Below are 132445 nucleotides of genomic sequence, written 5' to 3'. Positions count from 1 at the left end.
AATAAAAAAAGAAGAGTGAAGGAGGGAAAAAGAAACCAATAGAATTTTCTTAGACACTGATAACCCAAAATCATGTGCAAAAGGAAATGCACAGTATATATTCACTTATAAGAGGATATAAGCCATAAAATGCAGGTACCATGCTTCACTTGTCTGCATCAGAAGCTGTTTACAGTTAGCTTCAAAGTCCAGAGATGATGTTATCCCTAGGTTACAAAGACCCTCCTGTGTCTGTTGCCATGGAATCACCACACAGTCCCTGGGCACTCCTCACCTACAACTCTTGTGCATGGTCATGTGCTTCATTACCTGGCATCTATATCACAGCCCAGATAAAAGATAGAGAACTGATCCCATGCTCTCTTTTTTGTTGTCCTTGCTTCTCCCTCATTTTAATAAAGAATGTCTTCTCCTGGGAAACTGTGCTAGACTGGTTTTCCAATTAAAATTATTTCACAGACCCAAAGATGCTCAAAAGGAAGGAAGGAACAAGAGAGGATGATTGAGTCTCATTTAGAAAGGCAAATAAAATAGTCATAAGGTGCAGATCAGAAAGGAGTGTGGAAAGGAGCAGGATGTGATGGATAATGGGGAATTCAGGAACAGGTATGGGAAATGACTGGAGAGAAGGTTAGATAGCCACAAACACGAATGAAAATCTGCCACTGACAGGGATGAGAGGGTTGGGAGCATGTCTAGCTGGAGACAGAAAACTGGTATAAGAAATATGCCCAAGAGCCTGGTGGTGGTGGCGCAGGCCTTTAATCCCAGCACTTGAGAGGCAGAGACAGGCAGATTTCTGAGTTCGAGGCCAGCCTGGTCTACAGAGTGAGTTCCAGGATAGCCAGAGCTACACAAAGAAACCCTGTCTCGAAAAAAAAAACAAAAAACAAAAAAAACAAAACAAAACAAAACAAAAGACAGGTGCCCAAGCCCAAGAATCAACAGTAGTGAAGTTGGCTGTGACTAACAACACTGGGGATATGGAAACTAAAGAGGCCACCTCTTGTAGCCAGGCAGGAACTCTAGTGCAATGATAGACACACCAAGCCACCCACAAAACTTTCAACCCCTAATTTAACCTGTCTACCTAAAATGCAGGCATGGGGTATTAAGCTGAGACTGAGGCAATGGCCTAACAGTAACCAGCCCAACTTGAGATCCATCCCATTGGCAAAACCTAGTCCCTAGCATTGTTGTTGATACACTTTTCTGTTTGTAGGCAAGAGTCTAGCAAGGCTATCCTCTGAGAGACATGACTTCCTATATGTGGATCATCAGTGTTTAAAAAATTCTGTCTGTTTTTCTATCCCTCCCTCCCTCCTCTCTTCCTCAGTCCCTCCTTGCATCCATCCTTCCCTCTATCCTTCACTACTACCCTTCCCCTCTTTTGTGTATAGTGCTAGTGTAACTGACAGTATGCATGTAGAAGAATGAAAATTAATCCAGTTGTATCCCCTTGTACAAAGCTCAAGTCCCAGTGGATCAAGGACCTCCACATAAAACCAGATATACTATATCTAATAGAAGAGAAAATGGGGAAGATCCTCAAACACACAGCCATGAGGGAAAATTTCCTGAACAGAACACCAATGACCCAGACTCTCAGCTCAACAATTGACAAAGGGGACCTCATGAATCTGAAACACATCTGTAAGTCAAAGGACACTGTCAATATGACAAAAAGGCAAACTAAAGATTTGGCAAAGATCTTTAGTAACCCTACATCTGATAGAGAGCTAATATAAATAATATAAAAAGAACTCAAGGTGTTAGACTTCAGAAAACCAAACAACCCAATTAACAATGGGGTATAGAGCTAAACATGGAATTCTCAGCTGAGGAATCGTGAATGGCTGAGAAGCATCTAAATAAATGTTGAACATCCTTTAGTCATCAGGGAATTTCAAACCAAAACAAGTCTGAGATTCCACTTTACATCAGAATTCCTATGATGAAAAATTTAGCTGACAACAGATACTAGTGAGTATATGGAGCAAGAGGAACACTCCTTTGCTGGTGGGTTTGAAAACTGGTAGAACAATTTTGTAAATCAATCTGGCAGGTCCTCAAAAAGAAGAAAATAGTTCTAACTGAAGACCCGGGTATATAACACCTGAGCATATACCCAAAAGATGTTTCAACATATGACAGGGACACATGCTCCTTTATGTTCTGAGAAGCAATATTTATAATAGTCAGAAGCTTAACACAACCCAGATGTTCCTTCAAAGAAGATTGGATACATAAAATGTGGTATATTTACATAATGAAATACAACTTAGCTATTAAAAATGAGGCTATCAGAAATGTTTCAGACCAATAGATGGAATTATAAAAAGTAGTCCTGAGTGAGGTAACCCATAACTAAAAGGACATACATGGTATATTCTAACTGAAGTGTGTGTGTTAGCCAAAATATACCTATGATACAACTCAAAGCACATATGAAGCTTAACAGGAAGGAAGGCCCAAGTGTGGATGCTTAATGCCATTTACAAGCAGAAACAAAATAATCATAGGAGGCAGAAGTAGGGTAGGAACTTAGAGGGAGAGGGGGGAGAAAATAATAGGACAGGGCAGGTCAGGAATGGGGCAGACAGGAGAGAAGCCCAGAGGGCCAATTAATTGAACAGAAATATGCAGGACTGTGGACTGGTGAATGAGAGAAACTACTAGAATGTTCAAGATACCAGGGATATGGGAGGCTCCCAGGAGACAACAGAGATTTCATTAACCAAAATGTCCAAAAGCAGGGAGGTAGAACCTGTTGAGATTACCTCAAGGCCACCACTTGAGGGATTGGGTTACCCACCCGTCTTCAAGACTTTTAATCCAGAATTGTTGTTTTCAAAAGAAAATTCAGGGGGAAAAATGGAGGGCTTAAAGAAAGGCCAACCAGACAACATCCTACCCTGGGAACCATCCCAGGCACAGCCACCAAACCCAGGCACTATTGCTTATGCAAAAATGTGCTTGCAGACTGAGCCTGGGATAGTTATCCTGTGAGGGACTCTAACAGCAGCTGACTGAGACACAAGCAGATACTTACAGCCAACCATTAGACTGAGCCTGAGTATGCCAATGAAAGAGATAGTAAAAGGCCTGAAGGGGCTGCGTGGGATTGCAACTGTGTGGAAGAACAACAGTATCAACTAATTGGACCCCTGAGATCTGGCAGGGACTAAGCCACCAACCAAGGAGTATACCTAGTCAGTTCCATGGTCCTAGCTACATGTCTAACAAAGGACTGACTTGTTAGACCTCAGAGGGAGGAGATGCACTTAATCCTGTGTAAGCTTGATGCTCCTGAGAAGTTCAATGCTAGAGGAATGAGGTGGAATTAGATATGTGGAGGAGCACACTCTTAGAAACAAAAGGGACAAGGGAAATGTTGGAATCTGAGGAAAGGGGGCCTGAAAGGGGGACATTTGCAATGTAAAAACATAAAATAAGTAATAAAAATGAATCTTTATTTGTGTACACATCAGAGCTCTTTTCCCCAAGGAACGATTCATAAGGCCAACCTTGAGCCATTTTCTATTCCCTTTATATTGGGCAAAACCACAAGGTGGGAGATTCTTTCATGCAAGTCTGCTTGTAGAAGCAAGACCAAGCAGTTAGGATTTTACAAAGCAGTTAAGGAATAGCTCTGAAGTGTTTGTTACAGAACTTTTCATGTTTAAAGTGTAGGGTGCAGTTCAAATTTCCAAATAACCTTGGTTATTGTCCAGACAGTAGATTTCTCTCCACAAACTTTCAAAGCAAGGCCCCAGTACTGAAGACCACACTCACACAACTCATTGAACATGAAGAAGATACACAGGTGTCTACATAAAGCAGGATGATTTTTGACATATTCTCAAAAAGGAAAAAAATTTGACACAAACCCATTAGCTTTACAGTGGTGTTTTTCCTGTATGATATGTTAGGACAATACTGGCACAAAACTTGTTGGAGTAACTAACTAATAATGATTTGATTTAAGGTCTACTCCCCAAGATGGAACCTATACCTAATATTGCTTTACTGAACAAGATCCTGAGACTACATGGACCAGGGGCCTAAAGGAAAAAAAATATTGGTCTAAACAAACTAGTCTTACTAATGAATGATTCCTAACAATATTCTGTTATACTCATATATAAGTGCCTTGTTCAGCCATCATCAGAGACACTTCCTCAGAAGCAGATGGGAACAAACACAGAGAACCACAGTCATACATTACAAAGAATTACAGCCCTTGGTGTACTAAGCTCTAAATGAAATATCTCCATCAAATCTCTCCCTTCAGAGCTCTGGAAACTGCCATGGACCACCACAGTCGGATATGGGGATCCCTGGGATGAGTGTTCTAGATGTCCAGGTGGGTAAGGATTTGGCAATGACAATCAGAAACAAACACAGAAGCAGTTTGAATCTGAGTATATTTTACAGCTCTCAAGCAGGGGAATTAAACCAAACATGACACATCTCTTAGAAACCATATCCGGCAAAACAAAAATCACTTGGCACAGAAAATACAAAAATCATCTAAGCATTACAACCCTGAACTACATGTTCAGTGAGCCACAAGCAGAACAGATAACATCATCATCATAAATATGACAATTCTAAAAGAATAGATTCAATAGGGCAGTCAATAAAGACTAGTAACATATTTCCCAAAACAGGTTACTAAATATTTGTGGTCATTGTTCTTAACTGCTGAACTAACTTTACAGCCTCTATGATTAATTATTGCTTAACATCTAATGCCTGATTTTTTATAAATCTTCAAAGCATAAATTTAAACTATTTTAATTCTTTCTAATTAAGGATTTCTTTACCATATACCAAAATCCATTTCCATTGACAAACGTGCAGCCATATGAAATTTTATTGTTGGGAAAGATTTTATCATAATTTTGTAAATGATTTGAAAATTAAAGCATTGATTTCCCTGGAGATAAGGTCATGTTAGTGACCCGTCTCAAGGGTGGTTTCATACCCATTATTCTGGCTTAAGATCATTGTCTAGGCTACCAGGAATCTGTAGGTAAGAAACAGAATGAAAGAGAGCAAAAAAGAGAAATTGCCATGAGAATTATGGCTCAATTGTTTTCTCTCGCTGAGAGTTCCACAACCATTTCCAGGAGACATCCCTCCTTTGAAGTCTAATGCCTCAATCTGTGGAACTTGTTACACAGACTCTACTGGGGTTGATGTGCCAGGAAACTCTTCAGAAGAGGAGGTAGAAAGAATGTAAGAGTCAGAAGTGATGAAAAACACCAAAGAAACCGCAGCCCTCTAAATCAACTGATAAAAGCTGATATGAACTCAGAGAAACAGACGCAGCATGCACAAAGCTTTATTGGGTTAAGTCTGTATCTTCTGTTTATATATCACAGCTTCTAGTTTAGTGTTTTTATGGGATTCATGAGTATGCAAACTTGGTGTCTGATTCTTCTGCTGACTCTTGGGGTGTTTTCTTCTGTTAGTTTGTCTTGTCAAATTTCATATATATTATATTTTATTAAAAATTAAAGCAAAAAAGTGATGTATACAAGAATAAGGATTAAAAATAAGAAATATAAGCCAAGAATAACCAAAGAGACAAACAAACATTATACCACCTGTCAGCATATTTTTCATAGTGGGATGGTTTTAGAGTCCCAATCACATTGTGATGTCTTATGGAACAAGCGGTTCTGATGGGAACATGTAGTTTGTGGCTTCAGTTTCAATCTGGAAAATACTAGTCATTTTTGCACAGTGTCCCAGAGAATGTAAACAAAGGGTTTGTGGTGATTTGTTGCTCAATTACCAGCAGGTGTCAGTCCTTCCTCCAGTTTGCATGAACCTCTCATGGAATGCTTCTTTTGAAAATTTCTACCCATTCTTATTTTGAGTGTGCTGGAATTCATGAGTCTACATCTGCCTGGGTTTCTAAGACTGAAGGCAGTGATGACCACATCTATGTCCTTGCCCATGTCTATGCCTGTGACCATGCCAATGTTTAGGGATTGCTTATTTTACTTTCTTCTGGGAAGTTTCTCTTGCTAGGACTCTGCCTACCTCTGTACGAGTCCATTTCAACAGTTTCCACAAGTTCTTAGACATCAATCCTATTTATTAAGTATTGGTCTCTTTGGAGCACCCAATCCTAAATGGGTTACTTTTCTTAAACCTGTTCTCTTGAACCACTGCAATTATGCAGGGAAGAAGCAGAATGACTGTGATAGCCAAGGTGAGGAATGATTCTGAGAAAAAGCAATGCTTTCCAGATACAAGGGACTGGTGGAGTTACACATGAACTTACAGAGACTGTGGTAATATACACTAAAACAATACAAGTTAAAGCCAGAGAGGACACTAGCACTGAGAGGAAGAAGTAAACATTCATTCTTATCCCTTAGTTGAGAAACTGATACCTAAAGGCAAAGACAAAAATAAGTTTTATTCAATGGAGCATCTAAATCCACAGATCTCCTTTTGTTTAGAGGTAGTACTTGGCTGCTATGTGACCTTCTGATACACAGCACATCTACATGTGAGGCTGAATGTGGCTCTAGTTGATTCTGCTCGGTTTGGGTCCTAGTGTCCCAGGCCATGAAGTGGGGTGTGCTGACTGACAGCTCTGACTGTAAAGCCTTCCTAGAAATCCTGCTGAAGGGCAGGCCTTCTGAAAAAAGGATGTCCAGATTTGTTTCTTCTACTATTATGAGACAGAAGGAGAAATCAGATTGAAAGCACCTCACTTTTTTTTTCTGATACTTTACATACCATATTCCACTACATAGCCTATAGTTCTTAGAGACTGCCTATGGTAAGAACAGTTAATAACACCAAACAGCTGTAGAATATGGACAACTGTCTATCTTCCCACCTAACAAAGCTTTTAAGAGAGCCTGCAAAGGTGGTGGGATAGGAAGGTGACTGTGTGTTTGCATGGCTTGTACAGGCCCTGGATCCAATCTTCAGTGCTGAAAACACAAAATGAAACAAAAAGAATTCACTGTTTAAAAAGTTATTCAGCTTCTTTTTTGGCCTGCTTAGAGTAGTCTCTACTATAAAGAACAAAATTTGCCTCTTGTTAGGTGATAAGAGAAAATAAACACCCAAGGATGTGGTAAGAACACAGATGTGCAGGAACAGAGATGGAACAGAGATGGAGGGAATAGCCAACCAATGACTGTCCCAAACTGAGACCCATCCCATGGGCAAGAACCAATCCCTGACACTGTTAGAGACAGTCAATTATGATTGCAGACAGGAACCTAACATAACTGTACTCTGAGAGGCTCCAGTCAGCAACCATTTGAAAGAGATTTAGAAACCCATAGCAAAACATAAGAGGGATCTTGGGGAGAAGGCTGCCGCAGCAAAAAATGTCATTGGGAAGAAGCACTCTCACCGTTCATGAGAGAAGTTTCCTTGGGTAAGTTTTCATTTCCGTCCCTTAAGAAATGGGCCATTTTCTAAAGAAGTGGTCTTCATTAGAAACCTGAAAGCTTATCTCAAGGAAAGGGGAGTTGAGTTAAAAAGGATTTGATAAAAAAAATTTTATAGATCATAGATGGTTCATCATAGATGGACAAGAGATTCACTATAAAATAAGCAAAAGTATGGATTGAGAACTAAACGAAAAATTGACCATGCAGGGCCCTGACTCTGTTCCTACCACCACTTTTTCTTATTGGGGGCTCATTCATGATGTAATAGAGAGTGCAAATTAGGACCCTGATAGACAGCAGCTTTTGACTATTTCTTCTCGATTCCCCTCTGTTCAAAGGACAGGGAGAGATTTGCTTTTACAATCCTGTCTTGTAACCATGAAGAGCCTGATAAGAGATTTGAATGGAAAGTTCTACCACAGGGTATGGCAAATAGCCCCACTATGTGTCAGTTATTTGATAGTAATGTTATTGCCCCATTTAGGGAAAAGTATCCAAAGCTTAGGTGTGTCCTTTACATAGATGATATTTTATTGACTAGCAAAGAAGAGAAGACTTTGGATCAGGCTTATTATGATTTGGTAGAACTATTAGGAGATACGGGGCTGATGGTAGCCCCTGAAAAGGTTCAGAAAGACAGTTTGGTCTCCTACTTGGGGGCAAAAATAAGTCCTTTAACTATTGTACCTCAAAAAATAGAGTTGATAAAGATAATCTTAAGACCCTTAATGATTTTCAAAAATTGCTAGGAGACATAAATTGGATTAGAATGTATCTTAAGATCCCTAATTATGAATTGAAGCCATTGTTCAGCCTCTTGGTGGGTGATTCAGCCTTGGATTCACCCCGAGTATTAACACAGGAGGCTAGAGTAGCCCTCAAGAGAGTAGAAAAAGTGTTGCAAGACACAGTGTTGCTTCGCTGCAAAGAAGGAGAGAAAATTGCTTTATGCATTTTGTCTACCTTTTTGCAACCTACAGGTCTGCTTTGGCAGGAAGGTCCCCTGTTGTGGGTGCATCGTCGAGCTTCACCAGCAACATCTATTGATCATATCCTACTGTAGTTGCTAAATTGGCCCTTCTAGGGATACAACAATATCTACAATTTTTTGGGAAAAATCCTGCATCACTGATCATTCCCTACACTGCCTCTCAGGTGCAGGTTTTGTGTGGGATGACTGATGACTGGGCCATATTGCGCTGCTGTTTTGATGGATTAATAGATAATCATTATCCCAGACATCCTTTGCTTTCATTTTTTAAGGAGCATCCTGTGGTGTTTCCAAAAGTAACTGCACAAGCACCCTTGCCGGGTGCCCCCAATATATTTACAGACGGATCTAAAACAGGCTGTGGAGCTTATATGATCAAGCACAATGAACCTGTTTTGTGCCTATATCAGCCTGGCTCCCCACAGGTGGTTGAGTTACAAATTGTGTTAGAAGTTTTCATAAAAATGTTCCTTTCCACTTAATTTACTTTGGGATTCATCTTCTGTGGTAAATGCTGTTAGGGTATTAGAAGTAGCTGGCTCCATAAAACCTACTAGTACGGTAAGTCATCTTATGAAGGAATTACAGAAAATTATCTGGTCCAGGGATTCAAAATTTTTATACAACCTATTAGAGCCCATTCTGGTCTGCCAGGCCTGCTGAGTAAGGGCAATGACCTTGTTGATCGATGCACCAGAATGGAATATGCCCTCCTGGCCTCATCCCTGGAAGCTGCACGAAAATTTCATCAACAATTTCATGTTTCATCTAGGACATTACAACAAAAATTCCATCTTTCCAGTGCACATGCACGACAGATCGTGCTGGAGTGCCAACAATGTATAGTTTTTCACCATCCCTGGGTCTAGAAGTTAATCCAAAGGGTCTATTGCCCCTAAAATTATGGCAGATGGATGTGACTCTTATATCTGAGTTTGGAACTTTAAAGTATGTTCATGTCTCTGTGAATACATAATCTGGCATTATTCATGCTACTGCCATGAGTGGAGAGAAGGCTCGCAATGTAATTGGACATTGCCTTGAAGCATAGGCTGCCGGGGGGGGGGGGGCAGCCTTGTCAGTTAAAAACAAATAACGGTACAGCTTATACTGCTCAGTCATTCCAGTCTTTCTGCAAACAAATGAATGTACAGTTATATCATGGCCTTCCCTATAATCCCCAAGGCCAGGGCATTGTAGAGGGTGCCCACCGTACCTTGAAGGAATGTTTAATAAAACAAAAAGGAGGAATTGGGAATGGAAGAACTCCAAAGGAACGACTCTCATTAGCTCTCTTCACTTTAAATTTTTTAAATCTGAACTCACAAAATCAGTCTGCAGCTGAGTGACATGCGCTTCACTGCCCTCAATCGACTGAAATGGTAAAATGGAAAGATATATTGTCCAATCTATGGGTTGGCCCAGACCCCATCATAACGAGATCTAGGGGAGCTGTTTGTGTTTTTCCACAGGACCGGAATGATCCCATTTGGGTGCCAGAATGGCTGACGCATAAAGTGATACTTCAAAAGAACAGAGAAGATGCTGAGATTCCAGTACTCAGGGATGCTGATCCTGATACTTTGTCTCCCCCTAGTGTTGACAGAGAAGCTCACACTTTGGGCAGTAGCAAAAGCCTGGCCCATACCAATCCCTGTTCATTATAACTCCACCCTGCTGCCTACATTGTTTTCCAGTTCTTGTGACAATGGTCTCCCTTGTATTAAGCCAATGGGAGATCCTGCCTCTTTGTATACAGCTTCAAATTATTCGCTCTCAGGAACTTTATGTTTTACGGTTAAAAATAGCTCTTTGCCATGCATATGGATGGGCAATGGATAGATCCTCTTAAGGATTATCAAGCATCCCCAGGCATCTTGACAGCAGCACTCTCAGAAATTAGTCAAGGATTTGCTAAAGGAGATGGAGGTAGAAGCAGTTCCTCTAATATTAACGTAACTACCCTTTTATTTCTACATAATAGCCTTAGACCAGGAGAACTGGGAATAGTTTACACTCATCAGTTCTTCCCTCTAAAGAAACTACTGCCTAATTGCATGCCTTTTGCGAATTTCCCTCCACAGACGACACAATGCCAATCACCTTTCTCTAGAGATAGGTCAATTATCCCAGGATTTAGTTTCGCTCCACCTGTAGGACACCATAGGTTTACTTGGAATAATACAGGAATGCAGAATACATGGCCATGGTATGATTGGATCTTGGCAAATTATTAAAATGCTTTTACCTCACTAACTCCTCTTGCTCGCATTAAGGGAGAAGAGTTTTTCCTTTATAATATATCTGCTGTTAGGAACGTTAAAAGAAGGGCAGTCAGACTTCTTAATATAACCATAAACTCACTTTTGCAAAACGTGAGTTATTTCCCTGCCCCGGTTTGCCTCAAACCACCCTTTTTCTTCCTTGTCAGTACCGATGTGTCTAGTGATCGCCTAAATTGTAACAGTACCCATACACAATGCTATCTATTCGAATGTTGGGATGGCGGCAACGATACTGCCTTGGTAGTTCAACTACCCATGTTTGTGCCCATTCCAGTTATAGAAGACCCAGACACTTTTTCTGTAGGACAATTGTTCCATATCAAGAGAGATTTTGGTATTACTGCTGCCATTATTACAGCCATTACTATATCTGTAGCAGCTGCTGCTACTGCTGCAGTTGCCATGGCATCTCAAGTGCAGACTGCAGAGGTAGTGAATAGTATATTTGAGCGGTCTGCACGAGCCTTTCAGACCCAAAATCAATATAATTCCCATTTAGAAGCTGGAATACGACTTTTGAATCAGAGAGTACATATTCTACAAGAAGAAATTTATGCACTTGTAACAATGGTGCAGGTATCATGCATTAAACATACCCCAGGATTGTGTATTACTACCCTTCAGGTAAATATGACAGCTCTAAAAGAAAGTCAGTACAATATAAATGAATTCCTTAAAGGAAATTGGTCTCTTGAGGGAGAATTATTAACCAAACAGCTTGTATTTCAGATAGCTTCGCTTAATGCCACAAGACTGAATCCAATCACCATGGAGGACCTGACCTCATGTTTCTCCAGTGCATTTTCTTGGATCAAAGAGTGGGCTGGGTTGTTAGCTATAGCCGCCCTTATGTGCTTAGCAGCCTTCATCTGCCTTTGGTGCTTCTGCCATATTAGACGAGATCATGCAGCTCATAGAGCCGTAGTTTATCAGGTTCTTGCAGCTATAGATGCTCAGGAAGACGTCTCTGTGTGGCTGGCCTCTCTAAAATCTTAGAAGCCTTCGCTCCAGGACACACTGAGCATATAGTACTGTACATACTATACTGTCTGGAATCCAATGATACACAAAGACGGGCAACTTCTTGGCTCTTGGATCAACCTATGACATGGGGCCCAGTGGGCGATAGGGTGACCCTTTGACGGGTAAGACCAAGTCGTGGCAGAGATGACCTAAGTCAGGAGTCATTGGTCAGCAGGATGCCAGTGACCCGATTAGTCCTGACCTGGGAAGGCTTCTATTAAAACAAAAAAGGGTGATATGTAGTGAGCCACCCTTTGTTCTTCTCTGTTACAAGATGGCGCTGGCCACATGCAGCCCCCTGGTAGTAAATCACTTGAATACATACGCAGTGTGCTGTATTCCTTATCTCACTTACATGCTAATGAAGAACTCACTGAGTTCACCTATGAGAAAACGGTAGTATGTTCTGTAGAGTTCATTTGGTGGATAAAAATTCTTTTTCCTGTTTGTACTGCGGAAAGACTTTTTCTTTATCCTTCAACTATGGCAGATTTGTTGAGTACAGTAATCTAGGTTGACATGCACTGTTCCTTTATTCAAAAACTATTTATTATTCTCTCATACAATACCTCCTAACCACAGAATCACATCACTCTTCTCCTGCAAGGACTTCTTATAACTCCCTTCTTCCCCAGATATCTCACTGCTGTGTCTCCTGCAAACAGATCTCCACGGACATCAACTCAACACAATACAAGAAGATAGAATAAGACATAAATTCTCACATGAAGCCTGCACAAGGCAACCCAGTAGAAGGAAAGGGGTCCCAAAAGCAGGCAACAGAGCCAGAGACACCCTCACTTCCATTGTCACAAGTCCCACAAAAACAAAAAATCAAAAACCATAATGTATATGAGGAAGATCTAGCACCGACTAATGCATGTTCTTTGACTGCTTCTTCATTCTGTGAACTGATTCTGTGAATCTGCTTACTTGATTCTGCAGGCATGATCTCCTGGTATTCTCAGCCTCCCAGGGGAGTGACCCAATGGAGACTTCTAACCTGAGCTCTCTCTCCTCCACATAATTGGCTGTGGCTTTCTGTACCTGCTCCTATCAGCTGCTGAAGGTAGTCTCCCTGAGGAAGGCAGGACTAAACAGTGAATTGCGAGTACAGTAGAACTTCAGAGAACTTGAAGTATTTTGCTCCAGGCTCTTTTGACTTTTCGATTTCTTATTGAGAAATTGGCTGATATTCCTTTGGCTTTTCTTTTTCATGTTTTTCTTTGTTTTTGTTGTTGTTGTTGTTGTTGTTGTTGTTGTTGTTGCCATCCATATCTTCTCTTTTTTTCCTATATATTTGATGTTTAGGTGTAATACACTTTATGAAGATTCTTCTCTGGGCCTCTCCACTCAGTCTCCTTTTTGGATCTGTATATTTTGGTATTTCTCTAAGTGGGAAAATTTTCTTCTATTATCTTGTTAAAGATATTGTCTATGCTATTGAATTGGGATTATTCACCTTCGTCTTCACCTAAATTTCAAAGATTAATCTTTTGATGGTGCTTCACAGTTCCATATTTTTTGTGTGTGTGAGTATACGTTTTCCCTGGTTTTGGCTTGAGTGGTCCAGTTCTTTTAGCTTAACTTCAAGTCCTGATGTTCTATCTTCATCTCTCTGAAGATGACTTGTAAAGCTTTACCTCCATTTTACTAAGTGAATTGCTGGGTTTTCCAATTCCATCTTCATTTAATCTTGAATTTTCTTTAATAAATCTGTTTTCTGAGTTCAGTTTTCCAATCTTGAACTGAGTTTATCATTTGATTCAGCTGCACATTGTGTTTTCTTTCATATAACTCAGGCATTTATTCCTATTGCCTTGAAAATTATTGAACCCTGTTCATTTCTTCTTTAAATTTCCTACATTACTTGATGAGATTTTTTTATAGTTCTTATTTATTTATTTATTTATCCTTTTGTAGTTTACATTTTTAATGATATCTCCCATCATATATCTCTTCCCCTACTACTTTGTCTTTATGAGAATGCTCCTCCACCCACTCATCCACAGCTGCCTCATTGCTCTAGCATCCTCCTATCCTGGAACATCAAGCCTCCACAGGACCAAGGGCCTCCCCTCCCAATGATGTCTGATAAATTCATCCTCTGGAGCCATGGCTCCCTCCATGTACACTCTTTGTTTTGTGGTTTAGTCGCTGGGATTTTTGGGTTGATTAGTTGGTTGATATTGTTCTTTCTAGGGTTTGCAATCGCCTTCTGCTCCTATAGTCCTTCCCCTAGCTCTTCCATTGAGGTCCTCAGGCTCTGTCCAATGGTTGTCTGTGAGTCTCTACATCTGTATTGGTCCACGTTGGTAGAATCTCTCTGGGAACAGCCTTACCAGGCTCCTGTTGTCAAATGCTTCAGCAATAGATTTTAGTGTCTGCCATCCAGTGAAAGATGGAATCTCAGAGTTGTTTTGATTTACATTTCCCTGTTGACTAAGAATTTTAAATGTTTCTTTAAGTTGTTCTTGGTCATTTGAGATTCTTTTGTGATAATTCTCTGTTGAGCTTTGTGTCCCATTTTTTTAATCTGATGATACATATTTAATGCTGTGCATTATCGATGTGCTACATGCTAATTAGACATAAATGGTAAACATTTCATGTTAATGGCAAATTGATGTTACTTTCACATCATTGAAGGAAATAAAAAGAGTTTGAGAGTCTTAGGAGTATCTTTTTGGCACAAGAAAAGCAAACATTTGGGGGAACAGCAAGGCTATAATTATTACACCTGAGAAACATCTTCCAGCCATAATATGTCTCATCCAGGTAAAACTAATATTAACCTTAAAACTTCAAATATCGTTTCCAATCATACATTTTAAATAAGAGAGAATCAATTTGGATTGACCAGGATAGGAAACGAGGCAAAAAGGTTCTCTATTGATCAATCAGCAATCTGGTTTTTCAACAAATTCTCATCAAATAGAAACCAAGAAAACATAGAAGACTCAGGCTGAAGAGCTGGGTTAAAGGAAGAGAATGTGTGTTCTCGGAGATGATCTGAGTTCAGCTCCCATATACACTTAGGATAGTTTGTCATTGTGTGGAATCCCACCTCCTGGGGAGAAGCTGTCCTCCAGAAACACATGCACTCACCTGAACTATGATTTTTGCACAATAATTGAAATGAACAAGGCACACTAAATGAGACTAGATGCCCCTCTTTTGTTGGATCATGACATTCTGTTTTAAAATATGTCAGGACAAGACACTTGTGACACTTCAATAATGAAAGATTTCAAATCTTCTCTAAGTAATAAAATCACAATAAGATAGGATTATAATTTTAAGTCAATCAGTGTAGTCATGCTTCTCTTTGTTAGAACTTTATAGTTTTCCTCTATGTATCTCAACAAATGAAAAAATTACTACAAATATGAAGCATCAAGTTGCTGAATGTCCATGCCAGCATAATTTTTCTTATTTTTAAAATCAGGTTTGAAAATATATGTGGAAAATTCTGTCTTTTTTCCACTGGATGGTTTTATCTCCTTTGTCAAAGATCAAGTGTCCATAAATGTGTTGGCTCATTTCTGGGTCTTCAGTTCTGTTTCATTGATCTACCTGTCTGTCTCTGTGCCAATTTTAGACAGGTCTTTTTATTATTACTTTTTATTAGATATATTCTTTATTTACATTTCAAATGATTTCTCCTTTCCTGGTCCCCCCCCCCAAAAAAATATCCCATAAGCCATATCCCCTCTTCCTGTTCCCCAATCAACCTTCTCTTGCTTCCCTGTCCTGGTATTCCCCTACACTGTGGCATTGAGCCTTTCCAGGACTAAGGGCCTCTACTCCATTTGATGTCCAACAAGGCCATCCTCTGCTGCCTGTGCATCTGGAGACAAGGATAACACCATGTGTACTCTCTGGTTAATGGTTTGTCCCTGGGAGCTGTGGGGGGTATTGGGAGTAGCTCATATTGTTGTTCTTCCTGTGGAGCTGCAAACCCCTGGAGTACGCTGGGTCCTTTCTCTGGCTCTCCCAATGGGGACTCTGTGCTAAGTTCCATGGCTGGCTGAAAGTGTCCCCATCTGTATTTGTTATGCACTAGCAGAGACTCGTACATGACAGCTATGTCTGGCTCCAGTCAGCAAGTACTTGTGGGTATTGATAATAGTGCCTGCGTTTTTGAAACTGTAAATGGGATGAAACACTAGGTGGGATAGTCTCTGAATGGTTGTTTTCTTAGACTCTGCTCCAAACTTTTTCTCTGTATCTCTTTTTGTGGGTATTTTGTTCCCCCTTATAAGAAGGACCAGAGTCTATACTTTGTTCTTCCTTCTTCTTAGCCATTATTTGATATGTGAATTGTGTCTTGGGTATTCCCAGCTTCCAGGCTAATATCCACTTATCAGTGAGTGCATACCATGTGTGTTCTATTGTGATTGGGTTATCTCACTTAGAATATTTTCCAGTTCCACCCATTTGCCTAAGAATTTCATAAATTCATTGTTTTTAATAGTCAAGTAAGTAGTATTCCGTTGTGTAAATATACCACATTTTCTGTATCCATTCCTCCATTAAGGAACATCTGGGTTCTTTCCAGCTTCTGGCTATTATAAATAGGGCTGCTATGAACATAGTGGAGCATGTGTCCTTATTACATGCTGGAGAATGCTCTGGGTATATGCCAAGGAGTGGTATGGAGTAAGGGTGGGCTTCAATAGAAACAAAAACAACAGAAAGCCCACATACACATGGAATCCGAACAATGCTCTACTCAATGATACCTTTATCAAGGAATAAATAAGGAAAAATAAAAGACTTTTTAGAATTTAATGAAAATGAAGGCACAACTTACCCAAATTTATGGGACACAATGAACCATGCTAAGAGGAAAACTCATAGCTCTGAATGCCTTCAAAAAGAAACTGGAGACAGCATACACTAGCAGCTTGTCAGCATACCTGAAAGCTCTAGAACAGAAAGAAGCTAATACACCCAGAGGAGTAAAAGGCAAAAATCCTCAAACTCGGGGCTGAAATCATCCAAGTAGAAACAAAAAAAAAAAAAAAAAAAAAAAAAAAAAAAAAAAACTATACAAAGAATCAACAAAACTAGGAGCTGGTTCTTTGTGAAAATCAACAGGATAGATAAACCCTTGGCCAGGCTAACCAGAGGGAGCAGAGACAGTATCCAAATTAACAAAATCAGAACTGTCCCATTTTTTAATTGGGTTATTGGGGTTGTTGGTGTTTAATATCTTGTGTTCTTTATAAATGTTGGAAATTATCTCTCTGTCAGATGTAAGAGGAATGAGGATACTTTCCCAGTATGTAGTGTGCTGTTTTGTCCTGTTGACAGTGGTCTTTGCCTTACAGAAGTATTGAAGTTTCATTAGATCCCATTTACTAATCTGTGATCTTGAGTGTTGGATTCCATAGCTGCCTGCAGCTATTACAAACTGGGTTGCTGGAACAGAAGCTGAGGAATAGAGAGGGAACGGGCAAAAAGAAAGAGGCCAGGACAATATTTCACTGATCAAGGCTAGAACTTTAATGTCAGTCAGACCTTTTAACAGTTTGGGCAAACCCTTCCCCCCAGACTCAAGGAGATATCGGAGAAATCATTGGCTCCTCTTCTCAGCGGGTCACCTGCTGGGATTAAAGGACTTCAAGTCTTACAGGTCCCAGGATGTCCAGGTGAGACTGCCCTGAGGCAGCCTTGATTTCCAGGTGAAAGCAGCTGTATGGTTCTCAGAAGAACAAAGGCCAGAGATAACACAAACTGAAGGCTGGGGGTGGCGGCCAGGAATGTCACAGACTGATCAAATGGGCTGAGAAGCTCAATGCTGTGGGGAAAGGGACACTTGAGACCTGATCTATTGGTGTTCTATTCAAGAAATTTTTGCCTGTATCAATAAATTCAATAGTATTTTCCACTTTCTCCTCTATGAGTTTGCCTTTCCCCCATCCTTGCACCTGAACAAGGGGTTTGAGCACAAGCAGACCAACTGAGATATACTGTCTTTGGTGGAGCTCCACAGAAAACAGGTACTTGGAAATTCCTCTTAGGACAAAACTGCATTATTACAGATCTACCAAGTTGTTGTTCAAAACAAAATTCAAACGTAAGATCTATGAAAAGTTAATGAGCCTATTGAACTTGCAGCAGCATTAAAGTCTGGCCTGCCTATTCCATATAGAATTATCATTCATCTGCAAGATTGTTTTTATACTTGTTTGCATCCTGATAATTGCAAAGGATTTGCTTCTAATGAGCTTGTAATCATTGGAAAGTTTTGCCTCTAGGACTGGCTAATAGTCTTACATTATGTATTTCTTTTTTGTCTGCTTAAATAAAAGAAGTTAGGACTTAGAATTTTTCAGTGTGTATTAATCATTATATGGAGGGTGTTTTACTACATGATCCCTCTGATGGAGTTTTACTAGGAGACTTTGCTCTTATATAATGAGCTTGAAAAATGTTGGAGTAGTTGTTACTCCAGAAAAGACTCAGTGGAAATATTTTTTTTTTCAATATTTGGTTCCTTCGTTACATTTTAGAAAAACTATGGCACATAAAATTCAAATACAAAAGGATGATTTGCTTACTTTAAATTATTTTCAAAAACATTTAGGATATGTTAAGTGGGTATGATTTCACCTTTGTAAAAAGGAGCATTAATGTGGATTCATCTTTATTCATCTCTAAGCAAAGTTTTAATACCCTATTATGAAGCTGTTGTGGTGTTAATTAGGAATTATAGGATGAAAATCATGAAATTATTTTGAAAATATTGTCTTATGAACATCGTGAAACATTTATTCTGTTTTCCAAACAGCAATAACATTGTTTATTGTAGCATAGTGATATTTTGCCTATTGCATTAGGCAAAAATGATAATCATCCTAAAGACAAGTTAAAATTTGCTTCCATGCATGGTTTTATATTTCCTGTAAGCTTATGCATGCATCCCATAAAGAAGGTATCTACCATACTTATAATCATCGCATCTGATTGTGGGGAATAACCATATATAATTGGATCACATGTTTATTCTCGTGTGTTTCCCTCCACTTCAGCACAGATAATTGAATTGCATGCTGTAGTCACTGTTTTTAAAATGTTGAAAAATCAAGATTTAATTTGTATATTGATAGCCAATATATAGCTCAAGGCTTACAATTTCTTCTAATTGTTTTTGTTTTTGATACTGCTAATTCTCATTTTCAATTATTTATGCAAATACAACTCAATATAAGAAAAGGTACTGTTTCTTTAAAGGACTGTCTTTGGACATTTAAGAGCTCACCCTGGATTGCCTGGACAAGACCCCTTAGGGCAATGCCACAACAGATTTGTACTGCAGGCAGACTATAGCTCTTACATAGGAACAACTGGCCATGTGATCTCATTCTTTACATCATCAAAATAGTAATGGCGTGAGACCATAATTTGGAATTTTAAGAGAATGTGCACATCATGTTGTAAAGACTTGTTCTCAATGTCCTCAGTTTCTACCTGTGCCATATAATGGTGTTAATTCTCAAAGAGTTATACTTAATAAATTACTGCAAATGGGTATTCATATTTCTTATTTTAGAAAATTAAAATATACACATGTGACTATAAATACCTTTTTAGGTTTTCTAGGTGCAACTGCTTTAACAGGAGAAGCAACTAAAAATGTAATTAATGATTGCCTGCATTTTTTCTATCCTTGGTGTTCCAAATCAGATTAAAACAAATAATGAAAGTGGCTATTACAGACAAGCATTTTAGATGTTTTCTCAACAATTTAATATTACCCATATTACTAGAATCCCTTTTTATCCTAAAGGACAAGGTATTGTGGAACTTTAACTATAGCTAATCATTACCTTCAAGATATGTTAACAAAATCTGACATCTTTACAGCCTGTGCATGATACTCTGTTGATTTTCATTGATGGCTCTTCTAAAGGACAACCTGGATATCTTATAAATAATCAACAAGTAGTCATAGAAATTCCTGGGCTCTCAAATCACTTAGCAGAATGGACATCAGTACTGAATGTTTTTCAGTCTGTAGATGATACTTTTAATCTTTTTACTAATAGCGGATCAGTCTTTCCTCTATTGGAAACTTGCAGTACATTTCATTTCAATACACCAGCTGGATCTCTGTTTTCACAATTGCAAAACATCATTCTTGCTTGAGAAAATCTTTTTTATATTAGTTATATATGAGCTCATTCTGGTCTTCCTGTACCTTTAGTTACGGATAATAATCTCAGTGACAGAGCTTTAATAGGAGAAACCTTAGTTTCAGACCCTGCTGCATTGGCTAGAATTGATCATAATAAATTTAATTTTTCTTGTCATACCTTAAGGCTCTGACATAAGATCACTAAGGAGCAGGCTACAGTAATTGTAGAACAATGCCATAACTGCCTTACATTATCTCCAGTTCCTCATTTAGGGGTTAATCAAGGAGGCCTTATGCCCAATCATATTTGGCAAATGGATCTAACTCATTTTGCAGAATTGGGAAAATTGAAATATATTCATGTCTGTATTGATGTCCCTTCCCCCACAACATTAAGCTGGCTGGCAACCCCCACTCTTCCGATGGGAGTTTGTTCCTTGGAACATCTCCGGCCTTTGTTCCTTGGAACAATAAGGCGCCTTCACCTTGACTACCAACACTGCCTCAAGGCGGTTTCCCCTGGGACCCAGCAGAGACCCCGCCAGACTGGAAGCAGGCGACCCGCTGAGATTTGGAGCCAAAGAGTTCTCGGCCTGCCCTTTGATGTGACCAGCTTCTGGGAGGGGTTGGATTATTCCCCTAAGACTATATATCTCAACATAGAAATATTAAAGTTAGTCTTGACCGGCACTGTCGCCTTGACTCATTTCTCTTTCGCCCCCTTCCCGTTAACCTCAGAATTCTCTTCCAGGTATTCCGGTTCAGTTCGTATGTGGCCGCTGGCGGCAACATATTGGCGCCTGACGTGGGACAGACCTGATATGGGAGAATTTCCTGAGGTGACCCTATCTGGCGAAGCTTCGCAGAAAAAGTGGAAAGAAGATGGTATCCGCACGGTAAGCAACATAGAAGTCAAATGCTAGCGCTAGTGTAAAATTTTATTCTTTGAAACTATTGTTGTGAGTGCAGAGGGATATGGTTTAGCAAGCAAAATTGTGCTGACCCGGCACAGTGGCCCCTTGGGTTGAGTGATAGGGAAAAACGGGACAGGAAGGTTCGCGCGGAAACTTGCACCCCGCAGCATTCTAGGGCTGCTTCCGGCGAAAGGGAAAGGGTTTGACTCCCCACCCTAATTTACAAAAACACAGAGATAGTGCTGATGGGCTAATTGTAAAAAAGGCAGCTCATCCAAAAAAAAAAAAAAAAAAAAAAAAAAAAAAAAAAAAAAAAAAAAAAAAAAAGAGCAGCTGAATCTCATGGGGAAGAATGGGCCCCTATCGTGCCATTTGCTCCACCTATGACCTTGATGGCAGGAGGTGAGATCCAGAGAGATATGCAGTTACAAAAGTTGGAGTTTGAAATTAAATTGCAGAAATTGACTAATGAATTACAGGAGCTAAAAAGGGTGTCAAATACTAGAGAGAACAATAATTCTGAGACCCGCCAATCGCCACTAGAAAGAGTGATAAGCCAGGCTCGTGGAGAAGGGCAGGATACATCAGAAATCTTAGCTTTTCCAGTCCTTGAGATAGAAGACCAGGAAAATGTGATTAGAAAATATCAGACCATGGAATTTAAAGTGATAAAAGAATTAAAGCTAGCTGTAGCCCAGTATGGCCCTACAGCTCCTTTTACACAAGCGTTATTGGATACTGTGAGAGAGTCAAATTTAACTCCACAGGATTGGAGAACCCTGTGTAAGGCTACCTTGTCAGGAGGAGATTTCTTGCTTTGGAATTCTGAATGGCATGAGGCTAGCAAAAGAACTGCCACCACAAATACTCAGGCAGGCCATCCAGAATGGAATGCTGATATGTTACTGGGAGAAGGTGTATATGAAGGGAATACTAACCAGATTGGGTTTCCCATCGTAGTGTATGCGCAGATTGCGGTGGCTGCCCGCCGTGCTTGGAATCTTTTACCATCAAAGGGAGATCTTAGTGGAAACTTAACAGGTGTCAAACAGGCTCCTGATGAGCTTTTTCAGGATTTTGTGGATAGATTGCTAAAAACAGCTAATAGAATTTTTGGAAATTCTCAGACAGAAAATCTGTCGGTTACTCAGCTAGCCTACGAAAATGCTAATGCGGCCTGCCGGGAGGCGATCAGACCTCATAGGGGGAAGACAGACTTAGCTGGTTATATTCGTCTCTGTTCTGAAATTGGCCCCTCGTATAATCAGGGACTAGCAATGACTGCAGCGTTGCAGAGAACCACCATCCAGGGAATACTTTCGCAGAGACGAGGAAATAAAAGGTGTTTTAAATGTGGCAGTCTGGGTCATTTTAAAAGTGATTGCCCTGATAACAGGGGTGCTATAAGCGGGCAATCAGTCTGCTCCCCAGAAATCTGTCCTAAGTGTGGGGCATAGACCTTTCATCACAGATGATTTTCTAATTGCAGGAAAAAATCCTCAGACTTTGCTTTTATGTTTTAAAGATTTACAACAAGCTTTAGCCGCTAAAGGATTGCAAATAGCACCAGAGAAGGTGCAGATCCAGGATCCGTATAATTATCTGGGTTTTATTCTTACAGACCAAGCAATTTTTTCCCAGAAGATAATTATCCGCAGGGACAATTTAAAAACTTTAAATGATTTTCAGAAGTTATTGGGTGATAGTAACTGGCTTCGGCCATATTTAAAGCTTACTACAGGAGAATTACAACCTTTATTTGATATTCTAAAGGGGAATGCTGATCCTACATCCCCTAGGTTATTGACTTCAGAAGGACTTTTGGCTTTAAAGACAGTGGAGAAAGCTATTGAAAATCAATTTGTTACCTATATAGAATATTCTTTACCTTTGCATCTGCTAATTTTTAATACGACTCACTTGCCTACAGGTTTATTATGGCAAAAGGCTCCTCTGATGTGGATTCATTTGAGGGTGTCTTCAACCGTAATATCTTGCCATATTATGAGGCAGTAGCCCAAGTAATTGTGCTTGGAAGAAAGCAGGCGCTAACTTATTTTGGCAAAGAACCAGATGTTATTATTCAGCCCTACAGTGTAGATCAAGATGCTTGGTTAAAACAGCATAGCACAGATTGGTTGCTTGCTCAAATAGGCTTTGAAGGGACTATAGATAACCATTATCCTCAAGACAAATTGATAAAGTTTTTAAATATGCATGAGGTTGTATTTCCAAAAAGGACATCTTTACAGCCGTTGCATAATGCTCTCTTAAGTTTCACAGACGGCTCTTCCAAAGGAAGAGCCGGATATCGTATTAATAATCAACAGGTGGTCGTAGAGACCCCTGGGCTTTCTGCTCAGTTATCAGAGCTGACAGCGGTGTTGTGTGTCTTTCAATCTATAGATAGTACTTTTAATCTCTTTACTGACAGTGCTTATGTTGCATTTTCTATACCACAATTAGAAACCTGTGGCACATTTAATTTTAATATGCCAGCTGGATCCTTGTTTTCACAATTGCAAAGTATCATTCTTGCTAGGAAAAATCCCTTTTATATTGGCCATATACTAGCTCACTCGGGTCTTCCTGGACCTTTGGCTCAGGGTAATGAGTGCATTCACAAGGCTCTCATAGGATAGGCTTTAGTTTTTGGCTAGACGTGATCATGATAAATTTCATCTTTCTAGCCATACATTAAGACTCCGTCATAAGATCACAAAGGAGCAAGCAAGAATGATTGTAAAACAATGCCCTAATTGTCTCACCTTAGTACCAGTGCCCCACTTAGGGATTAATCCACGTGGTCTTATGCCCAATCAAATTTGGCAAATGGATGTAACTCACTATGCAGAATTTGGGAAATTAAAGTTTATACATGTTTGCATTGATACGTGCTCGGGATTCATTTTTGCCTCCCTGCATTCGGGAGAAGGCTCTAAAAATGTAATTGATCATTGTTTACAAGCTTTTAATACCATGAGATTACCCAAAGTCTTTAAGACAGACAATGGACCAGCCTATACTGGTAAGAACTTTATCTCATTTTGCAAGGAATTTAATATAAAACTTAAAACTGGGATTCCTTATAACCCAATGGGTAAAGGAATCGTAGAGCCTGCTCACCGCACCCTTAAAAACTGGCTTCTTAAAACGAAGAAGGGGAATCTATACCCCCCTAGGTCTCCTAAATCACATCTTGCCTTTGTCTTATTTGTTTTAAATTTTCTCCAAACGGATGCTAAAGGTCAGTCTGTAGCAGACCGACACTGGCACCCAGCTACTTCCAATTCCTACGCCATGGTTAAGTGGCGGGACCCTTTAACTAATACATGGAATGGTCCAGACCCTGTTTTAATCTGGAGGAGAGGGTCCATCTGCATTTTTTCTCAAGGAGAAGACGGAGCACGCTGGCTGCCAGAGCTATTGGTCCAACAGGTAAACACACCCTAAAAGCTGCTGGTAAGTATAATTAATTCAAAAGGCTTTCCCTAAGCTGCTTCCCACTTACTTGGGAAGAAAGGTTCCTTTGTGTTCTTGCAATTAAGTTGCAAGCCAGGCCTCTTGCCTGAAGACACTAATTTTCAATCAAATTAAACGTCTTGGGCCTTCCGATACTGACCAAACAGGTTTTTTCTCTTAATCTCCTTTTATATTTCAAGCAGATAACACTCAGAAGATAAGCTCCTCCAGCAATGGCCGCCAGGTTGAGGATGGGTGGTTATTATAGCCAGCCAGCTCTTATACACAGAGCATTTACTTTACCAGTGGATCCTCAAAAATGAGGCTGCATAGTATTCGGAACTATGCATGTTTGTTAATATAACAAACATGGGCATCAGTTTGAGGTGCGAGGCGAGGCACTGCAAGGGAAAAGGAAAAAATCCTGTCTCCGAATTTCCCTGAAAAGCACGTCCAGCTGCATGGGGGTTGACATTGAGAGACTGTCCTTAAATTATTAAGGCAGTCTATTTCCCCTCCCCTGAAAAAGATGTTGTTAACATTTAAGGGGGTTGGACCTCTGTTTTCCCTCACTGGTCAAAAGCCCATCATCCATTGGATGAATATACTTATATCCACTGAGTTGTTAAAAATTAATAATTAAGGGGGAATTGTCCCTTCCCCCACAACATTAAGCTGGCTAGCAACCCCCACTCTTCCGATGGGTTATCTCCGGCCTTTGTTCCTTGGAACAATAAGGCGCCTTCACCTTGACTACCAACACTGCCTCAAGGCGGTTTCACCCGGGACCCAGCAGAGACCCCCCGCCAGACTGGAAGCAGGCGACCCGCTGAGATTTGGAGCCAAAGAGTTCTCGGCCTGCCCTTTGATGTGACCAGCTTCTGGAAGGGGTTGGGTTATTACCCTAAGACTATATATCTCGACATAGAAATATTAAAGTTAGTCTTGACTGGCACTGTCACCTTGACTCATTTCTCTTTCGCCCCCTTCCTGTTAACCTCAGAATTCTCTTCCAGGTATTCCGGTTCGGTTCGTATGTGGCCACTGGCGGCAACATATTGACATTTGTTCAGGACTTCCTTTTTTCTTCTCTACATATGGGAGAACCCTCTAGAAATGTAACTGATCATTGTTTATAAGTCTTTAATGCTATGGGATTACCTAAATTCATTACGACAGATAATGGGCCAGCTTATACTGGAAACAACTTTACATCATTTTGTAAGGAATTTGGTATTGAACATAAAACTGGAATTCTTTGTAACCCAATGGGACAAGGAATAGTTGATCATATGCATCATACTCTGAAAAATTGCCTTTTAAAAACAAAAGAGGGAATATTTTCCCTCCAAAGTCACCAAAAGCACATCTTGCTTTTTTTTATTTGTTTTAATTTTTTGGCAAAGTGATGCTAAAGGTCAGTCTGCAGTGGATTGTCACTGGAATCCAGTCACTTCCAGTTCATAGGCCATGGTTAAATGTAGAGACATCCCTAACTAATACGTGGAATGGTCCCAAACCTGTTTTAAGATGGGGGTGAAGTTCTGTCTGTGTTTTTTCACGGAAAGAAGACAGAGCTTGATGGCTGCCTGAAAGATTGATCTGTCAAGTGGATACAGATCCTGAGCCTTCTAGTAATTATGATTCCAATTATGAAGACTGTTGGGGTTCTGTCTAAGCTCCATCCATGCCTACCTGGCAATAGCCAGGTATGCCCCACCCCTGAGATCTGGCCCACTATAAGATGGGCTACTTGCCCCTCCTCTCCCCCTTTGCTCTCTGCTCTCCCACATTCTCTCACCTCTCTGCCCCTTGGGATCTTCCACCCTCCACGTGGTCATGGCCGGCCTCCACTCCACTTTTCTACTTTCTCTCTCTCTATTCTCTTTCTCTTTCTCTCTCTCTCTATTCTCTTTCTTTCTCTTTCTCTTTCTCTTTCTCTTTCTCTTTCTCTTTCTCTTTCTCTTTCTCTTTCTCTCTCTCTGTCTCTCTCTGTGTCTCTCTCTCTCACTCTCTCTCTCTCTACCTTTCTCTACCACTAATTCCCATCCCCTACTCTGAAAAAACTCTATTCTATACTATGCCTGTGTGTGTGTGGTCCCTCAGGGGCAGAGGTGCCCAGGCAAGGGCCCGCCTGGACACCTTCCCCCACACCGCCTAGCCACTCTCCCCTAACCCCCTATACTCCCCCTTTTTAAGCCCCTTCAAAGACAACTCAAAATCTCTATCAGTCAGCTGAGTTAACTTGGAGCATATCCTCCAGTCTACACCCTTACTGGAGGAGTAAGTGTTTTCTATCAGTCTACAAAGCCACCTCCCATACACCTGGTAGCCAGACTTTGTATCTGATCTTTGCTAATTTGCAGCTGAATTGAATACCTGGGACAATCCCGAAGACAGCTTTAATTCCATTGATTTTAACTTTTGATTTTGTATCTTAAGCAGATTGGTTGTTTCAGAGTAAATTGCTTTAGCAAAGATTAGTTATTCACCATGACAGCTATTCATCGCTATAAAGAAATTCATTGAGTGCATATGCATACGCCTTTTGGGGATTTGAGCCTAATGGGAAAAAGATGTGCTTATGAAGTCCAGTGGTCAGAGACAGTCAACTGGGAGCTCCCATAAACCTAAGACAGAGGCAAAAGCCAAATGGCCTTGTTTGCCTAAACAAACACTAAAAGGCTGTGTTTGCCCAAGCAAATACAAAGAAGATGTGCTTGTTCTCAAAGACAGGTAAGAAGGAGCAATATAGACCCAGATCTAAGACAGGCACAGCTGCCTAGCCACCATATTTCCTCAACAGGATCATGGAATACAAGTAAATCTTATGCCCCCATCCAACTTATCTTTAAAAAATAAAAAAAGGTGGAAGTGTGCCCTTCCCCCAGCCTTGAGTAGGCTAAACTAGTCTCCTATGCTTTTACAACCTGAATGGAACAGGTGCTTGGCCTTGCTAAGTTTACATCTTCCTGCATGACCCTTGAGATGACCACCCACTGAGCTTGTTTTGCAACAGAATTTTGCTGAAACAAAGGATAGGTCTTTGGGTTTTCCTTATATAAATACAGAGATGAAAATTAAACATTGGTCCTTGATCAGAGAATTTTGTCTTGGCTCATTATTTCTCTTGTCTGCCCATCTCTTTTCATCCCCAGTACCCTTTTCAGGTGTACCTAGTTCTCCATGGCCACTGGACAGCTACATATGAGATTTAGTTTTTCTGGCTTTTTGTTGAGGTCCTTCATCCTCTTGTATATAGGTTATGTGCAGGGTGAAAAGTATGATTCTACTTTCATTCTTCTACATGTAGACATCCAGTTAGACCAGCACCATTTGATGAAGTGTCTTTCTGTTTTCCATTATATGCTTTGTGCTTCTTTATCAAAACTCAAGTATAATATAATAGGTGTGTGGGTATATTTCTGGGTCTTTGATTCAATTCCATTGATCAATGTATGTTTTTCTGTACAAATATCAGGGTTTTTTTATTACTATTGCTCTGTAGTACAGCTTGAGGTCAGAGATTGTAATTCCTCCCAAAGTACTTTTATTGTTGAAGATTGTTTTTGCCAAAAACACCAGCGGAAAAAGTACACATGGAGGGACCCATGGCTCCAGCTGCATAAGTAGCAGAGGATGACCTTATTGGACATCATTGGGAAGAAAGGTCCTTGATCCTGAGAAAGCTCGATGGCCCATTGTAGAGGAATGCCAGAGCAGGGAATCAGGAATGGGTGGGTTGGTGAGCAGGGGGAGGGGAGATCGGATATGGGGTTTTCAAAGGGTAAACCAGAAAAAGGGATAACATTTGAAATGCAAATAAATAAAATATGTAATGAAAAAATCATGGAAGAAAATTCCTATTACCTAAAGAAAGAGATGTCTAAAAAGGTGGAAGAAGCTTACAAAACATCAAATAGTTTAAGCCAGAAAATAAAATATCCCTATCACTTAATAATCAAAACACTAAATATACAGAAGAAACAAAGAAAATTAAAAGCTGCAAAGAAAAATGATCAGGTAGCATATACAGGTCGAATTATAGTTAGAATTATATCTGACTTCTTAAAAGAGTCTCTAAAAGCCAGAATTGCCTAGACAAATGTTATGTTGAACCTAAGAGACAAAAGATGGTAGGTAGTCAAGACTCCTCCTATACCTAACAAAACTTTCGATCATCACAGATGGATAAAAGATAATATTTCATAAGAAAACTAAATTTAAACATCCATCCACAAATCCATCCTTACAGAATGTACAAAAAGGAAAACTTCAATCCCATGATATTAACCTCACAGAAGAAAATACAGGAACTACATATTGCATGACAGAAAAGGCAAAAGTGGAATTGTCCCCCCAAATGGGACGATTATTTAATGAATAATGAATGTGCACACACAAGCATGCACACACACACACATACATACACATGTGAGCATACACACACACACACACACACACACACACAAGCGCGAACACATGCAGACATGCACACACACACTATCACCAAAAACATCAAAACAAGAATTAACAATCAGTCACCAAATGCATATACTATTGTAGATTGCAGCAAGTACATGCTGATGGGAGCCTGATATAGCTGTCTTCTGAGAGGCTCTGCCAGAGTCTTGAATAAAGATGCAGGTATTGGCAACTGTTGCAATGATCACAGGGTCCCCAAAGGAGGAGTTAGAGAAAGTACTGAGGAGCAAAAGTGGTTTGCAACCCAATAGGAGGAACAACAAAAATCAACTAGACTCCCCAGAGCTGACAGGTACTAAACCATCAACCAAGGAGTATACTTGGAGGAGCTCATTGCTATACCTACATATGTAGCAGATGATGACATTGTCTAGCATCAATGGAGAAAAAGCCCTTGGTCCTGTGAAGGCTTGAATTCCCAATACAGGGGAACGACAGGTCAGTGAGGTGGGAGTGATTGAGTGGATGGGTAAACATATTTATTGGAGAAGGAATGGGATAAGGGGTTTCTAGAAGAATCTGGGGTAAAGTGATAACATTTGAAATGTAAATATATAAAATATCCAATAAAAAATACACAAGTTGATATTTGACCCACTATAGTGATCAGAAATAATGTTTTCCAATGTAAAGGTCTTCTTTTCCTTACATAAATACTCTAAAATGACACTGATGGTAAATAATTGAGAGTCTAGTCCTTCCCTTCTTTGATGTCTCCTTTAGAATGACCTTCCTGACTTGATTATGTTTCCGCTGGTTAATCATTCTTTACCCTGAGAACTGGACAAGTCTCAGCTCACAGAGTGTACACACCCCACAGGTGTTTTAGAGGACTTCACAATTTTTCTTAATTGGGTGTTTTCCTGCTGAGAATCAGGATTCCCAGGTGCAAGAGAGAGGTTCCTGAGCCCTCAGAGACACACAGTGACTGTGAAGGGGACTTAATCTGGAGCTAAGTAGATTATATTGACAGGAGTATACTGAGGGAGTGTTTGGACACTGGTGGGCCTGAATCAGGACAAACAAAATGCTTTATAACCTTGATCCACACAGACCAACCAGACATACATTTTACAAGTTTGTTGATGTGCTATCTGGTTGATTAGTCCAAGATTCTCAACTAAACAGATATCTGGATTTTATCAATTACTTATCAATGCTAGTATGAAACTACTCATTGTTTTCTCTCTCCTGATTGTTCTCATTGTATTTCATGAACAAATTTCTTGTTTCTCCTTAAGTATACCTGCTTCTCCTGGCTACTATCAAGATGGGGATTTCGTTATTGGAGGACTCTTTTCCCTTAGAGTGACTGATGGACAGAGTAGAAGTTTGTTTGGCTTCAATGATACAACACATATACCAGATATTGTTTATGTGTAAATGATTGGCTTCTCTCTTTTAAAAAATTGTTTCAGGATTTCATACATGTAAACAATATATGTTGATATCACCCTACTCCACTGATTCCCTTCTGTAGCGTCCACCCTCGCCAGCAAAGAGGACGCAACACCAGGGAGTTTCTTCCTTCTATGGTTTATTCAGGACACCTTGAATTAAGCTTATTTCTTCTTTTGGCGGCCCCGGGCTCTCTGACAGCCTGACCTTATAAAACCTAGATAGCTTCGTCTGCCCAGGGAGATAACCAGCCATATCCTCATAGGTGAACTAAGTGAGTTCTTCATTAGCATGTAAGTGAGATAAGGAATACAGCACACTGCACAAGTGCTCAAGTGATTTACCACCAGGGAGCTGCATGTGGCCAACACCATCTTGTAACAGAGAAGAACAAAGGGTGGCTCACTACATATCACACTTTTTTGTTTTAATAGAAGCTGTCCCAGGTCAGGGCTAATCGGGTCACTGGCATCCTGCTGACCAATGACCCCTGACTTAGGTCATCTCTGCCCCGACTTGGTCTTACCCATCAGAGGGTTACCCTATCGCCCACCGGGCCCCATGTCATAGGTTGATCCAAGCACCGAGAAGTTGCCCGTATTTGGGTATCATTGGATTCCAGACAGTATACTATGTACAGTACTATATGCACAGTGTACCCTGGAGCGAAGGCTTCTAAGATTTTAGAGAGGCCAGCCACACAGAGACGTCTTCCTGAGTGTCCATAGCTGCAGGAGCCTGATAAACTACGGCTCTATGAGCTGTATGATCTAGTCTAATATGGCAGAAGCACCAAAGGCAGACGAAGGCTGCTAAGCACATAAGGGTGGCTATAGCTAACAACCCAGCCCACTCTTTGATCCAAGAAAAGGCACTGGAGATCCACGAGGTCAGGTCCTCCATGGTGATTGGCTTCAGTCTTGTGGCATTAAGCGAAGATATCTGAAATACCAGCTGTTTGGTTAATAATTCTCCCTCAAGAGACCAATTTCCTTTAAGAAATTCACTTATATTGTACTGACTTTCTTTTAGAGCTGTCATATTTACCTGAAGGGGAATAATAAACAATCCTGGGGTATGTTTAACGCAAGATACCTGCACAATTGTTACAAGTGCATCAATTTCTTCTTGTAGAATATCTACTCTCTGATTCAAAAGTCGTATTCCAGCTTTCTAAATGGGAATTATATTGATTTTGGGTCTGTAAGGCTTGTGCAGACTACTCAAATATACTATTCACTACCTCTGCAGTCTGCACTTGAGACACCATGGCAACTGCAGCAGTAGCAGCAGCTGCTACAGATATAGTAATGGCTGTAATAATGGCAGCAGTAATACCAAAATCTCTCTTGATATGGAACAATTTTCCTACAGAAAAAGTGTCTGGGTCTTCTATAACTGGAATGGGCACAAACATGGGTAGGTGAACTACCAAGGCAGTATCGTTGCTGCCATCCCAACATTCGAATAGATAGCATTGTGTATGGGTACTGTTACAATTTAGGCGATCACTAGACACATCGGTACTAACAAGGAAGAAAAAGGGTGGTTTGAGGCAAACCGGGGCAGGGGAATAACTCACGTTTTGCAAAAGTGAGTTTATGGTTATATTAAGAAGTCTGACTGCCCTTCTTTTAACATTCCTAACAGCAGATATATTATAAAGGAAAAATTCTTCTCCCTTAATGCGAGCAAGAGGAGTTAGTGAGGTAAAAGCATTTTGATTATTTGCCAAGATCCAATCATACCATGGCCATGTATTCTACACTCCCGTATGATTCCAAGTAAACCTATAGTGTCCTACAGGTGGAGAGAAACTAAATCCTGGGATAATTGACCTATCTCTAGAGAAAGGTGATTGGCATTGTGTCGTCTGTGGAGGAAAATTCACAAAAGACATGCAATTAGGCAGTAGTTTCTTTTGAGGGAAGATCTGCTGAGTGTAAACAATTCCCGGTTCTCCTGGTCTAAGGCTATTATGTAGAAATAAAAGGGTAGTTACGTTAATATTAGAGGAACTGCTTCTACCTCCATCTCCTTTAGTAGCTCCTTGACTAATTTCTGAGAGTGCCTCTGCCAAGATGCCTGGGGATGCTTGATCATCCTTAAGAGGATCTATCCAATGGCCCAAGGTGCCATTGCCCATCCATATGCATGGCAAAAAGCTATTTTTAACCGTAAAACATACGGTTCCTAAGAGCGAATAATTTGAGGCTGTGTACAAAGACGCAGGTTCTCCTGTCAGCTCACACTCAGACGCAGGTTCTCCTGTCACAAGAAGTGGAAAACAATGTAGGCAGCAGGGTGGACTTATAATGAACAGGGATTGGTATGGGCCAGGCTTTTGCTATGGCCCAAAGTGTGAGCTTCCCTGTCAACACCAGGGGGAGACAAAGTATCAGGATCAGCATCCCTGAGCACTGGAATCTCAGCATCTTCTCTGCTCTTTTGAAGTATCGCTTTACATGTCAGTCATTCTGGCACACAAATGGGATCATTCCGGTCCTGTGGGAAAACACAAACAGCTCCCCTAGGTCTCGTTATGACGGGATCTGGGCCAACCCATAGATTGGACAATATATCTTTCCATTTTACCATTTCAGTCGATTGAGGGCAGTGAAGCGAATGCTGCATACTGATTTTGTGAGTACAGATTTAAAAAAATTTAAAGTGAAGAGAGCTAATGAGAGTCGTTCCTTTGGAGTTCTTCCATTCCCTATTCCTCCTTTTCATTTTATTAAACACTCCTTCAAGGTGCGGTGGGCATGCTCTACAATGCCCTGACCTTGGGGATTATAGGGAAGGCCATGATTTAACTGTGCATTCATTTGTTTGCAGAAAGACTGGAACGACTGAGCAGTATAAGCTGGACCATTATCTGTTCTGAACTGACAAGGCTGTCTCCAGGCAGCCCATGCTTCAAGGCAATGTCCAATCACATTGTGAGCCTTCTCTCCACTCATGGCAGTAGCATGAATAATGCCAGAGCATGTATCCACAGAGACATGAACATACTTTAAGGTTCCAAACTCAGATATATGAGTCACATCCATCTGCCATAATTTTAGGGGCAATAGGCCCTTTGGATTAAATCCTAGACCCATGGGATGGTGAAAAACTATACATTGTTGGCACTCCAACTTAATGTTTTATAGATCTAAGTTTGAACTTTATTTTGAACCACATCTGTATGAATCTGTTAAAAATGTTCTTTTGGCCAGAACTCTCTAGGTGAAGCCTGTAAGATAAGGACAGACCTACATCCATCAATCTTGCAAGGAGTAGCCTGTAACTAGACCCCACTGTATGAAGATCAAATAACAAAAGAACCTGTAATATCAAAGCATAACTACAATTTTTTAAGGCAAAACCCAGTTTTAAACAATCTTTTCTCCTTAAAATAATAACTAACATATTATTTTCATATTGTAAAGTTTGTCTATCAGCTTGTGTGTTTGATTGTATGACAGTGTAACTTATTGAAGAGACATTACTTTAAGTCTTATTTTTTATAAGTCTGAGTTCTAGGATAAGAATCACATAAAATGCTATGTCAATTTAGAAATACCTTAGAGACTCGTTTTTCTTGGCTTCTGTCATGCCACGTGTTGCTTAAGATAGCTTTAACACTAAATTGTCAGTTTTAAACTTACCTTTTGTTACCATCATTATATTTTTTAAATCATGTCCAATAACTTATGAGTCAATACTCTATAGTCAAGGCATGTAAAACATTTATACGTTTAAGACCAATTAGAAATAAAGATGAAGCAATTACACAAATCTCATTAATTTAAACAAAATACATATATATTTTTCTAGCTGTAATTTTAGGGGAATAAAACACCTTGAACCCAACCATCACCATGGTAGAAATTTTTCCAGGATAACTAACCATTAAGTTTGAGGCTGTTGGCCTCTTAAAAGTAGCTTTTTTCTCCAGCTATGTTTAACTCATAGTTAAGAATGTGAAGCACCTTTAATCATCTTCTTCTGTGTAAGTTGCAGACTGGCAGGACTGCCAGTAGATAACGCCCTTTTTTTTACCATTTTATTTTTTCTTTTCAACACATAACATAAACACAACAATCATTCAGCCACTCAAACAATAGACAACATGAATTGACACACATATAGACAAGTTTAGTGCACCAAAGATAGGCAACAGACAGAAATGGAACTTGATGTCCCAAAAAGATCCAAATACCTTAGCCAGAACTAAGAATATCTCCATTAGGATTCAGAGAAAAAATATGACATCTCCCATTTTCTTCTGTTTCTTGGAGAGTTTTGAAATTATCTTCTAACCATTATTATTATTATTGTTGTTGTTGTTATTGTTGTTGTTGTTGTTATCATTATTATTATCATTAGTATTATACTATTTGGTACTATGTCCTGTACATGGAAAAACTGCTTTTCTGAAACCTGTTTTTTCTCTTGTTTAAGAGTTAACTCCTTGTCTTCTTTTTCTTCTGGGAGTTCTGCCAGAGAAGGAAGGAAAGAGATAGTGGCAACCACTGATAGTTATTCTATAGTGTCTTGCTTTTTTAACCCATATTAAGTTTATAAAAAGAGAAAGAGGTTTAAAACATGTGAGACACTGTATCCTGGCCATGACCATGTGGAGAGAGGTAGAAGGGGAGGAGAGCCCAGGAATTTCTTTGTCCGGCCATTTTAACTGTCTCTGACTTATAAAGAATAAATTTTCCTCTAGAGAATTTAGCTCCTGTAGGCTGCATAAATTCCTCAGGTGTGATCCAGCCTTCCGTGGAAGATTCAAAGTGGTTTTTTAAAATTTTCTTTTAAATCTCGTAGCTCCTTTAAGAGGGCTATTAAAGCAAGCTCTTGCTCCCTGTGGGAGCGCTGGAATGGTTTCACCTGGAGAGAGGGGCTGTGCAGACCCACCCCCAGGCTTCTGGACAAAAGGAACGCCCACAAAGTGCGGGAGGGGGAGGGGAAAAGGGTGCGCTTAAGAAATGCCTTCCTGGTAAGGAGGTGGGGCTGGCATAGGGGGAGTGGCACTCTGCTGCCTTGGCGGGAATCTGCCTTTTGTCTTTGAATCTCTCTTTTTTTTTTTTTTTAGTACTGCCGCCTCTAACTTGCTCACGAGAGCCTAAATTTCTTCTTCGCTGTGGGAATCTTCTGTCTCGAAGATAACGCAGTGCAGAGCCAGACAAATTGGGTGCAGAAGTCTTTATCCTAACAAGTTTTCTCTATGACTGCTATTGCGTAATAAATGGCAGAATCTAAACTGCTCCCCCAAGCTCGCTGCTTTTTATGCAGGGTCGTGAACTTTTTGTAATTCCCACTGTTCTTAATTGCAGAGTTAAGTTTAGTTCATTACTATGTAAATCCTCTTTCCTTTTGTTCCACTGAGACCTTTTTCCCCCCTGCTTTGCCTTAATCTGCAGGGTGGAGCTAACTAGCCACAGTTTCCTTTGCCTGTGCTTCAGGATGGAGACCCCGTGGCCTCTTTTACCAATTAATCTTTCTTTTATAACTTACGGCTCGTCCCAACAGCCAGGAACTTGATTTCCTCCCAATATACTGGGAATTTTAATTTAATTTACCCCAACTACTGGGTACTTACCAGTGCGCTGCTACCCCCGACCATAAAAGGTTTGAATACTCTGGACAGGCCACCAAAACTGCCGTGTCCACCCTCGCCAGCAAAGAGGACACAACACCAGGGAGTTTCTTCCTTCTATGGTTTATTCGGGACACCTTGAATTAAGCTTATTTCTTCTTTTGGCGGCCCTGGGCTCTCTGTCAGCCTGGCCTTATAAAGCCTAGATAGCCTCGTCTGCCCAGGGAGATAGCCTTTTCCTCATAGGTGAACTAAGTGAGTACTTCATTAGCATGTAAGTGAGATAAGGAATACAGCACACTGCGCATGTACTCAAGTGATTTACCACCAGAGAGCTGCATGTGGCCAGCGCCATCTTGTAACAGAGAAGAACAGGGTGGCTCACTACACCCTTCCAATGTCTCCTGCCTTCAACTTCATGGGGTCTCTCTGTCTCTCTGACTTTCTCTCCCTTCCCCTCTTCCCAATTTTTAATCTATTAAGTTTGTTTAGACATGCCAGTATAATAGGAGTATAGGACATCATCTAGAGTCTAGGCAAGCTACTAGGGCAAACCTACTTAGGAAACTGACTCCCCCTTCGCCAGTAGCCAATAAATGCCAATTAGCTATGCAGCCATGATTGGATCTTAGTGTCTCTCTCTTCCTCATGATGGATTCTCTTAAATATGTGAGAAGGTACTGAAAACACCTTGCAGTTGAAAATAATTTTTCTTTGCAGTCATTTAGTGTATTGAAATGAAAACTGTGGGGGCCACACCATTCGCCATTACAAGATGGCGCCGAGGAGTGTGGTAAACAGCTCATTTTGGACCATGTCCCAGCATGAGTCTGCCCAGCAACAGCAATCAACCTATCCCAGCTTGACTAGCTTATCCATAGTAGAAACATCCTGCCCTGCCAATATAAGCCGCTCCCTTGCCTCCTCCCTTGCCCTTTGCTTCCAGCTCTTCATCAATGGCATGCTCCAATAAAAAGTGTGATCAGAGAAGAATCCGTGTCGGTGGTCTTCTTCCCCTGCTGGTCAGGGGCTCGCCACAGCTGGTGCCGAAACCCGGGATATTCTCGCACCCAGCGGACACAGGTAAGGGGTGGATTCAGAACTCTACACACGGAGCGGCTCCCCAGGTATGTGGTTCGGTTATCCTGTTGACCCTTTGGTGTTTGCCGGGATTTTTCCCTGCTTAGTCATGGTAACTCTTCTGTGCTGTTTTTGGCTTCGCTGTCATAAACCTGGTGGCAGGGTCTGTTAAAGCAGCGAGGACTGAAGGTATCATCGCGCACAGTAGAAACCATTGTGAAGGATATTGATAAGGCAGCGCCTTGGTTCGCCGTTTCGGGTGATCTTAACCTCGGCTGCTGGGAAAAGCTAGGAAAAGACCTTGAAAGAGCAAAACAGGAGGATAGAATTGGCCGAGGATCAATTCCTTTATGGAAGCTGGTCCATTCGTGCCTCAAGGACAGTAAGAATATGGAACTGATTAAGCAGGGACGTAAAGTTTTGGCTACACACCAGGATAGTCTATCGGAAGCCGAGTCAAAGGAGGGGGAGGAAGACAGGCCTGCAAAGTGTAAAAAGGAAAAAAAGGAAAAGAAAAAGAAAATAAAACCAGGGGAAGGTAAAAAGGAACCCCTGTATCCAGTACTGGAAAAGTTTGCTAATTTAGAAAAACACAAAAAGGGAAGCGCGCAAAAAGAAAAAAGTTGTTAAAGTAAAAGTAAAAGAGATACAAAAAGAGGAAAATATGTTGACAAAAGAAAAAGCAGTTGTGCCCCGGGAGACGAAGTACAAGTCACCCGGAGAGGATACTTTATATCCATTAAAAGCAGTTGTGCCCCGGGGGATGAAGTACAAGTCACCCGGAGAGAATACTTTGTATATGTTTAAAGAAAATAAATAACCTTAGATCTGGCTAGCAGTGACTCTGAGCAGGAGTTGTCAGAGTTGGGAGGAGGAAGAGTTAAAAGAGGAAGCAGCTAAATAGGAAAAATGATATGGGCCTGGGAGGATAGCCACTGTCCCTGCCTTATACTAAGGAGAGTGTGGCTAGTTAGCCTCGCCCTGCAAATTAAGGCAGACCAGGGGTGGGGAAGTTCGCAAAAGGAAAGGGGGTTTACATAGTAATAAACTAAAAAGCAAACTTCACAGTTAAGTGAGAACTACAAGAAAGATCACAACCCTACTTTTAAAGCAGCTTTTTGCTAGCCTGCGCGGTTAATTGGGAGAGCAAGAGCTTGCTTTAAGTATAGCCCTCTCAAAGGAGCTCCACGGAGAGCTAGATCACACCTGAGGAATTTATGCAGCCTACTCGAGCTAAATTCTCTAGAAGAAAAAGTTATACTTTAAAAGTCAGAGACAGTTAAAAACGGCCGGACAAAGAAAATCCTGGGCTCTCCTCCCCTCCTACCTTTCTCTACAAGGTCACTGTGTTTTCTTCCCTTCTCTGGCAGAACTCCCAGAAGAAAAAGAAGATAAGAAGTTAACTCTTAAACAAGAGAAAAAGCAGGTTTCTGAAAAGCAGGTTTTCCATGTACAAGACATGGTATTAAAAAGTATAATAATAATAATAATAATAATAATAATTAATAATAATAATAATGGATAAAGCTAATTTTAAAACTCTCCAGGAAACAGAAGAAAATGGGAGATGTCCTATTTTCTCTCTGAATCCTAATGGAGATATTCTTAGTTCTGGTTAAAGTATTTGGATCTTTTGGGGACATTAAGTTCCATTTCTGTCTGTTGCCTATCTTTGGTGCACCAAACTTGTCTATATGTGTGTCAATTTATGTTGTCTATTGTTTGAGTGGCTGAATGATTGTTGTGTTTATGTTATGTGTTAAAAAGAAAACATAAAATGATGAAAAGGGGGCGTTATTTACTGGCAGTCCTGCCAGTCTGCAATTTACACAGAAGAAGATGATTAAAGGAGCTTCACATTCTTAACTATGAGTTAAACACAGCTGGAGAAAAAAGCTACTTTTTAAGAGGCCAGCAGTCTCAAACTTAATGGTTAATTCTCCTGAAAACATTTCTACCATGGTGATAGTTGGGTTCAAGGTGTTTTATTCCCCTGAAATTACAGCTAGGAAAAAAAAATATATATATATATGGTTTAAATTAATGAGATTTGTGTAATTGCTTCATCCTTATTCCTAATTCCTAATTGGTCTTAAAGGTACAAATGTTTTACATGCCGTGATTATAGAGTATTGACTCATAAGTTATTGGACATGATTTAAAAGAAAATATAATGGTAACAAAAGGTAAGTTTAAAACTGATAATTTAGGGTTAAAGCTATCTTAAGCAACATGTGGCATGACAGAAGCCAAGAAATACAGGTTTCTAAGATATTTCTAAATTGATATAATGTTTTATATGATTCTTATCCTAGAACTCAGACTTATAAAAAATAAGATTTAAAATAATGTCTCTTCAATAAGTTACACTGTCATACAATCAAATACACAAACTGATGGACAAACTTTGCAATATGAAAATAATGTGTTTGCTATTATTTTAAAGAGAAAAGATTGTTTAAAACTGGGTTTTGCTTTCAAAAATTGTAGTTATGCTTTAATATTACAAGTTCCTTTTGTTATTTGACCTTCATACAATGGGGTCTGGTTACAGGCTATTCCTTGCAAGATTGATGGGTGTAGGTCTGGCCTTATCTTACAGGCTTCACATAGAGAGTTTTGGCCAAAAGAATATTTTTAACAGATTCACACAGATATGGTTCAAAATAAAGTTTCAAACTTAGATCTATAAAACATTAATAAGGCTATATAGAAATTATAAAGGCATTAAAATTCGGTCTTGGATTCACACCAAATATTAACACAAGAGTCTAGAGTAGCCCTCAACAGAGTAAAACAAGGCTTACAAGACACAGTGTTGTTTCGCTACAAAGAAAAAGAGAAAATTGCTTTATGCATTTTGTCTACCTTTTTGCAGCCTACAGGCTGCTATGTCAAGAAGGTCCCTTGTTGTGGGTACATCCTAAAGCCTCACCAGCAAAATCTATTGATCATTACTCTACTGCAATTGCTAAATTGGCCCTTCTAGAGATACAACAATGCCTACAGTTTTTTTGAGAAGAATCTTACATCACTGATTATTCCCTATACTGCCTCTCAGGTGCAGATTTTGTGCAGAACAATTAATGATTGGGTCATATTGCATTGCTGTTTTGATGGATTAATAATAATCATTATCCCAGACATCCTTTGATTTCATTTTTTAAGGAACATCCTGTGGTGTTTCCAAAAGTAACTGCACAAGCACCCTTGCCAGGTGCCCCCAATATATTTACAGATGGATCAAAAACAGGTTGTGGAGCTTATATGATCGAGCACAATGAGCCCGTTTTGTGCCAATATCAGCCTGGCTCCTCACAGGTGGTTAAATTACAAATTATGGTAAAAGTTTTCAAATAATGCTCCTTTCAATTTAATTTACTTTCAGATTCTTCTTATGTGGTGAATGCTGTTAGGTACACAAGATCCTAATTCTTTGATTGTGCCGTATACTGCAGCACAAGTTCAAAATTTTGGCAGCTACATCCGATGATTGGGCGATTTTAGTTACCTCCTTTGCTGGACAGATTGACAATCATTATCCAAAGCATCCAATTTTGCTATTTGCCCTGAGTCAGGGTGTAGTATTTCCACAAGTGACAGCCAGAAATTCACTCCCAGATGGAATCGTGGTATATACTGATGGATCAAAAATTGGTATAGGTGCTTATATAGTTAATTGCAAGGTAGTATCTAAACAATATAATGAAACCTCACCTCAAATTGTGGAATGTTTAGTAGTACTAGAGGTTCTTGAGACCTTCCCAGGACCGCTTAATATTGTGTCTGACTCTTCTTATGTAGTTAATGCAGTTAACCTTCTTGAGACAGCTGGGGTAATAAAGTCCTCCAGCGAAGTTGCTAATATTTTTTAACAAATACAATTTGTATTAGTGAATAGAAGATTCCCTGTTTATATTACTCATGTCAGAGCACACTCGGGCCTCACTGGTCCTATGTCGCTAGGAAATGATTTGGCGGATAAAGCCACCAAGATCGTGGCTGTTGCACTGTTTTCCTAGACAGAAGCTGCAAAAGAATTTCATAAGTGCTTTCATGTGACGGCTGAAACCTTACGTCACCGTTTTTTATTGATTAGAAAAGAAGCTAGAGAAATAGTTACCCAATGTCAAAATTGTCGTCAATTTTTGCCTGTGCCTCACATGGGAATTAACCCACGGGGAATTCGACCACTACAAGTATGGCAGATGGATGTCACTCACATCCCTTCCTTTGGAATACTTCAATATTTACATGTTTCTATTGATACATACTCTGGCATTATGTATGCTACACCTCTAACAGGAGAAAAGGCCTCACATGTAATTCAACATTGCCTCGAAGCATGGGGTGCTTGGGGCAAACCCAGACTCCTTAAGACCGACAATGGACCAGCATATACTTCTCAAAAATTTCGACAGTTTTGCAGTCAAATGGATGTGATTCATTTAACTGGCCTCCCATATAATCCCCAAGGGCAAGGTATTGTGAAACGCGCCCACCATACTCTTAAATCTTACATAATTAAACAAAAAGGGGGAATAGCTGAACATGCTACCCCACGAGAAAGAACATCTCTAGCACTCTTTATACTTAATTCTTAAATCTTAATGAGTCCAATACAACTGCCGCCGACAGGCATGTAAATTCAGTTCTATCTCCTCGCGTGCACGTCATGTGGAAGGATGTGCTGGACAATAACTGGTACGGACCGGATCCTGTGATTCAGAGATCCAGGGGAGCTGTTTGTGTCTTTCCACAGGACCGAGCTGACCCGATCTGGGTTCCAGAGAGGCTGACTCGCCGAGTTGAAAGCCCAAGAGAGGAGGATGCGAATCCCAACAACGAAAATGTGGAAGAGAATAACGATGTTGTGGTGGCTGATTCACCTGATACATGCCAGGGAAAATTATTTTTGGTCTTTTCTCGCACCTGGCCAATACCGGTGCCGTGCATAATGAGTCTAATGTTTTTCCTCAATTCTACTCCACCCGTTGCCATTACGGGGTACCCTGTAAATCTAAAGACCAGATCGATCTGAAAATGCAAGTTTTTAACCAGACTCGAGTTCCTTTGGCAGGAACACTTTGTTTTTACTGTCTGCCGCGGGCTGGTATTACTGCTATAGTTGGTCTGTAAGCTCAGAACCCAAAGCAAATGAGACAAAGTGGTCATTGCGCAGGCACTTGCGGCTCTGGAGAATGGAACCTCCGCAGAAGTATGGCTGCCTATCCTGAGGCAATAGAAAGCCGGTCCAAACAGCTCTTGCACGCCTGGAGTTTAGCTCATTGTACATGGCAGAGTGTTTGGACTAGCGCCTGGGAGGGTTGTTGAAGGAGGTATCGCATGGAGGTTAAATTACCTCCAGGAGGCATATCGTCCAGCATAGGGGTTACCTGCCCAAGTCTCCCCTCTCCCAAGAAAATGGCAGAGGACAGGTCGAGGATACCCCGGATGTGGCAAGGAGTCTAGGGGATATCCCCGTACATGGTCTAACATGATTTAATTACCAACAGGGAGGGACGATCTCTGTCTCCACCTTCTAACCAGGTTACCTGTAAGCCCTCATATGGCACCTACTTCCTGTTTTTGTTGAGCCAAATACAGGCCGAGTGCACATGAATGCCCACCACTGAGTCTCTGCCTATGAGATGATGAGTCACAGCCAACCAGGGTATGCCACGTCCAAGGCGGGAGAATTTTTTGTTCTGGCCTTCTGACCTAGTACCTTGTTCAAACAAAAGAAAAGGGGGAAGTGTGGGGGCCACACCATTCGCCATTACAAGATGGCGCCGAGGAGTGTGGTAAACAGCTCATTTTGGACCATGTCCCAGCATGAGTCTGCCCAGCAACAGCAATCAACCTATCCCAGCTTGACTAGCTTATCCATAGTAGAAACATCCTGCCCTGACAATATAAGCCGCTCCCTTGCCTCCTCCCTCGCCCTTTGCTTCCAGCTCTTCATCAACGGCATGCTCCAATAAAAAGTGTGATCAGAGAAGAATCCGTGTGGGTGGTCTTCTTCCCCTGCTGGTCAGGGGCTCGCCACAGAAAACATTTTACTTTCACTGTCTAAATTTACTTGGCACTATTTTTTTTAATTGCTTAGGGTGATTAAGATCAGTGTATTTTCCTGAGGTTTATTCTATTTTTGAAGACCACATGAAATACTAAGTTTTAATGTTTGCTATGTCTTAGGTGTTGGTTTTCTGCACTAAAGGTCCGTCTGCCTACTCCTCCAGCACAGGTTATCTGTCTGCCCGCCATGCACACTGGCTGCACGGGCGCGGGGATGCTGTGGAGACGTGGGCCGCAATGAGATACACTAGGCCAAACAGTTCCACGTGGGACTTATTTAAGATGGGAAAGGGGTAGTAGGCAGGGAGGAAGAAGAGGAAGAGAGAAAAGGGGGGGAGAAACACTGCCCGTTTATATACACGGGTGATGACATAATTACAGGTAAAGGTGGGCCATTGAACTCTGGGTATACGGCGGCTGTTGCCTTGGCAACAGACCTATATATTGTCTTAATTGTGTGACAACACAGGCCTTGCAGGTCTCAGTACCTACACTAGGTACTTCAATCTTCCATTTAAATTTCTCAGACAGAAATTGAACAGTAAAAATTGAAAATTGTACATTTGATAGTATGTGGTAGTACAAACCTTTAATCCCAGAACTTGAGAAGCAGAGGCAGGTGGATCTCTGTGAGTCTTAGTGTACATAAGGTGTCTACTGTACATAGGGAGTTTAAATTCAACCTGGGGTGAAGAAGCAAGACACTATCTCAAAAAAAATTCAAAACCAAAAATTGTGAATTTGATAACAATTGTACTCTGAATCCTCTTTTTTAAGACAACTTTCTCCACACTTTTAATATACAATATCCTGCTTGTTTCTTGAAATACAATGTATAATTGTTATATGACTTATGCTGTTATAAATAAAAATCCATAATTGGAGAGGTAGCATGGGAGGAGCTACATAGAGAAAAGAGAGTGATGTAAAGGATGTAATTATATTTTAATTAAAAATTAATATGAAAAAGGGACACAAAAAGTGATCTTTCCAATTTTTCCTCCTAGGGAATCTCACCAAAAATTACCAGCACATGTTGGCAATGGTTTTTGATATGGAAACAATCACCAAGGACCCAAATATTCTATTTAATATGTCCCTGGGATTCTCTCTTTAATGTTGACTTTATTGAGACAAAGGCCATGGAAAGTTCTATGGCTTTGCTCTCAGGAGATAGTCCCCCAATTCCGAACTACAGCTGCAGGCCTGAGAAGACTGATAAGCTGGTTGCAGAGATAGGAGGCATTTCAACAGGAATATCAACTCAGATCTCCAGAGTTCTAAGTCTCTACAATATCCCACAGGTACACAAAGCACCCTGACTCTTATATGAAACATAGTAATATAGTAATAAATGCTAATTAATACCATTACTGTTTATTAATGAGGTATGAGTACTTAATAATTTACTATTTTGTTATCATTTTCTCTAAGTCTGTCTGTCTGTCTGTCTCTTTCTCTATGTCTCTCTCTTTCTCCTCTCTCCTCTTCCTTCTCTCTCTGTCTCTCTCTCTCTGTGCATGTGTGTGTATATATGTCTATGCATGAGTGTATATTTGTTCTTAACTATGTGTGTATGTGTGTGCATGCATGTGTGAATGCTTGTGTGTATGTTCATGTTTGTGTGTGTTTGTGTGGTAGGTGTAGCACATATGGTGTGTGGAGATATTTCAGCAGATTTTCATTCTGCTTTGTCAGCCAATCTCCCTTAATGAACAGCATCTTCCTGAAAATAACACCTGGATTGGAGGCCAGACATTCTTCCTTCGTCACTTTTTACACTGTCTTTGAATCAGGGTCTTTTATAGAACTGGAAGTTTGTGATTTTGAGCTGACTAGTCAGAAGGCTGTAGGCTTTTACCAGTTTCTACCCTGCTATGCTAGGGTGCAGGCACACACAGCCATGTCTGACTTTTTAGGAGGATGCTGAGGATTCTAATGCAGGCCCTTATGGTTGGAGAGCAAGCACTTCCATCCCACTGAGCTACCTTTTCAGCTTCATGGTTTTATAATATAATATAATTAATATAATATAATATAATATAATATAGTGTATGTATATATAAAATATATTTATAATAATATTATAAATAAATATATATCATGCAAAATAATGGAGTTTTCATGGCATCTTCATGGCTCAGGCTTTGGCCTATCAGACTCCACAATTATCATCTGGTGTTAAGTTCAGCTCCTAGAGAGCAAGACACTGAACTAATGCCACTGTGACCTTCCATTTTGACCCCTTCCTCCTGAGGCAACCCCATCCAGGCCTGTTCAGGTACCTACAGATTCTATGAGGTGCTGTTACTCCCCATTCTCAGCCTCTGCTCCTAGTAGTTCAGTGTTAGATTATTAGTTCTCTCCTGAGAGGGCAGCCTGCCATAGCCCTCTGAGGCATAGGGAGTGACAAACTATAACTCTTCTGCTTTGTCAGCCAATCTCCCTTAATGAACAGCATCTTCCTGAAAATAACACCTGGATTGGAGGCCAGAAAGAACCCTGGGCTTGTCCTGTCTACAGGACAACAGGTCTTGCCACCACAAACTCTTGCCTTGTCATACTGCAAACATATGCTTTTTAAATTTAGGTTTAAAAGTAGTTCATTCAGATTTTTAGATATATTATATGTCAATTTAACAATTTATTTTCAATGTTAAACCATAATTTAACTTGTTTTATAAATTAATTTAGTTTCATGGGACATGTGAACCCATTGTCAGAGCTTATTAATATAAAATTATTTGTTCATGTGTCATCTATTTAAATTATTTACTTTTCTGCATTTAATAAATATTAAATATCTCTTTATGCTACTGATTTCTTCTTCAGGGTGTTCATGGTTACTTCATTTTGTGATTCCTTCTTTTCTATTCCTTTTCTTTTTCTCTAAATACCCCTCTCTCCCAATCAATTACTGTGTTGACTGACTGTCTTCAATTATCATGATTTTGGATCCAATAAGTGAAATATTCACTAAACATATAAATTCAGATGCCTGGGGAGAAGTCAGTACATAGACCCAGGGCATGAGATGTGGATTAGGGCATGACCTAGTAGGCATCTCATTTTAGGAGATTACTATTTAGGAAATTAATGTGGAAAGGAGATCAAGTACCAATCAGGGCCATCAGACACCAGGATATTCTGATACCACCAGTGTAGAGAGATATATAAGATTCAGTAAGGCAGACTGGTAGTGTTGTAGAAACCTTAGAAATATGCTCATAGACTATAGAAACAATCCTGGAACTCATTAAAGAGCACATATTAAGGAAAAGAATTATTTCATGCTAATACTAGATTAAGTGAACTGAATTTGATATGTGGTCATTTGGCATAGCAGATTAGGTAATTAATGATCTAGTCCATCCTCCACCCCACAGATGATGCCCTAAAGAGCATAGAAATGACAGTGTAGTCAACTCAATAGAATTTTTTCGGTAAGAAGGATAACAATGTGATGGGGGTGACAAGAGGGTCCTGTGTAAAGAGAGACTTTACAGAAAGAATTTTGTTAGTCAGCCTTCTATCCTAAGCAAGCTTATTTTATGATTATTGGCTCTACATTCAGAAAGACAAAAGACATAAGAACTTCACTAGTGGATTTTACAATGCTTCATAGATTCATCTTTATTTGTTAATTAATTATGGATTTGTGACTTCCAGTAAAAGGGACTTTAGTGTAATGTTTCTCTACTGTCATTATCATGAAGATCAAAGTTTTGGTATGGGAAGTGACAGATTTAGGGAAGTGACAGATTTGCAAATGCTTGTGTTTGATTGGGCTTACCTGAAGGATATAGAAACTCTGTAGCCTGTTTGGAATGTTCTATGAAAGTACAAAGAAAAAGATACATTTCATGTATATACATAGTAAGAAGTAAGTGACATAGGTAACAAATTGGTATTTCTTAGCAAAGTTATTTAACTCTTCAATTTCTCCCAGAGTTCATAAACAGAAAAGGCAAACCAAATCACTTGAGTATAAATCTAATTGTCTTGACTTTTGTAGTAACTTTCTTTCTGTTCAGATCAGCTACGCTCCTTATGACACGAGTCTTGGACGAGAGTCCAGTTCCAGTCTCCTTACCAGTTTCCTGTGCACATTGCAGCTCTGTACCAGGGAATTATTCAACTGCTGTTATACTTCACGTGGGTCGGAGTTGGTCTGGTGGTTCCAGATGATATGAGGGGAGAACTCTTCATTAAGGAAATCACAGAGGAGATGATCAAACATGGACTTTGTGTTGCATTTGCAGAAAAAGAGTCCAATATTTCCTTCTGAATACTTTGTAAACCCGGAAGCTTTCATGGAAATATTCAGATCAACACGTGTTATCATTGCATTTAGTGACACACATGCTTTTCTGATGATTGTCTATTTCATCATTTGCTATATTCGTTTTGGTAATGTCTGGATCACAACTTCTGATTGGAATATCATCAAATTACCCTTTGAACAAGATGTAGTTTATACATATTTTGGTGGAGGATTATCATTTTCGGTTCACATGCATGAAATTCTGGGATTCAAGGATTTTCTCAGAAGTGTTCAACCTAGAAAATATCCTCATGATATCTTTTTCCAGGATGTGTGGTCAATCTTATTTGAATGTCCATGTTTCTATCAACACAGGGTCAGGGAATTAAGTCAATGTGAGCAAAATGGCAGCCTGAGCACACGATCTCTGAATGTTTGGGATATGAGTACCTCATCCTTGAGCTACAAAGTCCATGCAGCTGTGTATGCCATTGCCCAGGCACTTCATGAGGAGCTGTCACTCAGAGTGAAAGGAGCCTCACTAGATAAAAGTGTACTCCAAGCTCTACTCCCATGGAAGGTAGCAATAGCTGTTCTTGTGTTTTCCTAGTGTGTTGGGTCCTGACTTGTAATTTCTGAATTTTGATTCACTGGGTTTAATTGTTCTTCCTGGATGACATTATGGAGAAATACTTTCACTGTCACCTTACTTTGAGATTCTGATTCCTGGGATTTTTTTGTATGTATTCTAACTCACCCATGTTTCTTCTTGGAGAGATTAGACTCTCCAGAACATGTATAATCTCTTGACCCCTTAAAGACAAAGTAGATAATGGCAGCCTTTGTCTTCTGGTAAGTGTAAGACAATGAGATATTTGCATTTATGAGCCTTCTTTAAATCTTCTAGTACTCTGGTGGCTAAAGGGTCTTTGCCTTTACATATATATATATATATAACTATGTGTATATTATACTAAGTTAGCTAACATCTATAGAAGAACCTACTAGAATTGTGAGTAGGATTGTATTGACTTTATAGGTTAAATTTAGTGGAATTAATATATTCATAGTGTTGAGTCTCCTTATTCATGACAACAGAAATTCTATCTATTAAAAAATATTCCATTGGATGTTTGTTCCATAAACTATTCAAGAAAGATGTGTTGAAGTCATTAGCAATTAAAGTGTATTTGTCTATTTCTCTATGATCATCTATTGGCTATTTTTTTCCTGTGGCTTTTTCATGAACAGTGTTAGCAGACATGCATTTTTGAAGGATTATGGTTCTCTTATATAAACAGGAATTTTGTCAAAATAGTTAAGATTTATTTTTGTTCTTTATTGTTTTTTTGTTTGTTTTACTATTTATCCTAAGTATTTTCCTCATTTCCCCTTTAACTTCTGGAATGTGTGTTGTTCTGAAGGCTATTTTGCTTCTCTTTAATATACCAAGTCCAACTTTCTTTTTTTTTTTAAATATTTTTATTTTCTATATTCTTTGTTTACATTCCAAATGATTTCCCCTTTCCCGCATCCCCCCTCCCCATATATCCCATAAACCTTCTTCTCTCCATCCCTTCTCCAATCACCTCCCTCCTTTTTCCTCTGTCCTTATATTCTCTTCCAATGCTAGATCAATCCTTTCCAGGATCAGGACCCTCTCCATACTTCTTCATGGGAGTCATTTGCTATGCAATTTGTGCCTTGGGAATTCAGGGCTTCTGGGCTAATTAATATCCACTTATCAGAGATCGCATTCCATGTGTATTCTTTTGTGATTGGGTTACCTCACTTAGGATGTTATTTTCCAGATCAAACCATTTGCCTAAAAATTTTGTGAATTTGGGCAGCAGCAGCGGCGGTGGCAGCTGGTCCAGCAGAAGGGCCATCAGCAGTGGAACCAAGAAGCCACATCAGAACTCTGCCAGTCAGTTACAAGAGTCTCTCCACCATCTTGGTTCTTGGGCACCAGAGAGAGCAGATAGACTGAGGTACACAAATATAACCCAAGGCCAACATCGCCGGGGTCTAAGCTCGACGGGCATTGGCCTGCACCCAGGCCCTGGGCTATTCGGGAGGCCATCGGTGTGCAGACCAGGCTAGGAGGTTGATTGCCTGGCCGGCGCACACTCCACCATTTTGACTACAGGACACCAGAGAGTCCTAGCAGGCAAAGTCAGTTAAGAGTCATAGCCCGAGGCTAACATAGCAGGGGCTCTAAGACGACAGGCCTTGGACTGACCCCAGTCCCTGGGCTGCTCCGTGGGCCATCTTTGTGCCAACCCAGCCAGGAGGTTGTTAGCCCAGCAGACTCTCCTGACACTTTCAGGGAGCACACGCACACCGCCATCCTGGCCACCTGACAGAATCAATTAACACTCATAGCCCAAGGGGAACTTTGCTTGGGCCTTAGCCTTCCAGGCTTTTTCCTAGAATCAGGGCCTCAGCAGCTAGGCTAGCCTTGTGTGCACCAACCTGGTTGGGAGATAGGCTGCCCAGCAGAGTGACCAGCACTCAGAAAAAGTCCCGCAGCAGCATAGACCATCAGCACTTACTGAAGGAGCAAACGGTCACCCCCTGGTTCACACAGACAACCTGGGACAAGGCACGCTAGGGCTGCAGGGACACCCAAGAGGAGGGCAGCACATTAGCAATCTGTAACTGGGGAAACACAGTCATCCAATGTTGCAGAAATAGCCATATAGCCTCACAGGAGGCACAAATACCAGCCAGAGACAAGACCAACTAACACCAGAAATAAAAAGATGGCAAAAGGCAAACGCAAGAACGCTACTAACAGAAACCTAGGCAATATAGCAGCATCTGAACCAAGCTCTCCAACATCAGTAAGCCCTGATTATGCAAAAACACCAGAAAAACAAGATTTGGATTTAAAATCACTGTTCATGATGCTGCTACAAGAACACAAAAAGGACATAAATGAATCTCTTAAAGAAATACAGGGGAACAAGAATAAACTAGAAACCCGATTAATGGAAACACAAAAATCACTTAAAGAAATTCAGGAGAATAAGGCTCAAGAGATAGAAGCCAATAAAGAAGAAACGCAAAAAAAAAAAACAAAAAACAAAAAAAAAACAAAAAACAAACAAACAAACAAACAAAAAAACAAAAACAAAAACAAAAAAAACCTTAAAGAAATGCAGGAGAAAGTGAGTCAAACAGCAGAAGTCATGAAAGAGGAAACACAAAAGTCTCTTAAAGAATTACAGGAAAACACAAAACACAAACAAGCAAGTGAAGGAGCTAAGCAAAACCATCCAGGATCTAAAATCAGAAGTAGAAACAACTAAGAAATCACAAAGGTAGGCAACTTTGGAGATAGAAAACCTTGAGAAGAAATCAGGGGCCATAGATGCAAATATCAACAACAGAATACAAGAGATGGAAGAAAGAATCTCAGATGCCAAAGATACCATAGAAGCCATTGATTCAACAGTCAAAGAAAATGCAAAATGCAAAAAGCTTGTATCCCAGAACATCCAGGAAATCCAGGACACAATGAGAAGACCAAACCTAAGGCTTATAGGTATAGATGAGAGTGAAGATTTACAACTTAAAGGGCCAGCAAATAACTTCAATAAAATTATGGAAGAAAACGTTCCCAACTTAAAGAGAGAGATGACCATGACTATAGTTACGTTCTTTCATCAAACCCAAAAGAAGATAACCACTCAAATATAAAAATAACATCGAAAATGACAGGAAGTAATAATCACTACTCCTTACTAACTCTTAATGTCATTGGACTCAACTCCCCAATAAAAAGACATAGACTAACAGACTGGATAAGGAAACAAGACCCAACATTTTGCTGCATACAGGAAACACACCGCATTGTCAAAGACAAAATCCACCTTAGAGTGAAAGGCTGAAAGAAAATTTTACAAGCCAATGGTCTCAGGAAACGAGCCGGAGTAGCCATTCTAATATCAGATAAAATTGACTTTCAACCTAAAGTCATCAAAAGAGATACAGAAGGGCACTTCTTGCTGGTCCAAGGAAAAATCCACCTAGAAGAACTTTCAATTCTGAACATCTACGCACCAAATGCAAGGGCACCCTCATTCGTAAAAGAAACTTTACTAAAGCTCAAAGCACACATTTCACCCAACACAATTATTGTGGGGGACTTCAACACTCCACTCTCCTCAATGGACCAATCAGGAAAACAGAAACTAAACGGGGACACAATAAAACTAATTGAAGCTTTGGACCAATTGGACTTGACTGATATTTATAGAGCATTCCACCCTAAAACAAAAGAACATACCTTATTCTCAGCACCTCATGGTACCTTCTCCAAAATCGACCATATAATTGGTCACAAGACAGTCCTCAACAAATATAAAAAGATCGAACTAATTCCATGCCTCCTATCGGATCACTATGGAGTAAGAGTGGTCTTCAATGGCAACAAAAACGACAGGAGGCCCACATATACATGAAAGCTGAACAATAATCTACTCAATGACAACTTGGCCAAAGGGGAAATAAAGAAAGAAATCAGAGACTTTTTAGAATTTAATGAAAATGAAGGCACAACATAACCAAATCTTTGGGACACAATGGAAGCAGTGGTAAGAGGAAAACTCATAGCCCTGAGTGCCTCCAAAAAGAAAATGGAGAGTGCATACATTAGCAGCTTAAGGACACACCTGAAAGCCCTGGAATAAAAAGAAGCCAATTCACCCAGGAGGAGTAGAAGACAGGAAATCATCAAACTCAGGGCTGAAATCAGTCAAGTGGAAACAAAGAGAACCATACAAAGAATCAACGAATCCAGTAGCTGTTTTTTTGAGAAAATCAACAAGATAGATAGACCCTTAGCAAGACTGACTAAAGGGAAGAGAGAAAGTATCCAAATTAACAAAATTAGAAATGAAAAGGGGGATATAACAACAGAAACTGAGGAAAATTAAAAAATCATCAGATCCTACTACAAAAGCCTATACTCAACACAACTGGAGAATCTGGAAGATATGGACAATTTCCTAGACAGATACCAAATACCAAAATTAAATCAGGACCAAATAGATCATCTAAACAGTCCCATAACCCCTAAAGAAATAGAAGTGGTCATAGAAAGCCTTCCAACCAAAAAAAAGCACGGGACCAGATGGCTTTAGTGCAGAATTCTATCAGACCTTCAAAGATGACCTAACACCAATACTCTTCAAACTATTCCACAAAATAGAAACAGAAGGAACACTACCCAATTCCTTCTATGAAGTCACAATTATGCTGATACCAAAACCACACAAAGATCCAACAAAGAAAGAGAACGTCAGACCAATTTCCCTTATGAACATCGATGCAAAATACTCAATAAAATTCTTGCCAACCAAATCCAAGAACACATCAAAACGATCATCCACCATGATCAAGTAGGCTTTATCCCAGGGATGCAGGGTTGGTTCAATACACGGAAATCCATCAATGTAATCTACTACATAAACAAACTCAAAGAAAAAACCACACAGTCAATTCATTGGATGTTGAAAAAGCATTTGACAAAATTCAGCATCCTTTCATGCTTAAAGTCTTGGAAAGAACAGCAATTCAAGGCCCATTCCTAAACATAGTAAAAGCAATATACAGCAAACCGGTAGCCAACATCAAACTAAATGGAGTGAAACTTGAAGCAATCCCACTAAAATCAGGGACTAGACAGGGCTACCCCCTTTCTCCTTATCTTTTCAATATTGTACTTGAGGTACTAGCTCCGGCAATTAGACAACATAAGGAGGTCGAAGGGATACAAATTGGAAAGGAAGAAGTCAAAATATCATTATTTGCAGATGATATGATAGTCTACCTAAGCGACCCAAAAAACTCCACTAGAGAACTCCTACAGCTGATAAACAACTTCAGTAAAGTAGCAGGTTATAAAATCAACTCAAGCAAATCAGTAGCCTTCCTATACTCAAAGGATAAGCAGGCTGAGAAAGAAATTAGGGAAATGACACCCTTCACAATATCCACAAACAGTATAAAGTACCTTGGGGAGACTCTTACCAAACATGTGAAAGATCTATATGACAAGAACTTCAAGACTCTGAAGAAGGAAATAGAAGACCTCAAAAAATGGAAAAACCTCCCATGCTCATGGATCGGCAGGATTAATATAGTTAAAATGGCCATTTTGCCAAAAGCAATATATAGATTCAACGCAATACCCATTAAAATCCCAACTCAATTCTTCACAGAGTTAGAAAGAGCAATTCTCAAATTCATCTGGAATAACAAAAAAAAAAACAGGATAGCTAAAACTATTCTCAACAACAAAAGAAATTCTGGCGGAATCAGTATCCCTGACCTCAAGCAATATTACTGAGCAATAGTGTTAAAAACTTCATGGTATTGGCACAGTGACAGCCAGGCGGATCAATGGAACAGCATTGAAGATCCAGTAATGAATCCACACACCTATGGCCACTTGATCCTGGACAAAGGGGCTGAAAACATCCAATGGAAAAACGATAGCCTTTCCAACAAATGGTGCTGGTTCAACTTGAGGTCAGCATGCAGAAGAATTCGAATTGATCCATCCTTGTCTCCTCGTACTAAGCTCAACTCCAGATGGATCAAGGACCTCCATATAAAGCCAGACAACCTGAAGCTAATAGAAAAGAAACTGGGGAAGACCCTTGAGGACATCGGTACAGGGGGAAAGTTCCTGAACAGAACACCAATAGCTTATGCTCTAAGATCAAGAATTGACAAATGGGACCTCATAAAATTACAAAGTTTCTGTAAAACAAAGGACACCATCAAAAGGACAAATCGGCAACCAACAAATTGGGAATAGATCTTCACCAACCCTACGTCAGATAGAGGGCTAATATCCAATATATACAAAGAAATGAAGAAGTTAGACCCTAGAAAACCGATAACCCTATTAAAAAATGGGGTACAGAGTTAAACAAAGAATTCTCACCTGAAGAACTTCGAATGGCAGAGAAACATCTTAAAAAATGCTCAACTTCACTAGTCATCAGGGAAATGCAAAGGAAAACAACCCTGAGATTTCACCTTACACCAGTCAGAATGGCTAAGATTAAAAACGCAGGAGACAGCAGATGTAGGCAAGGATGTGGAGAAAGAGGAACACTCCTCCACTGCTGGTGGGGTTGCAAATTAGTACAACCACCCTGGAAATCAGTCTGGCAGTCCCTCAGAAAACTGGACATGTCACTTCCAAAGGATCCTGCTATACCACTCCTGGGCATATACCCAGAGGATTCCCCAAACAGAATAATGGATGCAAAAAAATGTGGTATATCTACACAATGGAGTACTATTCAGCCATTAGAAACAATGAATTCATGAAATTATTGGGCAAATGGATGGAGCTGGAGAACATCATACTAAGTGAGGTAACCCAGTCTCAAAAATCAATCATGGTATGCACTCACTAATAAGTGGATATTAGCTTGGAAAACTGGAATATGCAAAACATAATCTACACTTCAAATGAGGTACAAGAAGAATGGAAGAGTGGCCCCTAGTTCTGGGAAGACCCAGTGTAGCAGTATTAGACAAAACCAGAACAGGGAAGGGGGAAAGGATGGGTGGGAGAACAGAGGGAGGGAAGGGGGCTTATGTGACTTTTGGGGAGTGGGGAACCAGAAAAGAGGAAATCATTTGAAATGTAAATAAAAAATATATCGACTAAAATTTAAAAAAAATGTGAATTCATTGTTTCTAATTGCTGAGTAGTATTCCATTGTGTAAATATACATTTTCTGTATCCATTCCTCCTTTGTGGGGCATCTGGGTTTTTTCCAGCTTCTGGCTATTATAAATAAGGCTTCTATGAACATAATGGAGCATGTGTCTTTATTGCATGTTGGGGAATCCTTTGGGTATATGCCCAGGAGAGGTATAGCAGGGTCCTTGGGAAGTCTCATGTCCAGTTTTCTGAGGAACCTCCAGAATGATTTCCACAGTGGTTGTACCATCTTACAGCCCCACCAGCAGTGGAGGAGTGTTCCTCTTTCTTCACATCCTTGCCAACACCTGTTGTCTCCTGAGTTTTTGAACTTAGCCATTCTGACTGGTGTAAGGTGAAATCTCAGGGTTGTTTTGATCTGCATTTCCCTAATGACTAACGATGTTGAGCACTTCTTAAGGTGCCTTTCGGCCATCCGAATTTTTTCAGGTGAAAATTCTTTGTTTAGATCTGTAACCCATTTTTAATAGGGTTATTTGGTTTCCTGGGGTCTAACTTCTTGAGTTCTTTGTATATATTGGATATTAGCCCTCTATCAGATGTGGGCTTGGTGAATATACTTTCCCAATTTGATGGTTGCTGTTTTGCCCTTTTAATAGTGTCCTTTGCCTTACAGAAACTTTGTAATTTTATGAGGTTCCATTTGTCAATTCTTGATCTTAGAGCATAAGCTATTAGTGATCTATTTAGGAACTTTTCCTCTGTGCCCATGTCCTCAAGACTCTTCCCCAGTTTCTTTTCTATTAGTTTCAGTGTGTCTGGTTTTACGTGGAGGTCCTTGATCTACTTGGAGTGAAGTTTAGTACATGGAAATAAGAATGGATCAATTCACATTCTTCTGCATGCTGACCTCCAATTGATCCAGCACCATTTGTTGAAAAGGCTATCTTTTTTCCACTGGATGTTTTTGGATCCTTTGTCGAAGATGAAATGACCATAGGTGTGTGGATTCATTTCTGGATCTTCAATTCTATTCCATTGGTCCACTTGTCTGTCACTGTGCCAACACCATGCAGTTTTTTAACACTATTGCTCTGTAGTATTGCTTGAAGTCAGGGATACTGATTACCCCAGAATTTCTTTTGTTGTTGAGAATAGGTTTAGCTATCCTGGGTTTTTTGTTATTCCAGATGAATTTGAGAATTGCTTTTTCTAACTCTGTGAAGAACTGAGTTGGGATTTTGATGGGGATTGCATTGAATCTGTAGATCGTTTTTGGCAAGATGGCCATTTTAAGTATATTAATCCTGCCAATCCACGAGCATGGCAGATTTTTCCATTTTCTGAGGTCTTCTTCAATTTCCTTCTTCAGAGACCTGAAGTTCTTGTCATATAGGTCTTTCACTTGTTTGGTTAGAGTCACACCAAGATACTTTATATTGTTTGTGGCTATTTTGAAGGGTGTCATTTCACTAACTTCTTTCTCAGCCTGCTTATCCTTTGAGTATAGGAAGGCAACTGATTTGCTTGAGTTGATTTTATAACCAGCCACTTTGCTGAAGTTGTTTATCAGCTGTAGGAGTTCTCTGGTGGAGGTTTTCGGGTCATTTAAGTAGACTATCATGTCATCTGCAAATAGTGATAATCTGACTTTTTCCTTTCCGATTTGTATCCCCTTGACCTCCTTATGTTGTCTAATTGCTCTCCCTAGAACTTCAACTGAGTATCTGTTGTTATATCTCCCTTTTCATTTCTATGTTTGTTAATCTGGATACTGTCTCTGTGTCCTTAGGTTATTCTGGCTAAGGGTTTATCTATCTTGTTGATTTTCTCAAAGAACCAGCTCCTGGTTTTGTTGATTCTTTTTATGGTTCTCTTTGTTACTACTTGATTGATTTCGGCCCTGAGTTTGATGATTTCCTGCCTTCTACTCCTCCTGGGTAAAATAGCTTCTTTTTGTTCCAGGGCTTTCTGGTGTGTCATTAAGCTGTTAGTGTATGCTCTGTCCATTTTCTTTTTGGAGGCACTCAGGTCTATGAGTTTTCCTCTTAGCACTGCTTTCATTGTGTCCCATAGATTTGGGTATGTTGTGTCTTCATTTTCATTATGTTCTAAAAAGTCTTTAGTTTCTTTCTTTATTTCGTCCTTGACTAAGGTATCATTGAGTAGAATATTGTTCAGTTTCCACGTGTATGTGGGTTTTCTGTTGTTTTTGTTGCTATTGAAGACTACTTTTACTCCATAGTGATCTGATAGGAGGCATGGGATTATTTCTATCTTCTTATATTTGTTGAGGTCTGTCTTGTGACCAATTATATGGTCGATTTTGGAGAAGGTACCATGAGGTGCTGAGAAAAAGGTATATTATTTTGCTTTAGGTTAGAATGTTCTATATATATATCTGTTAAATCTAATTGGTCCAAAGCTTCAATTAGTTTCATTGAGTCCCTGTTTAATTTCTGTTTTCCTGATCGGTCCATTGAGGAAAGTGCAGTGTTGAAGTCACCCACAATTATTGTGTTAGGTGCAATGTGTGCTTTGAGCTTTAATAAAGTTTCTTTTATGAAAGAGGGTGCCCTTGCATTTGGGGCATAGATGTTTAGTATTGAGAGTTCTTCTTGTTGTATTTTTCCTTTGACCAGCAAGAAGTGTCCCTCCCAAGTGACTTTGGGTTGAAAGTCATTTTTTTCTGATATTAAAATGGCTACTTAAGCTTGTTTCCTGAGACCATTTGCTTGTAAAATTGTCTTCCAGCCTTTTATTCTAAGGTAGTGTTTGTCTTTGACGCTGAGGTGTGTTTCCTGTATGCAGCAAAATGTAGGGTCCTGTTTATGTATCCAGTCGATTAGTCTATGTCTTTTTATTGGGAAATTGAGTCCATTGATGTTAAGAGATATTAAGGAATAGTGATTGTAACTTCCTGTCATTTTTGACGTTATTTTTTTTAAATTTGATTGCTTAACTTCTTTTGGGTTTGATGAAAGGTTACTATCTTATTTTTCCAGGGTGAAGTTTCCCTCCTTGTATTGGTGTTTTCCTCCTACTATCCTTTGTAAGGCTGGGTTTGTGGATAGATATTGGGTAAACTTGGTTTTGTCATGGAATATCTTAGTTTCTCCATCTAAGGTGATTGAAAGTTTTGCTGGATATAGTAGTTTTTGCTGGCATTTGTGTTCTCTTAGCGTCTGAATGAGATCTGCCCAGGATCTTCTAGCCTTCATAGTCTCAGGTGAAAAGTTTGCTGTGATTCTCATAGGACTTCCTTGATATGTTACTTGGCATTTTTCTCTTGCTGCCTTTAATATTCTTTCTTTGTTTAGTACATTTGGTGTTTTGATTATTATGTGTCGGGAGGTATTTCTGTTCTGGTCCAGTCTGTTTGGAGTTCTGTAGGCTTCTTGTATATTCATGGGCATCTCTCTCTTTAGGTTAGGGAAGTTTTCTTCCATAATTTTATTGAAGATATTTGCTGGCCCTTTAAGTTGTAAATCTTCCCTCTCATCTATGCCTATAATCCTTAGGTTTGGTCTTCTCATTGTGTTCTGGATTTCCTGCATATTTTGGGTTACAAGATTTTTTCATTTTGCATTTTCTTTAACTGTTGAGTCCATGGTTTCTATGGTATCTTCAGCATCTGAGATTCTTTCTTGAATCTCTTGTATTCTGTTGTTGATATTTGTATCTATGTCCCCTGATTTCTTCCCAAGGCTTTCTATCTCCAAACTTGTCTCCCTTTGAGTTTTCTTAGTTGTTTCTACTTCTGATTTTAGATTCTGGATGGTTTTGCTTAGCTCCTTCACTTGCTTGTTTGTGCTTTCCTGTAATTCTTTAAGAGACTTTTGTGTTTCCTCTTTCATGACCTCAACCTGTTGACCAAAGTTCTCCTGTATTTCTTTAAGTGTGTTTTGTGTTTCCTCCTTATTGGCTTTTGTATTCTCCTGAATTTCTTTCAATGATTTTTGTGTTTCCCTTGCAAGGGCTTCTAACTTTTGATCCATTTTCTGAATTTCTTTAAGTATGTCCTTCATGTGTTCCTGTACCAGCATCATGACCAGTGATTTTAAATCCAAATTTTGTTTACTGGTGTGATGGGGTATCCAGGACATGCTGGTAGAGGAGAATTGGGTTCAGATGTTGCCATATTGCCTTGGTTTCTGTTAGTGACATTCCTGTGTTTGCCTTTTGCCATCTAGTTCTCACTGGTGTTAGTTGGTCTTGTCAATGCTGGACTCACCAGTGCAAGCTGCCTCTTCCCAGGTGGCCTCTGGTGCATAGCTTACCTCCTACACTGCCTGGAGACAGGGTGCTGTTGCCTAGGCTGTTCAGATCCTGAAGCAGACACCTGAAGGCTCCCACTGGGGCATGCTGGATTCACCAGAGCACACTGACTCCTCCCAGCTGGCCTCCCGGAAGCCCCTCTTGCCTTTTGCAGGACCTGGAGATGTGGTGTTGCTGCCCAGGCTGATCTGGATCTGGAAGCAGATAGATCTGAGGGCTCACTACTGGAACCTAAGCTCTGTGCCACCGGAGCAAGCTGTGCGCTCCCAGTCTGCCTCCGGGTGCACACCAGGTCTCCCGCACTTCCTAGAGACCGAGTGCTGTTGCTCAGGCTGTTCAGATCCCGAAGCAGACACCTGAAGGCTCCCACAGGGGCCTGCTGGATTCACCAGAGCATGCTGACTCCTCCCAACCAGCCTCCCGGAAGCCCCCCTTGCGTCTTGCAGAACCTGGAGATGTGACGTTGCCACCCAGGCTGATCTGGATCAGGAAGCGAAGAGATCTGAGGGCTCCCACCAGAGGCCTCAGGACTAGAACCTAAGCTCCGTGCCACTGAGCAATCTGTGTGTTCCCAGTCTGCCTCCGGGTGCACACCAGGTCTCCTGCACTTCCTGGAGACCGAGTGCTGTGGTCCAGACTGTTCAGATCCCAAAGCAGACACCTGAAGGCTCCTTCCAGGGCCCGCTGGATTCAGTGGAGTACACTGAATCCTCCCAGCCGGCCTCCCCCCAACTTTCTTTTGATTAGTGTTGGTATAGTATGCTCCTGCAAGCCTTGTTAATCTACCCTTGTCTCTTTCTTTCTTTTTCTTTCTTTCTTTTTCTTTCTTTCTTTCTTTCTTTCTTTCTTTCTTTCTTTCTTTCTTTCTTTCTTTCTTTCTTCCTTCCTTCCTTCCTTCCTTCCTTCCTTCCTTCCTTCCTTTCTTTCTTTCTTTCTTTTTCTTTTCTTTTTTGTTAGTTTTCTTTGAGACAGGGTTCCTCTGTGTATCCCTGGCTGTCCTGGAACTCACTCTGTATACCAGGCTGGTCTCTAACTCAGAAATCTCCCTGCCTCTGCCTCTGCTTCCCAAGTGTTGGGATTAAAGGCATGCACCACCCTTGCCCAGCTTCATTGTCTCTTTCTTACTTATTATTATTTGAAAATCTCATACTTGCACTCAATGTGTTAAATCTAATCCACCTCTTTTTCCCTCTCCTACACCTCCTCCTTTATCTGTACCACCTGCTCTCCAAGCTACATTGACTGTTTATGTAAGTGCAGTGTGTTCACTTATGTTTACATCATATGCAGGAATTTAGGACCATGATCTTAGCAGTAGTAAGCTTACATTTTCTGCATTGCAAAGGGACACTAATCCTCCCACCCCTGGAATTTCATGTTAACTAGTACACAATCAAGTGTCTTGGCAGATATTTGCTTGTCTGGTTGAGTATCATGATTTTTCTCCAATCTGATTCTGTTTTAAATTCCTGAATTTTATGAACTCACCTTGAATTGATTATTGATCTTTATACTAATGAATATCATGTGAAAATTTCCTATTTGTGTGTGGTTGACCCCTTTTTGTCATCTTCTCTTTATCTGACTTCTTCAGATTTAATCGAACATATTCTATTCTACTTTTCTCTCAGAATAATAGTTATACTTAAAATATTCTGGTGGTTTTCTAGTATGTTCAAGACATATTTAAAAATGCTGCTTCTCAGCATTTCTTGCACATTCGGCCACACATCTGCTTCCTTTATCCTATTTGTTGTAACAGTGCTTTGAAGCATTTCATTTATCTAAAGAAATGGCCATGTGGTATGGACTTCACTTTCTGGTTTTGAGCAGTTTATAGCCTACTAGAGAGATAAAGAAAATGCAATGTTCAATTTAACTGTAGTATTCTGCTTCTTTGCTGTTCTTGTCTCTATGTCAGTTTAATTTTCTAGCTTGTACAATTTTATTTTTCTCTGAAAGTTTCCTTTCAAATTGTTACAAGGCTGGAACATGAACAAAAATTTACTCCTGCATATTTATCTCAGATCATATTCACATGCCCTTCACTTAAAGAGAGTGATATTTCTGATTCAATCTTAAAAGTAAATCAATCAACACTAGAAGGAAGGGATTTTTTTTCACTTATTTCTTCAGAGAATTGTTTACTTGCCTTTAATAGTTTAAAATAAAAAGTTATTAGTAGTTGTTTTATATCCATCCTATATGGTCTATTAAAAATTGTATTCTTTGACAGCTACATACAGGCATACAAGCACATAATACTTTCTGTTCATACCCATTTCCCTCCCCTATCTCTCTTCATTCTCATGAACCCTCCATTCTCCCACCATGTCCCTATCCTATATCCATGCCTTTTATTTAATTACCCACTGGATTTATGATCCACAGGGCCTTCCATGTGGGCTTGAGTATGCATCAATCCAATGAGGTAGAAGGAAGTCAAAAGTAGTGGTATTTCTGACAAAAACTACTTCCTCTCTTTTAGAATTCCTTGGTTTCTAACATTGCTCATGGGAGGGGCTGAAGCCTCCCATAAGCACCCTCCCTTATCTGTGGTAAATATTTTTTATGGCCTCAATCTTGTTCTGTAGCTATACAGGCAATCTTAGCTGTCATAAGCTCCTAAGTACCATGACCATGTCACACCTAAAAGACAGCATTTCATGGACCCAGCGTTTCAGCATTTCAGGTGTACCCAGAGTCTGACTCATGCATTCTTTCCATCCTCTCTTTCACAGTGTTTCTTGTGCTTTCCCAGGGCTGTCCCATTTCAATATGAGCACTCAATAGTCATTATTTTCCTCAAGCAGTGATATTCGTGGCAAAGAGGAGATTCAATTATATAGTTCCACAATAGTCTTATTCTATATGTGTAAATATACAGGAGGCAATTCAACAATGTGTGTTCTAAGCCAAACAGACGAATTAGGCTTACCCCATAGGACATCTGATCTATCCAGACATGGATCTTCAATAGGTTTACAGTAACAGGCATGAGTCTCTTTTGTAAACAAGCACTCAAATATAATCAGTAAGCAGTTGTTTATTCCTATAACAGTTGTGCCAGTAGTCCTCCAGTATACACATTACTTTTGGGAAGTTTGCATTATAGAATGAAAGGCCCACAGTTGGGAAAGGCATCTGCTGACTTTTCTTCCCCAGTTCATCTACTGCTGCTGTGTAATGACCCAGGCAGACAAATGACCAGAACAGAAAACAGAAAGAAAACTTTCACCTTAGTTCCAGCCTCACTTCTGTGTCGTGCAGCAAAGGTGTGTGGTGTCATCAGCAATAGGGTCTTACTATCTGGTTCTTATGTGTAACCAAGAACAGTGATTACAACCTGCATAGTCTTGGGGTCTTTTGGGGGATTTTATAACTGCCACAGGGATATTTTTATATAAAACAAACTATAATACCTCTGTTTAAATTCTGTTTTTCTTTTAAACTGGCTGTAAGTTGTAGCTTTATTTGTGACTTTTTCATAAATCTTCAGGTTTAGTTAACTCATCTTACTCTATTCTGTCTGATTCCCATCCCTCTTTGCATCTCTACATCACTTGATTCTTGGCATTTCAATAGAACATGTACTCTTTCCCCTCCATACTTATTTACATCATTCATGTTTGAAAGCATCTGAACATTTTCTTTTATTAGAACTTTTTCAAGTAATTTATAGTCATGAAAAAACTGTATTTTGTTGGAAAAACTATTATGCAAAAAATTGAAGACACCTCTTTCAAATTGTTCTTATTTTTCATAAAAATTAGAATCTGGTGGCTAGTGTCCTTCTTTTATCACCAAGTGACTGAGAAAAGTTCAGTTTTCAAATTTGAATAGTGGTGATAGTGGTGTCAAAGAGCATACAACTATGTTCACGTCTACACATAGCCCTATTGCTAGGATGTATTAGTCCTATTATAAATATTTAATAACAGAACAATAATGAAAGTTATAGGAATATACACTTAGAAAAAGAAAGAGTAGTTAAAGTAGCCAGGTTTATTTGCATCCCAGTGAGTTATACAGAAAATTCTGACAGTTATTTTCTTTTAGCTCCATCCAGTCCTACAAAAGGGCCAACTTTGGAGTAGCATCAATGAGGAGAACACTGTGAACAAGGCACTTTCAGCAACCAAGCTTAACATCTTTAATTACCAGTCTCTGCAGAGTGGTACCAAAGCTCAAGCGAAAGTTGGCAAGTTTGTCTTTGAATCTCACAGTGTTCAACATTTTTCCCTCAATGGAGAACTCATAACTTGGGGTGAACACTGCAATCAGGTGAATATCTTTGAAATCAACACTGTGTGCTGTTCTCAGAGTAGAATTCCTCAGAGAACAGGGTTAAGGGGACTGCTGAGTGCAATCAGGCTGACAGTGCCCTAACTTTGTCCTTTCCAATGCTAAATACCACAGCTTTCTACTTGAAGAATCACTGTAAGAATTACAGGTAATGATCATATATAACCATGGCCTACCTAGAAAGAAAGAAAAGAAATCATCCAGGGCAGTTGTGTGGATTTATTACAGAGGTCAAGTCTTTAGGGGAATTAACTGCCTTCTGTCAATAAAGATGTGTGGATAAAACCAGCCTCTGTGAATAAGTATTTGTAATATGACTTTAATTTTCATGAATTTAATTGTCATTTCTGACGCTTATTGCCTCCATCTACTAACCTCTGCTATTTCTGGATGCTTCTAGACTCCTTACAATCTATCCTAGGGCTAGAGTGTTTGTAGCCTTTGAGAGTTAATGCTGAATAAAGTCACCCTCTCTATTTTTTTCTGAGTTTTGGCTGGCTGGTTCAAGTTAGCTTTTCTGGCTCAAACTCTTCTCCAAATTGACTGGTTAAATCTGACTTCTCTTAGTTTCTGACAGAATTTGCTCTCTTTGGCCTCTTTTCCCTTCCCCCACAGCATTGAGCTGGACTTCCCAGTCCATTCGCGACATCCCTGGCTGGCAGCACCTAGCCTTCCTCTGGTGTTATCTCCGGCCTTTGTTCCGCTGGGAACAATACAGCTGCTTTCACCTTGACAACCAAGGCTGCCTCAGGGAAGTCTCACCTGGAGACCAGCACAGACCTGATAGACTTGAATCAGGCGCTGAGAAGTGGAGCCAAGGAGTTCTCAGCCTACTCCTTGATGTGGGGGGTGGGGGGCAGGGTTGTTTTCTAAAGACTATATATTTTGGCTAAGTAATAGTAAAGTCAGTCTTGATTGGCAAACTGTCATCTTGACTCAAATCTCTTTCGTCGCCTTCCCGTTTATCCCCAGAATTCTCTTCCAGGTCTCCAGTTCACATGTGACCGCGGGCGGCTACAGCCTCACACTAACTTTGGAAATATGTTCTAATCTTTTGACTCCTTTTCAAATTCTGGCTGGTCCTGTCATTACCTGTGTCTAGCTCATTCTTTCTTCAACCTGTCCTTGTATAACTCTCAGTAAAACTCATTGCCCCCCAACCCTCATGCACTATTCCCTTATGTTTCTGACAGAAGCCATCTAGGAAAGGCTGTGACAGGTGAGTAAGATTTCTCCAGATAGCCCACAATTTTTCATGGTTGCAGTGGGTACACTCTGACAGTCAAAGACACCAGAGACCTTGACTCAGATATTGCTTCTCTTTCCTTTCACTAATCCAGAGCTTAATGATTTCTTGTGTATTTACCACCCTATTGGATAGAATTCTTGCAGAATTATTATGAAGATGTACTTTCATGTAGTAATGCTCCTTTGATGAATTCATGATTTCCTAATTGCTGATCTTGATTTTATAGAGCTCCTAAATTGATAAAAGTACCCTTAAGCACCCTAAAGAATTAAAGTTTCAAATAGATCTATGTATATCTTCATGGACTAACTGTACTACAGAAAATAGTCCAGGATTGGAACAAATTAATGATCAGGGAAAAAACATTTATCCAATGTTAGATCCAAGAAATAGATCATAGGTGTACACTGTGAAAAAGCAATTACATATGAAATTTGCTTTGGACTTATAATGAGCTTATACCATGCAACACTGCTTTGAATTTGCAATATTCTTTCTGCTGTAATTCTCTGTTGTTTAACATTTTAAGTATGAGATAATTTTTTCCTTTCATAGAAGATTTTTGTAACTAAAAAGCTATAAAGAAAAAGTTGAAAGCATAAAGGCTTGAAGTAGCCTCTTTCTGCTTCTCCTAATTTATATTTTTCTGTATCTCTGACCTTCTTTCTTTTCTTCTTTCTTTGTTTCTTTTTGTCTTTTTTCTTTCTCTCTCCCTCTCTCACTTTCTTTCTTTTTTCCTTCCTTCTTCCCTCTCTTCCTTCCTTCCTATCTTTCTTTCATTGTTTTTTTTTCTTTCTGGCTCAGAAAGTGTTAACAAACATTGAGCCCCTTCTCTGGTTCCCAAGAGGCACCTGAGTCAAGGACTAAAGAACCCAATAACTATGTTTCTTTTCTTAATCCCCTCCTGCTATCAACAAGTGTCAACTGCAAGAAGTTATCAGCTTTTGGCCAATGATGAAAAAACCAAGTTACTTGCCAAAATCTATCAGTTTCTTCCCCCAGATTTCAGAGAGTTAAATAGCCAGAAGCCATCAGTTTCTGAGCCCCAGAACAGTAATTGTGTGTTAATGGTCAGAGGTCTTCAGCCTTTGTCCTTCATGTCACTGTTTCCCTGGTTGTAGAACCTAAGAGTCCAGCAAGTTATCTCTCTTTCCTGTCTATTCTTGTGAAAGTTGGGTATATCCTATCTCTGACTCATTCTATTAAATCTTTCTCTGATTTGTCACTTTGCCTGCTCCTCAATTACAAGTTACTTTTAAACATGGGTGCTTAATTCTACAAAGTAACTTTTCCTTTATTTGAGATTAAGGATGTATTCTTGGGCTGAGCAATACCATGACTAGGAACAAATAATTTTTCTGTAAATAACACACTGTCAGGGATCACAGTGTGATTAAACATCCCGTGACAGGTATTTCTGAATTTGAATTTTAAATTTATATGTACATTCATATCCTTGTTCATCATCAACATCTCTGTGATACGATAAAAAGAGGCAATACATAGTAATGGGGAACATTATGGCCTTCAATAGATCCAAAAAGTTTTCTCCAATGGAAAAAACTGGGTATATCAATCACACCAAGGCAGGTGAGAGTTGGGTAGTACAAAAGGGATTCTACAATATTTATATATATACTATTATTTAGTTAGAGTTTGATGGGGTTTGTTTTGCTTTGTTTTGCTGTTTTATGTTTTTTTTTTAATAAGTGTTGGGTGATTTGAGTTATTTTGCAGGTGATTCCAGTTTGTTTTTTATGAAAGTACTTAAATTTGAGTGGGTTGAGAGCAGGAAATTACGTTGACAGGAATGGGGGAGGGGAAAGACATAATCAAAATATATACAAACTTTATAATTGTATTAAATATAATGCAATACATTATATAAAAATAAAAATAACCAATTAATAAAATGAACTATAACAAGGATTCAAGAGAGAGACAGAAAGAGAGAGAGAGAGAGAGAGCAAGAGAAAGAAAGAAAGAGAGAAAGACACTTTGGTTTTACACTCTCTAAAAGCATGGTACTTCTTGGTTGTTACAGTACACAGATGATCTGCTGATATTTACAATCTGATGCTAATATTGAATGTCATGAGTTGACTGCCTTCCCTCCTCTCATGTCTCCTGTACAGACTCCTTCATCTGTCTGTAGTCAAAGTTGCCCACTTGGATTTAGGAAAACACCTGTTGAAGGGAAATCATTCTGTTGTTATGATTGTGTCCCATGTCTAGATGGAGAGATTGCAAATGAAACAGGTATTTATAAAATGATTTTGAATGTTGAAATGTCTAGAAATTGTTCTGAATGTTGAAATTTCTAGAAATGATTCAGTATATGTATATTTCCAGAAATGACTCTGAATGTGCAAATGATGTACCATGGGATAGTTGTGAGTAAAACAACACCTGAAGACATATTATATCTGAAGTTATATTTATGCAGCTATCTCCCAATAGTTTAAAACAAGTTCTTGCTGGGTGGAGGTGGCAAAGGTTTTAATCCCAACTCTCAATTTGTAGAACTCTGTATTCAAGGCCATCTTGATAAACATAATGAGTTCAAGGATAGCCAGGGCTGCACAGAGAAACCCTATCTTGAAACAAACAAAAATCTGGATTTCAAGCCAGTCATTTTTGTTACTGATGTTTGTTTATCTGTTCATTTTATTTGCTATACTGTGTGTATTGGTCTTAAACTCCTGGGATCAAGCAACCCTCCAGGCTCAGTCTCCTGTGTGAATATGACCACATGAGTGTTCTGCATCTGGTCCAGCTTTGTCTTCTGCTCAACTACATTGAGTTTAGTTTCTTTTCTTTGTATCCCTGCTTTTAGCTACTGATTCTAATACAGCTACAGCAGTATTAATGAGTAAAGTTATGGCTCCCTGTATATTGCAAACAGTTAGTGATCCCTGTATACCATAAATTATGAGATGTATTTTAAAGCGTAAGCTTATTTACTGCTTAAAATAAATACTAATAATAACCTATGTTTTATTCCCAAGGAAATTATACATTAGAGAAACTATATAAATTACTATTATCATACAAGCTATAGACAGCTGAGACAAAATAGAGATTTATCAAATGAGTGGAAGTGCTAAAAACATTGTATCAGAGTGACATTGCTGGCAGATACAGAACTCATTTCCTGGGATCCTGGGACCCTGGGACCCTGGAACCCTGGAACCCTGGGACCCTGGGATCCTGGGACCCTGGGACCCTGGGACCCTGGGACCCTGGCACCACTTCCGATGGTGAATTGTAGAATCTCCACAAAAATTTGTTTATGACTGAATTAGTATGTCCTGTAGGATTTAATACATTCCCTTTGGAAATACTTTGATACTTGTGGGAGCTCTCATTATGCATTCAATGGTGTGGTAAGCCATTATGAGGTCACTGTACAACCAAGCACTCAGAGATCCCAGGAGAGGAATCATATGTAGGGCTGTGAACAATGTGAAGGGCTGAGTGATGTGTGGGGCTGTGAGTGATGTGCAGGGCTGTGAATGATGTGCAGGGCAGTGAGTGATGTGAAGGGATGCTCTGCCCACTCTTTTGTGCCTGTCCTGCTCTCACTTCTTCCTCAAAATAATTCTGATTGCAAAGCCTCCCCAGAGCACAGCAGCAATGCTTCCTTCCAGTTTTTTGTATTCTTACTCACATCTAACGTCTCTTTCAAAGCACGTTTTGCCATGCCCATTTTGTTCTCCTGAATGAAATCTTTTCTTACCAAAGTCTATGTAAAATTATGCCCTTTGCTTTTTTTCTTTTGTTTTTTGATAGCAAGGTAGTGGTAGACCAGACTACTTCCTGAATGCTGACCTTGCAGACAGCCTTATTCTTTATACCTTTTTTTTTTTAAATTAACTTTGTTTGGTACTTTGTAGATTTCATATACCCCAATCCCACTCATCTTTCCATTCCTTTTTGTTCATGATCTTCCCTTGCAACTTTCTCCTGCACCAAACAAACAGTCGTGTTGTGGAAGCTGTAATGTGCCACAGTGAGTCCCATGTTATACCCTTATGTCCACACTTCTTTGTTTGCCAGTGTTCATTGCAATGACTTGTAGGTCTGTTCTGAGCCTCTGGCTGCTGCTACTATATCAATACTGGAACATCACTGGACTCCTCTCAGATATCTTGTTGTTGTCCAGTATCATGAGTTCCTATAGATTTAAATATGTATGACCAGCCCTTTCATGTACTCCAGCAATTCATAGTGTGGTAGAGGCAGGAGTGTGCAAATTCAAAGCACTGAATCTGGGCCTAGCCTACAAGCTTTCCTGGTCCATGACCTTGGGATCAGGTCATCAGCAACTCCTACTAGGAGGACCAGCTCTACTCTGCTGCTCAGATAAAGTTCAGGGATGCTCTCCCAAGTTCTACAGCTGATAAAGGGCATGGACAGTTTCCCACTCTCACTATCCCAGTGCCAGCTCTTCTGCCTGCTATAACTGTTAAGGGATAATGAAGGGTAGGTGTGAGTTCAACTGGGTCAGCACCACTGGCCAGCAGATAATAGCCAGGGTGGGCTCTCATGACCTTGGGGCTAGTTCTCCTGCAACTCCCACACCCCTTGCCAGTTCTACTGTGCTGGTCAGGCAAGGTTCAGGGCCTAGTCTCCTGAGTGCTGCAGCAGGTAAGGGGCATGGACAACTCTCCTGCTTCTCATGACTTTAGGGCCAGCTCTCCTACCTGCTGTAGGTGGGAAGTGGCAATGAGGAGGTCATCTCTCCCTCATGCATGTGACTGAATAGCAGTCAAGTGTGTGCCACTCTGCTGTGCTCATGCCCTTGTGACTGGGTTCAGCTGTGCCTCATACATACTTCAACACAACTGACAACTCTACTGTGCTGAACATGGGTAGAACGGGACTCTTACTCTTGAGTGCTACAGCTGGTGCAGGACAAAAGGGGGAAGGGTAACTTTCCCTCATCTACTCCATTGCAGAGATAAGAGATAGGGCTATGCTTTCCATGTTGGGGTACGTGACTAATCCGTTAATCCAGGGGTGTGCAGGGCCCACACTCCTAAGTAATACATCTGACCAGGGTGGACTCAGCTCTCCTGTTTTTATGTCTCCAGGACCAGTTTTTCCACAGTGTCTAGGTAAGGGATGGGGCTATTTCTGGACAGCCCTCAGACATTAACATATCCCTAAGTGGCAGGTAAGAACAGGCACAGCAGCCTGGCCTTGGTAAAAGACTCCTGCTGCATCAGGGTCAAACAACTAAATGTGGTCTCCACTGGCAGCACAGGCCAGGACCCAATCATAGTCCTAGGTGTCAACACCTTGTTCCTGGTGGCTATTTCTCATTCGCCTCCAGTCTCCAGTGCTGCCTAAATTCATTGTGTCCACAACTCTTTTTGTTTTTCTTTTCTATTTCTTTACCACCTAACTGTTCTTCTTTGTGGTACCCTGGGTCTCTGAATGTCTGAGGTTATCGTAGGAGTATTATCAGGAGTTAGTTCCTGCTAATGCTTTATAGTGCCAGGTAAGCAGTAACTCTGGCATGGTCTTCCTCCTTTCCACAGTCCTGCACAGTGCCCGACTCATAGTTGTCTCACTGTCCCCAGGCTAGCTCCCTGTCCAGTCCCAATAGCACTGGCATGGTGATCATCTTGGTCTTTCTCCTCATCTGGACTGTGGCCTTCAGTCCTAGAAAGAGTTCTTCTAGTCACTGGCTTACTCCTAATCTTGGAAGCCATTGAGGCCTCTGTATCAGTTACTGGTGGTTTCTCAACCTCTCTTTTTTTTCAGGGGATGGTGTTAGGCTACTAATCATAGATCAAAATGCTAAAGGTAGCTTTTGCCACTCAGCTCTCTACTTCCGGCTTATGCTGATGTGACACATAAGCCATACTTACAACCCTTCTAGGAGCAGGCCTTGCTCTGTACTATGATAAATTTCAAATACCACCATTGATAGATCAAAAGACAAGAAAATATGTTTACCTCATACTCTCTAGGAATTCCATCTCTTTAAGGTACTTTTAGTTTTACCTAATATGTATGTGACAATCTTTCCCTCTTCACCCCATAACAGTAATTTCTGTATATGTGACTGAATCTCTTTTTCTTCATAATATAACATCTGCCAAGTATTGCAGTACACTATCCTTAAATTTGAATTTGTATAAATTTCATAATCAGGAACAATAAATTTTGAGCTATGCCTTAAAATATTAATTTTGAAAAATCAGTTTGTAAGTATGTATGTTTATATTTACTGATAATCAGGATTTTAATTGTGTGATGTAATCCCACTGTACTAAATAATTCTGAGAAAAATACTTCTATCCTCATAATGCATTTAGCACATTTCTTTGCTAGGAATAGAAGCTAAAGCTTTATGTATGCTATGCATGTGCTCTAAACACAGTTGTAACTACAGATCATGTGATTATCACCATAAAAACGTTTCCTTACATGGACTAAATTCAATCAGGCTTACCATATATCTTTTAAATATTCAGGTCTGGGTCTATGGCCCACTGGCTTTCAGTAGCTGCTAATACTTTGTTATATGCTTCTTCGAAATTGCATCTATTCTCCTGTAGGAGTCCAACCAGTTTTATTTCCTGTGTATAATTTTTCCTCAATCTGCCAATGTCTACCTACTTATATCAAATGATATATTATTTAAAATCAAAGAGGAGAATGAGCAGAGCTGAGAGCCAAGCATGTAGAGTTTGGATCATGATCATGAAGAAACCATTATCCCTGAAATGAGCCTGTGTATATACCACCAGAAAATCTTGGTTTGAATGTCTCTTTGAGAGAGAAATTAACAGTATAGAATGATAGATATTTTACTGGTATTTTTAAAAAATATTTTTGGGACATATAAGCTCACAATTGTATATGTAATTGTTTCCCTCCTTCCTTTCTTCTTTAAATTTTGTTTTCTTTTCTTTTTTGTTTTGTTTTCTTTTATTTTGTTTTATTTTGAGAGAAGGTCTGTCTATAAAATCTGTCTGGCCTGGCCAGGAATGTGGTATGTAGACCAGGCTGACTGGTAACCCCCCGGAGTGCTAAAATTACAGGTGTACCATATGGTGCCAAGCTGTAATAATTTTTCTAATTAAAGATGGGTCCCATGCAAGTGTTTTTCAGAGTGAATGAAATCTAAGCCTAGTTAATAAGAATGTCCATTCTACTGCACTTGTCTTAAATATTCAGAGACTTACCTTTATCTATGTCCTCTTTTTTTTTTTAAGGCACTATGTGAAGAAAGTTACTAAATCTTTTTGTAAAAGTATAGGAAACTCGGGTAACTTAAATATATGTAATAAATGTGCATTGAGAATTAAGTGAAAATTATTTTCCTTAAATAAACTTCTAATCAGAGTTTGATATTATGAAACTCACCAAAACATGTGTTTTGTCCTAAGAAAAACTATTTACTACTTCAGGTCTGGACTGATTTACCTTGGACGTGAACTCCTGGGCAAGCCTCACAACTCCCAGATGAACCTCTATTCCCAGGTGCTCTAACATTCCCAGGATTATAGGATGAAAGGTGAGGAGGACTTAACATCTGCAACAGAAACCAAGGTAAAATTGCATCATCAGAACCCAATTCTCCCATCACAGCAAGTCCTGGATACACCATCACACCAGAAAAGCAAGATTCGGATCTAAAATCCCTTCTCATGATGATACTTTAGGACTTTAAGAAGGACATGCATAACTCCCTTAAAGAAATTCAGGAATACATACATAAGCAAGTAGCAGCCCTTAAAGAGGAAACACGAAAATCCCTTAAAGAATTACAGAAAAATACAATAAAAAGGATGAAGGAAATTAACAAAACCATACAAGATCTAAAAATGGAAATAGACACAATAAAGAAATCACAAAAGGAGACAATCCTGGAGTTAGAAAACTGAAGAAAGAGATCAGGAGCCATAGATGCAAGCATTACCAGCAGAATACAAGTGATAGAAGAGAGAATCTCAGATGTAGAAGATACCATAGTAAACATTGACACAACAGTCAAAGAAAATGCAAAATGCAAAAAGCTCCTAAATCAAAATATCCATGAAATTGAGGATAAAATGAGAAGTTCAACCCTATGGATAATAGGTTTAGAAGAGAGCAAAGATTTCAAACTTAAAAAGCCAGTAAATATCTTCAACAAAATTATAGAAGAAAACTTCCCAAACCTAAAGAAAGAGATGCCCAGGAAAATGCAAGAAGTCTACAGAACTCCACATAGACTGGACCAGAACAGAAATTCCTCCTGTCACATAATAATCAAACCACCAAATGCACTAAACAAATAAACAATATTAAAAGCAGTAAGGGGAAAAGGTCAAGTAATATATAAAGGCAGAGATATCAGAATAACACCAGACTTCTCACCAGAAACTATGGAAGCTAGAAAATCCTGGGTGATGTCATACAGACCCTAAGACAACAGAAATGCTAGCCCAGTCTACTATACCCAGCAAAACTCTCAATTACCATAGACAGAGAAATAATACATTCCATGACAAAACCAAATTTACACAATATCTTTCTAGAAACCCAGCTCTACAAAGGCTATTCGATGAAAAATAGCAAAACATGGAGGGAACCACACTCTAGAAAAAGCAATAAATTAATCTTCCTTCAACAAACCCAAAAGATAGCCACACAAACATAATTCCACCTCTACGAACAAAAATAACAGAAAATAACAATCACTTTTCTTATTATTTCTCTATATCAATGGACTCAATTCCCCAATAAAAACATATAGACTACTAGACTGGATATATAAACAGGACCAGCAATTTGCTTCATACAGGAAATGCACCTCAGTGACAAAGACAGACTCTACCTCAGAGTAAAGGTTGGAAAACAATTTTCCAAGCAAATGGTCTCAAGAAAAAAGCTGGAGTAGCCATTCTAATATCAAATAAAATCAACTTTCAACCAAAAGTTGTCAAAAAAGTCTTCATGTTGGTAAAATGAAAACTCTGCCAAGACAAACTCTTAGTTATACTCCAAATATAAGTGTACCTGTATTCATAAAAGAAACTTTACTAAACCTTAAAGCACACATCATACCCCACAAAACAATAGCAGGAGACTTCAACACCCCATTCCCAGCAATGGACATATCATGGTTACAGAAATTGAACAGAGGCAGAGTAAAACTAACAGAGGTATTGAACCAAATGGATCTAACAGATATTTATAGAACATTTAATCCTAAAGCAAAAGAATATACGTTCTTCTCAGCACCTCATGATACCTTCTCCAAAACTGACCATACAATTTGTGACAAAACAGGCCTCAACAGACACAAGAAAATTGAAATAATCTCACACACCCTATCAGATCACCAGGGTCTAAGGCTTGTCTTAAATTCCAACAAAATCAATGGAAAACACACATATACACGGATGCTTAACACCGTTCTACTCATTGATAACATGGTCAAAGAAGAAATAAAGAAAGAAATTAAAGACTTTTTAGAATTTAATGAAAATGAAGACATATTATAGAAAAACTTATGGGACACAATGAAAGCAATGGTAACAGGACAACTCATGGCTCTGAGTTCCTCCAAAAAGAAACTTGAGAAAGCTTATACTAGCAGCTTGACAACACACCTGAAGCTCTAGAATAAAAAGAAGCAAATTTACACAAGAGGAGCAGACAGGAGTTAATAAGCAAACTCGGGACTGAAATCAACCAAATAGAAACAAAAAGAAACATACAAAAAATCAAAAATGCCAGGAGCTGGTTCTTTGAGGGAATCAACAAGATTAAGAAACCCTTGGCCAGACTAACGAAAGGACACAGGGACAGTACCCAAATTAATACAATCAGAAGTAAAAAGGGATATGTAACAACAGAAACTGTGGAAATTCAAAATATCATCAGATCTTACTACAAAAGCTTTATCCTCAAGAAAAATGGAAAATCTGGATAAAATAAATAATTTTCTAGATATATACCAGGTGCCAAATTTAAAACAAGACCAGATAAACCATTGAATAGATAAGGAAACAAAACTGTCTTCTCTTTCCCAATGTATTAAAAATAGTACTTGAAGTTCTAGCTATAGCAATTATACAGCAAAAGGAGGTCAATGGGATATAAATTTGAAAGGAAGAAGTCAAAATATTATTTGCAGATGATACAATCTATCTTATACATAAGTGACTCAAAAAATTCCACCAGAGAACTCCTAAAACTGATAAACAAATTCAGCAAAAGAGGCTTGATATAAACTTAACTCAAACCAATCAATAGCCTTCTTCTAATCAAAGGATAGACAGACTGAGAAAGAAATTAGGGAAATGACACTCTTCACAATAGTCACAAACAATTGGTGTGAGATTCTACTTCACACCAGTCAGAATGGCTAAGATAAAAAGCTCAGGTGACATCAGATGCTGGCAAGGATGTACAGAAAGAGGAAATCTCCTTCATTGCTGCGGGGATTGTAGGCTGGTACAACCAATCTGAAAATCAGTTTTGCAGCTCCTCAGAAAATTGGACATAGTACTAACTGAGGACCCATCTCTGCCACTCCTGTGCATATACCAAGAAGCTGCTCCAACATGTAATAAGGACAAATGATCCACTATGTTTATAGCAGCTTTATTTATAATAGCAAGAAAAATATGTGTTATATTTACACAATGGAGTACTACTACATAATTTGGTCTTCCTTGTTTTTGAGCTTCATGTGGTCTGTGAAATGTATCTTGAGTATTCAGAACTTTTGGGCTAATATCCAATTGTTAGTGAGGGCATACCATGTGAGTTCCTGTATTTCACTCAGGATGATATTTTCTAGTTCCCTCCATTTGCCTAAGAATGTTGTTAATTCATTATTTTTTATAGCTGAGTAGTACTCCATTGTGTAAAAAAAATGTCTTCTGGCCCTTTCCATAATAACAACCAAGAGTTCTGAGGAATAAGAGCACCAAGCGTCATTGTGGTAGAGAAAGCAGAAAGGGCATAATAGCCAGAAAGAGGATATCTGTAGGAAAGTAGAATTCATCAGAAATTACAGGTTCCTGGAGTATATAAACTCACAGAGTAGCACTAGATCAAGGCAGATCAAGCCAGACAAAATCCCAGCAAGAATGGGGAATAGGATCACAAACTCTCACTCCTGGCTAGAAACTATTACCAGTTGATATCTGCTAGAGAGAAAGAGTCAGGTTGTTTTTGTCTATGTGTTTATTTTCTTCAGATATGTGGTCCTGATAGGCTGCCTACATTATGGCAGATGGACCTGTAGTGGCATGAATACAGGCAGCATTAAGTGAACTCAGTGGTCCAAAAAAATAAAAAGGGAATAAAGTTGGGAGAAAAAATTGTTTGAGGGACAGAGAGGAGTTGCAAGGGGAAGAAATTGGAGGTAGACTTGATCAAAACACATGATATGCATGTATGATATTCTCAAGTAACAAACAATTTTTAATAGCCAAAGGGAACAAAAAGAAAAATAGTAAAAGCTTCAAAATGAACTTTCTCTTATTTTCATATGTAATCAACTATGCTTTCATGCATCTGATTTCCTCTCTACATCATTTGTACATTTCTGATTCTCTCATATTTCTTAAGCCCACTCACTTTCTGAATATATTATGGATACAGTGCATCTATTATTCTCTCAGAAAAAATTAACTTATTCATTTATTGTTTTTCAATATTATGGTTCAGTGAATACATCCATGGACATTTTCTCGATAATTCAACAATTCTTCTGTGTAAGTTATACATCTCATAGGTACATCGGGAGATTTATGGATGGACTAGAATAAACCAATTTGCCTCATTTTCAGATATGGATCAATGCATCAAATGTCCTGAAGATCAGTATCCAAATAAACAGAAGAATCAATGTCTCCCTAAAATTATGGCATTTTTGTACCATGAAGATACTCTCGGTGCTGTTTTGGCCTCCATGGCCATTAGTTTATCTGCATTTTCAGCTATGATTCTAGGATTATTTATCCACTATCGGAACATATCCATAGTCAGAGCAAATAACAGAAATCTCAGTTATCTCCTCCTTGCTTCACTAATGTTAGTTTTCTTTTGCTTATTAATATTCATTGGCCAACCTAGAACAGTCACTTGTGTCTTGAGACAAATGATTTTTAGGGTTGTATTTTCAGGTGCCATTTCTGCTATCTTGGCAAAGACTTTCATTGTGGTTGTGGCCTTCAAAGCCATCAAACCACAATGTGGTTAAAATGTGAATGGTGACCCAACTCTCAATCGCTATAGTCTGCTGTGGTTCCATTATTCAAGTGTGCATCTGTGCAGTCTGGCTGGGAACATACCCCCCTTTCCCTGATGTCAACATGCAGACAGAGTTTGGGCAAATCATCCTCTGGTGTAATGAGGGGTCCACCCTTGCTTTCTACTGTGTTCTGGGGTACTTGGGCTTTCTGGCCAGTTTCAGTTTGCTTATTGTGTTTCTGGCAAGAAGGCTACCTGACAGCTTCAATGAGATAAAAATAATCACATTTAGCATGGTGGTTTCCTGCAGTATATGGATTTCTTTTGTACCTACTTATCTAAACTCCAAAGGCAAAACCATGGTGGATGTGGAAATTCTTTCAATTCTGGTTTCTTGTGCTGGCTTACTGGGCTGTATATTTCTTCCCAAATGCTATGTGATCCGATGGGGGTCAGGTGGCCATTTGAGAAATAAGTCCTTTAAATAACTTCCTTCTTTTTTTTTAATGACTTCCTTCTCAAGACAAAGAAATCTATTGTGATTTGCATAAAATGAACCATCTTGGAATATTCAAAAGAGTGGTGTGATGTTAATGCATTTCACCAAATAATGGCATCTGCAATTTAATCACCTGTCCCTGCCATCCTTGGAGCCAATTGGACACAGCAAACCAAGCCAACACGGGCTAGAGAGTTGCCAACTAGAGGTTATTTTTGGTGTGTCTACTAGATGTTTCTTTCAATCACAGTTTTTTTTTTTTAAACAAAAGTAGCAGGAATGGAAAAGATTAAGTTTAAGAAGGGGAGTTCGATATTTTTTGCCTGCTGGGACAGAAAAGGATCACTAGGTACTGTATCAGCCTGAGCTTTAGATCTCTGGTGGTGCAAACCGCCAGGGGTCTGCCTGCACTCAAGAACTGAGCACATAGGCGGTTTGTCTGCCAGCCTGCCAGGCGCAGGGCCTGTGTCCTGCCCAGAGTGCTGCAGAAGGAGAGAAGCCCCGCGGCCATACTCGCTGACTGCCTGCCAGGACAGAAAACGGTCACTAGGTACTGTATCACACTGAGCTTTAGATTTCTGGTGGTACAAGCCACCAGGGGTCTGCCTGCACTCAGGAACTGAGCACATAGGTAGTTCATCTGCAAGCCAATCCATCACTGCACCTGTGTCCTATGTGAGAATCAACAGAGGGAGTGACCCCCACCACACCATCTTCGCTCCATAATAGAGCAGACAGAGAACACCTGGTTGAACTTGACAACATAAGTATAACATTGCTTGAGGCAAGACTGAGAAGGGCTCCAAAGGTACAGAAGAGGAAGGCAGCATATCAGTAATCTGTGCCAGAGGAAACCCAGTCATCCAGTGTTGCAGAGATAACCTTAAAGATTCACAGTAGGTTGAAGCACTAGCCAGTGACAATAAAACCTGGGAGAACTAGATGACTAAAGGCAAACATAGGAACATTACTGACATAAACCAAGGCATTATGGCAGCGTCTGAACCCCATTCTCCAACAATAGCAAGTCCTAGATACCTCAACACACAGGAAAAACAAGATTTGGATTTAAAATCACTGGTCATGATGCTGGCACAGGAACACATGAAGGACATACTAAAAGAAATTCAGGAGAAAATGGATCAAAAATTAGAAGCCCTTACAAGGGAAACAAAAAAATCATTGAAAGAAATTCAGGAGAATACAAAAGCCAATAAGGAGGAAATGCAAAAATCACTTAAAGAAATACAGGAGAACTTTGATCAACAGGCAGGAGTCATGAAAGAGGAAACACCAAAATCTCTTAAAGAATTAGAGGAAAACACAAACAAGCCAATGACAGAACTGAGCAAAAACTTCCAGGATCTAAAAACAGAAGTAGAAACAACTAAGAAAGCACAAAGGGAGACAACTTGGGAGATAGAAAACCTTGGGAAGAAATCAGGGACCATAGACACAAATATCAACAGCAGAATACAAGAGATAGAAGAAAGAATCTCAGATGCTGAAGATACCATAGAAACCATGGACTCAACAGTTAAAGAAAATGCAAAATGCAAAACGCTTGTAACCCAAAAGATCCAGGAAATCCAGGACACAATGAGAAAGCCAAATCTAAGGATTATAGGCATTGATGAGAGTGAAGATTTAAAACTTAAAGGGCCATCAAATATCGTCAACAAAATTATGGAAGAAAACTTCCCTAACCTAAAGAGAGAGAGATTCCCATGAATATAAAAGAAGCCTACAGAACTCCAAACAGACTGGACCAGAACAGAAATACATCCCGTCACATGATAATCAAACCCCCAAATGTACTAAACAAAGAAAGAATACTTAGGGCAGTTAGAGAAAAAGGGCAAGTAATATATAAAGGAAGACCTATGAGAATTGCATCAGATTTCTCACCAGAGACCATGAAAGCTAGAAGATCCTGGGTGGAGCTCATGAAGACTCTAAGAGAACACAAATGCCAGCCGAGACTACCATACCCAGCGAAACTCTCAATTGCGATAGATGGAGTAACCAAGATATTCCATGACAAAACCAAATTTACACAATATTTTTCTACAAATCCAGCCCTACAAAGTATAATAGGGGGAAAACTCCATTACAATGAGGGAAGCTATACCCTGGAAAAAGCAGAATATTAAGCTTCATTCATCAAACCCAAAGAAGATAACCCCACACATATAAAATTAAAATAAAAAAATGATAGGAAGCAATAACCACTACTCCTTAATATCTCATAACATCAACGGACTCAATAAAAAGACATAGACTAACAGACTGGTTACGTAAACAGGACCCTACATTTTGCTGCATACAGGAAACACACCTCAGTGTCAAAGACAAAAACTACCTTAGAGTAAAAGGCTGGGAGACAATTCTACAAGCAAATGGTCCCAGGAAACAAGCCAGAGTTGCCATTCTAATTTCAGATAAAATTGACTTTCAACCTAATGTCATCAAAAGAGACATGGAAGGTCACTACTTGCTGGTCAAAGTAAAAACCCAAACAGAAGAATTCTCAATCCTGAACATCTATGCCCCAAATACAAGAAATTTTCATATTAAGAAATCAAGAAATTTTCATAAAATAAAATTTACTAAAGCTCAAAGTACACATTGCACCTAACACAATAATTGTGGGTGACTTCTACACTCCACTCTCACCAATGGACGGATCAGGAAAACAGAAACTAAACAGGGAGACAATGAAACTAATTGAAACTTTGAACCAATTGGAGTTAACAGATATATATAGAGAGAACTTTTCATCCCAAAGCAAAAGAATATATCTTTTTCTCAGCACCTCATGGTACCTTCTCCAAAATAGATCATATAGTTGGTCACAAGACAGACCTCAACAAATATAAGAACATTGAAATAATCCCATACCTCCTATCAGATTACTACGGAGTAAAAGTGGTCTTTAGTAACAGTAAAAATAACAGAAAGCCCACATACACATGGAAACTGAACAATACTCTACTCAATGATACCTTGGCCAAGGAAGAAATAAAGAAAGAAATCAAAAATTTCTTAGAATTTAATGAAAATGAAGGCACAACATACACAAATCTATAGGACACAATGAAAGCAGTGCTAAGAGGAAAACTCATAGCTTTGAGTGCCTCCAAAAAGAAATTTGAGAGAGGATACACTAGAAGATTAACGGAACAACTGAAAGCCCTGGAACAAAAAGAAGCTAATTCACCCAGGAGGAGAAGAAGACAGGAAATCATCAAACCCAGGGCTGAAATGAATAAAGTAGAAACCAAGAGAACCATACAAAGAATCAACAAAACCAAAAGCTGGTTCTTTGAAAAAATCAACAAGATAGATAAACCCTTAGCCATACTAACCAAAGGGCACAGAGAAAGTACCCAAATTAACAAAATTAGAAATGAAAATGGAGATATTACAACAGAAACCGAGGAAATTCAAAAAACATCAGATCCTACTGCACAAACCTGTACTCAACACAACTGCAGAATCTGGAGGAAATGGATATATTTTTTAGACCGATACCAATTACAAAAATTAAACTAGGATCAAATAGACCATCTAAACAGACTCATAACCCCTAAAGAAATAGAAGGGGTCATAGATAGGCTTCCGACCAAAAAAAGCAAAGGACCAGATGGTTTCAGTGCAGAATTCTATCAGACCTTCAAAGAAGACTTAACACCAATACTCTTCAAACTTTTCCACCAAATAGGAACAGAAGGAACACTACCCAACTCCTTCTTCAAAGCCAATATTACGCTGATACCAAAACCACACAAAGATCCAACTAAGAAAGAGAATTTCAGGCCAATTTCCCTCATGAATATCGATGCAAAAATAGTAAATAAAATTCTTTCCCACCTAATCCAAGAACACATAAAAACGATCATTCACCATGATCAAGTAGGCTTCATTCCAGGGATGCAGGGATGGTTTAATATAAGGAAATCCATAAATGCTATCCACTATATAAACAAACTCAAAGAAAAAAACCACATGATCATTTCATTAGATGATGAAAAAGCATTTGACAAAATTCAGCATGCTTTCATGCTAAAAGTCCTGGAAAGGACAGGAATTCAAGGCCCATATCTAAACATAGTAACAGCAATATACAGCAAACCGGTAGCCAACATCAAACTTAATGGAGAGAAACTTGAAGCAATCCCACAAAAATCAGGGACTAGACAAGGCTGCCCCCTCTCTCCATATCTTTTCAATATAGTTCTTGAAGTCCTAGCTAGAGCAATTAGACAACAGAAGGAAGTCAAAGGGATACAAATTGGAAAGGAATTTGTCAAACTATCACTATATGTAGATGATATGATAGTATACTTAAGTGACCCTAAAAACTCTACTAGAGAACTCCTACAGCTGATAAACAACTTCAGCAAAGTGGCTGGCTACAAAATCAACGCAAGCAAATCAGTAGCCTTTATATATTCAAAGGATAAGCAGACTGAGAAAGAAATTAGGGAAATGACTCCCTTCACAATAGCTACAAACAGCATAAAGTATCTTGGGGTGACTCTAACCAAACAAGTGAAAGACCTATATGACAAGAACTTCAGATCTCTGAAGAAGAAAATTGAAGATCTCAGAAAATGGAAAAATCTTCCATGCTCGTGCATTGTCAGGATTAATATAGTTAAAAAGGCCATCTTGCCAAAGGCAATCTACAGATTCAATGCTACCCCCTTAAAAACCCCAACCCAGTTCTTCATAGAGCTAGAAAGAGCAATTCTTAAATTCATCTGGAATAACAAAAAACCCAGGATAGCTAAAACTATTCTCAACAGTAAAAGAACTTCAGGGGGATTCAGGATCCCAGACTTTAATCTTTACTACAGAGCAATAGTGATAAAAACTGCATGGTATTGGTACAATATCAGGCATGCGGATCAATGGAATAGGATTGAAGACCCAGAAATAAACCAACACACCTATGGTCACTTGGTCTTCGACAAAGGAGCTGAAAGCATCCGGTGGAAAAAAGATAGTCTTTTCAACAAATGGTGCTGGTTCAATTGGAGGTCAGCATGCAGAAGAATTCGAATCGATCCATTCTTATCTCCTTGTACTAAGCTCAACTCCAAATGGATCCAGGACCTCCACATAAAACCTGACACACTGAAACTAATCGAAAAGAAACTAGGGAAGTCCCTGGAGGACATGGGCACAGGGGAAAAGTTCCTGAATAGAACACCAATAGCTTACACTCTAAGATCAAGAATTGACGAATGGGATCTCATAAAACTACAAAGTTTCTGTAAGGCAAAGGACACTGTGAAAATGACAAAATGTCAACCAACAGATTGGAAAAGGTTCTTCACCAACCCTAAATCTGACAGAGGGCTAATATCTAATATATGCAAAGAATTCAAGAAGGTAGAACCCAGAGAACCAAATAACCCCATTAAAAAGTGGGGTACGGAGCTAAACAAAGAATTTTCACATGAAGAACTTTGGAGAGCTGAGAAACACCTTAAGAAATGTTCAACATCATTAATATTAGGGAAATGCAAATCAAAACAACCCTGAGATTTCACCTCACACCAGTCAGAATGGCTAAGGTCAAAAACTCAGGAGACAGTAGGTATTGGCGAGGATGTGGGGAAAGAGGAACACTCCTCCACTGTTGGTGGGATTGCAAGATGGTGCAACCACTTTGGAAATCAGTCTGGCAGTTCCTCAGAAAACTGGGCATGACACTTCCTGAGGACCCTGTTATACCACTCCTGGACATATATCCAGAGGACTCCTCAGCATGCAATAAAGACACATGCTCAACTACGTTCATTGCAGCCCTATTGGTAGTAGCCAGAAGCTGGAAAGGACCCAGGTGTCCTTCAACGGAGGAATGGATACAAAAAATGTGGTATATTTACACAATGGAATACTATTCAGCCATTAGAAACAATGAATTCATGAAATTCTTAGACAAATGGATGGAGCTGGAGCACATCATACTAATGAGGTAACCTAGTCTCAAAAGATCAATCATGGTATGCACTCACTGATAAGTGGATATTAGCCCAGAAACTTTGAATACCCAAGACATAGTCCACAAATTAAATGATGTCCAAAAAGAATGGAGGAGTGGCCCCTGGTCTGCACTCAGTGCCAGAGTATTGGGGAATTCCAGATCAGGGAAGCGGGAAGGGGTAGATGGAGGAACAGGGGGAGGCAAGAGGGCTTATGGGACTTGTGGGGAGTGGGGACCCAGAAAACAGGAAATCATTTGAAATGTAAATAAAAAACATATCAATAAATAAAAAACAATGAGAGTTCGTCATTTGTGTGGAAACAAACCTAGCTAGCAGATGTTTAAAATTTTGCTTCCTCTCTGTTAGTCAAGTGCAGGGCTACTCTTTTTATTCAATATAAATTAATTTCAAAGTAATAACAAGTTTTGTAACAGAAATTTAATATCTCTGCTTCTCACTTTTGTAGTGCCTTCCAAACAAGACAATTTAGCAGGTATGTTTGAGAGTCTTGGAGGGCTTTGTGTTCTTCTCTATGCTCAGGTAGAACAAGAAGGATGAGAGCTTAGGAAGAGTTGCAGGGGAAGTCAGGCATCCTTACCCTGAGGATCTTCAACACATCAGTGGATAGAGAGTCTCAAGAGAAAGGGAACAGCCTCCATGGGAAGTGTTTTACTCAATTATTAGAGTTAGGAGTTTCAATTTGTCTTCACACAGTGAAAGATGATATCATTTATGCCATTGGGATCTATTCTCAAGGAGGTCATGTGTCTGATGATAAATGTGGGCATGGAGAAGAGGTATAAGGTCAGGAATTCAACAGGACATGGAGAGTCATGGAATCATATATCCTAGACCATGAGGGTTTTCAGGTATTTGCTTTTATCTAGCCAAGAACGTACTTTAAGCACGATCGCCCAATCATGCCAAGAGCCATCTCAAGTTGAAGCTTTCAGCATTGGGAAGAATCACTGCTCAACCATGGTCAAAAATGTGCTCAGAAGTTGCTACATGGTAAAAAATGGTTTTGCTTATGTTTTAGAACATGGCTTACTTATATCTTCCATAGTTCCTAAGCAGAGAGTTTTGCAAACTGAAATATTGGACAGAGTACCATCGTAAGACCAAGAAACATTTTAGATATTCTGAGTCTACTTTCTGTCTCATTTATTGTGTATGTTTTACTTATCTCAACTTATATCCTATGGGACTGAGTTGTTTCTATTTGCCATAAAAACAGCACAGATTCCATTGTAATCTTCTTTGATATTGGTATAATAAAGTTTGTTCCAAATATATTACTTTCTGGACAAAGAAACACTTGTGTTCAAAGTGTCTGTAGCTGTGCACTCATGGGGTTTTACTACCTTAAAGAGGAAGACATCCCACTCTTAAAAGCTACCCGGCAGATTGACACCCTGAGTGTAGGGATGGAGCAGGCTCATGTACCTGTAAAGGGATGCTACCCAGCTAGGGGGGATGGAGTCCTTGATTCGGTCTTGATTGTGTGGGGCAGAAGCCTGAGTACCTGTGGAGTAGGCCCGGCTGGGTGGGGGAGTCTTTGGTCCAGTCTGTCTGCTGAAAAAGCTGTGAAGCCTTTTCCATTGTTCCAACATGGCAGGTTTAGATAAGGAGAGACAGCCCATGATTTTCAAGTTCTATTATAGAAGAGTAGAGTGAGAGATGGGAGGTAGAGAAATGAAAGCCAGCCATGACCACTTAGAAAGAGGGGGAAGATACTAGAGAATGGAAAAGATAAGAGAAAAAGAGAGCAAGAGAGAAGAAAAGAGCCTAAGTGAAAAGGGCAAAAGAGAGGGGCAAAAGAGCAAGGAAGAGCCAAGAATACCCTTTCATAGTGGACCTGGCTACCTGGCTGTTGCCAGCTAACTATGGATGAGAGTAAACCTGGTTGTAGCCAGGTGACTATGGCGGTGGAGTCCAACCAGAGCACTAGAGACCTGGGTCCTGGAACATGGCTCTACATGACTGATGCCCACAGGGTTATGGAGTGCAGGGACCACATGTCAGGAGCCTAAGTGTCTGGGAGCATGACTCACGGTTCTGCCCCTTGTAGAATATTTTACTGTGTCTTCAGAGTAAGCCTCACTCAATCAGTCAACAGATGCTTTTCACAGTCCTACACATGAGTATAAAGAAATCCCTGTTTTCTAGAGCCAGTTTCTCTCTTGAAGCCATGTACCATCATGCTACAAGCCAAGTATAGCACTGAGAGAGACATAGACTGCTTCATAGGCAGTTCCAGGTGGATGACAGGAATTTCACATCTTGCTTGGTGCTTCTCTGAAAGATTAAGTAACTGTTCATCCAAAATGTGTTGGTGACTAAATGTTCAGACATTCAAGTATGTTGTAGCTGGTCATATCGTGGCAATTGCTGTATGGTTAATGGAGGTTATTCATTATCTACTTTCTCAAAAAACAATACAAATTTACTATTTGATTTTGATTAATAAGTATATGGTTGAATAATGTCTTAAAAACTCATAAATTATTTGGGAACTTTTCATTATATAAACAATCTTTTCATGCCACTTTCCTTAAGAAATATTAGAATGGTAGACACCACCTGTTTCCCTTCTTCACCCGTGTTCTCCAGAGGGAAAACTCATCATGAGCTTCATGTTGATTTCTTTGCTTTTTTAAATATTTATTTCCATTCTTAAATTTTACATTGTAAAATTGCCAGTTTTCACTCTTATGTAAATATGGCATAACATGTATTCTCTGATTTCTTAAGCCTGCTTTGGGAGTTTACACATGTAGTCATCTATGATATAGCTAAATTTAGTCTTTTTTGCTTATGAGTATTAAATCTCTGTACAGAAAATTATTTCAATAAGCACCAGATTCTCTTCATTATAGAAATTGGGACTTTTATCATTTTCCTATTGCATATGAAATTTCTTCTATTTCTAGATTAATCTACTTGTATACATATTATTTAGAATTTCAATCTATAATCATTATTGTAGTGATAAATATTAATTTGTCAGTAACTACTGAATTATTTTCTAAATTGCATTTGATTAATTGGGACCTCAATACGGTATCTAAAATATGGAATCTGTACAAATTAATTAGTCATTGTCTAACTTAACTGTTATCACATTGTGATTATAAAATGATATTTCTTTTTGTTTTAACTTATACTGACCTGATGAATAATCAGATTTCAATCTATACTTTCTGGGAAATTCTAAAGTTACACAGTGATGTAAAAATAGTTTTTCTTGCATGGAGAGATGGCTCAGCAGTTAAGAGTGCTGACTGTTTTTCCAAAATTCCTGAGTTCAAATCCCAGCAACAACATGGTGACTCACAACCATCCTTAATGAGATCTGAGGCCCTCTTCTGGGGTGTCTGAAGACAGCTACAGTGTACTTACATATAATAAACATATACATCTTTAAAAAATAGTTTTCTTTTTTCATCCCATCTAGAATTTTCTGGGCTCCCACAATATCTAGAATAATGTTCTCTTTTCATGGCTTTTCTCTGACTTCATCCTTGAACATTCTTTTCCTTGGTTTCTAACTGCTACATTACAGGATGTAACAATAAATAGTATTATTCAATGCTTAACATATCTTAAATTCTATTTTATATTTCATTTGTGGGTAAGAGCATATGATTATCTCAAAGAACAACTTTAGCATCCAAGTCTTTCAGTACAGTTCTTTATTGATTCCTAACAAAAGCATTTGAAAAAAATATGACCTGGTTTTTCCAGAAGTCAGTTTCTAACTTAGTGGGAAGTTTTATAAATTTCAGTCAAAGTACAGGGGACATATCTTCTGTATTTCCATTGCTTCTTAATACTGAATTAGAGACAGAGGCCACTGTAACTTTTGTCATTTTAAAACATCTTTATATAAATGCATGCTTCATGTTGAATACATCTTAGCTTCCTCTCCCATTAACCCTCAAGTTTCCAAGACCAGATTTGTCTCTACTTTTACCATGTATGTCTTACAATTGCAATTCACAATTACAAAAATATAAATGTATATACAATACTAATATTTTAATGTTACTTTTATTTTAATGTCATTTATTCTAATACTGTGAAGGATGTCACAGGATTTTGTATTGGGTTACACTGAACCAGTAGATTACTTTTGGTACAATAATTGTTTTCAAAATATTATTCCCTCCAAAACCTGAGCATAAGAGTTCTTTTCATATTCTGGTGCCTTATATAATTTTTTTCAGTGATTTAAAGTGTTTATTATTGAAGTCTTTCACTTTCTTGGTTAGGTTCTGTCCAAGATATGTACTTTTATGATTTTTTTTAAGAATGTATTCCTGATTCATTTTCCAGAATATTTGTTATTGGTTAGAGGGAATAACATATTTTGAATATGCTTGTATCTTGATACTTTGCTGGACTTTTTGAAATTTTAAATATGGTAGAGTTTTAGAATCTTCACTCACAAAATCATGTTATCTGCAAATAAGGAAATGCTGGCCCCTTCCTTACCTGCTTGTATTCTTTTTATTGCTTTCTCTTGTTTTATCAATAATTATCTCCTTGTACAAAGCTCAAGTCCAAGTGGTTCAAGAACCTCCACATAAAACCAGATAGACTGAATCTGATAGAGGAGAAATTGGTAAAGAGCCTCCAACACAAGGCCACACAGGACATTTTCCTGAACAGAATACCAATGGCTCAAGCTCTAAGATTAACAATTGACAAAGGGGACCTCATGAAACTGAAAGGTATCTGTAAGGCAAAGGAAACTGTGAATAAGACAAAAGGCAACCTAAAGATTGGGAAAAGATCCTTACTAACCTTTCATCTGATAGAGGGCTACCATCTAAAATATACAAAGAACTCAAGACATTAGACCAGAACACCAAATATCCCAATTAAAAATGGGGTATGAAGTTAAACAGAGAATTTTCAACCAATGAATCTCAAAAGACTCTGAAGCACTTAAAGAAATGGTCAACATCCTTTAGTCATCATGGAAATGCAAATCAAACCACCCTGATGTTCCTTCTTATACCACTCAGATTGGCTAAGATCAAAAACTCAGCTGACAGCAGATGCTAGCAAGAATGTGGAGCAAGACGAACACTCCTTGATTTTTGATGGGTTTGAAAACTTGTAGAACCACTTTGGAAACATGGAAGTTCCTCAGAAAGTAGGAAAGAGTTCTTTCTGAAGATTCAGATATACCACACCTGGGAATATACCCAAAAGATGCTTCAACATATGACAAGGACACATGGTCCACTATGTTCATAGTATCCATACTTATAATAGCCAGAAGCTGGATACAACCCAGATGTCTCTCAACAGAAGCCACTATTGACCTGGCATATATTACATGTGGGACACCATTCTAAAAAATGATTTGTGCCTATTTTTTAGAATGTGCAGAGTGCCTTTCTGATTTAAGTAAGAACTTGCTTCAGTTGTTCATATGTAGGTTTTGTTTGTTTTACCTTCTGGAAAGTCTCTTACGAGGGCTCTTCCTAACTCTGTGGGAAGATCCACTTCAAATGTTTACACAAGTTTCTAAGCTTTAGATCCATTTATTATGTTTTGGTCTTTTTTGGAGCCCACAATCCTAAATGGGTTGCCTTCCTCAAACTTGTTCCTTTGAAGCTCAGGGATTGATGCAGGGCAGAAGCTGAAAGATTTCTAGAACCAAAGGTTATGTTTTTCAGATACAAGTGACTAATTCTCACACACACATAAACTTACAGAGACTATGGCAACATGCACAAAACCAATATACATTCAAGCCAGGACTGAGAACAAGAAGTGGACACTCAGTCCCATTCTGTAATTGAGAAGCCATTTGCAATGGATACCTGAAGGTAACGGGAAAATCAGTTTTATCCAGCGGAGCTTCCTAGGGGTACAGGTGGTACTATATGACCATCTGAGAGGCAATACATCTAGATGTGAAGCTAAGTGCAACTCTGACTAAGTCAGCTGGGTTTGTGTTCTAATGTCCCAGACATTGGAATGGGGTGTGCTGACTGGCAGCTCTGTCTGTACAGCCTTCCTGGAAATTCTGCCAAAAGACAGGCCTTCCGAATAGAGGATGCCCAGGGTCTGTTTGTTTGCTCCTATTCTGAGATAGCAGAATTCAGATTCTTATCACCTTACTTTTTTCTGATATACTTACTATATTTTACTACAGTCCTTAGACGCTGCCTTGGACAAGAACATCTAACAAAAAACAGCTCTAGAATAAGAACTACTCTCTGACTTTCCACCTAACAAAGCTTTGAAAAGAGCCTGCAAAAGTGCTTGGGTAGCTTGGTGGCTGAGAGTTTCCCTGGCTTGTATAGGCCCTGGATCCTATCTCTAGTCCTGAAAGCAGAAGATGAGACAAAAAGCAATTTACTGTCTAAATTATTATTCAATTTCTTTTTTTGTGTGTGCCCTGCTTAGAGTATTCTCTATTTTAAGAACAAAAATTGCATCTTAGTAGGTGATAAAAGCAAATAAACATCCAAGAATGTGGTAAAAACACAGATGTCCAGGGACAAAGATGGAACAGAGAAAGAGGGAATGGCAAACCAAATACTGTGTCAAATTGAGACCCATCCCATGGGCAAGAACCAATCCCTGACACTATTAATGATAGTCCATTATGACTGCAGACAGGAATCTACCATAACTGTCCTCATAGAGGTTCCACTAAGCAACCAATTGAAAGAAATTCAGAACCGCATAGCAAAATATAAGATGGATCTTCATTAACTTGAATGCAGATTTTGTGCAAGATGATAAGTATGAATCTACTTTCATTCTTCTACATGTAGACATATAGTTAGACCATCACCATTTGTTGAGGATTCTTTCTGCTGTTCATTGTATGGTTTGAGCTTCTTCATCAAAAATCAAGTGAGCTAGGGGTATGATTTTACTTTTGAGTGTTTAATTTAATTCCACTGCCCAATATGTATTTTTCTTTACCAATACAAAGCAGTTTTTTTTAACACTATTAATCTGTAGTACAACTTGAGGTCAGTGAAGGTAATTTCTCAAGAAGTTCTATTATTGTTTAAGATTGTTTTGGCTTTCCTGGGTTTATTATTTTTCCCTATGAAGGTCAAAATTGCTCTTATAAGGTCTATAAACAATAGGGTTGGAATTTGATGGAGATTACATTGAATCAGACAATTGCTTTGGGTAAGATGGTCATTTTCACCCTTAATTCTACCTACATATGATCATGGGAGATCTTTCTATCTTCTGATATGTCCTTTAATTTCTTTCTTCAGGGACATATTCTTCTGATCATGCAGATTATTCACTTGAATGGTTAGAGTTACACCAAAATATCTTATGTTATTTGTGGTTATTATAAAGAGTATTGTTCATAATTTCTTGTTTTCTTGAGTTAATTTTGTATCCAGTCTCTTAGTTGAAGCTGTTAATAAGTTGTGATAATTCTCTGGTAGAAACTTTGGGGTCATTTTCTTTCCAGTAACTGTGCAGATGGGTGCTGTCAGGAGTGCAGGGAACACAGCACTGGCAGAGTAGCTGGCACAGGGTCCTTCAGGGTTCACCTGCACCCAGGAGCTGGGCTGCTTCATGGCCGTCTGTGCACTAGTCCTGCCAGGGGAGAACTGGTCTCCAGGGAGTGCTTTGACTCTGGGGTTTGGAGATGAGATCTCCCTTTTCTCTCTAGTGATTGTGCAAGGGAGTACTGCCAGGAGTGCAGGGAATACAGGAGTGTCAGAGAAGCTGGGACAGGTGTACCCAGGAGCTGGGCTGAGCACAACCCTCTGTGTCAGGAGATAGCTGGTTACCCTGTGATGCTGACACAGGCTTGCAGACCTACAGGAGGGAAAAGCTCTGGACAGAGACAGCAGGACCAACTAATACCAGAAGTAACCAGATGGCAAAAGGCAAATGCAAGAACAATGACAACAGAAACCAAGGCAAAAGGCACCATCCAAACCTAGTTCTTCCACAATAGCAAGACCTGGATAACCCAAGACAGTGGAAAAGCAAGATTGGTATTTAAAATCATAGGTCATGATGCTGATAGAGGACTTTAAGAAGGACATAAATAACTGCCTTAAAGAAATATAGGAAAACACAGCCAAAGAGGTGAAGGAATTGAAGAAAACCATCCAGAATCTAAAAATGGAATTAAAAGCAATAAATAAATCACAAAGGGAGAGAATTCTGGAGATAGAAAAACCTAGGAAAGAAATCAGGAGTCATAGATGCAAACATAAACAGCAGAATACAAGAGATAGAAGAGAGAATCTCAGATGCAGAAGATACCATAGAAAACATTGACACAACAGTCAAAGAAAATGCAAAATGCAAAAATCTCCTGATCAAAGATATACAGGAAATACAGGACACAATGAGAAGACCAAACTTAAGGATTGTAGGTATTAAAGAGAGTAAAGATTTCCGGCTTAAAGGGCCAATAAATATCTTAAACAAAATTACAGACAAAAACTTGCCTAACCTAAAGAAAGAGATGCCCATGAACATACAAGAAGCCTACAGAACTCCAAATAGATTGGACCAGAAAAGAAATTCTTCCTGTCATGCAATAATCAAAATATCAAATGCACTAAACAAAGAAAGAATATTAAAATCAGTAAGGGAAAAAGGTCAAGTAACATATAAAGGCAGACCTAGTGGAATTACACCAAACTTCTAGCCAGAGACTACAAAAGCCAGAAGATCATGGCCAGATGTCATAAAGACACTAAGGGAACACAAATGCCAACCCAGACTGTTATACCTAGCAAAACACTTATTTACCATAGATGGAGAAACCAAGGTATTCCATGACAAATCAAATTTATAAAATGTGTTTCAACAAATCTAGTCCTTCAAAGGATAATGAATTGAAAAACACCAACAATTACACCCCAGAAAAAGCAAGAAGATAATCTTCTTTTAACAAACCAAAAAGAAGAGAGTCATACAAGCATGACTTCACCTCTAATAACAAAAGTAAAAGGAAGCAACAATTACTTTTCCTTAATATTTATTAATATCAATGGACTCAATTCTCCAATAAAAAACTCAGACTAAAAGACTGGATACATAAACAGGAACCAACATTTTGCTGCATACAGGAAACTTACCTCAGGTACAAAGATAGATACAACCTCAAAGTAAAAGGCTGGACAACAATTTTTATTGCAAATGTTCCCACAAAACAAGCTTTAGCCATTCTAAGATAGAATGAAATTGACTTTCAACCCAAAGTAATCAAAAACGATAAGGTAGGACACTTCATACTCATCAAAGGAAAAATTTCTCAAGATTAACTCTCAGTTCTCAAAATCTATGCTCCAAATGCAAGGATACCCACATTCATAAAAGATACTTTACTAAAGCTCAAAGCACACATTGTACCTCACACATCATTAATATTGAGAGACTTCAACACCCCAGTCTTATCAATGGACAGATCATGGAAACAGAAATTAAACAGAGACACAGTGAAACTAACAGACGTTATGAACCAAATGGATTTAACAGGTATGTATAGAACATTTTATCTAAAAGAAAAGAATATACCTTTTCAGTACCTCAAAAGAATATACCTTCTTCTCAGCACCTCATGGTAACTTCTCCAAAATTGACCATATAATTGGTCAGAAAACAGACTTCAACAGATATAAGAAGATTGAAATAATCCCATGGCCCCCTATCAGATCACCACAGACTAAGGCTGGTCTTCAATAAAAACAAAACATCAGAAAGTCCACATACACATGGAAACAGAACAACATTCTACTCAACTATAACTTGGACAAGGAAGAAATAAAGAAAGAAATTAAAGACTTTTTAGAATTTAATGAAAATGAAGGCACAACATACGCAAACTTATGGGACACAATGAAAGCAGTGCTAAGAGGAAAACTCATAGCTCTGAGTGCCTCCAAAATGAAGCTGAAAAGAGCATACACTAACAGCTTGACAACACTTTTACTCTGAAGGTTCTAGTACAAAAAGAAACAAAAACTCCCAAGAGGAGTAGACGGCAGGAAATAATCAAACTCAGGGCTGAAATCAACCAACTAGAATCAAAAAGAACTTTACAAGAATCAACAAAAATCAGGAGCTAGTTCTTTGAGAAAACCAAAAAAAAAAAAAAAAAAAAAAACCCAAAAGGTAAACTGAACATCAAACATCAGATCCGGAAAATGTAGATGTAATAGACAATTTTATAGACAGGTACTAAAGTTAAATCAGGATCAGATAAATGATCTAAACAGTCCCATAACACCTAAAGAAATATAAGCATTCATTAATAGTCTCCTAACCAAAAAATGTCCAAGACCAGAAGGATATAAGAGAATGGAGAATATCAGACATAGAAGGTATGATAGAAAAAAATTGACACATTGGACAAAGAAAATGTTAAATCTAAAAGTTCCTGACACAAAACTTCTAGGAAATCTGGGACCATGTGAGAATACAAAATCTAAGAATAAAAGAAATAGAACAAAGAGAAGATTCACACATCAAAGGCCCAGAAAATATTTTTAACAAAATCATTGAGGAAAATCCTTGTAACCTAAAGAAAGAGGTGCCTAAAATTTTAGAAGAAGCTTACAGAATACAAAATTGATTAGACAGGAAAGTCCCTTACCACCAAATGATCAAAACATCAAATGTATAAAACTTAGAAATAACAATAATAACTAAAAAGAAAAGTGATCAAGTAACATATAAAGGCAGACCTATTATTATTATACCTAATGTGTAAACGGAGACTCCAAAAGACAGAAGGGTGTGGACAGCTGTCTTGCCAAATCTAGGAGACCAGAGATGTCAACTCAGACTACTATACCCAGCAAAACTTTCAATAACCACAGATGGAGGAATCAAAATATTTTGTAACAAACTAAATTTAAACAATATCTAGTTCACCAGGCAGTGGTGGCACACGCCTTTAATCCCAGCACTTGGGAGGCAGAAGCTAGCAGATCTCTGAGTTCGAAGCCAGACTGGTCTACAGAGTGAGTTCCAGGACAGCCAGGGCTACACAGAGAAACCCTGTCTCTAAAAACAAAAACAAAACAAACAAAAACCCCAAAACAATATCTTGAGACAAAACCACCCCTTTAGAAGGTACTAGAAGGAAAATTCCAACCCAAGAACATTAGCAACATCCAAAAAACTATAGTAAATAAATAAATCCACACAAGCAAAGCAAAAAGTAGAGTACACACACACGCATACACACATATGTTTGTACACACTCATATACCATCACCAACAACATCCAAGAAAGTATTAACAATCATTGGTCATTAATATCTGTCAACATCAATGGACTCAATTCTTCAATAAGGACATAAAACAGAATGGATGTGAAAATAGAACCTATCATTCTGCTGCATACAAGAAAAATACCTCATCATCAAAGATGGATATTTCCTCAGAATAAAGGGCAGAAAAAAGATTTTTCCAAGCAAATGGGCACAAGAAACAGCCAGTGTAGCTGTTCTAACAAAATAGACTACCAACCAAAATTAGTCAAAAGATTGGGGAAAGACAATTCATATTCATCAAAGTAAAAAATTCACCAATATGACGTATACATTCTGTGCATCTATACCCCAAATGTAAGAACCTACACATTCATAAAGGAAACATTATTAAAACTTAACGCACACATCCACCTTCACACGTTATTAGTGAGAGACTTCAACACCCCAGTCTCAGCAGTGGAAAGGGCATCCAGACAGACATTAAACAGAGAAATAATAGCACTAACAGATGTGATAACTCAGATGGACCTCACACATATCTACAGAACATTTACCATCCAGCCCCATAAGAACGTAACTGTTTCTTAGGACATTATGGAATTTTGTACAAAATTGAAAAGTCACAAAACTAGTTTCTACAGATACAAGAATGGTGAAATGTAATAGGTCTACCTCAGGACCCAGCTATACTACTCCTGGGCATTTTACAAAATGATGCTCCACCATTCCACCAGGATAATTGCTCAACTATATTCATAGTAGCTTTATTCAAGACAGCAAGTAATTGGAAACAATCTATGTGTCTTTCAGCTGAAGAATGAATAAAGAATATGTGATACATTTACACAATGGAATATTACTTAGGTGCTTAAAATAATGATAAATTGGCCAGCAAACAAATAGAACTTGAAAATACCATCCTGAGTGAGGTAACCAAATCACAGAAAGATAAAATTGATATGTCATCACTTATATGTGGATATTAGCCTTAAAGAGAAGAATAGCCATGTTACACTCCACAGACCCAAAGAAATAAGATGAGGATAAGGTTTGATTTTCCTCATGTTCTAAACAACAATACCTATGTACGTATTCTTGCCTATAGGTTCTTGACCTCTTAAGGGCTTTGATGAAGTGTATTTTCCATGTGAACGGATTTAATGTGATTTGCAAAAAACAAGTAGCATATTCCTTTATGCATCTGAATTTTATATTACAAATATGTGTTGTTTTCTTTCTCACATCAGTATATGGTAACAGCTAGGCTTGGTCATGCACACCTCTATCCTTGACTGATGTGAAGATTGAGACAGGAGTGTCACAATTGCAAGGACTACCTGGGCAGCCTAGTCCTTTCATTTAAAGATTTATAAAGCCTAAGGATGTGACACTATGGTAGAGTACTTGCGTAGCAAACACCATGCTATAAGTTTAGTCTTCTACAGTGCCAGCACCAAAAATGAATGAATGAATGAATGAAAAGGCGAGAGAAAGAAATAAAAGAGAAGGGTTAGCATATTGGACCTCATGCACAATAGACATTTTGAAAAGCTAACAATATCCTTTGATTTACTTTCTTTGAATAAAGTAAATTTGAAATGCCAGTGCTTTAAAAACTGTGTATGAATTAAATATGTATGTTTAATTTTCACATTGTTTATGTATTTCAAAACATTTTACTCATAAACATGTGCAATATAAGATGTTAAAAATTTGCAAGCTGATAATTGGTCATATAAAGTGATCAGAAATATTTTCTAATGTAAGGCTTTGGCTTGGTCTTACAGAGACACTTTAAAATGACACTGATGTTAAATGATTAAGAGTGTATTCCTTTCCCTCACAAACACCGAGCCCTTTGATGTCTTCTTCAGATGATCCTTCCTGACTTAATTATGTTTCCACTGGTTAGTCTCTCTTTACCTTGAGACTTTGAGAAGTCTCAGCTCACAGAGTGTACACACACTCAGTGTGTTTTAGAAGACTTCACACTTATTCTTAATTGTGTGTTTTCCTGCTGAGAATCAGGATTCCCAGGTGCCAAGTGAGAGATTTGTGAGCCCTTGGGGACTCCCAGTGACTCTGTGAAGGGGAGATAATCTAGGGCTAAGTTAGGTGCAAAGCAGATTATACTTCCAGGAACTGAGGGAGTGTTTGGATACTGGTGGGCATGTATCAGGACAAAACAATGCTTTATAACCTTGATCCATGCTGACCAGACAAACAAATGTTTTTTTTAGTTTGTTGATGTGCTATCAGGGTCGATTAGTCCAAGATTCTTAAAGGAACAGATTTTTGTGTTTTATCAATTACTTATCAATGCTAGTATGAAATTATTCATTGCTTTCTTTTTTGTGATTGTTCTTATTGTATTCCAGGAACAAAATTATTGTTTTTCCTTAAGTATACCTGCTTCTCCTGGCTACTATCAAGATGGGGATTTTGTTATTGGAGGACTCTTTTCCCTTAGAGTGACTACTGGAGACACTAGAAGTAAATTTGGCTTTACAGATACAAACCCTATACCGGAATATGTTTATGTGTAAGTGTTTGTATTCTCTCCTTAAGAAATATTATTTCAGGATTTCATACATATATACAATATATGTTGATTACAACTACCTCCCACTGTTTCCCCTCCAATATCTCCTCTCTTCAACTTCATGGTGTCTCAGTCTCCATCTCTGTCTCTGTCTCTGAGTCTGTCTCTTTCTTCTGTGTCTCTGTCTCTGTGTCTGTGTCTGTGTCTGTCTGTCTGTCTCTCTGTTTCTGTCTCTCTCTCTCCCCTCCTCCCTCTCTCTCTCCTTCCATCTCTCCCTTCCTCCCCTTCTCCCTCCCCCTCTCTCTCTTTCTTTCACTCACTTTTAAATCTATTGAGGTCATTTAGGTATGCCAGTACTGCAGGAGTATAGGATAGTATCTAGACTTCAGTCTAACTACTAGGACAAACCTCCTAAGGGAACTGACTCTCCTTTCCCCAGTAACCACCAAATGCCAATGGCTACTTCAGCCGTGACTGACTCTGTGTGTCTCTCCCCTATTCATTCTGAATTCTCTTAAATATGTAAAAATGTTTTGAAAATGCTTCTCAGTTGAAGCAATTTTTCTATGTCTTTATTAAGTGTGTTGTCCTGAGAACATTGTATTTTTCCTGCTTTCATTGTCTCAACACAGTTTTTTCAATTGCTATAGTTGATCACATACTGTTTTCCCAACGGTTTATTCTATTTTTGAAGACCACATGAATTACTAAGTTTTAATGGTTGCTATTTCTCACATGCTTTACTCTTCCATTTTAATTGCTCAGACTCAAATTGTACAATAAAAAATTAAAATTATACATTTGATAGTATGTGGTGGTACAAAACTTTAATCCCAGAACTTGAAAAACAGAGGCAAGTAGATCTCTGTGAGCCTGAGGCTAACCTAGTCTACATAGGGAGTTTCAATCCAACATGGGCCGAAGAAGCAAGACTCTGTCTCAAAAACAAAATTCAAAAACAAATTTGTGAATTTGATCATAAGTTGTACTATGAATCTTCCTTTTTAAGACTAATTCATCTACATTTTAATATAGAATATCCTGCTTGTTTATTGGATTATTTTGTATATTCTTGATATGACTTAGATTGTTATAAATAAAAATCCAGAATTTGAGAGGGAGCATGGGAGCAGCTACAGGGACAAAAAGATGGAGTAATTATATTTTAATTTAAAATTAATATTAAAAAGGAACACAAAAATGATCTTTCTAATTTTTCCTTCTAGGGATTTCACTAAACATTATCAACACATGTTAGCAATGGTTTTTGCTATAGAAAAAATCAACAAAGACCCAAATATTCTATCCAATATGTCCCTGGGATTCTATCTCTTCAATGTTGATTTTATTGAGCTGAAGGCTGTGCAAAGTTCTATGGCATTGCTCTCAGGAGAGAGCCCCCCAATTCCTAACTACAACTGCAGGCCACAGAAGATTGATAAGCTGGTTGCTGTGATAGGAGGCATTTCAACAGGAATATCAACTCAGATCTCCCGAGTTCTAAGTCTCTACAGTGTCCCACAGGTGTGCAAAGAATCCTGGTAACTTAGGTTAAACAGAGTAATAAATGCTAATTAATGCAGTTATCGTCTATTGATGAGGTATGCAAATACTTAAAAATTTACTATTTAGTTATCATTTTTAACTCTAATGTATAATTTATTTGTGAGATGAAATCATGCTTGTATAACAAATTTAATTTAAAAACCTTCATATAAGTAATGACAACCTGTTTTCTTACCACTCCTAGAAAATTTCCTTTACCATGTATCATTATGTATACTGTCTTTCTTTCGTATGCAGTTTTAGAGCATCACAAAGCATGAGGACTATAATTCAAATCATGAATCTTCACTGTAATTACTATGGACATATTCCTGATTATTTTGCTATGGTTTCAGCTCAGATTGCCACATAACATTTATTTTTATAAAGAACAGTGGATCAGACTTATTTTGGCTGGACATTTGGACAGTTTTAATTTTCCTCTTTTGTTAGGAAAGTTTTTAATTTAGTCTTTGTTTAAAACTCTTTCTGTTGATCAGTAATAATTTCTTATGAACAATGCTAGAGTGGTGGCATGTATAAGTCAAATGCATCTTACTTAGTAATAAACTTGAATGGGAGCTATTTAGAAATATATTAGTTTGCAAATAACAGTGATCCGGTGTTTAATATGTCCCACTATCTTCAGTGAAGTAACTTAAATCTTAGTATAATGCATTAGGCTGTCATGTTGCTTTATTTTTATTTTTATTTTTCCTCATTTGTTTATTTCTGAGACTGGTTTTCACCATGCTGACTTGGCTGGTCTTGAACCTCCTATGTAGCTAGGAATAACATCACAGAGATCCTCATGCCTTTGCTTTCCTAGCACTGGGATTAAAAATATGCACTATTATACCTGATCAATTTTTTTTTATTTTTATGAATTTTTATGAGTGAATTTTATTTTTTCTTTTAAAATTTTCACTTTGGACATATGCTTATTATGACATTCATAATGAATACAGTTTTTTCATAATAAATGCATATATAATTGTACATGTATCATTTTGTCACAGATCTTCCTACTGCCTATCTCTTCTCACCTAACAGCTCCTCATTCTGTTTTCCTGACATAGGAACATTCCCTTTTCTCTGCATCTTTTAAACTCTAGGTAGCCTTGTCATCAGCCATGCAATCATCTGCTGAGCTATTTCCAGAAGATCCTTGCCCAACATGGTATTTTGAAATGCTTCCTGTAGCTTTCCTTTGTTATTTCAAAAATTTAAGTTATACCCTAATATCTCTGATCTGCTTAGAATGGATATTTTTTGCACACGGTATAGATACAGACAATTCCACCTTAAGTTTTCTACATATAGCTATATATTCAGTTTCCCTAGCAATTTGTGGAAACAACTGTCTTTTCTCCAAAATATGATTTGACCTTAGCTATGTGAGTTTATTTATTGGTCTTTTGTTTGGTTTGTATGAAGGTTTATCTTATGCCAACAACTGGCTGCTGTGTTACTATGGCTCAGTAGTATAATTTGAGATGTGGTATATGAATCGACATGTACAAGTACCCTCTCTATTTAGGATAGCTTTGCCCAATGGGGGGGTATTTGTGTTTCTATATGAACTTTAGAATTGCCTTTGTTAGTTTTAGGAAGAGTGTTAATGAAGTGAATAAGAAGGTTAATGAGAATTAGGCTTAATAATATATCATTTTGGGATATTTTGTAGTGCCAATTGAGCCAGTCTCTGTGTGTCCATGTTCCTTCTGTCTTCTAGAGTCTTTTTAATGTCTTTAAAGTCTTCCACCTGTTTGCTTAGGCTTCTTCTTGGGTGTTTTTTATTACACATGGAATTAATCCCATGATTTCTTATTCATTATTGACATATATAAAGCTACTAATTTGGATGTTTATTTTGGATTGTTACTTTGATGAAAGTGTATATCAGGTCTGAGACTTTTCATGCTTAATGTTCCAGGAAGAGCCCAAGAAAAAGCACTCAGCCATAAACATATCTTATGTAAACAGAGATAATTTACCTTATTATCGCATTTGTGTGTGTTTTCTTTTTTTTTAATTTCATTTTTTTAATTGATATATATTTTATTTATATTTCAAATGATTTCCCGTTTTCTGGGTCCCCACTCCCCACAAGTCCTATTAGCCCTCTTCCGTCCCCCCTGTTTTTCCATCCACCGCTTCCCACTTCCCTGCTCTGGAATTCCCCTATACTCTTGCACTGAGTCTTTCCAGAACCAGGGGCCACTCCTCCATTCTTTATGGACATCACTTAATTTGTGGATTATGTCCTGGGTATTCAAAGTTTCTAGGCTAATATCCACTTATCAGTGAGTGTATACCATGATTGATCTTTTGAGACTGTGTTACCTCACTTAGTATGATGTTCTCCAGCTCCATCCATTTGTCTAAGAATTTCATGAATTCCTTGTTTCTAATGGCTGAATAGTACCCCATTGTGTAAATATACCACATTTTTTGTATCCATTCCTCCGTTGAATGACACCTGGGTCCATTCCAGCTTCTGGCTACTACAAATAGGGCTGCGATGAACATAGTGGAGCATGTGTCCTTATTGCATGCTGAGGAGTCCTCTGGATATATGTCCAGGAGTGGTATAACAGGGTCCTCAGGAAGTGTCATGCCCAGTTTTCTGAGGAACTGCCAGACTGATTTCCAAAGTGGTTGCACCATCTTGCAATCCCACCAGCAGTGGAGGAGTGTTCCTCTTTCCCCACATCCTCGCCATCACCTGCTGTCTCCTGAGTTTTTGACCTTAGCCATTCTGACTGGTGTGAGGTGAAATCTCAGGGTTGTTTTGATTTGCATTTCCCTAATGATTAATGATGTTGAACATTTCTTAAGGTGTTTCTCAGCTCTCCAAAGTTCTTCATGTGAAAATTCTTTGTTTAGCTCCGTACCCCACTTTTTAATAGGGTTATTTGGTTCTCTGGGTTCTGCCTTCTTGAGTTCTTTGTATATATTAGATATTAGCCCTCTGTCAGATTTAGGGTTGGTGAAGAACCTTTTCCAATCTGTTGGTTGACATTTTGTCCTTTTCACAGTGTCCTTTGCCTTACAGAAACTTTGTAGTTTTATGAGGTCCATTTGTCAATTCTTGATCTTAGAGCATAAGCTATTGGTGTTGTATTCAGGAACATTTCCCCTGTGCCCATGTCCTCCAGGGTCTTCCCCAGTTTCTTTTCGATTAGTTTCAGTGTGTCAGGTTTTAGGTGGAGGTCCTTGATCCATTTGGATTTGAGCTTGGTACAAGGAGATAAGAATGGATCGATGAACATTCTTCTGCATGCTGACCTCCAATTGAACCAGCACCATTTGCTGAAAAGACTATCTTTTTTCCACTGGATGCTTTCAGCTCCTTTGTCCAGGACCAAGTGAACATAGGTATGTTGGTTCATTTCTGGGTCTTCAATCCTATTCTATTGATCTGCTTGCCTGATATTGTACTAACACCATGCAGTTTTTATCACTATTGCTCTGTAGTAGAGTTTAAAGTCTGGGATACTGAATCCCCCTGAAGTTCTTTTACTGTTGAGAATAGTTTTAGCTATCCTGGGTTTTTTGTTATTCCAGATGAATTTGAGAATTGCTCTTTCTAGCTCTATGAAGAACTGGGTTGGGATTTTTAAGGGGATAGCATTGAATCTGTAGATTGCCTTTGTCAAGATGGTCATTTTAACTATATTAATCCTGCCAATCCATGAGCATGGAAGATTTTTCCATTTTCTGAGATCTTCAATTTTCTTCTTCAGAGATCTGAAGTTCTTGTCATAAAGGTCTTTCACTTGTTTGGTTACAGTCACCCCAAGATACTTTATGCTGTTTGTAGCTATTGTGAAGGGGGGTCATTTCCCTAATTTCTTTCTCAGTCTGCTTATCCTTTGAATATATAAAGGCTACCAATTTGCTTGCGTTGATTTTGTAGCCAGCCACTTTGCTGAAGTTGTTTATCAGCTGTAGGAGTTCTCTAGTAGAGTTTTTAGGGTCACTTGAGTATACTATCATATCATCTACATATAGTGATAGTTTGACTTCTTCCTTTCCAATTTGTATCCCTTTGACTTTCTTCTGTTTTCTAATTGCTCTAGCTAGGACTTCAAGAACTATATTGAAAAGATATGGAGAGAGGGGGCAGCCTTGTCTAGTCCCTGATTTTTGTGGGATTGCTTCAAGTTTCTCTCCATTAAGTTTGATGTTGACTACTGGTTTGCTGTATATTGCTTTTACTATGTTTAGATATGGGCCTTGAATTCCTGTCCTTTCCAAGACTTTTAGCATGAAAGCATGCTGAATTTTGTCAAATGCTTTTTCACCATCTAATGAAATGATGATGTGTTTTTTTTTTTCTTTGAGTTTGTTTATGTAGTGGATAGCATTTACGGATTTCCTTATATTAAACCATCCCTGCATCCCTGGGATGAAGCCTACTTGATCATGGTAGATGATCGTTTTTATGTGTTCTTGGATTCGGTTGGCAAGAATTTTATTTAGTATTTTTGCATCGATATTCATAAGGGAAATTGGCCTGAAATTCTCTTTCTTAGTTGGATCTTTGTGTGGTTTTGGTATCAACGTAATAGTGGCTTTGAAGAAGGAGTTGGGTAGTGTTCCTTCTGTTTCTATTTGGTGGGAAAGTTTGAAGAGTATTGGTGTTAAGTGTTCTTTGAAAGTCTGATAGAATTCTGCACTGAAATCATCTGGTCCTGTACTTTTTTTTTGGTCGGAAGCCTATCTATGACCCCTTCTATTTCTTTAGGGGTTATGGGTCTGTTTAGATGGTTTATTTAATCCTGGTTTAATTTTGGTAATTAGTGTCTGTCTATGAAAATGTTCATTTCCTCCAGATTCTCCAGTTGTGTTGAGTACAGGTTTTTGTAGTAGGATCTGATGATTTTTTGAATTTCCTCGGTTTCTGTTGTAATATCTCTGTTTTCATTTCTAATTTTGTTAATTTGGATACTTTCTCTGTGCCCTTTGGTTAGTATGGCTAAGAGTTTATCTAGCTTGTTGATTTTTTCAAAGAACGAGCTTTTGGTCTTGTTGATTCTTTGTATGGTTCTCTTGGTTTCTACTTGATTGATTTTAGCCCTGGGTTTGATGATTTCCTGTCTTCTTCTCCTCCTGGGTGAATTAGCTTCTTCTTGTTCCAGGGCTTTCAGTTGTTCCGTTAATCTTCTAGTGTATGCTCTCTCGAATTTCTTTTTGGAGGCACTCAAAGCTATGAGTTTTCCTCTTAGCACTGCTTTCATTGTGTCCCATAGATTTGTGTATGTTGTATCTTCATTTTCATTAAATTCTAAGAAATCTTTGATTTCTTTCTTTATTTCTTCCTTGGCCAAGGTATCATTGAGTAGATTATTGTTCAGTTTCCATGTGTATGTGGGCTTTCTGTTATTTTTACTGTTACTAAAGACCACTTTTACTCCATAGTGAGCTGATAGAAGGCATGGGATTATTTCAATGTTCTTATATTTGTTGAGGTCTGTCTTGTGACCAACTATATGATCTATTTTGGAGAAGGTGGCATGAGGTGCTGAGAAAAAGGTATATTCTTTTGCTTTGGGATGAAAAGTTCTATATATATATGTTAACTCCAATTGGTTCAACGCTTCAATTAGTTTCATTGTCTCCCTGTTTAGCTTCTGTTTTCCTGATCCGTCCATTGGTGAGTGTGGAGTGTTGAAGTCACCCACAACTATTGTGTAAGGTACAATGTGTACTTTCAGCTTTAGTAAAGTTTCTTTTATGAATGAGGGCGCCCTTGTATTTGGGGCATAGATGTTCAGGATTGAGAGTTCTTATTGCTGGATTTTTCCTTTGACCAGCAAGTAGTGACTTTCCATGTCTCTTTTGATGACATTAGGTTGAAAGTCAATTTTATCTGAAATTAGAATGGCAACTCTGGCTTGTTTCCTGGGACCATTTGCCTGTAGAATTGTCTTCCAGCCTTTTACTCTAAGGTAGTTTTGTCTTTGACATTGAGGTGTGTTTCATGTATGCAGCAAAATGTAGGGTCCTGTTTACGTAACCAGTCTGTTAGTCTATGTCTTTTTATTGAGGAATTGAGTACATTGATGTTAAGAGATATTAAGGAGTAGTGGTTATTGCTTCCTATCATTTTTTATTTTAATTTTATCCATGTGTGGTTATCTTCTTTGGGTTTGATGAATGAAGCTTAATATCCTGCTCTTTCCAAGTTATAGTTTCCATCGTTATAATGGTGTTTTTCCGCTATTATCCTTTGTAGGGCTGGGTTTGTAGAAAGATATTGTGTAAATTTGGTTTTGTCATGGAATATCTTGGTTTCTCCATCTATAGTAATTGAGAGTTTCGCTGGGTATAGTAGTCTCGGCTGGCATTTGTGTTCTTAGAGTCTGCATGAGCTCTTCCCAGGATCTTCTAGCTTTCATGGTCTCTGGTGAGAAATCTGGTGTAATTCTGATAGGTCTTCCTTTATATGTTACTTGCCATTTTTCTCTTACTGCCCTAAGTATTCTTTCTTTGTTTAGTACATTTGGGGGTTTGATTATTATGTGACAGGAGGTATTTCTCTTCTGGTCCAGTCTGTTTGGAGTTCTGTAGGCTTCTTGTATATTCATGGACATCTCTCTCTTTAGGTTAGGGAAGTTTTCTTCCATAATTTTGTTGAAGATATTTGCTGGCCCTTTAAGTTTTAAATCTTCACTCTCATCAATGCCTATAATCCTTAGATTTGGCTTTCTCATTGTGTCCTGGTTTTCCTGCATCTTTTGGGTTACAAGCTTTTTGCATTTTGCATTTTCTTTAACTGTTGAGTCCATGGTTTCTATGGTATCTTTGGCATCTGAGATTCTTTGTTCTATATCTTGTAATCTGTTGTTGATATTTGCATCTATGGTCCCTGATTTCTTCCCAAGGTTTTCTATCTCCCAAGTTGTCTCCCTTTGTGCTTTCTTAGTTGTTTCTACTTCTGTTTTTAGATCCTGGAAGTTTTTGCTCAGTTCTGTCTTTGGCTTGTTTGTGTTTTCCTCTAATTCTTTAAGAGATTTCGGTGTTTCCTCTTTCATGACTTCTGCCTGTTGATCAAAGTTCTCCTGTATTTCTTAAGTGATTTTTGTGTTTCCTCCTTATTGGCTTTTGTATTCTCCTGAATTTCTTTCAATGATTTTTTTGTTTCCCTTGTAAGGGCTTCTAATTTTTGATCCATTTTCTCCTGAATTTTTTTAAGTATGTCCTTCATGTGTTCCTGTACCAGCATCATGATCAGTGATTTTAAATCCAAATCTTGTTTTTCTGGTGTGTTGGGGTATCCAGGACTTGCTAATGTTGGAGAATTGGGTTCAGATGCTGCCATAATGCCTTGGTTTCTGTTAGTAATGTTCCTACGTTTGCCTTTAGCCATCTAGTTCTCCCAGGTGTTTGATGGTCTTATTGTCACTGGCTGGTGCTTCAACCTACTGTGGATCTTTAAGGTTATCTCTGCAACACTAGATGACTGGGTTTCCTCTGGCACAGATTACTGATATGCTGCCTTCCTCTTTTGTGTCTTTGGAGCCCTTCTCAGTCTTGCCTCAAGCAATGTTATACTTAGGTTGTCAAGGTCAACTAGGTGTTCTCTGTCTGCTCTATTATGGAGCGAAGATGTTGTGGTGGGGGTCACTCTGTTGATTCTCACATAGGACACAGGTGCAGTGATGGACTGGCTTGCAGATGAACCACCTATGTGCTCACTTCCTGAGTGCAGGCAGACCCCTGGCGGTTTGCACCACCAGAAATCTAAAGCTCAGGGTGATACAGTACTTAATGACCCTTTTCTGTCCTGGCAGGCAGCAAATATGGCCCCGGGGCTTCTCTCCTTCTGCAGCTCCCTGGGCAGGACAAGGGCCGGAGCCAGGCAGGCTGGCAAACAAACCAGCCTGTGTGCTCGGTTCCTGAGTGCAGGCAGACCCCTGGCGGTTTCGCCACCAGTAATCTAAAGCTCAGGTTGATACAGGACCTAGTGATCCTTTTCTGTCCCAGCAGGCAGCAAATCGTATTTTCTTACTATATTGATTTTGCTGGGATTTCAAGCTAAAAATGAATGGCAGAAGTGAATACTCTCTATACATTTTGTGTTGGGAGTTTGACTAGTAAACTTTTCATTTTTCGTCTGGCATTTTATCCATGTCACTATCCCTGTATTCAGTAGTTAAGGAGTTATGATCTTTGGGGTGTCGCATTGCTTTGGAGTTTCATGTTTCTTTCCTCTCTGTGTTTGAATTGGGAGTCTGCTGGTTTTGATATTTCTTTTGGGTTTACTTGTATATCATCTCCTTATTGAGCCATGTGCTTCTTTTATTTAGATGTATTTTATTATTTTTCACAGAGAGAGAGAGAGAGAGAGACAGAAAGAGAGAGACAGAGAGACAGAGAGAGGGAGGGAGAGAGGGAGAGAGAGGGAGGGAGAGAGAGAGAGGGAGGGAGAGACGGACAGAGGAAGAGAGAGAGCATAGGTTTAATGACTGCTGCTGGACCCACAGAGACTAGATAAGGTGGGGTCCCGTGACCTAGAGTTAGAGGTGGTTGTGTGGTTGTGAACCACCTGACACAGTTGCTGGGAACTGAACTTCAGCGCTTAGAATTGTATTTTGTCAGCACAAGATATATGGGTTTCTTTATGGCCATTCATAAGCACTTTGTTCTTACTGTCTGCTTCTTGATGCTTCTCATACTCTCCTGTCTTGGTGTTCTGCTCTCTGAGCAAAATTCTTTCAGCTTTTAGTTCAGTGTTTTATTACTGTCCTCTGCCTTAGGATTTGTTTTATCATTCTAGTGGGCCCCTTTCTAGTTTTGTCTCTGTCTCTCTGTCTCTGTCTCTCTTTGTCTCTGTCTCTCTCATACACACACACACACACAAACACACACACACACACAAAGACACACACAGCACTATGTCTGACATAAAGGGGAAACATAAAGTATATGTCTGATTTATTTTGTGTAATATAATATTTGCAGTTCCTTCCATCTTCTTCCACATGTCTTTATTCTTTAGGGCTACATATAATTCTGTTGTGGGTATATACCATATTTCTGCTTTTATCCATTCCTGTTTATTTTATCTCATTTGTTTCGGATTCTTGGTTAATGTAAATAGTGTAAAGAACAAAATCAATAATAAAAGATGGATTGCAGTTTCTCTTGCTTTGGCTTGGAGCATGGAGTGTCTATACCAAGGAGTAGTAGAGCTGAATTGTGTAGTTGGTCTACCTTAGTGTTTGTGAACCTCTATGCTATTTTCATATTGTGTCAGTTTGCATTCCTAATAGCAACAATAGCTTCCTGTTTCCTCATACCTGCAATTTGGTTCGGTTTGGTACTTTAAATTTATTTATTTATGTGTACTAGTGTTTCTCCTGCATCCATGTTATGTACATGTATACCTAGTGTCCGTGGTGCAAACCAGAATAAGGTCTTAGATCATCTGGATATGGAATTATGGATAATTGTGAGCTACCATAGGGGTGATTGAAATGAACCCCAGGTCCTGTACAGGAAAAGTTTAGGTTCTTAACTGCTGAGCCTCCTCTCCATCCCCTGCTACTTATTCCCATGATGAAAACATCTATGACTGAGGTGACAGAGACTTAAAGTATTTGTAATTTGGATTCTCCTGGTGGTTAAGGATGTTGAACACTGTTAAAATAGTTATTAAACATTTGTGTTTCTTAATTTTTGAGAACTGTTTGTGTAGTTAGTTAACTAGTTTACTGTTTTAATGATTCATTTTTTCTTTTAAATTCAAGTTTTGCTGTTCAACCTGCAGCCAGCAGGCTACCTGTGGCTAGTGATAGTTATGTACATAGCACTAACATAACAACTTCAATGTACTCACAACATCCTGAGGCATTTTTGTGATTTCTTTTAGGAATCCTCTTGCACGCATCTAAAGCATGAACTATGTAGCTATCAGTGCTGTGCTACTGACCGTGTTTTATACATGTTTCCTTCCCTTTATCATGTTGACAGTTTTGATTGAGTTTTTGTGTAGAATAAGTAAACCATCTTGATTGTATGTAAATGAACCCTTAATATATGCAAATCATTCCATCTTTTCATATGACAGATATTCCTTTCCTTCCACTTTTTCTCTTTGCCCACCTGAGTGCTGTATGTCTGCTCTCACTCCTTTTGGTGTGCTGGGTCCTTGGTTTGCTAAGTCTCAGATATTTTTTTCTTCAATCACTTTCACATTTTCCAGAGTATATCCTTGAATTGAAGAAAGTTTACAAAGGTTATTCAGTGGTGTTTTTCCATTTGACTGATCAGCATTTTAATTTTCAGCAACTTTATTTGGTTATCTTATTTGTTTTTCAGGGTTTTTTTCCTCCACATTTTAAAATTTCTCCACCAAATGCCTATTTGCTAGGCTCTATTTAGATTTTCAGTTGATTCTCTTACTGCATCTACCTGTGTATGTAAGTTCTGTTTGTGTTTATTGTGAATATTGGTCATTCTATACAACACGGCATCTCTGACATCTAATCTCATATCATTTTTCTTATTCTCTTTGATTTCTAGTACTGAAGAATTACTACCTCATGGAGATACCATAGTTATTTGTTCTCTTTCTTTATTTCAGTGTGTGTGAATGTGTGCATTTGTTTGCATGAGTGTGTGCATGTGTAAGATTTTATGTGTGCTATGTGGGATGTGTGAAATGTGTCAGGACTGTGCAGATCATCATATGATACCTGGAAGCCAGACAGTCTTTCTCCCTCATTTTCTGCACTGCTTTCTTGAATACATATAAAGTTTATACCTTCAAAGTAATGGATTTATCATGGCATATTCATGCATATATAGGATTATACTCTGTTATTCAGTTCCCTCTAGCTGATGTTGAGGAATGGTGTTGATGTTGAGGTCAGCTCCTAGTCACCATGTCAGTGAACATATTCCTCCATCCATAAATTGCCAGAGCCAAACTACCTCCTACCTAACTATTCTGTTTGTTGCCATTATGAACTCCCATTTCCATACCAGCCTCCTGAGGCAGCCTCACCCAGGCCTGTTCAGGTGCCTGCAGACTCTGTGAGGTGCTGTTATTCCCCATTCTCAGCCCTCCACAGTAGGTCAGTGTTAGAGAATTTGTTCTCTCCAGAGATGGTAGCCTGTCAAAGACTTCTGATTCATGGGGAGTGTCAGCCCATCTCCCTGGAAGGACAGCTGTCTTCCTAAGACCAACACCTATATTAGAGACCTGAAAGAACCCTGGGCTTGTCCTGTAAGGAAAACAAGTCTCTTCACAGACTCTTGCCTTATATTTGGATGTGATTTGTCACATTTCAAACACACATTTTTAAATTTATATTTTAAAAGTAGTTCATACTGATTTGTAGAAATATGTTTATTAATGAAGTTATGTTAAGTAATAAAACACAAATTATGTTTTATTAATTGATTTAGCTTCATGGGACTCATGAACCCATTATCAGGGTTTATTAACATAAAAAATTGTATCATCTTGTTTCATCTATATAAATTTCTTACTTTTATGCATTTACTAAATATTGAATATTTCTTTATGCTACTGTTTTCTTCCTCAAAATATTCATGTTTAATTCATTTTGTGATTTCTTCTTTCCTATTCCTCCTCTTCCTCCCTACCAAACCACGATCCAAGTCAATGAAGATGTATTGAGTATCTGTATTCAATTATCATGATTTTACATTCAATAAATGTTCACTAAACATTCAAATTCAGATGCCTGGTGAGATGTCGGTGAATGGAACCAGATAATGAGCTTTAGATTATGGCATGACCTAGAGGACATCTGATTTTATCAGATTATTTCGGGAAAAAGGAGGATCACATCCCAATCTGAGCCATGGGATGCTAGGATATTCTGATACCACCAGTGTAGAGAGAGAGAGAAGATTCAGTAAGTCAGTCTGTTACTGGTGGCCAAACCTTGAAATACATTCCTTGGTCAAAGATTCTTGGAACTCATTAAAGAGTATATGTTAAGGAAAGTATTGTTTCATGCCAATATCAGATATTAAGTGAAGTAAATTTTAATAATTGGTTATTAATATAGCAGATTAGGTAATTAATTATCTATTCCATCCCCCACCCCAGGGGAGAACCTCTAAAGTACATAAAGTTACAGTGTAGAGATCTTAATTGAAGTTTTCTAGTAAAAAGGATAGCAATATGATAGGTGTGATGACAGTTCTATTAAAGGAAAGACTTTGCAACAATTATTGAGGAAGATAGCCTTTTATTCTAAGCCAGCTCATTTTAGGGTAGTTAATTATGAATTGGACATTATAGAGAGACACATAGGAACTTCAAGGGAAATATATACTTCACGTGTGGATTTACAATGCTCCAAAGGTACATCTTTATTAGTTAACTAATTATGGGTGTGTGACTTCAAGTGAAAAGGCCATTAGTATTAAGGTTTCTCCACTTCCATTGATAGGAGGAAAATGTTTGATGTGGGAAGTGACAGATTTTCAAATGCTCTTGTTTGACTGGTATTACTTGAACTGAGAGAAGCAGATAGATACCCTGTGGCCCTGCTTGATACATTTTATAAAAGGCTAAGAAAAAGATACATTTCCTGTAAACATTGAGAAAAAAGTGGTGGGTCATAGGTTAAAAATAAAAGCATTTCTTAGCTAAGTTACCTCATTCTGTCACTTTTCCTGAAGTACATTAAGAGAAGAAGTAAACCAAGTCATTTTAGAAAAACATAATTGTCTTGTGTTTCTTTCTTTATAGATCAGCTATGCTCCTTTTGACCAGAGTCTTGGGACCAGAGTCCAGTTCCAGTCTCCTTACCAGTTTCCTGTGCACACCACAGCTCTGTATCAGGGAATTATTCAACTGTTGCTATACTTCATGTGGGTCTGGGTTGGCCTGGTGGTCCCAGATGATATTAGGGGAGAGCTCTTCCTTAGGGACATCACAGAAGAGTTGACCAACCACAGACTTTGTGTTGCATTTGCAGAAAAGGTGCCAGAATTTCCTGCTAAGGACACAGTAAACAGGGAACTTTTTAGGGGAAGATTCACATTGGCAAGTGTTATTGTTGCATTTGGTGACACATATTCTCTTCTCAGATTTGTCTATAACATCTTTTGCAATACTCCTTTTGGTAATGTCTGGATCACTACTTCTGATTGGGATATTACCACATTTCCCTTTCAACAAAATCTAGGTTATACATACTTTGGTGGAGGATTATCATTTTCTGTTCATATGGATGAAATTCTGGGATTCAAGGATTTTCTCAGAAGTGTTCAACCTAGAAAATACCCTCATGACATCTTTATCCAGGATGTGTGGTCAATCTTATTTGAATGTCCGTATTTTGATCAGGACTGGATCAGGGAACTGAGTCAATGTGAACAAAATGGCAGCCTGAGCACACGACCACTGCATGTTTGGGATATGAATACCTTATCCTCTAGCTACAAAGTCCATGCAGCTGTGTATGCCATTGCCCAGGCACTTCATGAGGAGTTGTCACTCAGAGTGGAAGGAAGCTCATTCAATAAAGGTGTACTCAGGGCACCTCTCCCATGGAAGGTAACAATAGTTGGTCTTGTATTTTCTTGAGCTGTTTAGACCTGGCTTGTGCTTTCTGCATTTTGATTTATGGTCTTTCCTAGCTGGTGTTAGAAAAGTATTTCTGTTGTTAGTATATTTCCTTCCTGTCTCCTTCCTCAAAGTACTCATGTTTATTTCAGTAGCATAAACACATAGTGTTAGAGAAAAAAATAGAGAAAAACACATTATAGTGTTTAAAGTTGGGATAATATTACTATCAGAAAATAATGTGTGCATGACTCTGAAAAGTGTTTTTTTCTACCTTAAGCACATTCAAACAATAATATTCAGGCCCTTTCATTGCACATATCTTTTTATTATTGCTTTTTGTGAAGGTTTTGTGAAGAAGTTATAATACACAAATCAAGAGACTTTTACAAGTATAAATGTCGCATATTTTAAGGGATTTTAGGCACATTTGATGCCAATAGCTTGTTTTGTTTTGATAAACAGATCCTAGAAAGAACTCATTGCTTCTATAATGCTAGACATTATTATCTATGACTGTTCTCCAGCATGCTGGAGACTGAAACAGAGGATGATGAGTTTGAAGCCAGTCGGGGCTGTATAGACAGACCTAGTCTTAAAAATGAAATCCAGAACCAAACTGACACAAAAACAGGTTCTCTAAAATTAAGCTGGATTGAATGGGGTGGCACTATCAAGTCCTATCAACTTTTCATATGTTTACTCATCTGTACCTGCTTACCTTTTCAAAACTATTGCATTTCCAGCAAAGTACAAAATTCATCTCCTCTACATTGCCATCAACACTTTATTTTTTGAGATTATTTAAACTTGCTTATTATTGTTTGGTTCTTTCAAACACTTAAGTAATGATCTTAAATAATGAATGTATTTTCTACTCCTACCCCATTGCATTCCCTGCCACTCCCTCCCCTGTTGGAGCCTTTAACCCAAACAGCCCTCTCTCACTCTCATGACCTCCTCTTTTTGTAGGTGGGATCCTCTGAATTTAGAGTTTCTCACCCAAGAGTGGGTGGTTATTACTAGATTAAGGGCTCTTTATCTATTTAGAGCACATAAATCTTTTGTGTCTTCTGAATTTTGACATCAGGCATCCTAACACATAGAAAGTGGTACAACTCATGGTGAGTTTTGCCTTTGCCTTTCTCTGAGATCAGTGCTGCTAAACCTCTTTTCACACACTTTAGTACCACATGTATCCCTTTCTTGAAAAAAAATCTAGTGGACACTTTTTCCTATCTTACCTTTTTGTCTAAACAATTTCATTACCTATAAACCTGGGATATTAATTCTTCATTAGGAGTCTTGTTTACAAATATCTTCTTCCATTCCATGAATTGTCCTCTTACAATGTTGTTTGTTTTCTTTGATGTGCAGAAGCTTTCTTGGTAGGATAATTTATTTTAGCTTCCATTGACTGCTTTTGATGTCTTATTTGAAAATATCATCATCAAGGCAAATGACATTGAAAGATTTCCTTCTCTGTTTTACTCTAGGAGTTTTTTATTGTGAGGTTTTTTATCTGTTTTTACTTTATTTGGTGTATGAAACAGACAAAAGATACAACTTCAGTGATGTATATGTTGATGCCCTGTTTCCACAACAGCATTTGTGGAAGAAACTACATCTTACCCTTTGCGTGCTCTTGGTGTCTAGAGTTAGTTTATGGATTTCTGTTCAGCTCCTCTGCGATGCGTGCATGTTATATGCCAGGCTTGTATGACTGCAATTTTATAAAACTAGAATGGCAAAAGCAATGCTTTAATTTTGTTTTTCTTGATCAAATTTGCAAAAGGTGTGTGACTTCTTTGTGCCTCTTCTCTCCTGTGGGGATTTTAGGTATTGTTAATCTATGAAACAGACATCATTTAAATTTTGAAAGATATTGCCCTAATCTGTGAAATATTTTGAGTAATGAGGTTTTTTTTTTTTAAAGCAATATTAACTCTTCTAATACTTGAGCTGTTATCATGCCTCTTCAATTTCTTTCATCAATGTCTTACATGTTTCACCATAGGGATATTTTACCTACTTGGTTACGTTTGTCTCTAGAATGCTTGAGGTAACCCAGTGGGAGAAAAAGGGTTTCACAAGGATTCGAAAGAGTCAGTGACACACCCTCTCCTATTTTTAGGAGTTCCACAAATATCCCAGCTAAACAACCACAACATGAATGCAGAGGGACCTAGTGCAAACCTGTGCAGGCTTTTCAATTCAGTCTCTTTGAGCCACTATGAGCCCAGCTTTGTTGATGCTGTGTTCTCCTGGTGTTCTCAACTGCTCTGGATCCTACAATCTTTCCTCTCTCTCTCCCATAGGTTCCCCAAGCACTGCCTAATATTTGACTATGTGTCTGCGCATCTGCTTCCATTAGCTCCTAGATAAAGTCTCTCTGATGAAAACTGGGCTAGGCACTGCTCTATGATTTTAGCAGAATATGCTTAGGAATCTCTTCTTTGAATTGTAGCTGTTGTGGTGGTCTATTGTACTTGGTTCTACCTTAAGTCTCTGAGCCACCCAGCTTAAGGTTCCTGGCCATCCAGGTAGTGTCTGACATGAGTTACTTCTCATGGCTTGATTAAAAAGTTAGATTCGTCATTGCTTGGTCACTGCAACAAATTTAGAGCCCCAGTACATCTTGCTGTCAGAACAGGTTGTAGATCCAATGTTTTATGGCTGGATGGGCATTTAAGCTACACTAATGGGGCCTTACCTGCTTGCAGAAGATAGCCAGTTCATATTCCTTATCCTCCATTTTTACGAGTCCTCACTAAAGTCACCCTCATAGATAACAGGTAGTTTCAACTCCACTAGGTTTCGACATTGCCCCTAAATGCCCCACTATTTGGTGTGTCTCTCTCTGTCCATACCCTTTCCTCCTCCCACCCTCAAAATTTTCCTTCTTGTTTCTATCTCCACCCACCCTCTAGTCTACCCACAAAATCTGTTCTATTTTCCCTTCCTAGGGATCTCCACTCCCGCAGAGGCTTCCTTGTTACTTAGCGTCTCTGGGTCTATAGAATGTAATACTGTTTCATTTACTTTATAGCCAATAACCACATTTAAGGAAGTACATGCCATGTTTGTCTTACTGGGTCTAGGATGCCTCCCTCTGTATATATTCTAAATCCAGCCATTTGTCTGCAAATTTTACAATGTCATATTTCTAACAGCTGAGTAATATTCCATTGTGTAAATGTACCACACTGTTTATCCATTCTTTAGTTGAGAAAGATCTAGGATTTTGCAGTCTCTGGCTATTATAAGTAAAGCCACTGTGAAATAATTGATCAAGTGTCCTTGTGGTAGGATGGAATGTCCTTTGGGTATGCGTCCAAGAGTGTTATATAGGTGTATCTTGAGGTAGATCGATACCCAATTTTCTGAGGACCCACATATCATAATGATTTCTATAGTGGCTGTACAAGTTTGATCTCCCTCCACTGATGCAGAAGTGTCTCCCTTGCTCCACCTCCTTGCCATCATGAGCTGTCACTTGTGTCTTTGATCTCACCTGTTCTGACATGTGTAAGATGGAATCTCAAATTAGTTTTGATTTGCATTTCCCTAATGGATAAGGATGTTGAATATTATTTTCAAGTGTTTCGCAGCCCTTTGACATTCATCTATTGAGAAGTCTTGGTCTAGCTATGCACCTCTTTTTTTTTTCTTTTTCTTTTTTTAGTTTATATTTTTTGGTTTTTTCCTGCATAGTGTTTTCAATTCTTTATATATTTTGGATATTTCATTCTCTGTCAGATATAGGATTGGTATAAATAATTTCCCATTATGTAAAGTGCCATTTTGACCCTCTGAAGTTGCCCATTGCCTTGCAGGAGCTTTCTGGTTTCATGAGGTCTTATTTATTAATTGTTGTTCTTAGTACATACACTATCAGTGCTCTGTTTAGGAAATTGTCTTCTATGCAAATGTGTGCAAGGCTGTTCACTGTTCTTCCATCAAGCTGATTGTGTCTGATTTAATATGATGGTTAATTGTACAGGGTGATAAATATGGATCTAGTCACATTCTTCAACATAAAGCATTCAATTAGAACAGCACCATTTTGACGATTCTTTCTTCCTTCCTTCCTTCCTTCCTTCCTTCCTTCCTTCCTTCCTTCCTTCCTTTCTTCTTTCCTTCCTTCCTTTCTTCTCTGTCTGTCTCTCTGTATCTCTCTGTCTCTGTCTCTCTCTGTCTCTTTCTGTCTTCTTCCTTCCTTCCTTCCTCCTTCCTTCCTTCCTTTCTTCCTTTCTTTTCTGATTGTGTATCTCTGGCTTCCTTATCAAAAAATGAGATGTCCATTGGTGTGTAGATTTATATCTGGGTCTTCAATTACAGTGCTCAAAATGTGTGCTTTTGAAAATACTTTGTGGTTTTATTACTATAGCACTGTGCTTCAATTTCAAATTAGGGATGGTGATACCTCTGAGTGTTATTTTACTGTTTATTATGTTAATTCTACTGATCGATGAGTATGGGAGATCTTTCCATATTCAGAAAGCTTCTTCTGATTTTTTTAATCAAAAACCTTTTGCTTAATTCATTTGGCTACCAAAAAATATTTTATATTTTTTGTGGCTATTGTGAAGAGTGTTGTTATACTGATTTTTCCTTAATCTGTTTGTCATTTGTATGTAGGAAGGCTTTTAATTCTTTTAAGTTAATCTTGTGTCCAGCCACATCACTGAAAGTGTTTTATCAGTCATAGGAGTTCCCTGGCAATGGTTGCTCATGTGTACTATCATATCTTCTGCAAAAACTAATATCTTGAATTTTTATTTTAATTTGCATCCCTTGATCTCCTTCAGCTATCGTACTGCTATAATACACATTTGGTGTATAAGATCTCTTACATCCACTATTTGTTGTATTTTTGTTTGAATGTGTAAGTGTGTATATATGTGTGTGTGTCATATAGGCCTACTGCTGGCATGGATTAGCCATATGATAAATGTTTGCTATATAGAACAATGATGAAAGTCACATACAGTTAGAGTAAGAGAAAGAGAGGGCAGTTAAATATCCAGATTTATTTGCAAATCATTGACTTAAAGTTCAAGTTCTGAATGTTGTATTTTGCTTTTAGCTCCATCTATTCTTACAAAGGGGCCAATTTTGGGAAAGCATCAATGAGGAGAATGTTGTAAACAAGGAAATTTCAACGACCAAGCTTGACATCCTTAATTACCAGTCTCTGCAGAGTGGTACCAAAGCTCAAGTGAAAGTTGGCGAGTTTGTCTTTGAATCTAATAGTGTTCAGCATTTTACCCTAAATGATGAACTCATAAGTTGGGGCGAGCACCACAATCAGGTGAGTGTCTTTGAGGTTTAGGTTCGCACCAAGTGCTGTTATAAGAATAGAATTTCTCAGAGAACAGGGTTTCCAGAAATCATCACCTTTTGGCCTAAGAAGAGCAAACAGAGTTATTTGCCAATTTTTATAAGCTTCTGGGCCCCAGAAGAGTAAGAGAGAGGTAATGGTCAGAGGTCATTAGCCTTTGGCTTTCATCCATCACTGTGTCCCACCTGAGTACTTGACTGTTGATATGGGACAACAGCAAATTGTCTCTTTTCCTGTCTATTCTTATGAGAGTTGGGTGTATCCTATCTCTGATTCACTCTATCAAATCTTTCTCTGATTCATCACTTTGTCTGCCCTTCAATTAAAAGTTACTTTCAAACATGGGTGCTTCCTTCTACATATTAACTTTACCTTCATTCTTTATGATTAAAGATATATTCTAAGGGCTGAGCCATACAACTAGAAAAAGGTTTTTTTTTCCCCAGTAAATAACAATATCAGGGTGCATAGTGTGATTAAATATCCTGGACAGATATTTATTAATTTGAATTTTAAAACTATATTCACATTAATCCCCTTACTATTGGAACTGTTCACCTGAACATCTCAGAGGTTTGCTAAAAATAGGGGAAACATAGTAATGATGACCATTTTGGCCTTCAGGAGATCTGATAAGTTTTCTCCCATGGAAGACACTGGGTATATCAACCACCCCAAGGCAGCTCTCATGTTCAGGGGTAGATTGACAGCATAATAAGCTAATCCACAATATTTATATATAAACACTTATTTGGTTACAGTCTGGTAGATTTTGCTTTGCTTTGTTTTTCTTTCTGTGCTATTGTATTTTATTTTCTAGGTTTGGGGTAATTGTTGTTTTATTGGGATTTTGTTTTGTTCATTGAGAAAGAACATAAATTTGGATGGGTAGGGAGGAGAGGAGCTGAGCAATCTTCGAGGAGTAGAAGGACATGATCAAACTATATTCAAAGTTTAAAATCATTTTAAATATAATAAAACCTTATGTTAAACTATAATAAAAAGTAACAGCAAAATAAATGAATAAAACATGAGTTCAAAGGTAAGAGAGGGAAAAAGAGAAAGAAAGATAGAAACAAAGAAAGGAAGAAAGAAAGAAAGAAAGAAAGAAAGAAAGAAAGAAAGAGAGAGAGAGAGAGAGAGAGAGAGAGAGAGAAAGAAAGAAAGAAAGAAAGAAAGAAAGAAAGAAAGAAAGAAAGAAAGAAAGAAAGAAAGAAAGAAAGAAAGAAGGAAGGAAGGAAAGAAGGAAAGAAAAAGAAAGAAAGGAAGGAAGGAAGGAAGGATGGAAGGAAGGGAGGGAGAAGGGAAAAGGGGGGGAAAGGAAAGGAAAGGAAAGGAAAGGAAAGGAAAGGAAAGGAAAGGAAAGGAAAGGAAAGGAAAGAAGCCTGTTGGTTTCACAGTCTCCTAAAACATGGTAGTTCTTGGTTGTTACAGTACACAGAAGGCCTGCTAAAATCTACCATCTGGGTGCTAATAATAAATGGCATGTATTGACTGCCTTCCCTCTTCTCATGCTTTCTGCACAGACTCCTTTTGCTCTTTGCAGTCAAAGTTGTACAATTGGATTTAGGAAAACACTTGTTGAAGGGAAACCATTCTGTTGTTTTGATTGTGTTCCATGTCCAGATGGAGAGATTGCAAATGAAACAGGTATTTATAAAATTAATATGAATGTGGAAATTTTGAAAGTGATTCGTAATATGGAAAAATATAGAAATAGTTCTGAATGTAAAATTTTCTAGAAACAGTTCTGAATGTTATAATTTATAGACATGATTCTGAATGCAGGAATGATTCACAACAGGGCAAGGGTGAGTAACACAAAGCCTGAAGACACATTTGCAGTTATATTGCTCACTCCTAGTACTTTAAAACAAGTTCTTACTGGATAGAGGTGACATATAGTTTTAATCCCAGTACTCAGTAGGTCGATCTCTGAGTTCAAGGCCAGCCTCATCTATAGAATGAGTCCCAGGAGAGCCAGGGCTGTGCAGAGAATCCTTGTCTTCCAAAACAAGCAAGAAAACAAACTAAAACCTGGATTTCGACCCAGTCATTTTTGTTACTGTTGCTTGTTTGTTTTGTTTGCTATGAAGGCTTAGCCTTCTGTGTGACTAACACCACAAGAGTGTGCACCTGCATCTGGCCCTGCTTTATCTTCTGCACATTTGCATTGAGTTTAGATTCTTTTTTTTCTTTTTCTTTTTCTTTTTTTTTCCCTTGTACCCTGCTTTTCAGTAATGGTTCTATTACAGCTATAGCAGAGTTCATGAGTAAAGGTAGCACTCTATATATACTGTAAACAGTGCTCCCTGTACATCCTAAACTATATGTTGCATTATAAAGCATGATCTTATTTCTTTCTTATGATAAATATTAATAATAACCACAATTTTACTCACAAGGAAATTAAGCTTTAGAGAAACTATATAAATTGCTAATTGATCATATAACCTAGAGGCAGCTGAGACAATATACAGACTTTTCAAATTAGAGGAACTGCTAAAAACATTGTATCAGAGTGATATTGATGGTATGGTAGATACTCTGTTCCTTTCTTGGGACCCTGGGACCTCCTTGAGACATTTCCTATGGTGAACAGTAGAAGCTCCATAAAAAATTGTTTATTAACTAGTTAAGTGTTTGCCATCCCATTATGTATTTCCTGGTATGGTAAGCTAGCATGAGGCCACTGTACAACCAAGCACTGAGAGATCCCAGATTATGACTGATGTGTGGGGCTATGAGTGATGTGTGGGGCTGTAAGTGATGTGCAGGTCTGTGAGTGATGTGGGGGACTGTGAGTGATGTATGCCTATGCTCTACCCACCTCACTCTTACTGTCCAGCTGTCACTTCTTTTTCAAAATGATTCCAATTGCAAAGCCTCTCCAGAGCAGAACAGTAATGCTTTTTCTGCCCTGACTTCACATCTGACATCTATTTAGAATCAGATACTTTTCCATGTCCATTTTCTCTCCTGAATGAAATTTTTATCTATCAAACACTGGTTAAAATAATTTCCTTTTCTTGTTATTGGTGGCAAAGCAGTGATAGGCCAGACTAAGTACCTCTTGAGTGCTGGGCTTACAGAGGAACACCACCAAGACCTTGATCTTTATTCGGTTTTATTTTTATTGTTTCTTTGTGAATTTCATATCATACACCTGAATTCCAGTCATCTTCCCCTTCCCTTGAATCCACATCACTCACAGCCCTGCACACTACTCACAGCCCCACATATCACAGCCCTACAACCTTGCAACCTCTCCCTGCCACAAAAGAGAAAAAAATCTCATCATGGAAGCTGTAATGTATCACAGTGAGTCCTATGTTGTACCCTTATGCCCACACTTCTTTGATTCCAATGTTCTTTGCCTTCAAATGTTCATTGCAATGATTTATTGGTCTTCTGTGAGCTGCTTGCTTCTACTACTCTGGTTATTAAAACATCACTGGGACTCCTCATGGATATCCTGTTGACCTATATCATATCATAAAGAACCTGTAGTTTTACACATGTAGGACTCTTCCCTTCATGCACTCCAGCAGTTCATAATGGAGTAGATGTTGAAGTGGGCCATTCACAGGCCAGGATCTGGGCCTAAGAGCTTTCATAGCTGGTCAACCCATTGCCTTTCCAGTGTTTATGCTCTCAGGTCCAGCTCACAAATGGACCAGCTCTACCCTACTGCCCAGGTGAGGTTCAGAGATTGCCCTCCCAAGTTCTGCAGCTGGTGACAGACATGGCTAGTTCTCCCACTCTCACAATCCCAGGGTCAGTTCTTCTGCCTGCTATAGATGGCAATGAACAGGGAGAGAAGGAGGAAATTTCTCTTTGGTCAGCACCCCTGGCCAGCAGACACGAGGCAGGGCTGGTTCTACTGTATTTATTTCCTTGGGGCCGGCTCACCTACAACCCCCACATCTAGGGTCAGTTCTATTGTGCTGACCAGGTAAGGTTCAGGGACTGTTCTCCTGAGTGCTGCAGCAAGTAAAGAATATGGACAGGTCTCATGCTCAGATGACCTTGGGACCAACTCTACTACCTGCTATATGTCACAAGAGGCAATGAGGAAGGCATCTCTCCCTCGCCCATGTCGTCATATGGCAGTCAAGTGCCTGGCCAGTTCACCCATGCTCATGCCCACAGAGCTGGCTTACCTGTACACCCAGCCACAAGTGTCAGCTCAATTGTACTCACCAGAAGCGTTACAAAGCTCATTCTCCTGAGGATTGCAGTTGGCGAAGAGATATCATGCTCACTCCTCATCTGGCTTGTGTGGCACCTTCTGAAGATTGTCTGTCTTGAGTTCGCTCCAGCCTAGGCCTTCAGGCCTAGAAAGAATTCGTTTAGTCTCTGGCTTGCTCCTCATACTGGGAGTTGTTGAGGTTTATGCGGCACTAGACTGGTGGTTATCTCAGATTCTCTTTTCCTAGGGAGTATAAGGCTACTAATCAATTAGATGTTCACAGGTCAGAACACTGAGGGTAGACATATCCTCTCTCCTCTCTGCCACCTACTGGTATACATGAGACAGAGCAGTCACACCTGCAACCCTTCTGAGAGTATCCTTATCAACCTTCAGATACAGCTTCTTTTACTTTTAGAAAAGAAATACACTGACTTTAAAAGATAAAAATGAAAGAAAATATATCTACACTAATATTCCCTAGGGATAACATCTCTTTAAAATACCTTTAGTTTTACCTAATATGCTATGCAATCTTTGCCCTTTTACTCCATAGTAGTACTGTCTAAGCCATCAACAAAAGGCTTAATGTTTACAAATATATATGACAGAATCTCCTTTTTTCAAGTCTAACATCTACCAAGTATAACATTGTCTTTATATTTCAATACTTATATATTTCAATACTTATATATTTCAGGGTTACCTCACTTAGTATGATGTTCTCTAGCTCCATTCATTTGCCTAAGAATTTCATGAATTCATTGTTTCTAATGGCTGGAAATCAGTCTGGCGGTTCCTCCGAAAACTGGGCACCTCACTTCCAGAAGATCCTGCCATACCACTCCTGGGCATATACCCAGAGGTTTCCCCACTATGTAATAAGGATACATGCTCTACTATGTTCATAGCAGCCCTATTTATAATTGCCAGATGCTGGAAAGAACCCAGGTATCCCAAAACAGAAGAGTGGATGCAAAAAATGTGGTATATCTACACAATGGACTACTATTCAGCCATTAGAAACAATGAATTCATGAAATTCTTAGACAAATGGATGGAGCTAAAGAACATCATACTAAGTGAGGTAACCCAGACTCAAAAGGTGAATCATGGTATGCACTCACTAATAAGTGGATATTAACCTACAAACCTAGAATACCCAAAACATAATCTACACATCAAATGAGGTACAAGAAGAAAGGAAGAGTGGCCCCTGGTTCTGGAAAGACTCAGTGAAGCAGTATTCGGCAAAACCAGAACGGGGAAGTGGGAAGGGGTGGGTGGGAGGACAGGGGGATTGAAGGGGGCTTATGCGACTTTCTGGGAGTGGGAGGGCTAGGAAAGGGGAAATCATTTGAAATGTAAATAAAAAATATATCGAATAAAAAAAATACTCAGAGAGCTTCATCTCAAAACTGACTTTAAAGGCTCAAAACTCAACAGGAATTGAAAGTCAGGTTAAAAACTGATTCTGTTAATAATAAGTTAAGTCTTTATTTAGTCTTTTGTTTTATGTTTGCAAGGTAGTGTTTAAACAGATAAAGATTGTTTATCTCAGATATGCTATATAGATCCTGGTCCTCCAACCAATCAGAGACCTGCTAAATATGGCATTTAATATGTTTAAACTTACTCTAAGAGACTGAGACTCCCAATACCTACTACCCCCTACCCTCAAAGTCTCCAAAAAGGAAAGGACACAATGAGAAAGGACACTACTGGAATTAGGGTATGCTAACCACTAGGTATAACTGCCTCAATGTTTCCTCTACTATGGGGACATAGTTTAAACAGTAAACAAGCAAAGGACATCTGGAATGTTGATTGACAAGGTCATTTCTCCCAAGTTTCTCCTCCTCATTAGGGAAACTCAGATTTGCCAGTCCTTGCAATTGAATATTGATCCTATTTAGAGACCTTTGTCCTCATGAAAGCCATCAACATCACTGGAGGCTAATGGGATGTCCATCTGAGTAATGTATAAATCTGTCATTTTTAATCAATATATGTAATCAGTTAGTTATAATCTAACCTTCAATTTCTCTGACTGTATTGATGGCTTCTGATAGATTAACGTCTGGACAACAGGCAACTTGCTCCTTACATCAAGATAATCCACTACTGTGGTAATTTATTGGTCAATCAGCTAATGAGTTCAAGCCACTATGTCTTAAAAAGGGCAGGCAGGTTTATTTCTCTAAAAGGTTCCAAATTAAAATATAAACATGTTTGAGAAGAGGCTTTTAAATGTTCCTTTATTTAAACTTAGTTTGAAATAACTGTTCTCACTAAAATCTTCCCATGTCTTTGATGAATGTACAAATAAAAAAAAAGTTTAAAGTCTATACAAATTTGAAATGTTCATATAGATAGATTCATAGATAGGTAGACAGAGATAGATAGATAGATAGATAGATAGATAGATAGATAGATAGATAGATAGATAGATGATAGATAGATAGATAGATAGATGATAGATAGATAGATATGTCTGTCTCTCTGTTTGTCTGTGTGTGTGTGAGAGAGAGAGAGAGAGTGTGTGTGTGTGTGTGTGTAATTCTGAGGAAATAAAGGGTTAAGTAAATTATGAGGGTCTGAAAATTATTTAAGGTAAATAAGTGCAAGGTAGGTAGATACAAAAATGATTTAAAATATCTAAAAAATAAAAAGTTTCAGATTTCAATCCCTTGTCTATGCTATTACTATATTAAGACTTGTAATGTTCAAATTTTTAATGTTCATCACTAAAATTGTGAGAAGTAGATGGAACATTGTCATCTCAAAATTCAATCACAAGCACAAGGTTTTAAATTCCTTTTACTTGTTACCTAAATATAAAGATTTTCTCATTGTGTTAAAAAATATCTCTGTTCATTCTATTTAGCCCTCTGGACAAAACAAACAAACAAACAAACAAACTACCCAGATGTACGTAGTCTTTATAAAAGTGTAGTTTTACAAGGTTTCAAAAACATAAGTCTACTCCTGTTGTGTTACAGACACCTGTTAACCTTCTGATCTAAAATACATACTTCAGTGCAGTGGTAAATACTGAGGCATATTCTCTTGTAACTAAAAATCACACAATGTTCAGGAAATCAAGAAGTCATAAAATTTGGATCTACTTACCACAGACCACATGGACCTCATATGAGTGCTCCTGCCTGTTCTTGAAAATGAAAAATTCCCCTTAGTGTTGTAGTTTTCTTACCTTCCCCCAATTTCTTAGATTTTAACTTCTGTCCCTAGTTAATATTTGTCTCCTTGTTGTCATTCAGGGACAACTTGAAGACTTCAAACTTCTGAATGCTAACTTATTAAAATCTGATATGATGTTTGCCTGTTTTCAGATGGATCACCAAGCAGATGCTTCCAGTAAATGCTCTATTTCCCAGACTTTGACTATTATTTCAGCCTACTTGGGCACCCAAAAAAATAATATCCTAATGACAGCAAAACTCAATTATTAAAAAAATATAACATCCATTATCCCACTTTACAGGCTGAGAAGCTAACACAAAAAGACCCATATTTCCAAGCAAAACTCATGATTCATAAGTCCCAGTTAACCCCTCGGCTAATGACTCAGAGCTTGGGTTAAAAAAAATATATATGACAAACCAATTGTTTGATTGAGTTACAAATCAGAGAGGGACTGAGAAAGCAGAGTTAACCAGAGCCATGACAGGCTGGCAGCTTGGGAGACTAGCCCCAAGTTTCTGTTTCTCGGAACTGGAAAAGTTTTAAACAAGTCAATTCCAGGAAACACCAATAAGGCAGCCTCACAGACAGCCAATAAGAAGGTGTCCCACCAACTAGCCAACCTCACAGGCAACCAATCAGGAGCTGTAGAAGATACCCCACCACCTAGCTTGAGTCAAGTATTATTAATCAGAAAAAGTACTCCAAATCCCCCAGAGCCTTAATCAATCACAAAGGTACCTATTGCTTTGGAGATAGAACCAATCAACTGAGGGAAAGAATGAAGTTACTCATTCCTACCTTATCAGGCTTTAAATTGACCCTGGAGAGTTCAAACATCTGTCTTCCATCCTGAAGCATGGTAGAACCCTACGTGCAGGTTCTCTGAAAAATAAATGCTCTTTGCTGCTGCATGTACTATTTGGGTCTGGGATATCATTCTTCACAAATCACAGACCCTTACAGTAGTAGTTCAACCAGTCATATTTGCTGGATACAATTTTTCTTCAAACTACTAGTATCTAGCTGCTTATTTCAAAGAATATATTCTTCAAAATCAAAAGTGGAGAATCAGCAGAACTGATCACCAAGCACACTGACTTTGGATAATGACCATGTAAAAACCATTATCCCTGAAAACAACCTTTGTGTACCACTGCAAAGAACTGATTTGAACATCTTTTAGGTAGAGAAATTAATAGTAGAGAATGATCAATATTTTACTGGTATTTTTAGAATTTTTTTTCTGACATGTAAACTCATAGTTGAATATGTCTTTGTTTTCATTCATTCATTTGCTTCTTCCTTCATTTCTCTTTTCTGTTCTTTTGGGGAAAGGCCTTACTCCAAAATTCTGTCTGGCCTGGAATGGGGTATGTGGACCAAGCTGGCCGTTAATCCTCCTGGTTTTATCTCCCGAATACTAGAATTAGATGTGTGCAGTGTTGTGCCTTTCTGTAATTATTTTCCTAATTAAAGATGTGTCACATGCAAGTGTCTTTTACAGTGAATGAAGTGTATAAAAAAAGATACCATGGGAAGAAAATTACTAATTTTTTTCTGTAAAAGTACAGAAAATTCAAGTAGCATAAATACATGTAATAATAATACATTGAAAATTAAGTGCAAAATTATTTTTTCTTTAATTAACTTCTTATCAGAATACAATTAAAAATTTTAAGGGATTCACAAAAGCAAGCATTTTATATAAGAAAATACAATTCCCCTCTAAAATGTATTGACATCCACATTACTTCTGAAACAATCATGCATCATTTGGTGAAATCAAAATGAAAAACCCAAGAGCTCCTAAGGATAAGAGCACCAAGGATCATTGTGGACTACAAGACAGAAAGGTTGTAAGAGCCAAAGAGGGAACATCTGTGGTGAAGCAGAAGTTGTCAGACATGACAGGGTTCTTGGGCACATAAACTCACAGAGGCATGTACCACATCAAGCCTGATAAAGGCAGAGAAAATCCTAGGATGGATGAAGGATGAGCTCATAATGTCCTAGCACTAGTAAAGATCTTTTAGCAACAATGTATTAAAAAATGAGGAAGAAAAGTTTAAAGGAAAAAATTTTGGAGGGAGAGAGAAAGAATTACAGGGGGAAGAAATTGGTGGTGGGTGTGATCAAAACATGATTCACATATATAAAATTCTCACTTAATAAAAAAATTTTAATGAACAAAATGAACAAAAGAAAAAAGGTTAATAGCTTGTAGCTGCATTTTTCTCTTCCTTTCATGTATAATCAAATGTAATTTTCATATCGTCTATTTTCCTGTCAACATTATTTCTAGATTTCTGATTCTCTCATATTGCTCAAGTCTTCTCACTTTCTGAATATTTTATGGATTCAAGTGTATATGTAATTTTACTTCTCATGAAAGAAAAATTAACTTATTTATCTATTGTTCTTCAATATGTCCCTGGTTCACTTAATGTAATAAGGGACAATTCCATCCAAATTCAACAATGGTTGCATTGAAAACATATGTACCATCCATACATCTTGGGAGTGACCAGAGAAATGTAATAAATTATCTGCCTCCCTTTCAGATATGGATCAATGCATCAAGTGTCCTGAAGATCAGTATCCAAATAAGCAGAGGAATCAGTGTCTCCCTAAAATTAAAACATTTTTGTCCTATGAAGATACTCTGGGAGCTGTTTTGGCATCACTGGCTATTAGTTTGTCTACCTTTTCAGCTATAATTTTGGGATTATTTATCTGCTATCGGGACACACCCATTGTCAGAGCAAATAACAGAAATCTCAGTTATCTCCTCCTCATTTCTCTAATGCTCTGTTTCTTTTGCTCATTAATATTCATTGGCCAACCGAGTAGAGTCACTTGTGTCTTGAGACAAATGATTTTTGGTATTGTATTTTCTGTTGCTGTTTCTGCTGTCTTGGCAAAGACCTTCATTGTGGTTGTGGCCTTCAAATCCCTCAAACCAGGAAGCACCTTACAAATGTGGATGGTGACCCGACTCTCAAATGCTATAGTCTGCTGTGGTTCCATCATTCAAGTGTGCATCTGTGCAGTCTGGCTGGGAACAAATCCACCTTTCCCTGATGTTGACAAGCAGTCAGAGTTTGGTCAAATCACCTTCTGTTGTAATGAGGGGTCCACCCTTGCTTTCTATTGTGTTCTGGGGTACTTGGGCTTTCTGTCCAGTCTCAGCTTGCTTATTGCTTTTCTGGCAAGAAGACTACCAGACAGCTTCAATGAGGCAAAAACAATCACATTCAGCATGCTTGTTTTCTGCACTGTGTGGATTTCTTTTGTACCCACTTACCTGAGCTCCAAAGGTAAAACCATGGTGGCTGTGGAAATTCTTTCAATTTTAGCTTCTAGTGCTGGCTTACTGGGCTGTATATTTCTTCCCAAATGCTATGCGATCCTACTGAGATCAGGTAGCCTTTCAAGACAAAAGTTCTCTATATGACTTCCTCTTTAAGGCAAAGAATTTTTTTGTGATTTGTGTGAAATAAATCATGTAGAAATAAATATTTGAAAAAGTAGGGTGAAATCAATGCACGTCACTAAACATTGGCAACTGTTCAATCAAGTTTCCCTCCTATCATTGGAGACAATCATTCACAGGGAACAAAATCACCACAGGTTAGATCACCACAAAATCACCACAACTAGAGGTAGCTTTGAGTTCTGCTACACAAAGCTCATGCTCTCTGCTTCTCCTTTTTGAATGGCTTCACAAATAAAACAACATGTCATGTAAGTTTTAGAGTCTTGGGAGGATTTTGTGCTCTTCTCTATGCTCAGGTGAAACAAACTGGATGAAAGCTTAGGAAGAGTCCCAGGGGAAACACAACCATGTTTATCCAGAGGTTATTTTACACATTAGTAGATACAGGGTCTCATGAATGAGCAAACAGTCTCCATGGGAAGTGCTGTACTTTACTAGAGTTGGGAGTTTGACATTTTCTTCTTTAGGTTTACATAGTGAAAGCTGATATCATTTACATCGCTTGGAATCTATTCTCAAGGAGGTCATGTGTCTGTAGATGTTGACATGAAGAAGAGGTATGAGGCCAGGGAGTTAACAAGACATGGAGAATTGTGGAATCATGCATTCTAGACCACGTGGCTTTGGGGGTCTTTGCTTTTATCTAGCCAAGAACTTGCTTTAAACAGGATTTCCAGAACATGCCAAGGGCAAACTCAATTTGTACTTGCAACAGTGGGAGGAGTCACTGCTCATGGGTGGTAACCCTAGTCAAAAACATGCTCAGGAATAGCTACATGACATGGTTTTGTTTATGTTTTAGAACAAGACTTATTTATTCCATCCACAGTTTTTAACTCTAATTTTTGTACACTATAATATTGCATGACTGTAAGATAAAGAACATTTAAAGTATTCTGTGGCTATTTTGATTTTTCAACAATTGCTTATCTTTCATGTTTTTTAACTTTTGACATATTGGAATGAGTTGTTTCTATTTGGCCATAAAAACAGCACAGAAGATTCTGATGGAATCTGCTTTGATATGGGTATAATAATGTTTGTTCAAAATGTACTTCTTGATGTGCATAAAACCAACACATAGACACTTGTGTTGAAAGTGTCTGAAACTATGCAATCATGGGGGTTTACCACTTGAAAGAAGAAGACAATCCATTCTGGATGGCTGCCAGGCATATTAACAGCATGCATAGAAAAAATAAATAAATCTCTGTTTTGTTGATCCTGTTTCTCTCTTGGAGCTGTGTACCATTATAAAAAACCAAGCACGACAATGACAGACAGATATCTTCAGGGGAAGTTGCAGGTAGATGGCAGGAATATGACACCCTGGTTGGAGCTTATCTGAAGGACTAAGTTACTGTTCATCAAATATATGTTGCTAACTAAATGTTCAGACATTTAGGTGTGTTGTAAATGGGCACACCGACAATTACTAAATGGTTAATGGAAAGTATTATTTAGTAATCTCTTTAAATAATACAAATGCCTTCCTTGATTTTGACTTATAAGTAGAGGGAGGAATAACATCATAAACTCCCATAAACTCTTTAAAACATTTCATTATATAAACAAATGATTGTTTATATAATGAAATGTGCCATGTTCCTTAAGAAATATGAGAATGGCTGAAGCCACCTGTTTCCCTTCTTCAAGCAAGTTTCCTTCATTGCAGTTCTCCAGAGGAAAGACTTTGTATGCTTTGTGTTAATTTTACTGTTCTGTCTTAAATATCAAATCTGACTTCTAAATTATACATTGTCACTGTTTGTCAGTTTCCTGTCTTATGTAATATGGCATACTCTATGTATTCTGTGATTCACTGCCCTTCCTAAGCCTGCTTTAAGAGTTTACACATGAAGTGGTCTATTATGTAGTTATTTCAATCTTTTCTACTTATGAATATTAAAACTCTCTACATAAAATTATGTCAATAAATAAGCACACGAATTTCTTCTATTCTCTTTCTATTCTATTTCTATTCTCTTTTAATAGAAATTAGGACTTTTATCATTTTCTTATTGCAAGTGAGTGTCTTCTAGTTCTAGATTTTTCTTCTACTTCTAGATATTTCTGATAATACTGTGAAGGATGTCACTGCAATTTTTATTGGGCTGCACCAAATCTATGAATTAATTTTGGTACAATAATTTTTTTTTACAATAGTATTTCACCCAAAAAACAAAGAATATACCTTCTTCTCAGTACCTCATGGATCTTTCTCCCAAGTTGGTCATATATTTGGTCACAAAGCCAGCCTCAACAGATAAAAAAAGACTGAAATAACGCCAGCCTTATCAGGCCACCATGCATTTAAGCTGGACTTTAATAACAACAGAAACACCCGAAAACCTACATATTCATGGAAATTGAACAACTCTGTACTCAATAATCTCTGAGTAAGGGGCAACATAAAGAAAGATATTAAAGACTTTCTAGAATTCAATGAAAATGAGGACACAACATGCCTAAATTTATGAAACACAATGAAGGTAATGCTAAGTGGAAAGATCATAGCACTGGGTGCCTTTATAGAGAAATTAAAAATAATTTAAGGCAGCTATTAAAATGTATACCTGAAAGCTCCAGAAAAAAGAAGCAAGCACAACAAAGAGGAGTAGAAGGCACTAAATAATCAAAACCAGGGCTTAAATCAATAAGTTAGAAACAAGGAAACCAATACATAAAATCAATGAAACCAAGAACTGGTACTTTGAGAAAATCAACAAGATAGACAAACCATTAGCCAAACAAACAAAGAGACAAAGAGTCTCTCAGTATCCAAATATAGAAAATCAGAAGTGAAAAGGGAGACAGTACACAATAGACACTGATAATATTTCAAGAATCATTAGATCTTACTTGAAAAGACTATACTCCACGAAATTGGAAAATCTTAATTTAATGAATACTTTTATAGACAGATCAACTTGCCAAGGTTAAATCAATATCAGGTAAACTATCTAAGCATTCCTATAACCCCTAAAGTAGTAGAAACAGGCATTAAATTCTCCTAAACAACAACAACAAAAGCCCAGGGCTAGAGGGGTTTAGTGCAGAATTCTACCAGATTTTTAAAAAATGGCTAATACCAACACTCTTCAAACTTGTTCACAAAAAAAAAAAACAAAACAAAACAAAACAAAAAAACAAAACAAAAAAAAAAAAAAAAAAAAACACTGCCAAACTCACTTAGGAAGTAACAGTCACCCTGATGCCTAACCATACCACAAAGTCTCAACAAAGAAAGAGAACTTCTGATCAATTTCTCTTATGAACACGGATACAAAAACACTCAATAAAATACTTGCAAACTGGGTCCAGGAAGACATCCAAAACAATATCCATAATGATCAAGTAGGCTTCATGCCAGGGATGCAAGAATTGTACAATATAAGAATATTCAACAATTTAATCCTTCATATAAACAAACTGAAAGGAAAAACCCTTACATGATCATCTCATTAGAAACAAAAAGAGCCTTCAACAAAAACCAACATCCCTTTATGTTAAAAGTATCAGAGAGATCAGTTATACAAGGTGCATACCTAAACATAATAAAAACATTTTACAGCAAACCAATAGCCAACATAAAGCAAAAAGGAGAGAAACTTAAAGCATTTCTACTAAAACCAGGGAGAATTCAAGGCCCTCCCCTATCTATTCTCTCACTATTATTCAATATAGTACTTGAATGAAGAATTCAGACAGAGTATTGCTATTTGTTAATGATATGATGATATGATAGTATACATAAGCCAATGAGCGGGAAATTCAAACCACAGTGTTTTGCTACATTGACCCACCTAGGGTGGAGCTTTTGTACCTAGGTGATATCTAGTGTTCTACAAAGATTTGCAGTTTCCTGAGAGGAGCCAGCCATCAGCTGAGCAGTCAAACCAGTTTTGTGGATGAGTT

The 132445-nt window shown here is 38.6% G+C and overlaps 1 protein-coding gene, 1 non-coding gene and 2 pseudogenes across 2 annotated transcripts; 2 read left to right on the top strand and 2 right to left on the bottom strand.

The window, feature by feature from the left end:
• Positions 1-29906: 29906 nt before the first annotated feature.
• LOC127679168 (vomeronasal type-2 receptor 26-like) lies at positions 29907-77381 on the top strand (annotated as a pseudogene).
• LOC127679608 (uncharacterized) lies at positions 70458-70577 on the bottom strand (annotated as a pseudogene).
• A 19583-nt stretch (positions 77382-96964) lies between the features above and the next one.
• Positions 96965-128485, top strand: LOC127677635 (vomeronasal type-2 receptor 26-like). The gene is made up of 6 exons (XM_052172674.1): positions 96965-97179; positions 98406-98703; positions 111470-112279; positions 117378-117602; positions 119159-119282; positions 127593-128485. The coding sequence occupies exons 1-6, from the start codon at positions 96965-96967 to the stop codon at positions 128483-128485; spliced, it is 2565 nt and encodes an 854-aa protein (XP_052028634.1).
• LOC127679561 (small nucleolar RNA SNORA17) lies at positions 122074-122205 on the bottom strand. Its single transcript, XR_007976856.1, has one exon. It is a non-coding gene; the product is annotated as a small nucleolar RNA SNORA17 (small nucleolar RNA).
• Positions 128486-132445: the final 3960 nt, after the last annotated feature.

The sequence above is a fragment of the Apodemus sylvaticus genome, chromosome 2, assembly GCF_947179515.1.
Source record: "Apodemus sylvaticus chromosome 2, mApoSyl1.1, whole genome shotgun sequence".
Taxonomy (NCBI): domain Eukaryota; kingdom Metazoa; phylum Chordata; class Mammalia; order Rodentia; family Muridae; genus Apodemus; species Apodemus sylvaticus.
The sequence above is the reverse complement of the archived record's forward strand: the minus strand, read 5'-3'. Positions and strand labels throughout refer to the sequence as shown.

What these genes read in the sequence shown, in the direction of transcription:
- LOC127677635 (XM_052172674.1), top strand. Translation starts at nt 96,965, where the DNA reads ATGAAATTATTCATTGCTTTCTTTTTTGTGATTGTTCTTATTGTATTC. An exon ending in ATACCGGAATATGTTTATGT is followed by an intron (nt 97,180 to 98,405) that starts GTAAGTGTTTGT and finishes TTTTCCTTCTAG; the next exon opens with GGATTTCACTAAACATTATC. An exon ending in GTCTCTACAGTGTCCCACAG is followed by an intron (nt 98,704 to 111,469) that starts GTGTGCAAAGAA and finishes CTTTCTTTATAG; the next exon opens with ATCAGCTATGCTCCTTTTGA.